This window comes from Malus domestica, chromosome 10 (assembly GCF_042453785.1).
Source record: "Malus domestica chromosome 10, GDT2T_hap1".
Taxonomy (NCBI): domain Eukaryota; kingdom Viridiplantae; phylum Streptophyta; class Magnoliopsida; order Rosales; family Rosaceae; genus Malus; species Malus domestica.
This window is the reverse complement of record NC_091670.1, coordinates 368,273-493,330: the sequence shown is the minus strand read 5'-3', so window position 1 is coordinate 493,330 and position 125,058 is coordinate 368,273. Positions and strand designations below refer to the sequence as shown.

Sequence of the window (125,058 nt, the reverse complement as noted above, 5' to 3'; positions counted from 1 at the left end):
GCATGCCGTGAATGTGTATGTGTGTTTGTGGTGTATATGTGTGTTTGGGCTTAGGCCCAAACCTCATTTCTTCACCCTAAACCCTTTTAACCCAAAAGCCTTAGAATTCCAAAACCCAATAGATCCTAATCCTATTTAAACACTAAACCCTAATTCGGATTTCAAGCCTAAAACCCGTTAGACCTAATTTGACCGTTGATCCCCGGTCAACGTTGACTTTAGGGTTGACTTTTCGGGTTTTCGTCCGGGACCCTTCTTAGGGTAATTCGACGTTCTGAATTCGTTTCCAATGTCCGTTTTCCCAAATTCAATTTCTATTATATAGTTTTATTTATTGGACTCTTTATGTGCTTAGGGACAATTATTGTGACGTTTTCGTCTTCACTAGTGGCGCAGCTTTTGGCAACTAAGTACTGTGAGTGGACCCCTTCTAAAATTACATGATTTGATAGTTTAATTGCATAAATAATTAACATGCCTACGAATTTATGATTTGATTTATGTGAAGCCTGATGATTTAAGATATTGATTATCGTCTCGTGTTTTGGTAAGGAAATAATTGTTAGCCTATTTTGAGCTATATTTTAATATATCGTATTTTTTATAAAAACCATGAACTGGTAGACTATCTGATAAATGACGATAGGATGCTAGAACATGTTTTTGAACCTCTCTTTATAGTGTAGACGATGATCGGTAACCTATGCTATGAAGTGGTTATTTACGAGAGGCGTAACATTTTGTGTGTACCTAGTGGACACTATGCCGCCTGGGGCGAGGATCTGGTGTTGGCATTTAGGCTGGAAGAAATAATCCCTAGCTACGGGCTGAGGGACATGATGAGGCATTGGGCCGGGTGGTAGTTATCTCTGGCTACGGGCGCAGAGACTTAGGTGCAGGCATTGGGCCGGGAGTTATATTTATTCGGTGATCTTACTAGCAGCACACCGCGTTTACGAGACGATTTATGAGACGTTTGCTGTTTTGATTTTCGCGATGCTTTTCCGCGATACATGGCTTTTGAAATATTTTTGGCATGCTAGGATTTTTATTAAAACCTAATACTTATTATGCTAATAGTTTTCATTATATAAACTTTGGGGGTTAGTATCTTGATAACTGTTTTATTATTATATATATAAACTTGGTCCACTCACCTTTGTTTTGCGCCCCCATTCAGGACTTAGAATCAAGGCACCTAATCCCGGCGTCAAGACATTTCCGCAGCAGCATCTTTGGATCCTCTCGATGTAGGACCCACTCCTTTATTCATTAAATTTTATCTTAATTCTTTTTAGTGATTAGGTTTAGTTGTATGCTCTGAGCACGTTCCTAAAACTTTTAACTCATTGTTTTTAAATTCATAACCCTTATTTATTTCTTATTCTTAGCTTTTGTATCAATTAATGGCTTTCGTCACCCTCGGGTGTCGGCCAACACATGTCTATCCTGGTATTTCAAGGAATATCAGGGTCGGGGCGTGTCACCCTCGGACTCACTCTCTCTCATTCCCTCATGTACGGACCATCAACAAAACCAGTGGAAAGTTTACAGATCGAGGGTTTAAAGTACACCATCGTGTCCCTGAGGTTCATATGAGTTGAATGGTACCATTTTTAGGTAAGAATTCCTTCGAAAACCCTAGTTTCTCTCGAACTTCGATTAAGGTACTATTCATGCAATCGTAAAATCTCATGTTTTTGGGGATTTCAAGCTTATAGGTAGCTTAAGGAGGTCCTCACGAGGTTAGGAGTGGTTCGTTGGAAGATTTTGGATGTCGGAATAGTGAGATTCGATGAGTTGCAGGTTTGGCTGGAGTGTCGAGGAGTTTTCCGGCGAAGCCTGTGGGTTTTAGAGATTTTAAAAGGTATGGTTGTGTTCTATTCGTCCTAAGCTTCAAATTGGTTCAAGTTTCATGAGTTTTGGATGAAAAACGAGAAAGATATAAATGTTTAAAGAATTTCCCAGTTTCCGGCGCTGGCGACGGTCGCCAGAGTTTTGAGGTAGGGGATGATGGAATATTCCGTCAACTTTGACGGAATATTCCTAACGGCGTTGGTTAGTTTAACGGATTCCATTACTATTTAAAAAAACATTCCACGGAATATTCCTAACGGCAGTTAGGGTTTCCGTTAGGGTTCCCTGCGCGTGGTCGCTCGTGTTGCCGTGCCTTGACCGACGCGTGGCGGCGCGTGGATGGTCAGAAAATTATTCTAAAAATATGGGGATGTTCGTGGAGTTATGTAGATCATGTTGGTATATTCAAACACCCCATTTGAGCATTGTATGAGAAGTTATTAGCTAGTTTTGTCTATGTGCTTTAAATTAACGTTTATTCAGTTACTTCGCATATAGTGAGACTTATCCCGAAGACGAGCGCAGTCAAGGGCGACTCGAGGGCTACGACCCTTCGACATACCAGTGAGTGGGCTTTTGGTTTTCAGTATATATTTATATACTTGATATTTTCCCAGAAAATGCATTTAAATGAGTTATGATTTAAATTGCCATGCCAAATGATTTACATTTACAATATGCATATGATGTTTGCATATATATATATGTTGATGCACAAAATCAGCGAAGACTTTGGTACAACAGAAAGTGTCAGGTTTTGTGACCTTCGCTTGGTTGCTTCGGTCACTAGTGAGGATAAGTACGTAAATGAATAGAGACAGAGAAGCAAACACAGGATGTACGTGGTTCACCCAGATTGGCTACGTCCACGGAGTAGAGGAGTTCTTATTAGTAGTGAAGGGCTTACACAAGTACAAAGGATCAAGCTCTCAATTTAGTGAGTTCTTGTGAATGATTTAACACAAAATGGCATTAGGCAATATTGTGGGGGAATGACCCCTATTTATAGAAAAACTTGTAGCTTTGTCACATTGACATGTGTCATGTTATGATTGGTTCTTGATGTTGACACGTGCTGCGCTCTGATTGGCTTCTAATCTTGACACGTGTCGAGTAGTGATTGGCCTCCTGGTCGGAGGGGAACTCTTCTGGGTCCTTGACAGTATAGCGTTGGCCGGTGCTCGGTAGTTTCGGGATTGGTCAAGTATGGTACAAACAATATATATATATATATATATATATATATATATATATAATTGTGATGTTGTGGACGCTCAGGTAAGTTCCAGGTGAGTTTATGAATTGTGAATGTGAATAACGGTTGTGATGAATTGAGAAACATAGAGCTCATAAACCTGCACCTAGGGTGATTGTGATTTAGCCAGAGATATGGCACATGCCTATTTATAATGTCACCTCCTGCACCATATGCTCACGTTGGATCCAATTTAGGTGCACAATCTTGTCGTACAGACCACTATAGGTGGTTCCGACTCGTAGGTGACTAGCGATTTATCGCCCATCTATCATGAGAGCGTAATATTGAGCATAATTATATTACACCTAGTCTTTTCGTACAGACCCTTTTAGTGGTTTCAACTTATGTGCAGTGTAGTGTCGTATAGGTCATTGTAGTGACTCCGGCTAGATGGAATAATCAGCTATGAATTCAGCCGTACAGACTTATGCAGGGGTTTCGGCTAATATGTTTTTTTCCATAAATTTATGCTCGCCTGAATTACTTATCCTATTTTATGTTTTGGCATGGCATACTCATGAATATGATTATGTGAAGCATGAATTGAATTGAGATATTTACATGTATATCTATGCATGTGTTTATATTCTATTTCTGGGAAAAATTATACATGTTTTACAGCGAGGGGTTAGAACTTTGAGAAATGAAATGCATTTGAAAACATTTGTTTTTGCCCACTCACGTTTTCTGTTTTACGCCCCTCCAGGTTTTAGGTAGACTTGTTGTCGGTGGCGTACGAGGGTTTCGGCGGTTCTGACATGATAAAATAATTGTAGGACATCTTCTGGTACTGTATAAGTAGTACTTGTCCTACTGGACTTCACCTAGACTTTCTATGCTCTGATTAGGAGTATTTACACTTGTATCTCACTCTTAGCACTTCCTGTGTATTAGTGCACATTAGTAGCTTTCGGTTTTTATTTATTCGTATAATTCTTATCTTTATTGCTTCCACACTATCCACATGGCTACGTCACCCTCACGTGACGGGGTATGTCAGCCTACGTACCTTTGAGCGGGACCAAACCCTTCGTAGTTCACCATTCATTCTTTTATCCGTTTCTAAAAATATTATAGTAACGGAAATATTCAACATTAGCTTTCACAATTGAATCACACCAAATGGGTACTATAACGCCTAAAAAATTTTGTATGCAAACTATTCACAGTGAGTGATAGGCCCAAAATAAAATCATGGTTAATTAATTCTATTATCCACCATAAATCAAATTCGATCATTTCATGGCTAAATATATATAAAAAAAATCACATTTAAATGGAAATCACATTTATATAACCATTTCATATTCACAAACGATATAAGAAATCAAGGTAATAACCATATCACATATATTCGAGCCACTCTCTAACCAATGTAGGCCCACAAGACTTCACTTAGTATCCCGTAGTACTAAATTTAATATTCAGAACGTTACAAGCCATGTTGACCAAAAGTCAACTCTCGATCAACGGTAGGGTCCAAAACCCTACGTAATTCGATCCGGAAGATCCGGCCATCGGATTTCAGATCTATAACTTCCTATAGTCCACATTATGCTTATAGAACGACATACTAAATTCTCATCGCGATCCAAAGGTTAGATCTCCGCCAATTACTAGGATTAGGTGGCGGTCAACAATTTATTTTACAAACTTAGAAATCCAATTCGGAAAGATCTATCATCGGATTTCTCATTTGTCAGTTCCTAATATCCTTAAATATTACGTTCTATAATGCATTAGAGTTTGGTGACGATCCAACGGTCAGATCGTCAAATCAAATAATAATCAAGTAATGCACCTTAATGAAACTAGGCTCACAATAATCAAATCACATACTACGGGTGTCAAATCTGAGATCAAGATATCAATTTAGCTTAAAATAGCATCGGCGGCCCACTGGCCACGCACCACCGCAGGTGGTGGTCGACTGCCCCGACTAGCCGGAAAATTCAACTATTTCCAAAAATTTCCAAATTTTATAGGCAAGTAGAGTTCAATGAGAGGAACAATTTTCATACCTGGGCCAAAGTCCAATTCGGCCGGAAAACACCTCAAATCGCCCTCGAACCGCTGGAAACCCTTGAATTTGGGTGTACTTGATTCAACTCCAAAACAGCTCCGACGCCCCAACCAATCTATGGGATTTGTTCTATGCCTCAAGGGGAGTCTAATGGTGGTGGTAATTGGAGGAAAACGTTTCATAATTTGATAAATCTTTGCACGAACCCGTCGCACCAACCGACTGTTCTTCACCATTTCAAGTCCAAATTTTACCAATTTTAGGGTGGAATGGGTTGAGGGAAGGTCGTGGAGTGATTTCCAGGTGGTGGCTCGACTTTAATCGTCAGAATTTGGCCGGAGGAGCCGTCGGAATCCATCGGGTATCACCCATCAGTGGATCGGGTCGCAAGGAACTGGGAAGGGATCTATGATCCCTTGTTGCTCTCCCTCTCTTCCATTCCCTCCTTCCCCCTTTTCTGATTGGGCCTTCCCTTTCTCTCCTCTCCCCATTCGCCGAGCCCCTCCTCATTTTCCTCCTCATTTTCTCCTGAAACTCCTCTTCTTTTTAAAAAAAAAAATTCTTTCCTCTATTTTTTTCCCTTCAACCACTGACGTGGCCTCCTTTTACCAAAACAAGGCTCCCACAAATCTGAAGCACTCCAAATTCCTAGCCAAATGACTATTTTGCCCTTACCTTCGTTCGTTTATAACTCTTTCGTTATAACTCCGTTTTACAAACGGTTTACGCCTACGCATTCGCTAGATCGAGCTCTATCCAAAGATGCAAAGAAATACGATAAAATATATGAGGATAAAAATACGTCCTCGTATAATTACGTTAATCAACTAGGGGCATTTTCGTTATTTTCTACTTAACAAAAAATTATACGACATAAATAATAATAAAATCCGGAAGCGGAATTTCACATTTTCCCATTCGAAATTCATAACAATAAATATATTTATTTTCCATTTTCTCCACATATTCATATATTTTAAATTTTCAAGGCATTACAGTAGGAGTGAGCGCTATTGAATCTGCCCCTGTAACCGGGGCAACACCTCTGTTGGTAGTAATAGTATTGTTTCATGGAGGTGGTGTCATGGAGTTAAAAAGAGTATGATCGTAAGTTAATGATCAGCGGCTCCTGGATACAATTAAAGCCATATCATGCTCAACAGATACAATTAAAGCCATGCCTATGTTACCTAGGTCTTTGGATTGCTCACTTGAAGCAATCAAATTAAAAAGTGATAGCTGCAGGCCAAGGTTATCTGGGTGAAAAACATCCCCACGGTCTGTCCATGCTGGTGGGCCAAGCGGGCCTGCTCCAGCCCTTTTGCTGACGCCAGCACCTGCTGGATTGTTGGTTATATTTGGGGCTTCGGAAGTAACCAGCCCACGTCCTGTCTTTCCTGTGGTCAGCCCATTTGCGGCAGACATCGAACCCTCGAAGAGGAGCATGGCTTGGCTGTCAGCCATTGAAGCAGCAAACTGACGCTGCGGTTGTGGTTTTCCAATTGTTGGTTTCTAAGGTTTGCAGCAAATTGATGCAGCAGCTTTAGTTTTTAAATTGTTTGCTTCTAAGGTTTTGCCGAGTATGGGTCTCTTGCTTCGAGGCCACACCGGTTTGTATTTTCGGAATTTTCGTTGAGCCACCAAAGGTTGGTATCTAGGGAAAAAAGACAGGCCAAAATCTGCTCTGATGCCAAAGATAAAACTACAACGTTTAAGGTTTTATTGTTCGTTCTTGTTATTCTTCTCCCAATACTGGAAATGTATATATACACAACTATTCTCCTTGTGATACAAGGAATATTAAAGAGAGAGTTACAACCAAACTAGGAAACATAAATAAATTCCTTACCCATCCTCTAGTGTATAATGGCGGAGATTGTGAAAATGGGAACTTGGCTACTTTGTGTTTGGAAAAGAGTCCTCCTTTTCATAGGTGGTATTTTGAGACGGTGGGTAAAAGGACTTGTCTTAATTGAAGATGGGTATGTTTATTTCACAATTGTTGATGATAGTTTGGGGAATACCGGGGTTTTCAGTTTTTAGAGCATTTGAGAGACGAATTCAACAAGGTGGCCAGGAAAGGAAGGGTTCAAGGGTAAGTTTGTCGAGTATTGAGCTCTGTTGGCATACAAGAAGAGCTTGTTCCTGTTATCCACCGCTCGATCACCTCCTTGGAGACTCTTTCTCAGAGTGGTAATTGCAAGTAGTGCGAAGGGACAAATTGAAGTTGCCAATTCTACAAAAGCCCCTCCGCTGGGGAAGTCCAGCAAGCAAGATAAAAAGAAGGCTAAAGAGCATGTTATTGCAATGAGAGATTGAGTTGGAGAAACCGAGGAAATCTACGGAGAGAGGAGTCAGTTTCGAATCAGCTAATTTGGATTCCAATAACCAAGCCGGAGCAGATTCCTCAATTGCATTTCAAAAGGATTTGGGATCAATGAGGATTAGGTCATTTCTGTGCTTTGTGTACCATATCATGCAATGAAGCATTCTGGCATGGACGACCATTTGAGCAAACCGTTTTAAGGGTAACATTTGCTTGAAATATTGAGACGCGGCATCTCTAATAGGAATAAATTCTAAGGGAAATGTTAATTTAAAATGGAGACTAGAGCGGGAATGTAATGTTTCACCATCCCATCAAACTATAAATTGAATACTTAAGAGCCTCCATCAGCTGTATGCTCTTCTTCTTCATGGAATGAAATTCATATTTTCAATAAAAGAAAAAGATAAGAGCCCCCATCCAATCCAATCCAATCCAATCCAGAATTTAGGGCTTGGAGTTCCCGCCCGAGAGTTTCGTCTTTGGGAAGCCAGATTCGTAGGAGACCTACCTTAAGGAACATCATCTGCGGAAAGTGACGTATGCTGGGCTGAAAGGGCAGCACGGGCCCCTCTCCCGCCTTTTGACTATATTGCATCATATTCCGCCAACGACCACAGGCTGGGACAGTCGTATGCAATCCAACAAGATATACGACACAAACTCCCCGAGTTGCTTAAAGATGGCTTGATGCTGAGAGTGAAGTGCTAAAGCGGGGGAATTGAACCTTCAAATGTCCGTCCCTACTAAGACCCTGAAAACAGCATAGTGATGATTCAAGCTTCTTTGGCCTTGTAGTCTGTGGACACTCCCCAATGCTCCTGCTTTTGGGTTTGGATATGCAAAGAATATCCGCCTGATCCTCTGATGCACAAGTGCCATTGCACACCTTCATATACAATTCACAATCACAACACCATTATTATCATTACTGAACCATAATAGAAAAAAAATCTAAACTCAGAGCTTGGTTGGTTTCAACAACTTACATTATGCACGGCTCCCACACAAGGTACATGTCAAAACCTGTGCATAGATAAGGCCTTGCTGATAGCGATCTGCTGCAACCTTCACCATTCAAGTCCAGATTGTCTTCACCATAATTAACCTGAATCTGTGATAAGACGACTATTAAGTATAAAAACTTGAACACAAGCCAGCCCCAACAACTTCAACTGTGAAGTAGCATATATCAGGGAAATGAGAAAATATATTGTGAAGAAGAAAGAAACAACTCACATTTGTGGAGTTGGTCTTTTGTCTCTTTGCCGGAGAGGCTGCTGAACAAGACTGCATGTGGTCCATTTCAAATGACTTATTATCTTGCGTTTTTCCCGAACTGGGGAAAAGAAGCCTGTCCCTGGCAGCAGAAGACTCAATAGCAACAATGGAAGCGTGGCGTAAAGGGTGGCAATAACGCAAACTCATGTCTGATTCTTGCTCAGCCCATCCCCAAGGACATAAACAAGAAACACCGGTGTACAAATGTTCTGATTTAGCTGGAAAGCCGTTTGAATGCTCTTTACAGCTCAATGCACCACCTGAAATGCCATGGCAAACAGAAGTTTCCAGCTTTTCACTGCAGCTGGTTTCAAGGGTGATCTCGTTTTTTGGATTATAGCAAGAACAAGTTTGATCACATGCTTTCGCAATAACCTGTTTAACTGAAGGATCCACTATAACTGCAGCGTTGACTTCCTGCAGATAGAGTAAAGGAGAACAGTTATATAGCAAGCACCAAGCATAGGCTCAGTGGTATGCAAAAAATGAGGCCTTGCATTGCATTGCACAAAATGAACTCCTTGAACTCTCCACCCATTGCCATTTGATTTTGGGTTGGATGCCTTAACTTTCACATGATATCATAGCAGGCAATCCATCCACAAGCTAAGACCGGAATGGTCACACATGCTCTACATCACCCAATCCACATGTTGCGCTCAGGCCAACCACATGAGGGGATGTGTTGAGAATATAAATCAACATCAGGTCATAAGCCTTACATCAACTTTAACAAGTTTCGTATAGAACTTAGTTCCTACAGCAGAATTAACTAACAATCAAGATTATGATAGTTTTTTTCTCATTATTTTTAAAAGGAAAAGTGAATATCTTCTAAAGAGTAGACTATTGTTGTCCTCAGACTAATGTTGATCCATGCATGTTGAGAAGCACTAACAAGACTACAACAGGACGCTGGCTGAAAAATAAATAAATAATAAGACTGCAAGAGATAACAAAATTGACTTCACCCCAACCCTTCCAGTTCATTCAGGAATACTTTCAAAGTATTAGCGTAATTTTGAATATTGGAAAGCTGATCAGGAAAGGACGACCTAAATACTTATGAAAGCACAATCCTGTTAAGAGTGAGAGTAATACTTTACCAAATTATCACCAGACTTTGCCAACTGAATGGCATACTTCATGAAGCTGAATACTGACTGTGAGTCCTCTTGACTGAATCCAGTAATGCCTTCAATATTACTGTATTTAAAAGATCACAGGCAAACACAAAAAGAGTCAGAATAATGTTAAACAAATAATTATTTGACATATGTATTCCGGAAATGCAGAAGGAGGAGCCACCAAGAAAAAAGCAAGTAACAAACCTAAACTGCAAAGGTGCAGATAGAAAGGAAGTTTTATGTAACCATCCAATATAATGCCTTATACTAGTAATTGCCAATGTTTTCCTGTTGGTGTTAGCATAGCTTCAAGTTCGTGCATATAAGTTGTGATGAAAATTTTTGTTCATATATAATTAAGGCAACTTTCACCTCCTCATGACCCTAGATTTTAATCAAGGGAAGCTATCACATGACCCTGCTCCATCATTTATGCTCAGGAACAAATCTAGGACTAGTGTTCATTGTTACTGAGACATCTTTCACCTCCTATTCAGCTCAATCTTAGAAAGATAAAAACTAAAGACTCCTGGAAAAAAGTGCTAAAAAACATTGACGTAAACCAGCATAGTTGGATTACATTTAATATTAAAAGAGTGGAAGCTTACTAAGTTGGGGGATGATAAGATGTTGGCCATAGCTTGCATTGTTCTTCCCACTCTTCTTTTGATGATGCAGCATACTTGCAGACCTAAAATTGAGTGGCTTTAGATGTTGGCCATAGTCTAGTTTAATGGTAAAGGAAACAAACACAAAAGCAAGTTTGGAGACTACCAGAAGAAGAGTAGGCCTTCAGAAGATAATAACAGACGCTCAAACAAATCGAAATTCAATAACCAAAATGGGGTCATAAGTTTATGTGAAAGAAAGGGATCCATATCACTGTATATACAAGGCAAGGCCCAAATAAATAGCATGAAAGTGAAGTATTAAGTAAGACAAAGTCCAAAGGCAAGCTTGGATTCAGTAAAACACAATTAAAATGATTGCATTCAGATATAAGATTATACAGAAGAAGAAAAATGGTAGTAATTAACATATTTCAAATCCACGGATTTATGACCTTATGACTCCCTTAGGAAAACACTTTGATCCTACATCATCAAAGCCCACTAACTGCCAGTCTACGATCAAGCAAGAGCAAATTCTTACTAAGCATCTTGACAGGAAAAGAAAATGTTCCTCAAGTGATCAAGCAGCCATCCTAACATAAATTAACAAGAGGCCCAACTTCCATAAAACAAAACTTAAGAAAGAAAACAAGAGGTTCATTCTTTCTTGGCAACAAAATAATAGATGATTCATGACTAATAGTATTTTTCAACGAGCTATTTAATTCGTAATGTCAATTTATTGAATGTGCAATATTTTAACAAGAGAAACATTAAGTTTACATACTGAAGCATTTAAGATAATCAACTTAAACAACTACAACCATAATTATTCCAATAGTACAGTAGTAGTCTTTATAATGTATTTTCGTCATGATAGAAAAGAATCATAATAACAAGAATGGGCAGTACATATGTTCAGATTATTTGTTATTCTGCTATTATTACTTTCAGAAGAAGAAAAAAGTACCAAGTCAAACCTTGTTAAAATAAAAAGAGAAAGACCCACTTTTGTGATAAAAGGACTCAACTGGTAGGAATTCATCAGCTCCTGTACATCATTCTGAATGCTGTCCAACTGATTACCATTTTGAGAAGCTAGACATAATATCACAGACAACTGAGTTTTTCCTGTATAGTGAACTGATAGTCAACACCGAATTGGATGTACCCGAAAGATAAGATAGTAAGAACAATGTGGTAACCATGTCAGGTAAATATCATCTTGGCCGTCATTTACTTGCTGCCTGAACCCCCTAAATCAGGGGAATATCCAGCAAGAGTTGGAAATATGCACAAGTGTTAGACAAATCCTATTGATATGCTTTTTTTTTTTTTTTTTTGAAAGGAAACGAAAATCCTATTGATATGCTAGAAAACATTCATAAAAAATTTTGTCATGCTGATTATTATTTTGGTTTGATAGACATGTTTGAAAGCATATTAGAGGTGACGTAGGGCAGGACACCCCATCTTAGGGAGGTGTAGCTTTCTTTGACTAATTGCAATAAAGAAAATCTTCTCCATTGGATAACGAATGAACATCTCCAATTCACTACCAATAACCCTTTTGAACAAAGTCGAGCACACACAAATTTAGTTTTTTGATAATCTTAATAAATTTAACAAATGGGTTTAGGGTTTAAGAGATAGAGACAGACCTCCTTGAACAAATTTCTTGTGCACCCGCTTGACGTGCCGAAGATTTTCTAGCGGTGCAATTTGGTTCAAACGCCTACACAATTACATCAATTTCGTCAAAAGTAAGAAAGAAATTAAACAAGTGCTACATAGCCGCCAGTAAAGCAAACCAAGCTTACCTTACGAGAGTGTTGGCAAATAAAGGGTCTATAAGTGAAGCAATTGCATCGACGGTAGGTTGTTGGTCGGGAGGGATTGGGGGGTTGTCAGGGATGTGGACTATCTGCCACATCTCCTCCATATTCTAGCTTAAATCTAGCTACCACTAGTGGACCTTGTTGCACTTGCCGGGATGATTGGAGGCTTCACTTACCACCAAGTAACAAGTAAGTCACTGATTATGTGAACCAGATTAAACACGGAACGGAAGAATTTCATTTCTTAGGGTTTATGGACTTCATAAGATTAAAGTAAAATTTGAAAATTGACAAAACACTGCAGCTCAAAGTTTTAAACTTTACTTTGGATAGCTATCCACCTGCAAAAAAGGAATTGAAATTTCATTCAAAGACAAGGTAGATTTTGATTTTCAGGGTTTAATTAGTAAAAAGGGTTAATCTCAGTTTACTATCCTAAAGTTTTTTGGTTGTCAACATTTCATACATCAATTTTTTTTTGTCCTAGTCTAGTACCTAAAGTCATAATTTTGGGACACTTTCATACATCCGTTAAGTTTTCCATCATAACTTTCGTTAACTGATGAATTGATGCATGCGTGGACAATGAATGGACGCCACGTGTCAATATGGCCCACATATATAAAGGTCGTACCCAGTGCACAAGGCTCCCGCTTTAAGCAGGGTCTGGGAGAGGTGAATGTCGGCTAGCCTTACCCCCATTTATAGAGAGGCTGCTCCCAAGTCTCGAACCCGAGACCTACCGCTCATGGGCGAAGGCATTTGCCATCGCACCAAGTGCGACCTCTAATATGGCCCATATATATATTACAAAAAATTTATAAAAACAAAAAAACAAAAATCCTAAAAGCTAAACCAAAAGGAACTCTTTCTGGGTTTCTGAGATCAAGCCGAAGAGATGTAATCATCCTCCTTCACTTACCCACCTCCCCATGTGACTTTGGTTCTTATATATCTCCCTCGCCCCTAAGATATGCAATCAAATTATTAATGACACTTTTTCAAGATTTGAGTTTTTCTTCCAAAACCAAATCTTGGAAATGGGGTCGTTTCGTATCTGGATTTGTCTGAGATTTTTTATGAACAAAGAGTGTCAAAGGACTCTGCCAATGGAGTGCTTACCGGTTTCCTCCACCGCCTCTCTCTACTTCTTCTCCTTCTTTGTGGGTTCTACGAGCTGCGTGTCAGGTCTGACTCGGAATGGACTCGGACCCACCAGAGATCTTTTTGGGTTCAATTACAAACCCAGTTAGCATTGAGTGAAATTACCTAGAATGGGCTCTTGGGCCTCTCTGATTATCGACTACCGCGGAGGATGTGGAGAAGGAGGAGATGGATTCGTGGGTGCATTCCAGATCGGCGAGGTGACCGGGGAAGGAAAGGGAGGAGCGGAGCGAGAGAGGGTTGGGCTCCAGGACCAAGGTGGAGAACGCAATGATAAATCCGGTCCGACGCTGACATCGTCCATGTTCCCAGTTGGTTTTCTGCAAAGGAGGTAGGAAGGGAAATGGAGAAATGGGGTTTCAGAGAAGAGGGTAGCTCGGGCGGAGGAAGAGAAGGGAAAGGAAATGGGGTTTTTAGTTTTTTAGTTTTAATTATTTTTAATTTTTTAATTTTAAAATTTTTTAATGTCCACGTGGCGCATAGTCATTAACGAAGGTTCTGACGGAAAACTTAATAGATGTATGAAAGTGTCCTAGAATTATGACTTTAGGTAATAGACTGAGACGAGAAAAATTAGTTGTGTGCTTATTGTAACTGCGGCTCTTTCTTTGTAATTATGTTGTCTTGGTAATGAATTCACCCTTTAGCCGAAAAAAATATGGAGAGACATACATGTTTCAAGTCCTGAGATGAGCCATGGTCTTACACTTAGAGAAGATGAGACAAGCACATATCGAACTCATTCATACAATTCAAAATTGGTTGCATTAGGTACATGTTGAAGAAGTGTAAGACCCCAGCTCATCTCAACTCTCAAGATTTGTAATGCAGAGTGCCCCGATCCCAATACGATGTATAAGAAGTAGGTGCTCATGCTACTGTTTTTTTTTTTTTTTTTTGAAAGGAAACGAAAGAAATTTATAAAATGGAAAGAATTTACAAAAGAGGAAAAGAAAACCACGGGGAAAAGATATCCACCTGGAGCTAGAAGAAAACTAGCAAGGACCCCTACTGAAAACTAATTGAACAGAGGAAAAGCTAAACCGAATCAATTAACGGCTGCTAACAAATCCCTAACTATAGAAGAGAGATTGTACTCTCTAAACTCCACTGAAACCAAAGCCCAAAGGGCTGCCCAATGTCTTACTCTATCCCAAAGCTCCTCTACCCCCACTCCCTTGTAATCCTTAAAGACTCTTTTATTACGCTCCAACCAAATGTTCCAGAAGAGGGCCATCAACAGAGATCCCCACAAGGTTTTGGCTTTCCTCCCTTTCCCTAGGGCTTCGAACTTAGTGCTTAGGAGCTCAAAACAGCCCTTTGGGGTGACCCAACTTGCTCCAGCTTCCTTGAGCAATTTCCACCAAAGTTGAATGTTGTACGGACAATGGAAGAAAACATGGTTGGCACTCTCCTCCCCGGACTTGCACAAAGCGCACCAATGGGGGGAGAAGCAGGCAAAAGGCATTCGTCTTTGGACTTGATCACAAGTATTAACCTTCCCGAGTGCCAGAAGCCACACAAGGATTTTGACTTTTGGAGGCACCTTTGCTTTCCAGATCTGAGAGAAAGGGGGAAAGTGTTGCACATCTGCATTGTTGCAAAGGAGAGAGTAATAGGATTTGCAAGTGAACTGGCCAGAACCTTATAAATTCCATCTTCTCCTTGTCTTCTCTAGAATGGCACAGCCGTACGGACTCCACCTTCTGCAGTAAACCAGCCACCTCTAAAATCTCCGACTCTCTTAGGTTTCTCCTAAACTCAAAATTCCAACTAACCGGCTGTAAAGAAGAAACCACCAAACTGCAAATACTTTGGCTTTTTGTCCTTGATAACGAAAATAATGTAGGGAATTGCTCCTTCAACAGTCCACCCTCCAACCAACCGTCCTCCCATAATCTTAGCCTCCCTCTGTTACCAACCGTGAAGTTGCAAGAGTGAAGAAAGGAAGGGGAACTAGCCGAGATGTCAGACCAGGGACACCTGCTCGAGCCTCGACTCGGACAATTAGCATCCCAACCATTTGCCACCAAACCGTACTTGCTCTTTATCACCTTATGCCAAAGAGAGTTTGATTCGAGCGAGAATCTCCACAGCCACTTGGCTAATAAGGCGGCATTCCAATCTCTCAAATTTCCTAGACCAAGGCCACCTTCCTCCTTGCTTTTACACAGTTTCTCCCACTTGACTAAGTGAAGCTTCTTTCCTTCCTCAACCCCTTCCCAAAGGAACCCATTCATTAGCTTTTCTAGTATCCCAATGACCCCGCATGGGGCTTTGAACAGGGACATGTAGAATATGGGCAAGGATCCTAGTACAGCTTGGATCAATGTTAATCTTCCGGCTCTAGATAAAAAAGCTTTCTTCCAACCTTGGAAGTCTCAATTCCACCTTTTCTACCACCGGGTCCCAGAACTTAATAGATTTTGGCTTACCGCCGAGGGGAAGACCCAGGTATCTCATTGGCCAACTGCCCACCTCACAGCCCCAAGAACTTGCAAGCCTTGTAATTTTCTTGCTATAAGAATTAATTCCCACCAAGGAACACTTTGCCTTGTTAATCTTCAAACCTGAAACCTTGCCAAAAATATGCAGCAAATGTAATAAATTGTTCCAAGCCTCCTCATGCCCTGCCAAGAAGAAGATGGTGTCATCCGCAAATTGAAGATGAGAGATCTCCACGTTATCTTGCCCAACACGCAGCCCTTTGATTAAATGATTATCTTGAGCCTTCTCAATCAATCTGCTCAGCATGTCTACAACTAGGGTGAACAAGAACGGAGACAGAGGGTCACCTTGTCTCAATCCTCTTGAAGCTTTGAATTTTCCCCTAGGTCTCCCATTGATCAGAACTGAGAAATTAGTTGTACATAGGCAACCAAGCACCCATTTTCTCCATCTATACCCAAATCCCTTTCTCAATAATACTTCTTCCAAGAATCTCCAATCGATGTGGTCATAAGCTTTTTCGAAATCGATCTTATAAACGGTACAAAATGGACTGATGATAGAGAAATTGCTCTCTTCCAAGGCATGATGGAGGTGTAATACGATGGGGGCATGGTGAATTGGTGACCGTGGCAAGGTGGTGAGGATGGTTGTGAGAATGTATATTGTTGTGATTTTTTTCGTAAGCCTCTTACTGTCTTGGGAATTTTAGAAATGACACTACTTAGGTGAAGCTTAAAATTCAGGATTCATGACCTCCAGATTGCATGGATTTTTTACTCACATTGGATTTTGAATTTTATGTTTATAAACCCGAACAACGAAATTAGTACATTTCAGTTTGAAAGTTGTTGCTTTTGTGAAACTTTCAAACAGGGTTTTTTAGAGACTTGCACTCCCATCTCAACAACAATAACCTATTTACGTTGCAAGGAACCCGGTGGTTGATAGCATTTACATGTAAGCGCTAAAAAGTAGAAAAAGTGAAAAAAGTTTCACACTGTTTTTCTTTTTTTACATTGGTGAAAAGGAAGTTGAGATCTTCGTCGGATTTCTGTGCCCGTAGCGGGCAGACCAGAAAATCTGGTCAGTTCAAGAGAAAGATTCGAACCGTTTAAGGGCTTGGTTTTGTGTGAAGCAGGTTAGTGTGATAGGTTAATGGAATCCACAAGATTTAAATTGAGTGGTCAACCAGTTAGTAAAATATTGTCATAACAAACCATTTGATATGGCCTAAACTAGTAAATCTCACTTTCAACAGTAAAGCAGAAATAAATCCAATCATTTGAGATCAATCAAAGTTGTTGCAAAAAGGAGGTCAAACTTGACAATAATGTGGAACCCTTTTTCTCAAACCTAGTCTCTATTTTCATTTTTCAATTAAGGGCAAGGAAGAGAACTAGCGCTCAATGAACTATTTGTAATATGACTACTATTCTGCATAGACAAATGCAGTACAAAGTGACAATATATGGTGTGACCAATCAAAGACATCCCGTATAATATTAGAAAGTCGTCTCCTGGTGTCTTTCACCATTTATATGCATATATTGCCGCAAGATACAAAATTGGATTTTCAAATCACAAGAAAAAACAATGTTGCTCGTGGTCATTTTAAAGATAAATATACATGAAACATTCCCCAGCCAATTAGCTAGTACTCAAACAAGAACAATCATCAATCAACCTATGACAGGGATTCTGAATGATGAGCAGGAAAAAAATTGCTTTCAGAAACTCAACAAAATAATAAGATGACAACTGCGTTATTGATCTTACCAGAGGAGCAGGTTCATCTAAATCCTCCCATGACTCCGTAGTATCATTTTCATCCACATCTTTGTCATCCCATTTATGTATCGGTTTGTCCTTAGCAAGGAGAGCTGAAACTTTCTCATCTTCTGAAGCACCGAAAAAAGCCAGCTTTGTAAACAAAATAACTCCACTTATACCAATATAGCAAATGAATTGTTATTCAAAGGTTTAGGCAAGAGAGCTTAGGTGGTAAATACTAAACATAACAATTATCAAGAGAATATAACAAGATAAACAAAAATTACACACAAAAAAAAAAACCCCACAAACACATCTCACAAAATTTTACAGGAATACTTAGGATGGAATTAAAGCAAGCAGTATTACCCCAGTCCTTCATCTAACTTGGCGATTCTTGTATCAAATTACCCATTTTTCGACGAAACAAAGAATTAATCCTGCATATCAAGACACGCCAACATCCATCATCAGACATAAAAAAAATTGGTAAATTAAAAACAAAAATTGAGCTGAAACAGTTGTTAGGATTTTGCAGAAACCGTCAATATTTTCTTTTGGGTTAGGAAGAGAAAATCCAGAAACAAAATTAGGGTTTCGATAAAATCGATCTGGAAAATTGGGGGACTTACCTTAGTAATGGAAGACGCGCGATTGATCGATCAGGTGGTGAGAAGAGTCTGCGGCTCCTTCTCTGAAACCCTAATTCTCCCAGTATTCTTCCTTCTCGGCTGGCGGTCACTGTGCCCAACTCGACAACAACTTAGCAGAGGCAATCTTTTCACTTTCCCTTATATTCTTATCTTTTTTGCGTTGATGGGTCACGTCTTTGTAACTTGGGTTATTTTCCGATTGGGTTCAGAGTCACGTGATAATTTTATTTAATAAAAAAACTTAAATTTTAATAAAAAATTCTTAACCTTTAATAATAAAAAGACAAAATAATTTAAATTTTAATTAAAAAAAGGAAAACTTGATATAAGTCCAATTTTTTGAGCCAATAGTAGGAATAGTCCAGTTTATTAAAATAAGTTCAATTTATTATATTTAATTATTTAATTATCAATAGTTATCTGTTCAATGATAAGATTTATTATAAAAATCAAATTTCTTCCCAATTATCTCTTTGCTTATTTCTTTTTATTTATCTTTTTGTTATTTCTCATTCTTCTTCCTGCTTTAAACTCCATTTATAGATTTTACTTTTAATTTTTATAATCAACTTATATCACATGTTAATTATATTTATCTACCTATATGACATATTCTTTTTTTATAATCAACCTGTCACAGATTAATGTGTCTTGCCTTGCTTGTAGGTATGTTATGTTTTTTCTACCTTTTAATTATGTTTCATATCTCACGTATAGGTATTATATACATTCATATATTTGTTACTTGAGTTAGGGTAGAATGTTTTACAGATAAATTTATGTTAGTATATTAGTTTTTTTGTTATAAGATATTAAATATATTTTTTGGAGTTGGAAAATGCATAATATTAGAAGATTTTGATTGATTTTTAATATTTTTAGAAAATATAAAATGAGTATAAAAAAAATAAAAATATATAATTAGATAACTGAACTCACTCCTAAAAACACTCTATGTTTTTGGACCTGGATCTAAAAGCCCCTTAAAAAACGTAACTTTAATATTAAAAAGATTAAAAAAAAACTCATATGCTAGATCTGCACATCCTCACACACACTGTTTATAAAACTTAAATTAATTAATTATCAGGTTTCCAACATAGTTTATTTGGATTCTCCTGCTGGTGTTGGATTTGCTTACTCTCAAAACCAAACCAAATATATCACTGGGGATATCCAGACTGCTCTTGATACCCATGCCTTTCTCCTCCAGGTAATTAATCTGTTTTTCTAATGAATTAATCTACTCCTCAATATCATATTACATATCATCAAATGCTTATTGATTATAAAGGGGATTAAAAATGTTATCCTGTGATGCTATATATTTTCTTTTTCGTTTGTTTCTTCTATATTTTGTTGCTAAGAATTCTGTACTGTTTATGCAATCACAGTAGTTTCAGCAATTCCCAAAGTTTCAACCAAATCCGTTGTATATTTCAGGAGCGTCTTATGCTGGAGTCTACGTGCCAACTCTTGCTTCTCAAATTGCAAAATGTGGTTCAATAATGAGTTACCAATAATGTGGTTTAAATTATTCTTTGACGAAAAGCAAACCTAAAAGTTCTCACTCATTGATAAAAAAAATATCACTAGACCGTCATACTAAATAACAATTAATCGCTTTATTAGGCAACTCGCAAAATAACCACAAAAAATAAAACAAATCACAAGTGGACAATGAATTTTAAGATATAGGCATCGTCGAAAGTCATCAATTTAATTTCACTGCAAATGGATTTAAACAGGATGGAAGCTAGATAGTGTCATGTTAGATCCATCCAACAATCCAAGACCTATGTGACTGTCATAGATGGCAATTCTGGCCAGGACAAGAGGGGTCCTGGTGGATGCATTCTTAGGGTTTCTTTGACTATGGCATGGAGGTAAGGAAGCTTGGGGAGGTCGGAATTGGATACAGATCGTGCCGGAGTGCCTACAATAGCGTCGATCTCCGACTGGGCCTTGGCTTGGATATCTAGGTGGAGAACCATTCTTGCTAGAATCCACTCTAGGAGTATTGCCACTGTATCAGTACCTCTGAAGATCATTTCCTGGAATCATGAAAGAAAAACGTTTGTTATATGGTTAATCGTGTTGTCATGAACATATGCTTCCGGTACATCATGTCATATTTGAACTCTACTTTGGTTTTGTGAGCTTTTATTGAGCTTCAAGTTTACACTGGAGTATGTTGCTCTAATATGGTGCTGTTTCTCTGTTGTACTTTTACTCTGTTGTGTTCTACCATAGATTAATGATCGATGTTAAAGTTGAATTAAGTTCAAACTATAAATTCTTGGCTTGTAGAGATACAAATTAGCACTGATGAGAGTAAATCTTCTAAATAGGCACTACATTATGATATTCGAAGAGGTCCACATAGTGTTGGATCTCATGTACGGGATGCTGCGGCATATGTTTGTTGGGCTTTTGGCCGTGGATATTATCATATGGATATGAGAAATATATTGGACTAGCTTGCGCCACACCTTGTGACAATGGCCTACTACGACCGTGAGGTACTAAACTTTTATTATAGTATATGATTTGAATCATTATTTTGTACCACATTTGCTTTAGGTTTCTTATTTTCTAATTTTATGATGCTTAGGTTAATTGTAGAATAGCAGCCGCTGCAGCTTTTCAGGAGAATGTTGGAAGACAGGGTAGTTACCCTCATGGAATTGACATAGTGAACACTGCGGACTATTTTTCACTTTCTTCACGAATAATCTTATGTTCATGTTGCTGTCTCTATTGCTCAATATGAGGGTTATCTTTATCCATTAGTGGATGAGCTGTTGTATAACAAAATTTGTCACTGGGTAGGCTCCAACTAGAATTCTTTTGATGCTTACTTCAACTGCCTATGGTTTTTTAAGTTACTTTAAGCTTATATTCTTTACAGTCTTAGCTGCTAAAGTTTTTAAATTCCATACAGACTGCTTTTATCTATCAGTGTAGATCGTATGCTTTACACAATGTCATCAGGATAAAGGATTTAGAGAACTTGCGGCTGAGGCTCTTTCTGCCCTTGTTAAATATGATCCTGAATATCTTGCAAACTATGCTGTGGAGAAAATAATTCATTGCACTCTCTCATTTGATTTGTGCATGCTGTTAGAACCAATAAAGCCTCCTAGAAATCTTAGTCCAGTTAAACAAACCACGAATAACCAAAACAATTAATATACTACAAGTATGAAATATAAACCAACCTGCAGCAGTCATAGATGAAGCCATGATCAAACAAGTAGTAGACCTTCTCCTCTCTGTCAAAACCAATAATACTCAAACTAACAATAGGCCTTAGTTCAATAATGAGCGTATGTTTTGTGAGAGCAGAGGCTACTATTTATACACAATCAATCCATGTAATTCTCCTATTAGAATCCTTATTCAACACTGAATAAGTTTACCTTATTGTATACAAAGTGTTAAAACCAGTTTTCATACTTTCATTCAATCCTTCACAAATAAGGATTAAGTATACCTTTTTACATTGGGACTTTTCTATACGGATCTGAAACAAATAGCAGGCCTTAGGAATTATAATCATGATCATATTCTTACATTCTCCCACTTGATCATGACCTAAAACCATCGCACAACAATTCAGATTATTATAGAAGTTATCACTAAATCTCAATGAAAAATTACTTCATCACAAACAATCTATCAATGCATTTCAAAGTACTGAATCCAGAAATTCACTCTTGATACAATACATAGCTAATTTCAAAATCACAGATACTCAATCTGCACCTTTGTAACATTGTGAACCAACTGATTAAAGACAAACTCAAAACAAGTTTGCTCCCACTTTTGAAGCCAAAACATTTAATATCAACACATGATATCAAATCGTAATCATCTCAATATTCAAACCACTTGAATAACATGATTCATAATCCAAGTAATTACTTAAACCAAAATCTCGAAAGATCATAAGTAATACTATGAACAACACTTTATAATTCAGCCAATTGCTTTAAAAAAATCAAAAACTAACTTTAAAGCATTGTAAGAACCATAAAACAAAATTTTGTCTTCTAGAACAATTAATCACAGATAATCTTCAATACTTCTGTACCAGCAACTACTCCCACTGATCAAAAGATTCCAGCATTCCCATTCGAGTAACATGAGCTTTGAAGACTCCAATTGGTAAAGCTTTAGTCAAAGGATCTGCAACCATGAGATTTGTACTCAGATGTTGCACTTCTATAGTTCCTTTCTTTACCATCTCCCGAACTTTCAGGAATTTTACATCCATCAGTCTACTAGCAGAAGTCCTCTTATTGTTTATAGAGAAAAACACAGCTGAAGTGTTGTCACAAAACATCTTTATTGGCTTTTGAATTGAATCGATTAACTTCAACTCACTTATGAAATTCTTGAGCCAATTAGCTTGCTTGCTGCCTTCAAAATAGGCTACAAATTCTGCTTCCATGGTGGATGTTGTTATGATAGACTGCTTAGAACTTTTCCATGAAATAGCTCCACCTCCAAGCATAAAGACATAACCTCCAGTGGATTTTCTTTCATCTAAGTCTCCAGCTACATCTGAATCAGTATATCCAGTGACTTCTAGATGTGGATTTTTGCCATATATGAGCATGAACAACTTGGTCCGTTGCAGATATCTTAATACCTTCTTTGTCGCAGTCTAATAAGCTTCACCTGGATTTGATTGAAACCTACCCAAGATGCCAACAATGAAGGCAATATCAGGTCTCATACAAACATTTGCATACATCAAACTACCCACCAAAGAGGCATAAGGTTTGTCTCTCATCTTTTCCTCTTCAATTTTACTCTTGGGACATTGTGCTCTGGTGAATATATCACCTTTATTGACAGGAACGTGGCCTCCTTTGCAATGCTCCATGTTGAACCGAGTTAGCACTCTATCAATATAGCCCTTTTGAGATAAACCCAAGAGTCTTCGCCTTCTGTCTCTCACAATCTCTATTCCAAGAACATAGTGTGCTTCACCAAGGTCCTTCATTTCAAAATTAACACTAAGCATGGACTTAGTGTTCTGCAGTAATTGAGAACTAGAACTAGCCAGTAGTATGTCATCGACATATAGCATTATTATAATGAAATTTGATCCACTGAACTTGATATAGATGCAATCGTCTAACTTATTTTCAGTGAAACCATGAGCTGTAACTACTTGATCAAATTTGAGATACCATTGCCTTGAAGCTTGTTTGAGACCATAAATTGACTTGTTTAATTTACAAACCATATCTTCCTTCCCCCTTTCAACAAATCCAATCGGTTGCCTCATATAAATATCTTCTTGTAGCTCTCCATTAAGGAAAGTCGTCTTGACATCCATCTGATGCAGCTCCAAATCGAAATGTGCAGTCAAAGCCATTATGACCCTCATGGAAACTTTTGATGAAACAGGTGAAAAAGTATCGTTGTAGTCAATACCTTCTCTTTGAGTGAACCCTTTTGCAACTAATCAAGCTTTGTATCTTTCAATTCTACCTTGAGAGTCTCTTTTGGTTTTATAAACCCACTTACAACCTATAGGCTTGATTTTGGAATCAGATTCGACCAATGTCCAGACTTTGTTTTTGTTCATCGATTCCAATTCCTCCTTCATTGCATTGGTCCATAAGATTGATTGGAAGCTCTCTATAGCTTGATTGTAGGTGATGGGATCATCAATATCACCTATGTCATACTCAGATTCTTGCAAATAGACATAATCATTTGATATGGCTGACTTCTTTGTTCTTGTCGATTTTCTTAATTCTGGTTCAGCTCGAGGTGCTTCTGAACTGTCAACTTGCTGTTGTGTTTGCACAACATGATCTTCCAGCCGAGTCTGTTCAGATGTAGTTTCTGTTTCAAGTCCACAATCTACCATTTGATGATCTTCTTCTTCATTTGGACTAATCTGTTGCGGGACTATGGGAAGAATCTTGTAATTTTCTGCGTGAGAGACATATTCATCTGAGATTTGTGCCTCAAAATTAAATTCTTCTTGATTCAAATCTGCCACATCTTGGTCTTCTAGAAAAACAGCATTGTGTGACTCTTGAATTCTTGAATGAGCTTGTGGATCATAAAACTTGAACCCTTTGGACTTTTCGCAGTAGCCAACAAAATAGCAAGCCTGAGTTCTTGCATCTAATTTCTTCTCATGTGGATTATAGAACCTTGCTTCAGCCTTGCAGCCCCAAACATGAAAGTAATCAAAATTTGGTTTTCTTCCAGTCCAAATTTCAAAAGGGATTTGTGAAACAGCTTTGGTTGGCACCCTGTTGAGTATATAAGTTGTTGTTTTGAGTGCTTCTCCCCATAAGAATGCTGGAAGTTTAGCTCTAGACACCATGCTTCTCACCATCCCAATCAAAGTTCTGTTCCTCCTTTCTGATACTCCATTCTGTTGTGGCGTTCCAGGTGTCGTATATTGTGCCACAATGCCATGTTTCTCCAGATAAAGAGCAAAAGGTCCTTTCTGTTGACCTGCCTCAGTATACCTGCCAAAATACTCTCATCCCCTATCCGATCTAACAATTTTAATAGTTCTATTTAATTGTCTCTCAACCTCAGTTTTAAAAATTATGAAGCAACTAAGGACGGCTGATTTTTCACTAATGAGATAAGTAAAACTGAATCTTGAGAAGTCATCAATAAAATTCACAAAATAGTTGTTTCCACATATAGTTTTAACTGGAAAAGGACCACATACATCAGTGTGTATGATTTCAAGCAGATTTGACTCCTCCTAGCTTCTAATTTTCTAGTATTAGTCAATTTCCCTTTCAAACAATCAACACATTCACTTTTGGTTTGAAAATCAAATGAAGGAATCAAATTGGATTTAGATAATTGTAAGATTCTCTCTTTCGAAATGTGTCCCAACCTTTTGTGCCACAAAATGTAAGAATTTTCAAAATCATGCATCATTTTGGTGTTTACATTTAAAACATGCACATAATCCTTTTCAAGAGAACAATCCAATTGCCAAAGGTTTTCAAGTAAATAAGCTTTTCCCAAAACTGAGTCCAAATTATTCTTTTGAAAAAACTTTATGCCCTCATCATCCCCAAGAAAAACCAAATTCTGTTTAGTTAGTTTTGATGCAGAAACTAGGTTCCTTCTCATTGTAGGCACAAAAAGTACATCATTTAGTTCAAGTATAAAACCAGAAGATAATTTTAGTTTCACTTTCCCTATAGCTTCTACAGCAACCTTAGTCCCTTCCCCAACAAAAACACTATAATTCATTTTATTTGTTTGTTTTTGTTTTTCAAAACCATGCAATGTATTTGTGACATGAACTGATGCTCCAGTATCAAACCACCAAGATTTAGCAGGAATTTCAACCAAGTTAGACTCCTCACATACATAGACATCAGTATTACCCTTACTCCTCAGCCAATCCTTAAAAGCTTCACAATCTTTTCTAATATGACCTTTGGTTTTGCAAAAGAAACATTTAAGCTTAGTTATATCTTTAATTTTAACTTTAAGATTGTCAGATTTCATAGAGGATTGAGCATATTTAGCAGGCATACCAGATTTAGAGACATTATCATAAGATTTAGAGTTCTGACTTGGATTAATTCCGCCACCCTTCTTGCTCTTTCCTTTGGATGCATGTACAAGGTTTACTGCTTCAATTTCCTTGCCCTTGTCTTGCTTCAGTCTTTTCTCTTCTTGGACACATTGAGCAATGAGCTCATCAAGTGTCCAAAGATTCCCTTGAGTGTTATATGAGACTTTCAGTTGACAATATTTAGCAGGGAGTGCTTGAAGCACCATAAAAACCAGTTAAGTCTATGAAATATGTACATCCATTGAGTTGAGTTTCTCGGCAGCATCTGAGAGTTTCAGAATATGATCCCTAATTGAGCCATTGCCCTCACACTTGTAAGTTGTCAAGAGTGCCATGTAGTGTCCAATTTCAGCCTTCTGAGGTTCCTGGAACTTCTCTTCAATAGCCTTGAAGTAATCAACAGCAAGATCATGTTGTTTGATACCTCCTCTAACATGATCAGTCATGCCAGCCTCCAAAATGGATAGTGTCAATTTATTTGATCTCCACCACCTCTCATGCTCTGCTTTCTCAGCCTTGGAACTTTTGTCAGTCAATAATGGGGGTTGTGGATTGTCAATTGCAATGTCAAATTCATTGAGTGTCAGTAGCAACTTGATCTCGTGTCTCCACTTCTTGAAATTACTTCCACCAGTGAGAATTGGAACACTTGCCAGATTCAAGGTTTTCAGTGAAACTGCAGCAGATCATAATGAAATCAGTAAACATGAACCACTAGGTTCCTGATTTCTCCACTGCTAGTTAAACTTTACAGAACAAAATTTGAACCAATTTGACCATATATGTAGTCTCAATGATAAAGGATACACATAGATCAAACAATTCAAAAACTTTTTTTTTTTTTTCTTCGACCCATCAAGCAAAACCAATCAATTATTGGAGATGTCTGGATGCAATGATTTTAGTCATCTTAATTAAAAATAGATAATTAAGATCTCAACTTCTGGGAAAATTAAGGAATCACACGATAACATGGGGATCATAATTAACATATATGCATTTTAAATCCAATTCATACAAGTCTGTTGAGTTTTTATTGCTTCTGAATCACATATAGTATCAATTAGAATAAGGCACTCAGATTCAAAATCATAGAGAAGTGCAGTAAACGAAAAATTTTCACTTTCTCATGAATCAGCAAAGATTGAATTAGACGAAAATGAAAACGAACACATACCAGTAAGTATCCAGATTGAAAACGAAGTAGTGCAGCGGATGAATTATTTGTAATCTAGATTGACTGCTCTTTATGAACCCTAATTCGATTAGAAAACCCAGTTTTTCTGAACCCCTAATTCGAAACGACGACAACTTTATTTTACCAAACAAACATTAACTTTGTTTTATAAAGACAGCTCCGGGGTTCGAAACCTTTAGGAGCCCCTTTTATTTTATAATTCGAGTTTTTTAACTAAAACTTTGGCTCTGATACCACATGTTAGAACCAATAAAGCCTCCTAGAAATCTTAGTCCAGTTAAACAAACCACGAATAACCAAAACAATTAATAAACTACAAGTATGAAATATAAACCAACCTGCAGCAGTCATAGATGAAGCCATGATCAAACAAGTAGTAGACCTTCTCCTCTCTGTCAAAACCAATAATACTCAAACTAACAATAGGCCTTAGTTCAATAATGAGCGTATGTTTTGTGAGAGCAGAGGCTACTATTTATACATAATCAATCCATGTAATTCTCCTATTAGAATCCTTATTCAACACTGAATAAGTTTACCTTATTGTATACAAAGTGTTAAAACCAGTTTTCATACTTTCATTCAATCCTTCACAAATAAGGATTAAGTATACCTTTTTACATTGGGACTTTTCTATACGGATCTGAAACAAATAGCAGGCCTTAGGAATTATAATCATGATCATATTCTTACACATGCGCCATGGAGCAACACTGGCAGCTGGGGAACTTGTTTTAGCACTGCACAAGTGTGGTTATGCTCTTTCTGCAGGTTGATATTCTAACCTCTAAGAAATACAAGTAGAAGTTTACAATGAGTAAGATAAAACTTGATCTTTGGGTCTACCTTAGATTAAAGTGTTTTCTTATCTAGTTATATTTCCAAGCAGAAGGTCTCAGATTCAGAAACATTTCAGAAGTACAGTTTCTGGATCAAATGTGAACTGAGTAAACTTTCTTAGAAATTGACTAGTATGTATGTTTATTTATTTTCCGGTAGGTATCAGAATCATGGCATAGGATCATATAAAAACCCCAAGTTTCATCACTAGTGATTCGGTTTTCCTGTACTGACGTAACCACTTCAAGTCATATGTAGAACTCATTAGGGGAAACTAGTGTCTGTAGAACAATCAAATTCGTGAAGAAAGCAATCCTGCCTAGGGTATTAAGCATTTACCTTGGATATGGTCAGGGCAGGGCTCCACTGTTCTTTCAATATGTTAAGGCAAATGCTACCGTTGCTGCTGATATCAGGGTGAAACACCTTTGTCCTGAATGCAACCTGCAAAAACATAAAACAAATAGCACAGAATTACATGTAAGTAGCAAAAAGATAGACGAAATGACAGTTGAACAAAATCTTTAACAAGTCCTAATAGTAGAAGTAAAAGATCTTGAAAAGCCAACATAACAGTATTTATGACAATTTCCTAGTCATTTATCAAAATTTGGAACTTTTAAAACCTCTAATATGGACTTCGGGCAGTGCGTCTAATACCAATGAACTTTGAAACTAAACCAAATATCCCACTGGAACTTTTAAAACCTCCAATATGGACTTCCGCCAGTAGCCCTTCGAATTAGTTTACATCATAATTTACCACAGGAACACCACATGTGAACCACGTGGAGTCCCATTTACAGAACAGCCACTAGTAATGCGAACAGGTTACCATTCCAAATGAGGATGCCATTTACTTCAGTACTAATAAGCTAGTGAAAAATTGTTAATTTCTAGTATCACGAAATCAACTCCATGAGATATGGAAAATACATTAGGCGTCATTCATCAATTAATTAATGTAATACTGTTCGAGAAATTACAATCAATCAAGGCATAGTGGCTCAGACGATGGTCATATTTCCCAGGCATAAGCCTATTCAATTGGTTATCATATCTGCGAGAAAGATAGCATAAGAATATGATTGACGTCTTTCCAACTTTTAGCCCAGATGAGGTACTCAACTCTTTGACATCAAGATACTAAGGATTCTGATTCAATTACGAAATCCGCAGAGCAATAAAGAAAGGAACTTGTGCACCAATATGATGTGAAATTATTGAATCTAACTAGCATACCATAATCTTCAAATTCGGGAATATTAAAGCCTAATTCTTACATTAGAAAGAATAAAAACAAAGAATTAAGAAAAAGTAGATACCTGGGTGCATCTGCAGCGTGTTGTCTCACACGCGGGAGTGCCTCCCTGCTGCTGCTTCCGACTAGCGACTAGTGACGACTTATATTGTTGTAAAAGACGGTTTACATTTTTTAGATAATAATATGGTCACGAAAAGTCAAAATGTCGCCGCTAAAACTACAAAACCACCACAATAGATGCAAAATCATCTTTTAAACTTTGACTTGCTAACTTTCTGCTGATTCAAGCATTTTTGCTTCTGTTTTCTGCTAAACATGTATCTTCCTCCCCTTAAACTCGTTGAACAGATGTTTCTCTGTGAACAATATGAATCAAAGTTTAATTAGGTTTGAAGAAGGGGGTACTTGAAAATTAATCAACTGACGGTGTCACAGAAGCTAATTTGCAACCTAAATAGTTAAACCAATTAAGCTAGCTAGCTGAAACAAAGTCTCCATTGCAATTTTTATTACTTGGAAGTTGGTTGATTAGTTCATGATACATTCCTTATCACTCAGAGCCAGAGGACACGTTGCGGCATGGTTAATGACCTAGACTAAAAATGAGATACTATCCGTTTGATAACTATTGTTTTTCAATTTTTATATTTTTTAACTGAAAAGGAAATAATCATGAGCGACCAAACATATAGAGATGGATTGTATTGCTTGATACACTTTTTTTTGGGGGGGGGGGTTAGATTTGCCCTAGAAGAGGCACCGATTGGGATCTTTTGATTAATTAATTGTACAATAAATAATTTCCCAAAGCTGGTGGAAGTTGATTAATTAGTTGATAAAACATTTGCATAGTTGTTTGATTATACCAAGATCAAATCTAATGCACTTAAAATGGGTGTAGGCTTTTTGTGGCCCAATAAATGATTGACATGGTATTTATTATCTTAACTTTTTTTAATTTTGTTGTTATAAATTTAATATGTGTCAAATATTTATTGGGACTACAAAGAGGCAACACCTATTTTGGATGCAGAAAATTTGATCTCGATCATACTCCAACTCATATATGACAAATATTAATATTTAATTAATTAGCTAATTGAAGTAGTTTGGAAAGATTCAGAATAATTAAGGCTAGAATATTCAATTCAAGTTTTATTTTTATATATCTTAATTAATTGATTAGGGCCCAATCTTATGTATGTAGTGGGTGGTGGGTAAGTTTAAGAGAGAATAGATCCTCTAAATGATGGAGAGAAGTTTGTTTAAGTAAGGAGTAGGTTTATGTATGAAATATTAAAAACTAAGAAACTTCAGAGTAGTAAACTGAAATTAACTCTATTAAAAAATAAAGTTAGAAATTAAGGGAAAGAAACAAAGGGTGGTTTTTGTCACAGCCCGTCCCGGAATTTTAATTTCGAGGACATGAAAAGACGAAAATGCCCTTAAACGGGACTAAGGGGCGAAAATTTAACAATTTGGATTGAGTTGGACACGTGGGATCCCCACATCCCTCAAAACCTTCCCCAATTCCCGTACCTTGTCTCTCTATCTCTCTTCCCTCACGACTCTCTCTCACTCTCAGTCCTCTCTCTTCCTCTCCGACGCTCAACCTCACCCAAAACCACCTAAAACATAAACAAACGTCCAAGATAAGACCACATTTGGACTCCTGGAACTTCCACGATCACGTAGACACCAATTTCAGGTGAGTTTCACTTCGAAAACCCTAGTTCTAAAGTTGCCGTGAGATGACACTGTTCATGAGCTTTGAATTGGTTACGTTTTAGGCTAAAACAAGATAACAGCGAGTTTAGTAAGGTCCCAAGGAAGCTCGGAGTGCTTCGTTGGAAGTTTTTGGACGTAAGAACACGGAGATCGACAAGTTCAAAGTTTGGCCGGAGCTTTCGAGGCGTTTTCCGGCGAATCCCCGGAGAGTTAGGAGTCGAGGTAGGTATCAATCTCTTCGTCTCGTCAAGTACTACAACTTTCCTTTTTGTTTCACTCAATTTCGTTGAGTATTGAAGAAGTTATACTCATTTGAAAAATACCCAGTTTCCGGCGACCTCCGAGGCTTTCGAGGCAGTTGCCGGCCAAACCACGGCGAATTAGGTGTTGTGCAAGGTACCATTCTCTTTGTATCTTCAAGGGCTACAACTTTCGTTTTTGAATCACTTGATTTCGTTGAGAAATGACAAAGTTATGGCAATTTGAAAAACTGCCCGGAAAACGGCCGCCGGAAAAACCAGTCCGGCGACCCAAGGAAGAAGAAGGTGCTACAGTAAAAATAAAAAATAAAAATAAAATTATTTTAAAAATATGTCGACGTCCGTGACGTCGAGTAGATCACTATGGTATATTCATATACCTAAATTGAACACCGTATGAGAAAGTTATTGAGGATTGTTGGTTAGGTGTTCAAATAACGTTTTATAATTTTCACATTTAGGTGAAAATGTGAATTGACGGAGATCCGACCGTTGGATGGTAATGAAATTTTAGGATGTTGTCCTAGAGGTATAATGTGGACCTCTGGAAGTTATGGATTTAAAATCTGAGGGGTGGATCTTCCGGATCAATCTACGTAGTGACGTATTTTATATAAGTTATATATTCTATCGATATGAATTCTGAGGTTGGAATTGATTATTGTTTTAGGCGCCGATCGTCATGACGCCTTGGCGTATTGTGCTAGGGAGTTGTAGGGCGAACTCCAGGTGAGTGGGCAGTTTTGTTTTCCGTATATATATATATACTTGACGTTTCCCAGAAATTGAATGGAAATGAAAATATGTTTAAAATGAAATGCATATGAGTTATGTGGAAAAACGGGAAGTGAAATACCATGCATAGAATTGATATGAAAAGTATATAGAAATGTGAGTTGAAATGCCATGCATGAATTAATATATGATGCATATGTATGAATTGGTGCGGTGGACGCACAGGTAAGAATTGATTTATGATGCATATGTATGAAATGGTGCGGTGGACGCACAGGTGAGTATTTAATTACTGTTATGATGATGATATATATATTGAGCTCAAATCCTGCACCATGGTTTAGTGCTTATAGTATTCACCGCATCGCACGCTCGCCTTGGATCCAAGTAGATGCTAGTCGTACAGTCCACGCGGAGTGGGTACGACAGGCCAGTCGCGAGAGTGTTAGTGAGATTCCGACTGGTGGGTGACCTTAGATTATGTGCACAGATGATTTATGAGAAGCACTAGAGCGTAACTTGTGTGCAGAAGGCCGGACAGGTCACAGAGGTGACTCCGGTAGAGTGATAGTGATAGATTTTGAGCTCTAGGTTCAACCGTACAGGGCTATTAGAGGGCCTACGGTTGATTACTTTCTTGCACCTGATATGATTATGTTGATGCATTCATACCTTATTATTGTTGAGATGATGTGGCATGGCATAATTAATATGAGAAATGTTGAGATGATGTGGCATGGCATAATTGTTATGAAAATGTTGAGTTAACGACTTGAAGTCTTGAGAATATATATGTATATTTATATTTTACATTTCTGGGAAAGTATACAGGTTTTACGGAGAGGGGTTACAACGTTTTGAGAAATGTTTGGATTTGGAAAAGAATTGTTTTACTGACCCACTCAATTTTGGTTTTGCGCCCCTCCAGGTTCAGGAATCACAAAGGTGTGGTGACTACGAGGAATACAGCGGGGTTCTGACAGATTGGACAAAATTAGGACTCACCTTAGGGTGTATCAACTTATAAATTGTATAATTAAAGCTTTCGTACTGTGCAAATGGTTACGTCACTCTCACGTGACGGCCAGCATGCCCTCCTTCGAGACGGGGTGTGTCAGTTGGTATCAGAGCATGGTTGGAATTTTGGACATTTTGAGAAGTTCTAGTGAATTCTGTCAGAACTACACCGCCTCGTAGCAAACCATGTAGTTAGAGGAACTTAGTCTCCCTGATTTAGCGGGTTGGGGGAAACTATTATTATGGTGATTCAGTATATTATCAAAATGGACATTTTAAGATGGGTAATGAGTTGAATTTGAATCACTTAAGAGAAATGATGAACCTGAGGGAACGAAGTAACGGTTTAACCATTTGGAAAAGATGTTTCAGATTATGCAAGTCAAAGGAATCTTCCTTCTGACAGGGGGTCGAGACGACTACCTGGTTTTGGGTATGAATTTGTATCCTGGTGGAAACAGGATTGTTAATTGTTGTCACCGGAGGAAACAGCTGATTGAGAATTATTTAAGGACTTGTTTAAGGAAAAGTTTATCCCTCCGGCATTTATCGATGGTAGTAAGCAAGAGTTTGCAAATGTGAATCAAGGAAGTTGACGATAAAGTTAATGATTCGTCATATCAAGGATATAGAAAGATTCAGAGCTTCGAAAGAAGTGAAGCTAGAGTTAATTCTTCCAGCTGAGGTTTTAATGTCGCTGGTCAGAGTAAAAGTGATGGATATACTGGTAATCCCAGATATTTGAGACAAGGTGTCTCGAGTAAAGGAAATGTACCTTGTGCAGCAGGTACAAAATTAACACTTTGGGAAATGTGAAATTAATGAATGTGTTTATGTGAACAGAGGGGACACAGAATTGTGAATCGTCCCTAGAATCAGTTGTACTCAATAATTTTCCATGATATCATAGTGTCGATTCAGCAGAGTTATGGACTTAGTAGTTTGGTCGGATTGACCGTGAGTACAGAGAGATTTGATGAGTTATATGTTCAGCTGTACAGACCATGAGAAGTGGATTCGATTGACACATGAGAAATTAGTGAGTTATAGGCTCGGCCGTACCGACCACGCGGAGTGGATCCGGCCGACGTATTATTGAGATAAGAGTTGAATCAGCCGTATTGGTCATTCTAGTTGACTTCGGCTGATATATTTCTTATTATGTATGTTATTACCTTGAGAGTAGTAAATAAATGTAGTTGAGATGAGTGTATGTATTTTGCATTGAGTGACAAAATAGTAATGTTATATCTTTGAGAGTGGTTGCCTACTTATCGAGACAACGATGATTTATCAGTATTGCGGGCTGCAGACCGTAATATTAATAACTCATTCGTGGATTCGTTAAGCAAGCAACCCGGTAGATTATTTTATGTTAGTATTGTACTTATTTGGAATGCTTAATAATAATAGAATATATATTGTATCAGTTAATTCTGTTCCATTAGATTGGTTGGTTATAATTGTGACAAGACGAAATGTTATGGGAAACCAGTACTTTCCATCGATCTGGATGAACAGAGATTACTTTTGTAAGTATGCAAAATGGATTGAGTCAGGCTGTTATTTATGCTGTGAGAGCAAAGAGATTGTTTTCGAAAGGCTGTCAAAAATACTTAGCTCATGTGGTGCTAAATGATGTTGTTTGGAGTAGTGTGAATAATGTCGAAAGAGTTAGACTTTTCTTGATGTCTTCCTTGAAAGTATACCTGGATTGCCTTCAGGCAGAGATATGAGGTTCATTATTGATTTGTTGCCAGGTATAAATTTATATTGGAGATTGGTTCAGGATGAGTTAAGGGAATTGGAAATTCAGTTGAAAGAATTGGTTGATAAAAGTTTCATTCAACCTAGTACAACACTTTTGAGGAGCCCCAGTTTGTTGGTGAGGAAGAAAATGGATCTTGAGACTGTTCATTGATTATAGACAATGGAGTCGGGTAACGATTGAGAACCGTTATCCATGGTGATGTACTGATGTTTATTTAACCAGCTCAGAAGTAATTGCGAAGATTCAAAGATTGAATTGAGGTCTGGTTATTACCAATTAAAGATTATGAGCGACGTTGTTCTTAAGATTGTTTTATGAACTATGGTGATGCTATATGGATACTCATGCTGTTTTATGAGTTATTGGATGAAGTATTCCAATAATGCCTTGATAAATAGATATCATTTTCATTGAAGATATTCTGGCATATTCTGAGCCAGAGCAGAGCATGTAAATGTATTAAGTCGGTGGAACAAAGATTGGAAGAATGTCGGTTGTATGCTAAGTAGCAAATGCTAAAGTTAGATGAATCAGGTGGCATTCTGAGATTTGTTATATATTCTTAAGGTATTCAAGTGAATCCTTAAAAGATAGCAGAAATTGAGGAATTGGAACAACCACGAACTGTAATTGAGATTCGGAATTTCTTAGCTTACCAGGCTATCTTGGATGGTTGTGAAAGATTTTTCAGTCATTGCTTTGTCATTGACGAGACTGTTGAGAAAAGAGGTTATGTATGAGTGGGAAGGAAATTGTGAGCAAAGGATTCAACAACTGAAGTATTTCCTCACTCATGCACGTATTTTGGTATTCCCAGAGAATAGTGGTAATCATAAATTTTTAGTGATGTTTCTTGAATGGTATTGGATGCATGTTGATGCAAATGTTAGGGTGATTGCATACGTTTCACGATAAATGGAATCTCATAAGATGAATTACCCTACGGGTGACTTGGAAGTCATGATTACCATTCTTGCTGTGAAGTTATGAAGGCATTATATTTGGTAAGAATGCAAGATTTTTACGAATCCAAAAAGTCTTCAATATCCATTACTTGGAAGGATTTTGATATGAGGCAGCGAAAGTGAATTGTATTGCTTAATGAACATGATTGTACGATCAGGGTGATCGTAAAGTTTGTTCTAGCTCAAGCACTTGGTGAGAAGACTACAGTAAGATTAATGTCTGGCACGTTTGCCAAGAGTATCATCTTGTGGATTGAAAACCAACGGAAGAAAAATTAAGAATGGAAGATCGAGAAGAAGTTATACTTGTTAAGTAACAAGTTAGTACATTTACTCCAGTGTTGAGTAACAACCTTTCCCAGACAGTGCAACATTACTTATTTGTTTTATGGAAAAGAGAATTAGTTTACGGAACTGTTGAGTTTCTTAAGTATGTTGGTTGTGCAGTTTCCGAAGTAACGCCATAAGGATCATGAAATGTGTCATGTGAGTCGGTTTTTGATGACTTGTGAATGGAATGTTTCTGGGTAGAGAAGGATTCGATCAAGAAAGAGTTTTAATAGACCCTGAGACTATGGATGAGTTTCCTCAAAGTATTCAGGTGATTAAGTTAACCTGAAGTAACCAGGAATGGCAAAAGAGATCAACAGATGGATATGCCACTAATCGAGTGTGTAAGGTAAATGGTTTGATATTTTTGGAAAATTCACCGCGAACAGAAATGACGAGAATTGGAAAAGAGACAAGATAAGATTTAGACACATCAGACCATTTTTTTTTTTTTTTTCACTAAAGGAATCAATAAAGTTCCATACAAGTTTGTGATGCCTTCAGAATTGGCTAAGGCACATAATGTATTTTGTGTTCGATGCGTTGTCACTAAGTGGCAGAGTCGTTACATGGGACTTTGGTGCAACTATTGAGAATTAAGCCGGATCTGATTGGTGAGGAACTAATGTCGACTTTGGATTGGAAAAAGAAGGTCCTAAGAATTAAGACAGAGTAAGTAGTAAAAGCTTTGTGAAGGAAATCATTCAGTAGAAAAGTATGTGGGAGAAAGAGAATCGGATGAGAAAGATTTACCCGAAGCTATTGTTGGAGTATGGTTGATTTAGTTGGTTGCTGGAATTTCGGGGACGAAATTCTATAAGGAGGGAAGATTGTCACAGCCCGTCCCGGAATTTTAATTTCGAGGACATGAAAAGACGAAAATGCCCTTAAACGGGACTAAGGGGCGAAAATTTAACAATTTGGATTGAGTTGGACACGTGGGATCCCCACATCCCTCAAAACCTTCCCCAATTCCCGTACCTTGTCTCTCTATCTCTCTTCCCTCACGACTCTCTCTCACTCTCAGTCCTCTCTCTTCCTCTCCGACGCTCAACCTCACCCAAAACCACCTAAAACATAAACAAACGTCCAAGATAAGACCACATTTGGACTCCTGGAACTTCCACGATCACGTAGACACCAATTTCAGGTGAGTTTCACTTCGAAAACCCTAGTTCTAAAGTTGCCGTGAGATGACACTGTTCATGAGCTTTGAATTGGTTACGTTTTAGGCTAAAACAAGATAACAGCGAGTTTAGTAAGGTCCCAAGGAAGCTCGGAGTGCTTCGTTGGAAGTTTTTGGACGTAAGAACACGGAGATCGACAAGTTCAAAGTTTGGCCGGAGCTTTCGAGGCGTTTTCCGGCGAATCCCCGGAGAGTTAGGAGTCGAGGTAGGTATCAATCTCTTCGTCTCGTCAAGTACTACAACTTTCCTTTTTGTTTCACTCAATTTCGTTGAGTATTGAAGAAGTTATACTCATTTGAAAAATACCCAGTTTCCGGCGACCTCCGAGGCTTTCGAGGCAGTTGCCGGCCAAACCACGGCGAATTAGGTGTTGTGCAAGGTACCATTCTCTTTGTATCTTCAAGGGCTACAACTTTCGTTTTTGAATCACTTGATTTCGTTGAGAAATGACAAAGTTATGGCAATTTGAAAAACTGCCCGGAAAACGGCCGCCGGAAAAACCAGTCCGGCGACCCAAGGAAGAAGAAGGTGCTACAGTAAAAATAAAAAATAAAAATAAAATTATTTTAAAAATATGTCGACGTCCGTGACGTCGAGTAGATCACTATGGTATATTCATATACCTAAATTGAACACCGTATGAGAAAGTTATTGAGGATTGTTGGTTAGGTGTTCAAATAACGTTTTATAATTTTCACATTTAGGTGAAAATGTGAATTGACGGAGATCCGACCGTTGGATGGTAATGAAATTTTAGGATGTTGTCCTAGAGGTATAATGTGGACCTCTGGAAGTTATGGATTTAAAATCTGAGGGGTGGATCTTCCGGATCAATCTACGTAGTGACGTATTTTATATAAGTTATATATTCTATCGATATGAATTCTGAGGTTGGAATTGATTATTGTTTTAGGCGCCGATCGTCATGACGCCTTGGCGTATTGTGCTAGGGAGTTGTAGGGCGAACTCCAGGTGAGTGGGCAGTTTTGTTTTCCGTATATATATATATACTTGACGTTTCCCAGAAATTGAATGGAAATGAAAATATGTTTAAAATGAAATGCATATGAGTTATGTGGAAAAACGGGAAGTGAAATACCATGCATAGAATTGATATGAAAAGTATATAGAAATGTGAGTTGAAATGCCATGCATGAATTAATATATGATGCATATGTATGAATTGGTGCGGTGGACGCACAGGTAAGAATTGATTTATGATGCATATGTATGAAATGGTGCGGTGGACGCACAGGTGAGTATTTAATTACTGTTATGATGATGATATATATATTGAGCTCAAATCCTGCACCATGGTTTAGTGCTTATAGTATTCACCGCATCGCACGCTCGCCTTGGATCCAAGTAGATGCTAGTCGTACAGTCCACGCGGAGTGGGTACGACAGGCCAGTCGCGAGAGTGTTAGTGAGATTCCGACTGGTGGGTGACCTTAGATTATGTGCACAGATGATTTATGAGAAGCACTAGAGCGTAACTTGTGTGCAGAAGGCCGGACAGGTCACAGAGGTGACTCCGGTAGAGTGATAGTGATAGATTTTGAGCTCTAGGTTCAACCGTACAGGGCTATTAGAGGGCCTACGGTTGATTACTTTCTTGCACCTGATATGATTATGTTGATGCATTCATACCTTATTATTGTTGAGATGATGTGGCATGGCATAATTAATATGAGAAATGTTGAGATGATGTGGCATGGCATAATTGTTATGAAAATGTTGAGTTAACGACTTGAAGTCTTGAGAATATATATGTATATTTATATTTTACATTTCTGGGAAAGTATACAGGTTTTACGGAGAGGGGTTACAACGTTTTGAGAAATGTTTGGATTTGGAAAAGAATTGTTTTACTGACCCACTCAATTTTGGTTTTGCGCCCCTCCAGGTTCAGGAATCACAAAGGTGTGGTGACTACGAGGAATACAGCGGGGTTCTGACAGATTGGACAAAATTAGGACTCACCTTAGGGTGTATCAACTTATAAATTGTATAATTAAAGCTTTCGTACTGTGCAAATGGTTACGTCACTCTCACGTGACGGCCAGCATGCCCTCCTTCGAGACGGGGTGTGTCAGTTTTTTATTTGTAAACATAATAATTAGTAATTACAGTAATTAGTAAAAGAATAAACAAGAGGAGAAGAAAAGAAAAGACATAAAATTGGAACCTGCTGCCTGCTTCGCTCTCAAATTCTCAAGTCACAGATGTGGAGTAAAAAAAATCAAGGAAAATATGGAGGTGACACGTGGATTTTTGGGCAAAAATGACAAGATTACCCTTGAGGCATACCGGGATTTTTATGCGTAAGCAGCGGACAATCATCAAGATCAAAAGTGGTCAAAATAGGTAATTATTCAAAACATATTTCATTCATCTTCATCAAATCCTTCCCACAAGGTAACTCTCAAATTATTTCTTTCAAATTATATTAATTGGCTAATTAATTGATTTATTACTCAATTAATTTATTAATTAGCTAATTAATTGTGAATTACACCCAAAAAACCACTAAAGTGGCTGGTTCCCATCTCTCTCAAAGGGGCTGGCCTCACCCTTATAAATACCACCTCATTTTGTCCAAAAACTTAAGTTCAACACTCTTGCAAAATTCTCCAAATTCTCTAAACACTTTTCCTTCAAATTCTAACTTTGGCATCAGAGGTTTTTCGGCCAAAGCCCCCCCATTCATCATGGGTGCGTGAGGCTCTTGGCCTTGACCAAATGTGTTAATTGTTCTGTAGGTGCAATTTTGTCCAAGGAAGAAGGCGAAAATTTGCATCCACAAATTAGTGCTTTCATTGAGAGTTGAGTCATACACTTGTAGAAGACTCTCGCTATTTTTCGTATGTTCTTATTCTTGGAATTTTTTATTTTTAAAAATTCTTTGATAAAACGTAAAAGAAAAGTACAATGGCAAGAGATTCGGAAACTTCGACGAACGGAAATTCCAACGTTCAACGATTAGGATCGGCGCGATCTACAAGGCTCAACACAATGATGAGTGGAGCGACACTACCCCCACATGGCACCATCGTGGCAACCACCACAGTGGCCACCCTCGGCAAAACCCATGGTGCCAAGGCCACATCCCAAGCCGTGCCACTTCAACCTTCGAGGGCCCAAGCCCTAGCTGAGCTGGCTCGACCCGCCCAAGCCCAACGCGTTGCCAAGCTGAGCCTTAGCTTTGCACCCACGTGCGCCACACACCAAGCAGCCCATTCCAGTGGCCTAGCCTGCTTCCGTGGCCTTTTAAGCAACCCAAATTGGTCCAAGATTAGTTCAACCATCATGGCTTCAAATTTCTGGGCCTACGATTGAACTAGGGGCATTTTCACCACATTTCTCTGTGGATTTGACATTTCCTAACTCAAATCTCGCGCCCAGAGTCTACCACACGTCCACTGCTCAAGGAAACGTATTCCTTCCAAGCTTTTCCATTCCAAATGGCGAACAACACTTGCCTCGACAAGTCATAGAGTTGATGAGGGCCCTTGCACAACAGACGACCTTGGTGAATCAGCTCTTGCAACGCATTGAGATCCAACATGCCCCAGAGGAGGTGTCCTGAAGTAGGACGATGGCAGATGGGGAACCTCTCCGGCAGCGTCCTGGCAAGCAGCCACTCGCCAACCATGAATTGAGCGTTCGGTTAGTGTACACTCTGATTGGGTCCCCAAGATAGCGTATACTCCCGTCTTAGCGTGCGAATGAGTGTGCACTCTCGACTAGGCCCACAAACAAGCATACACTCACGGTTGGGGCCACACTTCGATAATCAACATGAGCAGCCTTCTAGGCAAAGCCTTCATTGACGACTAGGCTCGCAAGGAGCATCATTCACATCACATCGGAATAGGCAGCACGACGGACGGAGAGAAGCAGTCACTCAATCAAGCTCAAGTTCAACCGGTAGTCTGCGAAGAATCCCCCGTCTACCAGGAACGGACCACATGCACCGCCACTACGACATAGACGAGCTGAGCATGTAGAAGAGCAGCCTAGACTAGTAGGTCAAGATCGGGGGCAACCGAGAGCTTTGCTACCCCAATAAAGGCATATTCAGGAAGAGGTAGAGAGAATTTTAAACGAGCGATTGCGCAATTTCCAACGCAACGAATTCACCGATGAAGCACTACGATGAGACATGATCAACATGAGTAGGTCACCCTTCACGGACGAGATCGAGCAGGCAGAGTCTCCACGCAAGTTTAGCATGCCACATTTCACATTTTTCAAAGGAGATGGAGATCCAGAGAAGCACTTGAAGCACTATCGAAGTATTATGGTCCTTTATCGGAACAACAATGCCCTTATGTGCAAGATATTCGCTACCACTTTACAAGGCGAAATGCAGGATTGGTTTCACACCTTACCACCACGATCCATCCAGAATTTTGATGATCTTTCCTTGGTTTTCATCAAAGAATACTTATCCTACTGTTCGATAAAAAAAAAGTCCGACCAATTGTTCAAAGCAGAGAAGGCGAAGATAGTTGGATGCGACGACTCGATAGCCAGCATAACATTCCAAAAAGGACTCCCAGCAGACCACTCACTGTTTGGAGAATTGATCATGAAAGAAGACTTAGCTCTGGCAGACTCTTTCGTTTTGGCAAAGAAGCATGCACTTTGGGACGAGGCTCGGCGAGCAGACAAGGTGCCTGAGCAGCCTCGAAAAGAGTCGGTAGTGGCTCAAAAGAAGAAAGACGGGAAACAGTACAATAGAAGTAGGCAGGAGGCCAAGCGTAGGGACCGACCCACGACCAAGGAAGGCCCAACGACTAAGAACTACTCTAAGTTCTCGATCCCGATTCACCAAATCCTTCGCGACATCAAGAATGAGCCATGGTTTAAGCTGCCGAAACAATCAAAGGGAGATACTTCCAAGCTGGATCACAACAAGTATTGCGCATTCCACCGAGGACCCAGTCACACAACTGACGACTGCTATACTTAGAAGAAATACCTGGAGAAGCTCATGAAAAAAGGTAAGGTTGACATATACTTGGACAAGCCAGTTGCGTAGCCTAGAAGGAACATAGACAACGATGAAGAGCAGCCAACCAAGACAATTTAGATCAATGGCATCTTCGTCGAATCCAAGCACTTGGGGGCCACCAACAACTCCAAGAAGAGAAAGACCCAGCATGCTCTACTAGTCTCACAGGTCCAAGCAGTCGACACCTAACCTAGACCCGTCATTGGCTTCACTGAGCAGGATGCAGAAGGCATCGACGTCCACACGACGACGCACTAGTAGTATCTGTCCAACTAGCCCATGCTATAGTCGATAGAATGATGGTTGATAATGGAAGTGTGGTCAACCTACTTCAGCTCTCAGTAATTCAGAAGATGGGCCTGGAAAACACAATCATACGCCGAGTGGAGGTACTCACCAGATTCAACAGACATATCTCGACTGTCATCTATCACATCATCTTTAACGTGAAAACACTGCCAGTTGTCTCAAAGCAGACGTTCATAATCGTAAGCGACCTATCTTCCTACAATAGGATTCTTGGGAGACCTTGGTTGATCAAGTTGGATGCCGTCACTTCTGTCAAGTACCAAAAAATCTGATTCCGCATCTCGGGAGGAAGAGTCAGAGAAATCAAGTCTGACCAGGTCGTATCTCGACGATGCATTGTGCAAGTATTGAAGGAATCCAAGAAGAAGACCTTTACCCCTATATAGACTATCGAGGTCTGAAAGGACGAAGAAGCTACCTAATAACAATTACAGCAGGCGGATCAAGAAGGTGGTGCCTTATGTAGACGAGATAGGATCGAAACCCGAAGAGGACACCGATGACATCATTCTTGATCCTCAGTAGCTGAAAATGACAGCTAGAATTGGCTCATGTCTAAGCCCAGCCGAGAATGAGGAGCTCACGGCTTTCCTTAGGGAAAATTGTGACATCTTTGCGTGGTCACCTTCCGACAAGCCTGACATCGATCTTGGGATAGCTTGCCACAAGCTGCACATCGACCCTGTTGCCGAACCGGTGATTCAAAAGAGAAGACCTTTTGAACACGAGAGAATGGCGATCATCGAAGTGGAAATTAACAAGCTACTGGAGGTCAGATTTATAGAAGAGGTAGTGTACTCAGCATGGCTTGCCAACGTCGTGTTAGTCATGAAGAAATAGAAGGGCAAATAGAGGGTTTGTGTAGACTACACCAACCTCAACAAAGCATGCCCATAAGATCCTTATCCGCTTCTCTGGATCAATCTATTGGCAGATTCAACTTTTGGGAACCAGCTGCTTAGCTTCTTAGACGCATACTCCGGCTACAACCAAATAGCCATGTACGAGCCCAACAAAGAGAAAACCACGTTTGTAGTCGAGCGAGGCACCTATTGTTATAAGGTCATGCCCTTTGGCCTCAAGAATGCAGGAGCCACTTACCAAAGGTTAGTAAACATGATGTTCAAAAAGCAAATTGGGGTAACCATTGAGGTCTATGTCGATGATATCATGGTAAAGGGCAAGCAACTGTCAGACCACATCGGCAACCTAGCGAAAACTTTCAGCATCCTCAGAAAGTACAAGATGAAGCTCAACCCCACCAAATGCACATTCGGAGTATCTTCAAGTGGATTCTTAGGGTACCTAGTAACCCAACGAGGAATCGAAGAACATCCCAAGGAAATCCGAGCAATCTTAGATATGAAATCTCCAACTACCTTGAAGGAGATCCAAAGCTTGACCGGACGAGCAGTCGCCTTCAACAGCTTCTTTTCGTTGTCCATCAATCGATGCAAGCTCTTTTTCAAGGTCATCAAGAGGGCACAACGAGACAAATGGGATGATGAGTGCGAAAAAGCTTTCCAAGACCTAAAGAAGTACCTCGTATCACTTTCTTTACTATCCAAGCCAAAAGTAGTAGACACTTATACAACTACTTAGCAGCTTCATAAGTAGCAATGAGCTCTGCCCTTATACGAGAAGAGCTGGGGGCCCAATTGCTGGTATTCCACACTTCTAAAGCTCTTCTCGATGATGAAACTAGATACCTGAAGATCAAAAAATTAATTTTGGCGCTAGTTGTTACGGCTCGGAAGCTCAAACCATACTTTCAAGCTCATACAATCATCGTCATGACTCAATATCCTCTACGATCAATCTTACATGGTCCAGACGCTTCTCAACGAGTGATGAAGTGGGCATTGGAACTTGGCTAATATGGTTTAGTTTTCCGACCCCACACAGTGATAAAGGCCCAAGCCTTGGCGGACTTCATAGCAGAATTCATGCTTAGCCTAGGCGACGCAACAGAGCTGCCCAACGACATCCTGAAAGCAGCCGAGCACACCTTGGTCACGCCTGCTCCACTCGATGGAGACTTCTGGCTTTTGCATGTCGACGGTGCATCCAACTACAAAGGCTCAAGAGCAGACGTGGTCCTTGTCACCCAGACGGTTCAATGCTCGAGCATGCGATCACTTTAGGTTTCAAAGCCTCTAACAACGAAGCAGAGTACGAGACTCTATTAGCAGGCCTCTGAATGGCCAAAGACTTGGCGGTGAAAAAGCTCGCAATTCATTCCGATTCCCAGCTAATCACCAGCCAGACTACTAGGGAGTACATGAAAAAACATCCAAGGATGACGCAATACATAGAGAAGGTATGCAAGCAACTTAAGGCATTTCTGACTTACACTCTCACTCAAGTTCCGCAGGCAGACAACGTCCACATAGACACACTAGCCGGCCTAGGCTTCGCCCTCGACCACCAACTCAAAGACTCTATCCCGGTCAATGGCACATTCATCACAGAAAGTTCTATTATAGACTACCTGGTCAATGACACATTCCCCATGGAAAGATTGGAGTCTAGAAAGCTCCAAATAAAGGCAGCACGCTACTACATGTGGAACGATATTCTCGTCCGAAGATCTTACACCGGACCACATCTTCACTGCTTAACGCCTCCTCGATGATCTAAAGGTTCTAAACTCAATCCATGAAAGTGTTTGTGGAAATCACTTCGGAGGCCGATCCTTAGCACAAAAGGCTTTTAACGCAAGCTACTACTGGCCTACCATGCACCAAGATGCTAAGGAGTTAGTACAAAAGTGCGACCGTTGCCAACGTTACAAGCTGGTGCCAACGAACTACATCCCAAACGAGTCATTGGCCGTTCATGCAGTGGGCAATCGACCTGGTAGGGCTAATACCGCCTGCTACTGCGAGCAGAAACATGATGATCATGGCAACCGATTACTTCACCAAATGGGTAGAAGCAGAATCCATGACAACCATGACTCATACAGACATAGATCGTTTCATATGGAGGAACATCATTTGCCGATTTGGCATCATCAATCCATCATCACCGATAACGGCCCGTAATTTATAAGTAAAGATTTGGCGAAGTTCTTCCAAAAGTATGGCATCAAGCAGTACATGTCCATACCAAGATATCCTCAAGGCAACGGGCAAGCCGAAGCATCCAACAAGACAATCCTCGATTGCCTCAAGAAATCCCTCTTCGATAAGAAGGGAAAATGGCTAGACGAACTCCCGGATGTCTATGGGCATATCGCACCACCAAAAGACGAGCAACTGGTGATACTTATTTGTTTTTGGTATTTGGTTCAAAAGTAATCAAACCTTCCAATGTCATCATGCCAAGTATCAGCACACTACTTCCAAACATTGAGTAGATTATTAAAGAGATGGCCACAAGCTTAGATCTGGCAGAGGAGAAGGGCGAGCAAACCATCACCTGCATCGTAGCCTACCAATAACAACTCATCTCCAACTACAACAAAAGGGCTAAGATCCGGCAGTTCCAACTTGGAGATCTAGTCCTAAGAAAAACCTTCATCACTGCCCGTAGAGAAGGCTCCAAAAAGATGGATCCCATCTGGGAAGGTCCGTACAAGATTAGCAAAGTAGGTGGCAAGGGTAATTACACCCTCGCCACCATGAAGGACAAAGAGATAGAAAATCAGTGGAACGCCTACAATCTGAGGAAATACCATGCGTGACCTCCCATTACATCAAAGCCTGAAGAACTCAAGCAGCTCAAACAGTCTCTACTTTACAGCTAAGTTTTCGTTCATTTCATTTGTTTTTCAATGAGGAATTCAGAAGTAATTTACAACTTGGCTCGACTACATGTCTACAACAACGGCTTACTCATCCACTTTAAAAGAAGACTGCGCCCTTCTTAGGGACTCATTGTAGGAATTAGACCCCCCCGAGGGACCAACCATGCTTTCTAGTGTGAGAGGGTAAACCAATTCCCCGACACCCACATGGGTTTGCTCTCCAAAACGGGAGGATAAACTCTACACTCTGAATATCCAGAAGTGGACGAGTCAGGCTGCCCTAGTATAACTAGATGCACGACGGATGGGGCACATAACGCAGTACGCCCTATGGACGACTGCCTTGGAACCTTAAAGCAATCATCCTATACTCGGTCGTATGCTTCGCGAAGGAACTTGGGCCAACAACCCTTTTGATGCCATCAACAAATTTGGCACACACATCCATGTCCTTGAGCATATTTGGTCTCAAAAGCACGCAAATCTCAACAGCTTCCCAAGGAAACAGACTTGGTGGATTTCTCACAACAGCTTGCATGAGCAGTCTCCTTCTTCTCAGCAAACGAGTTGGTCTCGGCTACTGTGGAAACGGCTTTTATGATAGGAGCATATTTATGCAACTTTGTTAGCCTATTTCCTTGCATTTACTTAGTTAGTTTCTATTTATTATAATGATTTAAGCTATTTTCGTGTGTTTGTAGGTCCAAATAGCAAAGTTAGCAAGAAAGTGCATTTTGGTGCAATTTGGAGCAGTTTTGGGTTGGAATGGATTGCATGCGTGTGGAGCAGGGTGGATAGACGTTTTTGAAGTTCAAAAGAGGCTAGGAATGTGCTACAAATCTAGAGGAATTAATTCAAAACTTGGAAGATAAGGAATCAGCTCAAAACAAGAAGTTAGCTAAAAACAAGGAACATTATCCAAACCTTATCTTAACCAACCTTATCCAAACTAACCTTATCCTTTTCTACCTTAATTCCAGCTGCAAGGGGGATTTATTTTCACATTAAATCACATAATATCATAATTCTACAAGCCCTATTCCTGGTCTTAGAATATGCCGCACCTTTCCCCTTTGTTCTTCTAGAAACCTGCCACATAACCTCCCTTCTAGAAGCCTAAATGTGTGCCGCACCTCCATATCCTCATTCCCCTTGGTTTCTGCCATGTAATCCTTTTCAAACACAACTTTTGGAGTGCAAAATCCTTTTCCAACTTGATGTTTGCCGAACCCTAACCCTAAACCTGATTTCTTGCCGTGCCTTCCCTATATATAATTATGTTTTGCCGTAACTTTGGGGAGGTCTAAAGAGAGAGAGAGAGAGCTTAAGAGAGAAATTTAGAAAGTTTTTAATATATTGTGCCGTGCAAGGAAGGAAGGAGACGAAGGATTTGGAGCCGTGCTAGCCATCCAAAGTCATTGAAGTGCTGGAGCGTTTCTGGGTTTATTCTATCCTTAGTTTTAGTTCAATGTTTATTGTAGATTGCTTTTCAATTATGAAGAACATGTGGAACTAATTTCGTTTTAGCTAGAGGTGAATTCGAAGCCATGGACATATGTTTAATATGAATTGATTACATCCAGTTATTGTTTCGTAAAACATGAATGTGATTTACTTATCTGTTTGATTGAGAACTTATTCTTGTGTGTTGATTAAGGGTGCACACTTAGTTTGCATGCAGGGATTTGATGCTAAAATATAAGGGAATTTCACCTAATAGTTATGAACTTATATTTATAAGTAGTGGAGGTTGCTAGTCACAATCGCGTTAAGTAAATTCCTGGCAGGAGTATCATGCTTTTCATAGTTACGAATGCCTTGTCATTATGATTTTCATAGAACTTAATGATCTTTGATATGTATTGCTATCATGTTGTTCATATAGGGAACTTGATAAGAATAATTTGGTTGCATCGTTGAGTCCAATTAAATGAAATTAGGAAAATCTGAGAGTTAATTAGTGCTGTTCCCGATTAATTTGGGGCATTGTCATTCATGGTTTAAGGAAATAATACTGGAAATCAATTGATGTGCATATGTTTCATGTGTGAAGAGGAATCCTCTAGCTAGCCTTTCACCCATATTCCCTTATCAATTTACTTTGTTTGCTACAATTTGCTTAGTTTTGTTAAATTCGTCAAAAAACCCCATCAGTTCTTAATTTGTTAGTTTAAGTCTTAAATTCGTTCAAACATGTCCCCCTTTAGTGTTTAGAGTATTTTTAGTTCAAAATTCGTCCAAATTACTCTTTAGTTTCAGTTTTGAGTCATAAGAGTCTAGTTTTCTGTTTTTAAGTCTAGTTTAGTGATTTAGAGTCTAGTTTGTGTAGATTAGCATCATTTCTAATCCTCGGCCAAAAACGATTCCTACTTGCATGTACTACAACTAAAGGGTTTTAATTTGAGTGTTAGAATATATCACATCATTTTGGCTCCATTTTAGCAAGCGAAGGCACCTTGTCACTCTTCATAGTAGCAAGTCTCTCCAAAGGTGAACCAGACTTAGCCTTAGACAAACGTTTTGGCATAAATTTGGGCACTAGAGGCATGGAAGAACTTCTATGTTGAGCAATCCTATCAGTAATCGAACTAGCCGTATTTGGAACGGTAGGTGTCATCGACACGGATCTAGCAGCCCCATCCTCTCACCCGTAGGAGAAGTTAAGTCAATCACAAGCTTGGGAGCAGTCGACGAACCCTCACGAGTAGCGGAAACAGTCTTTGGCTTTTTCTCAGCAGGTGTCTCTTGAGTAGGCGGGGAATGTCTTTTTTTCCCACCTTTACTTACATCGGGCTCCACAACGGCGATTAGATGAGCTAATGCCTTCACCTTGATCCGCTTTATCTTCTCTCTTGGGGGTAGCCCACCTTTCTCTCTACGAAGAGAACTAAGCAGCCAACGCCACTCACGGTACTCGGAAGGGATACCCAGAGTAACATGCACTTTCTTCATGTCTAGAGAAGTCTTAGAAGTTGAGCCAAACTCCGAATCTACTAAAATAGTGGGAGACAATTAGAAAATTAGAGAGCAGCTTAGCACAAATACAAAGCAGCCGAGAGATTAAGCAACCTACTTACCGGATATGAAGACCATTGGAACACGCATCTCGAAGGAAGAATCAGACTCCTATTCTCCATTTATCTCCAAATTCTCCTTGGCCCAGTCGTAATCTTCCTTACTCGAATGATCGAAGAGCCTATGGCAAGACCGCAACTACCCAACTCCCTCGATGTGGCCAATGTCAAAGAAGTACCAAAATTCGTTGACGATTAGATCTAAGTCAAAGAATTAGCTTAGATTGAGGAATCCCACCATCACACGGACCACATTTGGAGAACATTGAGCGGGGGAACACTTCATAGAGCAAAGTACTTCCTGGAAGAAGCGAGGCATGGGAAAAGTAAATCCCAACACAAAGTAGTAGGGGTGGAACTTGATGGCCCTTCGAGCCCCACCACATGGCTCACTGCTGCTACCATCCTTGGCACGCTTCACATGCACTCCAGATGGAATAGCATGCCTACATGCCTCAAGGAAATCTCTAAACAAGTCATTAGAGCTAATTTTGAAGTGAGCAACCTTGCTCAAAGACCCACCTTGGCAATACAATGGCGGCACCCCATCATCATTCTTGTGGCTCAAGGAAGACATGTTCGAAGAAATTCTATAAAAATGTAAGGAAGATTCGTTAGACGGCTGTTTAAAAAAAAAAAAAGGAAAGAGGGCACGGCACAGTAGGCCCCTTGGCCCAAAAGGCCTTTCAACCACTTTTTCATTTTCCTCAAGCACGGGCCCAAGCCCACCCTTCAAAAAAAAAAAAAAGCCTTCAGTCTAGTCAAGTGGACCAAGCCCAACGACCGACCACCTTTCATCTCTTCTCTCATACATGGGCCCGAGCCCAGTATAAAAAAAAGAGTATCAGGCCTCACGGCCCAAGCAAAAGCCCTGACCACAACACCAGCCAACTGCGCGCCAAGCCCATGCTGCTAGCCCTTGGCCCGAGTCGAGCCACCATCATGCCAAACCCACAACAGCCATTGTGCTGTGGTTTTTCAACCACTTTTTCATGACTCCTCGACCCTTGTCAAGCCAAAATTCAAGCCTCGAGACTTCTAAAAAAATTAAGAAGACAAGTAAATTAATTTTTTCTTACCTTGAAGCGGTGTGAAGACGAAGCAAGCAACGAAAGTTGATCCTTTGCACGGGCAAGATGTAGAAGATTGCTAGATGAGGGGGAACAAATATCCTCTAAGCTTTCTCTTTCTTGTAGGAAAAATAAATCGCTCTCCAAAGTTGATTTAATAATCCACTTAAGGTCGATTTAAATAGGCTTTGAGAGAAATTTATTTCCTTTTCCAAGAAGGATCTTATTTCCAATTAAAGAGGGAATCTGCATAAAAATAGGAAACAATCCTATGTTTCCTAAAACAAGAAAATCTCTACACCTGCTACACTTTCTTGCCAGCAGCCCAACAAGTGTGAGGGCATTTGTGGAGCAGAAAATAATCAAGGAAAATATGGAGGCGACACGTGGATTTTTGGGCAAAAATGACAAGATTACCCATGAGGCACACCGGATTTCTACGGGCAAGCAACGGACAATCATCAAGGTCAAAAATGGTCAAAATAGGTAATTATTCAAAACATATTTCATCCATCCTCATCAAATCCTCCCCACAACGTAACTCTCAAATTATATGAATTGGCTAATTAATTGATTTATTACTCAATTAATTTATTAATTAGCTAATTAATTGTGAATTGCACCCAAAAAACCACTAAAGTGGCCGGTTCCTATCTCTCCCAAAGGGGCCCGCCACACGCCTATAAATACCACCCCATTTTCTCCAAAAACCTAAGTTCAAGACTCTTGCTAAATTCTCCAAATTCTCTAAACACTTTTCCCTCAAATTCTAACTTTGACATCAGAGGTTCTTCGGCCAAAGGCCCCCCATTCATTGTGGGCACGTGAGGTTCTTGGCTTTGACCAAAGATGTTAATTGTTTTGTAGGTGCAATTTTGTCCAAGAAGAAAAAGGTAGAAATTTGTATCTACAATAGAGGTAGTGAGAGAGAGAGAAAAAGAGATTTGTCAGAACCCCTTGGAATTTCTAGGCGACTTGCCGTTATAGACTTCCATCACACGGTCACAATACTTGTCTACAAACTCTACACGAGTTGTGCTTTTTGAAATTATTTGGGTCGGGCCGAGGAAATATGGGTCGTCCCTTAAAAAAAGTTGAGTTTTTCTATTTAGATCCAGAATTATTTAATAGTCCATTGGTGAACGAGCCTTCAATCAAAATTTGAAATGCTGCAAAGTGGGTTTACAGGTGCACAAAAACCCAACATGATCATCTTCAAATTCTTTTGGTGAGGATCCTAGGGATCTGTGAATCGTGTCCGTTCATCATATATAATGCGGTCAGTTTTTGTCAAGTACTGTTTGTGTTTAATTTTAAATAAAAATATTTAAAATGATTTCGGATTGCACGATGTACGATGAACGGACACGATTCACGGATCCCCGGGATCTTCACAAAAAGGATCCAGATTCCACAAAAATGACTTGCTGTTTTCTTGCTTTCAGTTTTTATTTTATTTTTAATTAACATTATCCACTAGGGCTGGTTCGGTATGGGATACTGAACTGAAACTAGTATCCCGAATCCCAAACCAAAATTTTTCGGGACGAAAATTTGAAGACCAATCCCAAACCAAATTTTCGGGAATCCTGAAATATTTTCAGGATTTCGGGACAAATCAGGAATCCCAAAATGAAATATGAAATTATGAATTGTTTTCAAATATATTCTACTATCAAACTATTTAAATTCAACATTCCACATGCATGCAACAAAAATAAATTAAGTAACAAACCCAAAAGCAAAAAAATTAGTTACAAGCCAAAGTTTCAAAATAAATTAACTTACAAACCAAAAGGAAAAAGAAAAGCTTAAAGTTTATGATGATTGTTGGCCTCTTCGGCCCATTCGGCCCCTTGATCTTGTTAATGGTTGTGGTTGCTCCCTTACCATGCTTATTGTTGTTGATTGTTGACCCTTCCCCCTTAAAATGGGCGCTCGTGGAGGTAGTGATTGATTTTGATGCTGTTGAACTTCAATTTGAGGTGGTTGAGGAGGTGGAGGTGGCATTTCATTTCCTTGTGTTGTAGGGCTGGTTTGGTATTGTTGTGCTTTGAAAAAAAGCTGCTGTGAGAATAAGCGGTTGTGCTGTGAGAATAAGCGGCTGTGAAATAAATCAGCAGAGTGTTTGGTAAACTTTTTTGTAAAAGTGCTTTTGGAAAAAAAAAAACAGTCTGATAGTGGGTCTTTTCATTAAAGGAGCACTGTAACTCTGTGTGCTTTGAAAAAAAGCCAGTTTTCCAAAGCTGCAAATAGCAGCTTCAGCTTTTTCCTTTGATTTCAGCTTATTCTCACAGCAGCTTCCAAAATAAGCCCTTTTTTTTCAGTTTACCAAACACTTAAAACCCTCACAGTTTTTTTTCATGGGTGCTTTTTTTTTAAGCACCTCACTCCCAAACCAGGTCGTATTCTCCTCACCTTCCAAATTAGCCGTCCCTAAAACAATAAACCACAAATCATTTAGATTGAATTATAGAAATAGATAATAAATACTAAGACAATAAAAGAGGAAATTAAATTATTTACTTACTTTTTCTAAGCGTTCAAGTTCCTTGTAGAAATTGAATTCGTCAAGTGTAGGCTCCTTGTAGAAACAAAATTCATTTCCTCTAAGCCAATCACTAGTATACACTAAAGCCTCAACCATTTTAGGTGTTAAGGAAGCTCTAAAAGGATCAACAACTCTCCCACCAACATTAAAGGCATTCTCACTAGCAACGATGTTACTAGGAAGAGCAAATACATCCTTAGCAACTTTACTAAGAGTTGGATATGTACCACTATTTCCTTTCCACTAATCCAAAAGAAGTATCTCATATCATCTCTTCTCTTTTTTCTTCTCTTTATCCTTCTTGCTGCTTGCAAGATAGGGAGAATGAGAACAATCAGCCGGAACTCGAAATCAAACTTCTGATCTGGGACTGATTGCTTGGAACTCTGATTGCTTACCTTGTCTGTCACCTCTTTCGGCAGATCTCCTAGCTCGGCGACTTGGGGGACTCCTACTACATGGGTTGTATCGCGCTTGACCAATCTTGAAACTACAAGTAAGCTTCAAGTGAAATTGATACATTACCTTGTGCATCTCCACCGGTTAAAGATACCACCCATGGATGGAGGAAAAGTACTTCCAGAGAAGATACCACATCTACCTATGAGATAGATAAGGCAAGTGAAAACAAGACCACACTTCGGTACTTAGAAGTTTCATGATTACTCAGCGGCTTGAATTTTGCAAGTCCCCAACCGAGGAGCTTCCCTCACTCGGGAACTTAGGGGAGCATTGTTTGTACCATACTTGACCAATCCCGAAACTATCGAGCATCGGTCAACGTTATACCGTCAATGACCCAGAGGAGTTTCCCTCAAACCAAGAGGCCAATCACAGCATGACACGTGTCGACATCAGAAGCCAATTATAGCACGACACGTGTCAACATCAGAAGCCAATCATAACACGACATGTGTCAATGTTAGAACAAAGCTAGAAACTCTCTTCTATAAAAGGAGATCATTCTCCCACAATATTTCCTAATGTCATTTGTACTAAATCATTCACTAGTATTCGCTAAAGGAGAGCTTGAACCTATGTACTTGTGCAAACCCTTCACAATTAATGAGAACTCTTCTACTTCGTGGACGTAGCCAATCTGGGTGAACCACGTACATCTTGTGTTTGCTTCCCTGTCTCTATCTATTTACATACTTATCCACACTAGTGACCGGAGCAATCTAGCGAAGGTCACAAACTTGACACCTTCTGTTGTACCAAAGTCCTTACTGATTTTGTGCATCAACACAGTGTTCACTTCTTTTCACAACAATCTTGCAAAGTTCACTTCTATTTAGTTTTGGGATCGTTTGCGGAAGCCATACTAACTTAAGGTGAGACGTCAACATATCTCTGTCTTGCCCTTCTTCAATTTTTTATTTGTTGGTATTGATCTGTTTTTGCTAAACTTGATTTTTGGGTCTGAATTGGAAGATGGTACAAAGTGCAAACCCATTTGATATTCCAAACTGAATCCAAGTTTTTTGAGTGTTAGGGTTTATGAATTTGAAATTTATGGGTGTATCCGAGTATTTCTGGAACTGTATGTATTAGTGGATTACTATTAGTGTGCAATTGCACTTGTTTGCTGGTTAAGGAATGATATGAAATGAAGAAGTTGTATGTTTTTTTGTTTTGTTTACTAAGGAAGGGGGGAGAGAGAGAGAGAGAGAGAGAGAGCCATATGCACAGCACACATACCACTCCAAATTATCTTTTTTCTCAGAAGAAAAGAAAGACATATGTAAAGCCGGAGATAGATAGAAGTGGAGTAAGTTGTTGGGGAAGGGAAAGTAGAAGTAGAGTGGCCCATATTTGCTTGCATTGCATTTGGTTTGATTAAATTGAGGGCAAAACAAAAGAAAGTAACTTGTCCATTTGTCCAATCACTTATTATTTCCTCCATAATTCGTGACTGTCGGTGCTTAGAAGAGATCAGTGACCCACCCCCACTCACTCACTCACTCTCGCCTTTTTCTTTTCATTTTTCTAAATAATGTCAACTTAAGGCTTGTTTTTTTCCTGCTGTCTTCCTACTGTCGGTGCTTAGAAGAGAAACTTGCACTTGTTTGCTCGGTTATACATTTTGTTCATAAATTCATTTATGTTTTGGTTTGATGCTAGTATCTAATCAATTGTTTTTTTTTTGTCAACCTTGATTGCACTGTGGTTTACCGGGTTGTTGATTTGAGGATTGAGGTAATTGTTGCTTTCTTTTGGTTGTTCTGCTTATGTGTTTGAATTGTTTAATTTTTTATTGCAAGTTTTCCAAATATCTGTTTCACTGTTTGGTAGTGATGCTGGGCTGATGTTTATGTTGATTCTATGTTGAATTTCTTTGATCTGGTTGAAATTGATCTCTGTTTATGGATCGATTACAATTCTAAATTTATCGCGTGTTGAAGTATCACATTTTAATATTTTATGTCGTAGGGTTAGGGAGACCATGCTATAAAGTAGGACTAGACAGCAGTTGGAAATAGAAGGGAGCAACCACAAGGGGAAGAGTACAAGTACCAACAAGAAGGGAGCAACAACAAGCATCAACAAGATCAAGGGGCTGAAGGGGCCGAAGAGGCCAACAATCTTCATAAACTTTAAGCTTTGCTTTTTTGCTTTTGGTTTGTAACTTAATTATTGAAACTTTGGCTTGTAACTAATTTTTTTGCTTTTGGGTTTGTTACTTTATTTATTTTAAAACCTTGGCTTGTAACTAATATTTTTGCTTTTGGATTTGGTACTTAATTTATTTTTATTGCATGCATGTGTAGTAGAAATTGAATAGGCAGATGCTATGAAAGTATGAAACTATGTCAAATTTGTGCACAAATTAGTAGAAACAAATAGGCAGATTGGGCCTTGCCATTTGATTGGCAGATTTGTGCACTGACTAGAAACAAATTGGCAGATTGGGCCTGCCTATATGTCAATTTTCAATATAAAAGGTTGAATTTTAGCCCAAAAGTATAATATGTCAAATTTTAGTCCAAAAGCCCAAAACCATTTTGGGATTCCCGATTTGTGCCGAAATCCCGAAACTATTTCGGGATTCCCGAAAATTTGGTTTGGGTATTGAAATTGGGATTCCCAAAAATTTCGGTTTGGAAATCGGGACAAGAGTTTCGGTATGGATCCCATACCGAACCACCCCTACCTATACGATTTAGGTTGCTACAAATGTCTTCGTATGGAACATGGTGACTGTGAAAGTAAGGAAGGGCGGAGGAGACGGACACAAGTAATTTTATGTTCCTAGGTTTTAGAGTTGTTCATTTTGGGTTTTTTTTAATTTTTTTACATAATAAAAATTTAAATTATTTTAAAAGATGTGGTTGTCCACTTAAGATGCTATGTAAGATGGTATTAAATTGTGAGACAAATAGATAGTTAGAATTTTGTTCACAAAAAAAAAAAAAAAAAGATAGTTAGAATAGCATTATTTATTTGTTTAAGAAAAATGATAAACACACCACGGTCTTTTTCTTCTCTTATACATTCATGTTTAACTATGTATGTTGTTCCGTTTGATTTATTCAGTCCAATAATAAAAAATAAAGAAATATGTGAAAAGCTAAAAAATATGTGTGAAAGTTAGCTCCCTTTATTTAAGAATAGTGTTATTCACACACCAATTTTTAGGAGTGCGCATAAAAATCGTGGAACCGCGAAACCGAATTGAACCGCGACAAAATAAACCGTAAAAAACTGTGTTGACAAAAAAAAGTCAACATAGGTTCAAGAATCAGACCGAACCGTTCATACAAGTTCTGATTCCGATTTTCATGTCGGTAGAATTGCTTAGAACTGAACCGAACTGAACCATGAATATAAATAATTAATTAAATTTAATAGTTGTATACATGTGTCACTAAATGAATGGTAAAAATCAAACTGGTTTCACCTAGTGTGATTGCATAAGATCATTTCTCAATTAAGTCTTCAGTTGCATGGTTCGTCCATTGAGATAAGGCACATATTTGAAAAAAATGAGGTCATTTTCTCTCCTAGATCTCCAAATTTGAAATTCAAGTTTCAATTTTTTTATTTTTTATAGAGTGATCTTCAAGTGTTCAATTACATTCCGTTTTTTCCTCCCTTTTCCTGGGCCTGTTTTTAATCTCTTGATAAGTCCTTTTGGGCTTTAAATATTATATTCATACTAACATTTTTACAGCATAGTGGATGTATTTGTATGTGTGGATGTATATTTGTATTATGAATGTCATATGTACATTTGAATTGTGTTTCTTTTTTTGTTTGCTTGGTGTCAACAATATTTTCATTTTGATTTAGTACTTGCAAATGATGTGTTTTGTTTGTAACTTTGTATAACCATTTTAGAAGTCGTTTTTGAATGCAATGCAAGCATGCAAAAAACAAGAGCCAAAGAAAAGTAAACTTTGAATACCATTTTGACATCAAATGACTTAGTATTCAGAATCGTGAACCGGCATGAACCGAACCGAAATCGGTATGGGCCGAACCGTATGGTTTTAGTAATAAATTTAAGCGGAATGCACCAAACTGAACCGTTGATATTTCCTAGTTCCGGTTTCGTTTTGAGGGTGGAACCACAACGAACCGCGTCGTGCTCACCCATTTTTACCTTTCACACACCCTTGTTAATTTTTCGACATTAATCTTATCCAATTCATTCGATCCAACGGCCAAAAATTAAGATGGGTGTGTAAGAAGTAAAAATGGGGGCGTGTGAATAACACTATCCTTATTAATAACAGAACATGATTACAACTTAATTTTATTTTTATAGTAATGTTTCCTATATATATCCTCCTGTTCCTAATCAAATAAGAGTTTCGACAAAAGACAAAAAAAAAAAAATCAAATAAGAGCTTAGGGTTGTTTTCACAACCGACACTACTACTGCTTTTTTAAGATTAGGGCCAGTAAGGAAGTAGCAATAGTAGCCTTCATAAGCATTCGATCTATTGCTTTCAATAAATAAAAAAAAAAAGGGGGCTTAAAATGGTGGTTGTGTTTTAGTTATTAGGTTAATTTAGTTCCTGTGCTTTTAATTTTGCCAATTTGGTCTTTGTGTTTATCTTCTTTAACCAATTAAGGACATTTTCATCCAATATCTGTAAAATATTTAAAATTAAAATAAAATTAAAAAATAAAAGAAAGATTATTCTACTTCCAACTCACCGACCTCCTCCCTAACGTTACCCCCTCTCTTTTCTATGTCACAACCTTATCAGTTTTTAAATTAGAAGTTTTATCTCTTACATGTATTATTCTTATTGATTGACATTTTTTTGAAAAGAGAAAACGGAATTATATTTCTTATAATTTTTCTAAAGTTGAAAAATGAAGTCAAAAGGTCCAAAACATTTAAGTTAGACCACAACTGCTTTGGGTTTGGGGTTGGTTGAGCTTACTGTAAGGAAGGGATGCTCGATAAACAACATGGGCAGCCCATACTAAAATTAAAATTCATATTTGCAGGCCCACCAACAATACTGCTTACTCAAGCCTCTCATGGTAACATATACATTTCCAGTTATGTAAAAGGAGATTAATTTTGTTTACTACTTTTAAGCAGTAGCACCATAGGCAGCAAAGCGTCATCATTCATCAGTCCTCTACACATATATTATTTTTCTTTATATAAGCAAAATCTATACTAGGCAGGGGGAATCGAAAACAGGACTATGGGTACAGTGCAGTGCAGGGGCAAACAATCTTGGGAGGCGGGCATGCATTCGCACCCAAGAACCAAGGTTCCTGCAGGCTTCCATGGCAAGGCAATCACCATCATTGTGTAGCAAATTAATAAATGATTCTCAAATTAATTAAAGCGCCCCTTTGAAATCAGTCTCCACTATTCGACAAGAAAAACCAATTGCTAACATAAGCCAGGAATCCAGTTGCCTTTGCAGAAATCACCCAGGCTACCCTACTGGATGAGCCTGCCGCATGAGTTAACTCCTCTAGCATTTTAAAGTATTTCCCCCACCACGCGCTTTCGTTGAGCAACAGACAGCTCCAACTTCTTTTAGTTGCAGTACGGAGCATGCGGTGGTTGCCAAGCCGTCCCTTCCAGGTTGCATTGGCAGTTTGGCACCTGAGGCCATCTCTAACCGAAGGGTCCAGAGGGCCAGAGGGTCGAAAATAGCCCTAAAACCTTCTCCAACTGAGGGCTAGGCCAGAGGGCTCTGGAATTTGGGAGGGCCCCACGGGATCAGAGAGGGCTGGAGGGCTGGCTGCTTTTGGCCAGCCAGCCCCGGGCTGGCTATTTTTTTTTTTTTATAGTTTTGTTATTCCTGTCGGTTATAACCGACAGGAATACATACTATTATTTAATATACTAAATAATGGTGTATTCCTGTCGGTTATAACCGACAGGATTGTTTTAAAAAAAAATCAAATGAAACGGCTACTAGCCGTTGCATTTGATTTAATTTTTTTTTTTTACATTATTATTATTATTTTTTATTTACAAAATTTTTCATATAACTTCTATTTTTTCCTATAACTTCTATTTCACAAAATTTGGTTTTTTTTTAAATTCCATTTTTTTTCCTATAACTTCTATTTCACAAAATTTGTTTCATATTTTTTTTAAATTCCATTTTTTTCCTATAACTTCTATTTCACAAAATTTATTTCATATATTTTTTTTAAATTCCATTTTTTTCTTATAACTTCTATTTCACAAAATTTACTTCATATTGTTTTTTAAATTCCATTTTTTTCCTATAACTTCTATTTCACAAAATTTGTTTCATATTTTTTTTAAATTCTATTTTTTTCCTATAACTTCCTAAGCCATTATACAACATTAAATTAAATTAAGTAACATGAAACAATATGAAACAACATTAAATAAAATTAACCAACATAAAAATTATACAACATGAAACTTAAACAACATTTTAATTGTAGTTTTTAAATAATAAATTATGTTTGGCCCTATGACCCTTTGGCCCTCGGTTGGAAACGGTTTTTTTGTGATAGGGCTAAAACGAGCCCTCTGACCCTCTGGCCATCGGTTGGAGATGGAGGCAAATATGGCCCTGTACTGTTCATTAAAATATTAATATCTTGGAGAATCTTGGAGGGCCAGAGGGCTAAAACGAGCCCTCTGGCCAGCCCTCGGTTAGGCCATCTCCAACCGATGGCTGGCCAGAGGGCTCGTTTTAGCCCTCTGGCCCTCCAAGATTCTCCAAGATATTAATATTTTAATGAACAGTACAGGGCCATATTTGCCTCCGTCTCCAACCGAGGGTCAGAGGGCCAGAGGGCTCGTTTTAGCCCTGTCACAGAAAACCGTCTCCAACCGAGGGCCAAAGGGCCATAGGGCCAAACATAATTTATTGTTTAAAAACTACAACTTAATTTTATTTAAAAATCATGTTGGTTAGTGTTGTATAATTTTTATGTTGGTTAATGTTATTTAATGTTGTTTCATATTGTTTAATGTTGTTTCATGTTACTTAATTTAATTTAATGTTGTATAATGGTTTAGGAAGTTATAGGAAAAAAATAGAATTTAAAAAAAATATGAAACAAATTTTGTGAAATAGAAGTTATAGGAAAAAAATGGAATTTAAAAAAAAATATGAAACAAATTTTGTAAAATAGAAGTTATATGAAAAAAATATGAACCAAATTTTGTAAAATATAAGTTATAGGAAAAAAATAGAATTAAAAAAATTGAAACAAATTTTGTAAAATAGAAGTTATAGGAAGTTATAGAAAAAAAAAGAAAAAAAAAGGTTTAAATTCATAAAAAAAAAAAAAAGGTTTACAACGGCTAGTGGCGCTAGCCGTTGGAAGTTTAAATTCAAATTGTTATTTCTGTCGGTTATAACCGACAGAAATGAGAAACATTAAAAAAAAAATAGCCAGCCCTCCAGCCCTCTCCGATCCCGTGGGGCCCTCCCAGATTCCCGAGCCCTCTGGCCTAGCCTTCGGTTGGAGACGATTTTAGGGCTATTTTCGACCCTCTGGCCCTCTGGACCCTTCGGTTGGAGATGGCCTTAGAGATGGCCTTAGACCATGGTCTTTGCTATGATCCTACGAGAGTATGCATTCCCATCAAGATTCAGAATTTCATTTCATTCCCGAAAGACAATGCACCACTAGCAAGGACATACTAAAACAAGTCCAGGAATCGTTCTTTTCATTACATCCTCCATCATTAGCTCAGTTCAATTCGGTTTTTTGTTGGTTTTTTTCAGTTCGATTTTTATTCAGTTCATTTTTTTTCGGTTCGGTTCGATTTTTTTTTTTAAATAACACAAATAATGACGAATACAATGAAAGTTGAAGAAACTGGAAGAAAAACAAATCTTTAGCTAAAAATATTACACTTCAAATCCATTCAAATCTAACAGAATTTTTTAAAATCAAAACGACCAAATTCCAGATCAACAAAATTGCAGACCCAAGTCAGTCATATCTATCAAAATTAAACCATATCAAAGAATAAAATCGACAAGAATTATATACAATTTGCACCACACTTAGTCAAATTTTCGAGATCAAAGCTCAGTGACGAGGAGAACAAGTCCATCAGAACAATTGCGGTTAAAGGTGGCTAGATCTGGTACATGTCAACAATGGCGAGCAAGAACCACTTTGTTGTCGACGATGGTAGAAGCCATGGCTGACTTTGGCGGAGGTATGAGTTGGACAGTGGGATAAAGAGAGATGTGGCAGGGGAGAAAAAAAGAAAAGGAAAGAAATGGGTGAGAGGGAGATGAGAGAACAAAAGAAGAAAAAAGCAAGAGAGAAATGGGAGAGAGGAAGCTGACGGCATGAGAGGAAAAAAAAGAAGAAAAAAAATGGAGAGAAGGAACACGGCTAGGGAGAAGAAAAGAAGGAATAATTAGTATACTAGGGTTTCTAACTTTCTAATAGGAGGCCTAACATTCTATTTGGGTTTGAAGGGTTTGAAGTTTGGGGCTTGGAATTAGCTTGGAAATAAATATCCATTATATATAATAATTAAAAACTTATATAAAATTAATATATTTATTCGGTTTGGTTTTTTAACCCAAAAACCGAAACCGAACCAAATCATTTCGGTTCGGTTTGGTTTTGTACTTTCGGCTCGGTTAAAAACCAAAATACAACATTGTCACCACACTACTTGACCTGCGCTTACTTACAATTACTAATATGCTTGAATCGAAATTACATATAACACAAAATATCCGCTCCAAAATCAGTCACAACTCCAAACACATACCTAAGAAGGCGTGACTAGATTTATCTCACTCGAACTCATCCTGATTACCTGTTCTCTGGACAATCACACATCATAGTTGAAGAAAACCCTTGAACCTTTAGCTTTTCATGTTCTCTATATGTCTCTAACAAAAATTTTGCTCAAGGCGAGTTGATCATACAGGTTTTGGCGGTTCCACTTAGTTCTCTTTAAGGTCTTGATCTTTTTAATTATCCTAACCATACGAGAACTAAGACCGAAGGTAATTAAGAAACTAAGACCTCTAAGAGAACCAAGTGGAACCATCTGAACAGGTACGATCAGCTCACCTTAAGCGGAATTTTAGTTAGAGACATGAGAAGGTTGAATAGTTGCTAAGAACGGAAAGAAGTAACTGACCTGAGTTCAAGTAAGATAAGTTTTAAGTCCTGCCATTTTAATTACGTGCTTGTACAAGGTCGCGTCTTTTCAAAATCTACCAACCCAAAAACAAAAGTAACAAGCCAAATCAAGCATCACCCATCGACCACAAAGTGCAAACAAGCCTATACTTCACAGAACCAAGCACTATGTGCCACTACGACAAGTCCTCGTGATAAAGATGAAGTCCTTTTTCTCTGTTCTTATCTTTTCAGAAATGTCTGAAGCCCTGGTAAAGGAGCATCAACTAAATCGTTTACAAATTTCATCAGAACCTGAGGAAGCCTCCGGAGTTCTGACTTCAACGGAAATATTAGTTCATGGCTACCTATGAGTAGGTTTATATTTATGCAAAATATAACTGATCTGCATCTCATTCATCCAATTGTAGATCGAGATGCATATACTTATAATACAAGTTTATTTCTAAATATACTACAATACATGCATTGAATTTCACCCCTAGAATGTTTATATAAATAATTGTGAATAACAATAAGTTCCAACAACACTATCCAAATTAAAAGGTTAGAAAAGAAATGAAATGGAAATATGAAAACTGTACCTCAGCATCAGTTCCATAGAGCATGACGCGATACACAACCGATACAGACTTGGCATCAGCAGAGTAGGTGACGCTTCGAACCTCACCAGACCATTCTACGGATATCATATTTCAGAAAACAAAACAAAATTGGAAGACATTTTGGTATGTGAAAGAAAACTACCAACTGGTGTGGTGGCTACCTGGAGCATGCAACTTCATAATCCGATTCACAATGTGCCTGTAGTGAAAATGTCATGCCAGATTCAGAAACATAATCCGAGAGAGACACCTTTTGAATTTGATTTGAAATTAAACAAGAAATTAATTGAATACCAGGAGATGTATTTGGAGGTGAAGCCATTTTCAGAGCGGGTTCTGACGAGGGAATCGGGGACTTTCTTGTTGAGTTGCTTGAGGATTTCAGAGGGGTCTGCTGATCCCAGAGCTCACTGCGAACCCACCGACGTCGACATCTTCTTCTCCCTCTACTTCTACTTTTTGTTTCTCCCTCCGCCCTTCCGCCGCATAAGAAGAAGAAGATGCCACCTAGGCGTACGAACGCCGCCAACCCAAAGCTGCACACAGCGATCTCAGCGCACATGATTTGCTAGAGACTGAAAGCGCCATTCCTTTCCTTTCGTTTCCTTTCCTTTCCGTCCAGTGTTTTTTTAGGGAAGCGCAAAACCGCAAAACCAAAACATAGTAAAACGGAAGAGAATTCTCTCCCCATCTGTCCTGTCCTACACTTTTTGCCACAGTGCTTCACTTCCAACAAATACTTTTCCCCAAAAAATTGCATATTTTGCTATGCCTTATCTAACTAATTCAAAACCTCGCTTTACCTCCTATTTTATTTTTGGATAAATGACATTTTATTCCTTTAAATTTCGGTGCAATTGTAACCTCCTACAATATTTTTAAAACATTTTAATTTCATACATTTACTATTATTTTATTTCACTTTCATACAACCGTTATAAAGTCTATTAAATTAATCGTTAAGTGATGGCATGACAAATATGAGGTCCTCATTTGTATTAAAGTGGCTGCCACATTTGTGTTACGTGGCTAAACACTTAATAAAAAAATTTAGAATATTAAAATGATTAATTAAAGAAAAGTAAAATAATAAAAAAAACCCAAAAATCCCCTTCGTCTTCCCCACCCGAGCCCACCCCTTTCTCTCATCTCCCGTCACCCACCCCTTCCCCCATTAATTCTAAACTCCTTCTCAAACCGAAAATTTGCAAAAAAAAAAAAAAAAAAAAAAACTCACACAATGAAGACTTTCTTCAATTCGCGCAACAAGCAGGTCTCTGACATATGGGTTAGCAGCGGGTTCAGATCTAGGTGGCATTGGGTTCAGATTTGAGTTCTTCGAGTTGAGGGTCGGGCTGGCGGGTCCAAATTAGGCAACGGCGACATCGAGGTTCTACCGTGATGCCGATGCGAGACTTCTGCGCTTCACCTCCATCAAATTCTTGAAGGCAGCCAAGAGTTTTATGCACGATGGCCTCGATTCGTTCGACTGGTGCACATTCGTTTGTCGGGGTCCTGGTTCTTGTCGACAAGGGCATCCATGAGAACCCTAGAATTTGGAATTTTGGGTTAGATGGAGGTGTAGAATTAATGGGGAAAGGGTGGGTGATGGGAGATGGAAGAAGGGGGTGGGCTTGGGTGGGGAAGACGAAGGGGATTTTTGGTTTATTTATTTTTTTTTTTTTAATATATGTTTTTATTTTCTTTAATTATTATTTTAATATTCTAAATTTTTTATTGTGTTTAGCCATGTGGCACAAATGTGACAACCACGTTAGCACAAATGAGGACCCCATATTTGCCATGTCATCACTTAACAGTTAATTTAGTAGACTTCGTAACGGTTGTATGAAATTGAAATAAAATAATAGTAAATGTATGAAATTGAAATATTTTAAAGATGTTGTATGAGGTTGCAATTGCACTGAAACCTGAGGGGGTAAAATGTAATTTACCTTTTTTTTTATTTCATATATTATAGGATAAATTACACAAAACTACCTCAACTATTAGTCGAACCACAATGTCATACTTCATTCTTAAAACATTGCAATTTCATACTTTACTTACGAATTTATTGCAATGTCAAACTGTTGTCACTTTGTCTGTTAATATTTCTATTAAATGCTGACGTGGCTTATACTGGGTCTCACCAATGTTCTAAAAAAGGGCCTAGGCGGCCGCCTAGGCGCTGGGCGGTGGAACTCCGACCCGATTTAGACCAAAACGTTCAGTTAGGCGGGGAGGACTTAGGCTGTTGCCTAGGCGCCTGAGGCAGGCTAGGCGGCAGTCTAGGCGGTTTGAATCTCACTGCAAATCCTAAACTTTGCTGCAATTTTAGCAATGGATCTACAACTTCCGATCTCGTACGTAGCAGCAGAGCCCTTGCGAATTTCTGCAGCTCGTCTCTGTGAAGATGAGGGAAGAGCGAGTTAAGCTCAGATTGGGCACGATCATGAATATTTCTCATAGAAGCTACCTGCAAAGGAGATGCATGCACCAAGAAACTTGTATCCAAAAGATCTAGCCAAATCAAATATTAGTGCTTACCTTTTCTCTTTGTTCTTCGACTTCTGAAGTTAGGTTGTCAATTTGTGTTCTCAAAGAAGCTAATTGAGTCTCTGAAGATACAAGTTCCTTTATAGCAGCTTCTTTTTCTATAATAAGCTTCTCTTTTTCATTCTCATGCCCCTAGCAGTGAATAAAATCATGTCACAAAATGAGGGAAAAGAGTCTGAGAGAAGAGTCTGAGAGAGTGCGAAGAGAGAGAGCGAGAGAGAGAGAGACTTAGAACATTTCTATGTGGTACTGGTAGCAAACCGGGATCTCAAATCCAAGATGGTTTTAACTTTTAATTATGAAATTGAAAACATGGGATGGTTTTAATGATGAAAACCACATTGGGTGGACGACTGATGGTTTTAATGGTGAGGGGATGGCTGATGGTTTTAAGTTTTAATAATTAAAACCACCAATTATGTGAGGTTTTTATATTTTTAAAAGTTTGGGATATATATTATATATATATATATATTATATATAAATGTTATATAAATTATAAATTATTTAGATAATATTTGGTTTTTTTTTTCATAGGCAAGTATATTATATATGTACATAAAACATTCACATATGCATGTTCTTCTATAAGAAATAACATATTAGTCAAGAATTATTTACATTTGATATAATAAATTTAATTAATTCATAAAATATAATTTACCTAAATCTGCCTAGGCCGCCTAGGCGCCCGCCTAGACTCCGTCTAGTCGCCTAGGCACTAGGCGCTGGTCCGCCGCCCGACTAGTGCCTAGCGTTTTTTTAGAACCTTGGGTCTCACTCCCTCTAAAAGTAGAGTTCCACTCCCTTTGCAGCTAGAATTCCACGTTACACTAGGTCCCACTCATACCTTTGTTGAGCCATTATTTTCACAGAAAATATATATTAGGAAGTTTTATAAAAAATGAGGAGACTTTAAAAAATAGCAATCCAAAACGTGGACCGACTAGAAATATGACTCACATTATATATCTTACATATATATATATATATTATATATAAAATAAATAAGGAGAGGAAAAAAACCTCAACTGCCCACAAACTAAAAAATAGAGTTATTGTCTATCCAGAACTCTGCTAACCTCCCACGTTCTCAACTCAGTAAAGTGATGGCCCTCCTCAACCTCCCCACACCCCGAGAAAGTAGAACACGTAACAGAAAATGGAAGAGGTTTATGGAACTGCTCCTTGCGTCTATAAAAAGGGGAGGGCACATGGAAAAGAAGAGGAGGAGAGAGACAAACGCTGCAGAAATTGAGAAACACACAGAGAAGAAACAAAAAAGCAAGCAGAGAACAAGAGATACACGACAAAGAGGTTGCTGTCATTCCAACAGCTTCGAAGAGGAAGTAACGAATTTCATAAGGTAATTAGCATTGTCAATTAACCCTTTTGGTTTTCTATGTTGCTCATTTCTTGCAATAGAACACGGCACCAATCAAATCATACTTTCTCTCAAACCCAATATGGGATTAAGCTGCACATTGTCTCTCTTCCTGTTTCTCGGATTCTCCACCAAAATCTATGGAACTCCCCTAGTCCTCAGGATTCATCTCCAAATCCCGCAACAATTTGCCTTTTCCGGAGAAATGCAACCAATTGGATAGAAGGTGGTCAAGAAATATCAGCAGCGGTTTGAAAAGAAAGATGCTTCCAATGTTAGAAAGTCAATGTAATTAGATAGGAAGGAATTATATGATTGATTTGTATTTGATACTTTCCATTGATGTATTCCTAGATTGTAGGTCTTCTTGTTGTACAAGGAAAACTATTGTATATATTTTGTATTTTATCAATGAAAGGATTATTCTGGCCAAATACGTTTTCTACATGGTATACAGAGCATGTTTCAAACCCTAGCTCTGTCCTCTGCCGTAACCAGAAGCACTAAGACTTTTTTTTGCCTTTTAGTTGTCTTCCTTCTCCATGGGTGACAGCGACAACACCACTACCAAGAAGGGCGACGACGAGAATTTTGCTGACCTTTATTTTCTTCATCCTTCAGACCATCCTGGTTTGATTTGTTGGTATATGGTCCAGCCCATGATCAATGTTCTAGATTATTCTAGTAAGCAAGAGAGATGGCTGGAGCATGCTAGACAATTCTAGCATGTTATTAAGTTGATGGAAGAAGCTAGAGAGTACTAGCTTCCTTGGTTGCAAATGGAAAGATCTAGAAGCCACACTTTTGTGGCTAGTCTAGATCTTTCTATGCTAGAGGTTTGAAGAATACACTAGAAACTAGTAGAATGCCAAACCCTCACCTATAAATATGGGTGTGATGTTGTAGTGAAACAACAAATCAAGAGAAGAGTGAGTAGCAAAGGATCAAGTCCAAAGCTAGAGTTCCACTCCAAGAGTGAGAGTGAGAGTGTTCCACTACACATTGTGTGAGTGAAGTTTAGAGTGATAGAAAGTGTGTGTTATACTTTCTTGTATCCATCAAGCCTTGTCTTTGGCTTGGTAAGACTACTCTTGTTGTATTCATCTTTTTCATATAGTGAAGATTGATCCTTGTTTGGTGGACGTAGGCATAAATTGCCGAACCACATAAATTCTTGGCGTCCATTTTCTACTTTACCTTGTGCATTCTCTATCTTGTAGTACCGACATTCCTAACAAGTGGTATCAGAGCCCGGTTGGCTCGTACTGCGAGATGGAAGGAAGTGGCACTATGATCAAACTCACCAACTCCAATTGGGTAACATGGAAGCCAAGGATGGAGGACATTCTCTATTGCAAGGATCTGCATGAGCCAATTGAAGGAGATGCCGCTAAGCCAGAGAGCATGTCCGATGCCGAGTGGAAGAAGATGAATCGCAAGGCTATTGGCACAATTAGACAATGGGTGGACGATAGTGTTTTTCACCATGTGTCTAATGAAACCAATGCTCGCGAGTTTTGGACGAAGCTTGAGTCCTTGTTCGAGAAGAAGACCCCAGCCAAGAAAGCCTTCTTGATCAAAGAGCTCATCAATGTGAAGTACAAGGATGGTTTAAGTGTAGCAGAACACTTGAACAATTTCCAGAATATCATCAACCAGTTGGCTACTATGAAAATGACGATCGAGGACGAGCTACAAGCGCTCTTGTTACTTGGATCCTTGCCAGACAGTTGGGAGACCTTTGTGGTGAGTATAAGTAACTCTGCTTCTAATGGTGTTCTTACTCTTGATAATGTTAAAAATAGCATGCTCAATGAAGAAACAAGGAGAAAGACTTCTGGCACAGATAGCAGCCAAGTATTTGTCACAGAGAACCGCGGAAGAAGCAAGAGTAGAGGGCCTAGAGGTCATGGCAGGAGTCCTAGCCGATCCAAGTCAAGGTTCAGGGGTGCATGCCACCATTGTGGCAAAGAAGGCCATATGAAGAAAAATTGTCGAGTTTGGAAGAGAGAGCAAAGGGAAGGAAACAATCAGAAGAAAGATGATACTGGCAATACCACTGCTGTCATATGTGGTGATGTACCAGAAATATTGTCTGTTGGTGAATGTCTGCATATGGGCAACTCTGACAGAGACATTGAATGGATCTTTGACAATGGAGCTTCCTTCCATGCTACGTCCAAACGGGAGTTCTTCAGTACATACAAAGAAGGTGACTTTGGCATAGTGAAGATGGGGAATGAAAGCTATTCCAAAATTCTTGGAATTGGTGATATCTGCTTAAGAACTAATCTCGGCTGCCAATTGATGTTGAAAGATGTGAGACATATTCCTGATATACGTCTCAATCTGATATCCATCGGTACCCTTGATCGACAAGGATATTATCACCATATTGGCGAAGGAAAATTGAAGCTTACTAAAGGCTTAATGGTGGTAGCAAGAGCACGACTTTGTTGTACGTTGTACCGGTCAAATGCCAAGGTTTTGAAAGGTGAGTTGAATGCTGTGGAAGACTCATCTCTAGACTTGTGGCATAAGAGGCTAGGCCACATGAGCGAGAAAGGCCTACAAGTTTTGGCAAAGAAGTCTCATATTCCCTTTGCCAAAGGTACGTCGTTAAACTCTTGTGAGCATTGTTTATTCGGAAAACAAAGAAGAGTTAGTTTTTCTGTTCCATCTACAAAGAAAGGAAACTTGTTAGATCTTGTTTATTCAGATGTGTGTGGTCCCATGGAAGTCGAGTCACTTGGAAGAAATAAATATTTTGTTACTTATATTGATGATGCTTCACGAAGGGTGTGGGTGTATTTGTTAAAATCCAAAGACCAGGTGTTTCAGACATTCCAGGAGTTCCATGCCATGGTGGAGAGGGAAACTGGGAAACCTCTCAAGTGCCTTCGTAGCGACAACGGCGGCGAGTACACATCTCACCAGTTTAGAGAGTATTGTGTAAAACATGGCATACGTCATGAGAAGACAGTTCCTGGAACTCCACAACATAACGGTGTTGCTGAAAGAATGAACCGAACCATCATGGAGAAAGTCAGGTGTATGTTGAGGACTGCAAAGTTATCTAAGCAGTTCTGGGGTGAAGCTGTAAGGACAGCCTGCTATTTGATCAACCGATCTCCATCAGTACCATTAGGTCTTGATGTTCCAGAGAGAGTATGGACTGGTAATGATGTGTCTTACTCTCATCTGAAGGTGTTTGGTTGCAAAGCTTTTGTGCATGTGCCCAAAGAGCAGAGATCGAAGTTAGACTACAAAGCTACACCGTGCATCTTTCTTGGTTATGGCGGTGAAGATTTTGGTTACAGATTATGGGACCCATACCAGAAGAAGTTTATCCGAAGTAGAGACGTGGTCTTTTATGAAGATCAAACAATTGGGGATTCGGATAAAGAGGCACAACCAGATGGCGCAGTCAGAGGAGTTGATCCATTAGCTTCAGATGAAGAAAGTCACGATGACATCCCTGAAGCAACTGCCAATGAAGTGCCTGCAGAATCAGATAATGCTAATCAAGAGGAGCCTGATCAAGATGTGCCAGACCATGAGATTGCTGATCAGGGGGAGCCTAGTCAAGAAGAGCAGATTCAAGGAGAACCCAATCAGGGGGAGCCTCCAGCCCTACAAGAGAATGAAGATCAGGTCATAAGATCCATCAGAAGTCGAAGACCGTCTACCAAGTATTCTTCATCAGAGTATATCATGTTGACTAATTATGGAGAGCCCGAAACATATGAGGAGGCCAGAGCTCATAACGACAGTGACAAATGGATGAAGGCAATGGAGTCGGAGATGGATTCCTTATCAAAGAATGATACCTATGAGCTGGTGGAGCTTCCAAAGGGCAGGAAAGCATTGAAAAACAAGTGGGTGTTCAAATTGAAAAGAGACGACAACATGACAAGGTACAAGGCTCGTTTGGTTGTCAAAGGTTTTGGTCAAAAGAAAGGAGTTGACTTTGATGAAATTTTCTCACCGGTGGTGAAGATGACTTCCATTCGAGTTATCCTTGGTATGGCAGCAAGCATGGATCTTGAGCTCGAGCAGTTAGATGTTAAAACTGCATTTCTCCACGGCAATTTAGAAGAGGAGATATACATGGAGCAACCCAAAGGCTTTGAAGTCAAAGGTAAAGAAAATTTGGTGTGCAAGCTCAAGAAAAGTTTATATGGTCTTAAGCAGGCTCCGAGACAGTGGAATAAGAAGTTCAACTCATTCATGGTGAGTAATGGGTACAAGAGAACTCATGCTGACTCTTGTGTCTATATCAAACAATTTTCTGAAGGTACATTCATCATCTTATTGCTTTATGTTGATGACATGTTGATTGTCGGACAAGATGCTTCTATGATTAAAAAGCTCAAAGAAGAGTTATCTAAGTCCTTTGACATGAAGGACTTAGGGCCAGCCAAGCAGATTTTGGGCATGGAGATAATTCGTGACAGAAAATCCAAGAAGTTGTGGCTGTCACAAGAAAAGTATGTTGAACGGGTGCTTGAAAGGTTCAACATGAAAGCAGCCAAACCGGTAAGCTCACCTTTAGCCAATCATATCAAGTTGAGCAAAGAGTCGTGTCCAAAAACATATGAAGAAAAGGAGAAAATGGCAGTTGTTCCCTACTCTTCAGCAGTAGGAAGTATCATGTATGCAATGGTGTGCACACGACCAGATATTGCTCATGCAGTAGGTGTGGTGAGCAGGTTTCTCTCTAATCCAGGGAAGGACCACTGGGAAGCCGTTAAGTGGATTCTCAGATATTTGAAGGGGACTTCTAAGATGTGTTTGTGCTTTGGCGGTTCCAAACCAATCTTGGAAGGATTTACAGATGCTGACATGGGAGGTGACCTGGATGGTAGAAAATCTACATCTGGGTACTTGTTCACTTTTGCCGGGGGAGCCGTGTCTTGGCAATCCAAGTTGCAAAAGTGTGTTGCTTTGTCCACAACCGAGGCTGAATACATAGCCGCTACAGAAGCATGCAAGGAGTTGTTGTGGCTGAAGCAGTTTCTCCAAGAGTTGGGTTTGAAGCAAAGTGATTATGGCGTTTATTGTGATAGCCAGAGTGCTCTGGATTTGAGCAAGAACACTACATATCATTCACGCACTAAGCACATTGATATTCGTTATCACTGGATTAGAGACGCTATCGAGAACAAGTTGCTACAGCTGAAGAAGATTCATACCGATAATAATTCTTCAGACATGTTGACAAAGGTAGTCACAAAATCAAAGTTGGAATTCTGCATTAAGGCTGCTGGGATGAACTCCAGGTAACTTGGAGTCATGATCGGAATTCCTCCCTCATGGACTGGAGGGGGAGATTGTTGGTATATGGTCCAGCCCATGATCAATGTTCTAGATTATTCTAGTAAGCAAGAGAGATGGCTGGAGCATGCTAGACAATTCTAGCATGTTATTAAGTTGATGGAAGAAGCTAGAGAGTACTAGCTTCCTTGGTTGCAAATGGAAAGATCTAGAAGCCACACTTTTGTGGCTAGTCTAGATCTTTCTATGCTAGAGGTTTGAAGAATACACTAGAAACTAGTAGAATGCCAAACCCTCACCTATAAATATGGGTGTGATGTTGTAGTGAAACAACAAATCAAGAGAAGAGTGAGTAGCAAAGGATCAAGTCCAAAGCTAGAGTTCCACTCCAAGAGTGAGAGTGAGAGTGTTCCACTACACATTGTGTGAGTGAAGTTTAGAGTGATAGAAAGTGTGTGTTATACTTTCTTGTATCCATCAAGCCTTGTCTTTGGCTTGGTAAGACTACTCTTGTTGTATTCATCTTTTTCATATAGTGAAGATTGATCCTTGTTTGGTGGACGTAGGCATAAATTGCCGAACCACATAAATTCTTGGCGTCCATTTTCTACTTTACCTTGTGCATTCTCTATCTTGTAGTACCGACATTCCTAACATGATTCTCATCTCAAAAAAATTGAATGGGGACAACTACAATACTTGGTGTCGGGCTATGGAAATCTCCTTGAGTGCCAAGAACAAAATTTGTTTTATTAACGACAAGGTGAAAATGCCATTTGAAACAAAGACACCCGATGATCACGCCGCATGGCAGAGATGCAATAACATGCTTCTTGCTTGCATCATCAACTCCATTGAATCTGACATTTTGGATTCGATTCTTTACTTGAAGACAGACTATGAAGTTTGGGAAGATCTTCGGGAAAGATTTTCTTAGAGCAATGCCCCACAAATTTTTCAGCTTTAAAGAGAGATTGCCTTTCTCAACCAAGGACAACAATTTGTGGTTGCTTATTACACCAAATTGAAGGGGCTTTGGGATGAGTTGGCATCCTATAGTTCTTCAACAACTTGCACTTGTGGAGCACAAAACGAAACCAACAGACTTATGCAATTCCTCATGGGATTGAATGAGTCTTATAGCGCTGTTCGTGGACAAATCTTGTTGATGAATCTGCTCCCTTTATGTCCGACAAGCGTATTCCTCAATCATTCAAGAAGAAAAACAATGGGAGTTAGGCATTACCCGCAACTTGACTGAACCAACAGCCATGGCAGTTTGCCATTGCAGTAGCAACAAGCAACAACAACAGTCATCGCAGAACAGCAACAACAGTCGACCTCCTTTTCACTGCTCTTACTGCGATGTTAAATATCACACAGTCGAGACTTGCTGGCAGAAAAATGGTTACCCACCAGATCATCCTCGTCACAATCCCAACAAGACTCACAACTCCAAACAAAGTGGTGGTGGTAGTGACTTCTCTCGTGGCGGTTCTTCTACTAATCACATTAATTCTACACTCACCATCAAGGACCTCCAAGCTACTATGCCCAACCTGTCCGAAAATGAATATGAAGAATTTTTTTCTGTTTTGAATCCTAAGAATGATGGACCACAAGCCCATGTTGCCGCTTCCACCTCTCAACCACCTTCAGGTTTGTCACCGTTTGTTCCCGGTCCATGGATCATCAACAACGGAGCAACGGATCACATCACTCGCTCACCTAGTTTATCTTAATTAAAAATACTTCTTTGCCGCCTGTCTTATTGCCTAGCGGAGAGAAGGCTTCTATTACTTAGATTGGAAATATTCAATTAAGTGATTTACTGCTATTGAAAGATGTTCTATGCGTGCCTTCTTTCCAAGTTGATTTGTTATCTGTTGGAAAAGTTACAGATGGGTTACATTATTCCGTGACTTTTTTTCTCTCTTGGTGCATTTTACAGGACCTAATTTCGAAGGTGACGACTGGTGTTGGTAAGTGACGGGGCAATCTATATTACCTTGTGGCGGTCGCTTCCACTTCCTCTTCACAAAGCTGACCCTCATGCCACCACATCACCATTTCTGCTGATCTTTGGCACTGCCATTTGGGGCACCCTTCTTTTGGGCGTCTGCAATATTTAGCCAATAAAACCTTAAATTTCCATTTTGATTTGAGTCATAATTGCAATGTTTGTCCATTGGCGAAACAAACTCGCCAACCTTTTAGTCATAGTTCCATTTCAACTTTTAATTGTTTTAGTCTTTTGCATTGTGACATTTCGGGTCCTCATAAGACTACGTCCCTTACTAGTGCTCATTATTTCTTAACTATAGTTGATGATTTTTCTCGTTTCACATGGGTTTTCTTAATGTGACACAAATACGAAACACAACATGCCCTCAAAACCTTTTTTGCTTATGTTGAAACTCAATTTCACACCAAAATCCAACAAATTAGAGTAGATAATGGGGGTGAATTTTAATCCATGCGGGATTTCTTTTCTGAAAATGGGATCATTTATCAATACTCTTGTGTTTACACACCACAACAAAATGGTGTTGTAGAATGAAAGCATCGCCATATACTAGAAACTGCCCGAGCTTTGCGTTTTCAATCTCATTTACCGATTAAGTTTTGGGGGGAGTGTTCTCACCGCTGCCTATCTCATCAACCATCTCCCTACACCATTACTTTAAAAAAAAATCACCATTTGAGATACTATACAACAAGCCACCCTCTTATTGCCATATGCGTGTATTCTGTTGTCTTGCCTATGCCACCTCAGTCCACCCTCCCTCCAAGTTCTCTCCCCGGGCTCATGGATGCGTTTTTCTTGGTTATCCCCATGGTCAAAAAGCTTATAAACTTTATGATCTTGAGACACACAAGATTTTCACCAACAGGGATGTCATTTTCCTTGAAGACAATTTTCCTTTTGATCCATCCACCACCGCTGCACCATCTCCCACCTTACATGATTTGACTCATTCAACACCTTTACCCCTCCCATTTGCCACTGCCACCCCTGACATCCCACTATCTCATTTCACCACACTACCAGATAATGTCCCCCTCACTTCATCCAATACCACCTTACTTTATCATAATACATCACTTTCCTTATCTATTGCACACCCTACCGACACACCATCACCACTTGACCCATCCACACTACCTTCAACATCAGATCCCATCACGGAACCCATACCTGAACCTCAACTGCTCAACCAACCCGTTTTTCCATGCGCCATAAGGAACCCAATGTCCGTCTCTAGGACTACGTTTGCTCGCAGGTGATGCTGCCCTCATTTCAATTTTCGTCGCCTTCATCATTCGGTTCCACCAGAGGTACTCATTATCCCATTTGTAATTATATTTCATATCACAGATATTCACCATTGCATCTTTCTTTTGCAGAGGCTATTCAAGACCCTATTTGGCTCAAAGCCATGGATTCAGAACTTGACGCACTCTCTTCCAACAATACCTGGACTTTTACTCTGTTTCCTCATGACAAGCATCTAATTGATTGTAAGTGGGTTTACAAAATCAAGCATAATGCTGACGGTTCTATCGATCGTTACAAAGCTCGTTTAGTGACCAAAAGATTCACTCAAGCAGAGGATTATCATGACACTTTCTCTCCCACCGCCAAGACGATCACTGTCCGTTGCCTTCTTGCCATTGCCGCTGGCCAATGGTGGTCTCTCCAAAAATTCGATGTTCATAATACATTTCTTCATGGTGATCTTCAAGAAGAAATTTACATGTCTCCTCCTCCTGGTCTTCGGCACCAGGGGGAGAACCTTGTATGTCGCCTCAACAAGTCCTTATATGGCCTCAAGCAAGCCTCCCGACAATGGTTTGTGAAATTCATAGAAGCTATACTTACCGCTGGCTTTATTCAGTCCAAAGCGGATTATTCACACCTTTGTTGATTTACGTTGATGATATTATTATTACAAGCAACAATTTAGATGCTATTAATGCCCTCAAAAGGTTTCTTCATACCCGCTTTCGTATTAAGGACCTTGGCAATTTGAAATATTTTCTGGGTATTGAAGTTTCTCGTTCAAAAAAAAGGATTGTATATTTCACAAAGAAAGTATGCCCTTGAAATAATCAAGGATTGCGGTCTTTTGGGTGCAAAACCCGTGTCATTTCCAATGGAGGAAAGCAAGCTTTTGGATAAAGGTGAACCACTCAAAGACCCATCTCTGTATTGAAGATTGGTTGGACGCTTGATTTATCTTACCATTACTAGACCCGACATCACATACTCCGTGCATGTACTCAGCCGCTTTATGCATCAACCGCGTCAACCACATATGGATGCATCGCTTTGAATTGTGTGATATTTGAAGTCTACACCAGGTCAGGGCTTATATTTCCAGTCAGATAGTAAGTTAACTTTGAGAGCTTTTTGTGATTCAGATTGGGCCGGTTGTCTGATAACTCGTCGCGGGGTATTGTATATTCTTGGGGAATTCGTTGATTTCATGGATGACTAAGAGGCAAAAAACAGTTTCGCTCTCTAGTGCTGAAGCCGAGTATAGGGCCATGGCTGGGACATGTTGCGAGCTCATTTGGTTGTGGTATTTGTTAATAGATTTGCATATACCCATTTCAAGGCCTGTCATTATGTTTTATGATAACCAGGCAGCATTGCACATTGCTGCCAACCCTGTCTTTCATGAGAGAACACGTCATATAGAGATGGATTGTCATTTCATTCGGGACAAGATTTTAGATGGTTCTATAGCTACTCGATATGTCAGTTCTTCTCAACAACTGGCGGATATATTTACAAAGGCCTTAGGCAAGGAAAATTTCTCATCAATGTTGTGCAAGTTGGGAGTTCTTGACATTCACTCTCCAACTTGAGGGGGACTGTTAGAAAGTCAATGTAATTAGATAGGAAGGAATTATATGATTGATTTGTATTTGATACTTTCCATTGATGTATTCCTAGATTGTAGGTATTCTTGTTGTACAAGGAAATCGATAGGTTGATGTTCAGTAGTTGCCTGCTGATCAGACAGCTATTATTGGGTGGTTGCCTGTTGGTTAGATAGCAGTTGTTCGGCGGTTGTCTGTTAATTAGACATCTGTTGTTTAGTGGCTATCAGTTGATCTGCAACCAGCTGTTGTTCGATAATTGTTCTTCTAACCTTGTCATCGTATACCAAATCGGTCCTTCATATGTTGTCTCCCCCCGAAGGACACGATTGAGTTCACCAAGAGAAAAGAAAATCTCTAATTCTAATAATGTAACATCCATAGTGACATAAAGTCTACGAGATGAAGAATGATAGTACCGGTAGCCTTTCTGTTGTGGGCCAAAGCCCAAAAACACTTTTCACTATACAATGGTCAAGCTTGGAACGCTGATTCTTGTGAAGGTAAACATACACGTACCCAAAAATACGAGGGGTGAGATTGAGGGAAGATGACAAAGGCACATGATTTGCTAACACTGCAAGATAAGTGCGAAAATCAAGCACTTTGGAAGACTTTCAATTAATCATGCAAATGGCATATGTAACTACATCGGCTCAATAAGATTGTCGTGTGGTGGCTTGAATGAAAAGTGTCTTCGCCATTTCAAGAATATGTCGATTTTTCTGTTTAACTACCCTATTCTATTGAGGTGTTTGAGGACAAGTGGTTTCATACAAGATGCCTTACTCTTAGAAAAGTTGAGACAATACAACATCAACATACTCACCCCTATTATCGGAGTGAAGCACTTTATTAGGAAGCGAAAACTGAGTCCGAACCATCTAATGAAATTTTTTGACAATTGCAGTATCATTGCTCTTGTGTTTCATTGTATAGAGCGAAGTCCTCCAGTATAATCATCCAATAATAATACAAACTATCGAATCCATTACACAGTTGAAACAGGGGAAGGAGCCCACACATCAGAATGCAGTAATTTGAATGAAATAATAGTGGAACTCAATAGATAAAAGGTTCGATGACTCTTTGCGAAGGCACATATATGATATTTTAGTTCGGAGTCTGAAATACCAGTAAATAATGACGGAACCATAACAAAATCATCGATTGCATAACAAAATCTTTTCAATTTTGTCACCATTCCCATTACATGCTTAATTCATTCTACTGGGAGCCACATCGCCGACATAATACAACCCCCATCTCTTAGTACCATGCCCAATTATAGCCCGAGTCCGGATATACTCAAGTGAACAAAAAAATGAAACATTAGTACGATACAATACAATTGTTCGGTAACTTGACTGACTGATTAAAGATGATTTGATAATGCCAGAATAGGCAAGGTATTGTGTAAGGATAAAGATGGGGTAAGTGCAATTGAACAAACCCATGCTACTAAGTTAACATCTCCATTGGTAGTGCTGACACTTTCTTTTGGAAGAGAGACTTATCATACGTCATGTGGTCAGTAGCCCTATAATCAATAATCCAAATGGAGTCACGATCTCTAGACGCAATTATGACTTTTCCCGAATTTTCTGAATCGTCCGATCATCATAGAGGGATACTTGATCAACAAGAGACAATATTGTAGGCTTAGTTTTAAAATTCTCAATGTCGACTGCCAAGAACAAGCCGCACAAAAGATTATGATTTTTGTGCTGCTTAAAAATACAAAGCAGCACCGAGTAAATTTTGGTTTTGGGTAGGATTGATTGTCCAAAACACAAGACAATCAACAAGTTTAGGTGGTTGGTAGCCATGGAAGCTACAGGAGAAGAATAGGTTTTTTGGGTTTAGAGTTTTATTGGGGAAGAGACAGGTTGAAACTTGCTTTGATACCAAAATAAAAGTCTATAACAATATGAGAGTTTTACATTTTGAATTGTTGTGTTGTATTCTTCTCTCAAGGAGGAAATATATATATATACAAGGATGTCTGGTATATTGAATCCCTATTTTAGGTACACTAAACATCTTTGCCTTTTCAAAGTTAAATGGTTGGCACTCATTGCTAAATAGTAGGGCTTGTTGTGAAAAAAATATCATGTTTGTTTTACAATTGTCTTGGAAGGGGAATAAAAAGGCTAGATTGCAGGAAATTTGTTTTAATATATATTTATTTTGGAGTTTTTATCACAAATGGTTTTTAAAATTAACCTATATTCTCATTTTTGTCCTTCAATTTAAACATCAATTATTAATTCTTGAAATTCACTACCATACATTAATTTAGTTTTATCATTACAATACGTTAAATTTTCTGTTAATGTGCTGATATGATGACCCATTGCTTCTATAATACGATGCCACATTGATTATATAGAATATAATTTTTTGAAAAGTTTCTTAAAATTTTTAAAACCATTAAGAGAATAAAAAAATATAAGGTATCGTCACTGAGCAAGACTTGGCACTGGGTAAAGCCACCAGTCATCTCATTTCCGTTTGGTTTAGCTCTATTTTCTCGTTCGCCCACTCCCAATAACCAACAGAAAATCTGAATGCAGACCCACTCGATTCTCTTTTCCGTTTGCTTTTTTCGATGTGCGGCTGTTTCATCTCCTTTCCTAAAGTTTCAATAAACCCACCCTCAGGATGGTTATTACAAGCTTAAATTTAAAGCTTGTCTCCTGCGAATTGGAAATTGGCTCAAAAACCTTGTTTATTGCACAACAAATTTTGCCCCTTCTGAAATTTGAAACTGCTCAGTTCAACTTCAACCAAGATATTCCATAAGAAGCCGGACATGAGTAAGGTCAGGTTTGGGAGTGAGTTGATTAAAAAAAAAGCTGGGGCGAAAAAAAACTGGTAGCAATTTTGGTGTTTGGTAAACTTTGAAAAACAGCTTTATTTCAAAGTTGAGTGAAAAAAAGCCCAAAACCTGAAGCTGAAGCTGCAAATAGCAGCTTCAGAAAACAGCTTATTTTCAAAACACGGAGCTACAGTAATTCTTTTAATGAAATTTTCAAATTACCAATGTTGCCCTCGTTTCTCTCTGCCTTCTCTCTCGCACGCCCTCCTGGAAATCACAGAACATTCACTTCCTCTTCTCTCTCGCACGCCCTCCTGAAATCGCCTTCTTCTCCTCTGTTGCCTGCAGCTGCACCTCTTCTCCTCCTCCTTTTCCTCTCTCTCCGTCGGTCTCAGCGCCAGCCGTCGCCTTCCCTCCTTCTATCGCCGTCGCCTTCCCTCTTTCCTCTGGTAAGCTTCTCTTCTCTAAAATTTTGTTATTTATTTGTTTGGATTTTTTAATTTGGGGATGGGGAGAGTGAAAGAGGGGTGGGAAAGAGCAAAGGGATGAGTGTATGGGTGTCGAGAAAACTGGGGATGGAGAAAACAATTGGGGAAAAATTGGGGAAAAAATTAGGGTTTGTGGAGGAAACAAGAAAAGTTGAGAGACAAGAAAATTTGTGCGCTGGGGAGAATGTGTATGTTGTATGCTGTATGCTATATGTGCAGAGTGCTCTGTGTGTTGGGGAGAATCTGGCTGGCTCACCGAAACAGAAAAACGGGTTCAGTGGTAGATTCATGTTTAGACCCAATTTTTAGATTATTGAATATGTATGTCCAAGAAATCTTTCTGTTAGTAAATTCCGAGAGTAGCAGTAGATTTCATTATCTTCTTAGTTAAGCGGGAACGGGCGATGAGGTTGGTAGTCGAAATTTCAGGTTTTTTGTTTTCCGTGCTTAATTTTGTTGCATTTGGTTGTTTGTGATTGAACTTTATGATGTTTTTAGGGTAAATATTGTGAATTTCAATGTGGAAATGTGAATTTGATCTGCCAACTGCTATTTGCGTTTGTGTGTATGTAAATAATTAATATTTACTGCCTATATTAACTCAGTGTGAAATTTTGGTGGGGAAGGTATCGATACGATGGTAAATGAAAATCAAAGTTCACATTTCTATAGTTAGGTTAATGGAGAGCTCAATATTGGTGTTATACTTTTTGAAAACTAACACATTCATGTTGTGAACCTTTGTTATGAAGCCAGTTGTTTAAGAAAGTTATGGTTTATGGTTAATTTAGTTTCAGATGCTGTGTTCTGCAGCCCATCGTGACTTTTAATTCCTAGTTAATTTAGTTGGAGAACCACACTAATTGTGCTTTACTTTGAATTTTGCTATGATCACTTAAACTATATGAGCAATGATTCACATGCGGTGCAATATTTCTGTCTGCTTGTTTTTTCCTTGGTGGTTCCCATTTTTGGGCTGCATCAACATGGCAAGAGTTTGTCACTCACCATTCCCCTCCCCCAAATAAAAGGAAAAAGTATGTGGACCTAAATGCTTATTTAGTCGTTTGCTGTTAACAACTAAAGTTTTTCAATTACATCACTTTCAGATATTGGTATTGATATGATTTGTTTGACATATCCATGTACTTTCTTATATGAAGTAGGTATATGACCAAAATTTTGTTTTTTGAATGGTATGAAATTGAACAAACCTTCTAAATTCCTCAATTTTCATTTTGCAGTGGCTATTTGTAAGAAAAGATGAAAGTGATTTAGGACCATTTTCTACGTGGAATATAACAGGAACTTACAGAGGTTTGTAACTTATATATATATATATATATATTAATAATGTTAGTTATTGCTGCTATTACTTGTTAAAATTTTATTCATTACTAACTGGATCATTAAGATGTCTTAGTGTTCTCCATAGAATTTTGTATCGTGAAGCTTATTGCTGAAGTAATTGGGTAAGAAGCAGAGGGCAAAATTTATTGGATTGTGTAGCTGTAACAATGCTACGTTTTTTAATAAGATAGATAATTTCATTAAAAAGAATAGATCAATACAGGGGCAAAGTTGCCCACAAATTTATTGTCTTTTGTAGTGATTCATATGTGAGATTGAGTTCCTAATTAAGAAAGAGACAGAAAAGGGAGGGAGTGTTCTATGTTTGGTTTGCCATTGTTAGGGTGTGCAGAAACGTAGCATGGGTGATGTAGTGGTGCACCATAGGCATTAACTGAATGAGCTTTGCCTCTTTTGTGCTTACACAGTTCTGGCAGTTCTGGCTCAATTTCTCACAAACTGAAATCTTGCCCTAGAGGTCGTGCTTTCTCACAGTTCTGGCAGTCGGATAAGCTTGTGAAGCTGGAATTCCAAGAGTTGGTTATGTTTCTTCAACACCTTCCGACAGATAACTGGACTCATCAAGACCTAGAGGTCGTGCTTTCAAGAGCGTTTGTGTGGCATATAGTATGTTCAACAGCTCTCCTTGCCATTTAGCCAGCTAAAACCAATTTGTAATATTCACTTTGTATCGGCAGCTTTCGAGTTTTGTCTCCTTTTTTTCTTTCTAATTTCCTTTTCTTTGTGCTTTAATTCGTTTCGTACAATTGTTCTCTTATGGTGGAGGACCATGCTCGTATATGTATCCGGTGTCTGTAATATTTGTATTTCCAAGCATTTCTTTGTCAATACGCCTTTTGATCAATTGAGGAAAAAGAAAATCGATGTATTTCTATTTACTTTTTATTTATTTCTTAAATGAAGGTGAGGAAATTTGTGGCCTAATGTTAACTATAATTGTTAAAAACTCAGGCTTCAAAGAGTTTGGGTAGAATTAACCGAATCCAGGCATCAAAACTCGAGGTTATGAACTGGAATTCGACTAACTTGTATCCGAAAACTGACCAATTCTCAACCAACCAGCGTAAATGGCTTCAAAGTTTTGGTGTAATTTTTTTTCTCAATACAAGGGAGACCGGACAGAGAGGGAGAAGGGAAAGGTCGGAAATTTGACATTGCTGTAGTTTGTCATACTAATTAATATTTAAGATAAAGTTTATAAATATTTTTCTTCTAAAAATAAAGTATATTTAGTAACTCACTTTTATTTATTTATTTATTTTTGAAACATTCACTTTTATTTGTTAAGAAAATTAAATTAATAGCACATCTAATATTATACCCTTTTTGGTCATTTCACACAGTCACAGCTGTTTTACATAAAAGTTTCCAAACATTATCATACTGCTTTTTTTTTCCAAAAGCACTTTTACAAAAAAGTTTACAAAACACTCTGCTGCTTTATTTCACAGTCACTTATTCTCACAGCACAGTTGCTTATTTTCACAGCAGTTTTTTTTTAAAGCACAGCAATACCAAACCAGCCCTAAGTAGCACTCCTCCTCACCTGAACATGAGTTTCTAATGTCTCCTCATTTGCAGCCAGTACTGCACTTCGCCACCACCAGTTGAAGGTCTTCGTCCAAGATAGCAGTGCCGATGCCTCCACACTATGGAGCATGGATACGGATACGGCGATACGACACAACACGGCGATACAGAAAATCTCTAAAAATTAAGATATGATACGCTATGTATACGACAAATAAAAATGTATATAGCAACAAAAATATACATTTTAAAATATGGTTCATCATTCAAATTCAAGTACATTTGAGTTATTAGATAAGAAAAGTTTGAAATCTAATCCTCTTTATACAGTAGAAGTGTGAGAGTCGTATACATGGTTTTAATTAGAGGGAAGCTCTTTGTATTCAACAACCTTCAATTATATATGTCTTCTATTAATTTTATCCTCTTCATTATCTTTTTTGAAAGTGTAAATGTATCCTAAAAGCCGGATATGTGTATCTTAAATGTAGGATACATGTATCCATCATGTCAAATTCTTGTCCATCAATCAAGATACTTGTCGAACGAGTATCCGAGAGTATCGGGTAAGTATCGTATCCAATCTAGTATCGGATACGGGATACGGGACCAAACAGAAGTATCCGTGCATCATAGCCTCCACAGCAATGCCCTAGGTTACGAGCGATGTGAAATTTCCCCTTTTTAATTTTTTTTCTTTTTTCTTTTTTCCTTATTCATTTTTAAATAAATTTTAGAACTTTAACAATTTAAAGAATTAATTATTATTTATATAATCTACTGTGGCATCGTACTATTGGAGCAATGGGTCTCACTTGTTTGCCATGTCAACACATTAATAGAAAATTAAATAGATTGTCACGGTAAGGACCAAATAAAATTTAACATATTGTAACGGAAAGGACCAAATTGATGTGATATAATCAATTTTGAGGACGATATTAATTAATTTTGAAATTAAGAGACCAAAGTTAGAATATAGGTCAATTTCATGGATTATTAATGATAAAAACCCTTTATTTTGGTTGCAAAAAACTAAGGAATCATCTGGAAGTAACATGTCTTGAAATAGTAGGCGAGTCTTGTAAGTAATTAACACGAGGAACATTGTTTATCTCATACCCATTCCTCTCATCTCTCATTTCTTGTCAAACTCATTCATTATCATTTTCATAACATTTAATTAAACGCTAGATTTGTTATTTTAGATGTTAGGTTAGTGAACCGACGGGATTTGAACTCATGTTGTGGTGTAAGGACAACACTCTTCTTCACTACTGTGGTAGAAGATCAATTGCAATCATGACCATTATTTTTAAGTTTCAATTTTTGTTCGTAATTCCGAAAATGTTAATGTTGTTTATTTTGAATTTTAGAAAAGTTAAAGTTGGAGACTTTTCTATTTAAATGCTTTTCTTCTTTAAAAAACAAACAAACAAACAAACAAACAAACAAACAAACAAACAAACAAACAGCAACAAAGATTCTCAAGTGGCATCACAGCTTGAGATAAAAAAAACTAAAGGAAAAATGAAAGAAACTGATAGTGCAGCATGGTGATCATCAGATCAGAGCCATTTGCTGGACGTTGATTGGATAAGAATCAGAGGGTGGGCCGTTATAAGCCCGCCAAGCAAGGATGGCATTTGCAGCTTCTGTTGGGTGGAATGCATCCCAAAACATGTATTGATTTCTATTAGAGCATGGAACTGCATAAGGTAGGCATGTTATCTGCCCTCTGTTCCTCCCAATTCCACAGCATCCCCTATCAATCACACTGAACCCTGCCAGTGCCAACCCCATGGTTTGATTTAGTATCACTAAAAACTCAAAAAACTAAATGGGTATCGAACGAACATGTATATAGTCAACAACTGTTACCGTAGGGGGCAGGATTATTGAGCATGTCACCAAAAGCACCATAAGTGTTGGCGTAGACAAAGATGGCATCAGGATGGTTGGTGTTGAATTGGTTGACGAGTGATCTAAGGCCTTCATTGTAGGTACCAAGGATTTGATTCACATAGTCCAAGCACCTTTCGGGCTGGGCCGCTGAGGCTCTTTGGTTTGGTATGCAGCCCAATGGCCCAATTCCTGCTAGCACAAACTTTCTTAATCCTACACTGTGCAAAGCCTGCATTTAATTTCACAAAAAAATCATATGTATCATTGACTTAAGTCTCATAGACGATAGTAGTTGAAATAGTGAACTGGTTGGCATAATGTATGTAGTACCAGAATTTGTCGAGTATAGCGATTAAGGAGAAGGTTGGCGAAGGCAGGAGGAGTGTAGTAGTAGCTGGAAGTATAGAGGGAAGGCAAGAGGTAGTTGTTGATGTAGTCATTGCTCCCAAACGCCAAAACTGCTATGGACTTGGCCAGCATTTGGGTCAGGTTGGTTCCACTCATCATCGATCTCAACTGATTCAAGGTGCTCTCAAAGTTCAATACTTGCTGGCTCAGTCTATACCGTTCTCCCTGTGTCACAATTTTCATTTTCACGAGGACAATCATTTAATAAATTATTGAACATTAACATGTAAATAAAATAGACTGATCTTATTATATATAACGTTAAATAATGTTCATACAGAACGTAACTAGTACGTACATAGTGTTGGCCTGTCTCATCAAGTATGCCAGCAGCTGCTGAAGCATAATTTACTCCCCCAAGCATTCTGGTACCTTTTGTATTAGGATCAGCGAAGGCTGGAACATATGGGAGACCCAGCAAATTCCCTGCAAATTCCACAATGTATGTATATAGCCAACACCATATTATATATATAGCCATGATATCATTGACATGAGAATATAAGGGATAACATTCGATTTTGATTTGTGTTATCAAACAAATCCCTAGCTGTATATGTTGTATTCATACTGGCGTTAACCTAAACAGGAATCACTTATATTCAAATAAGAATCAAGGTAAGACATATATATGGGTTTCGGTTCTTAGGGATATGCATAGAACTAATTACAGAATGAAAAATTAGCCAGGTAGGTTTAATTAAAATTGGTACGAACCAAGGAGATCAACAAAAGTTCTTCCATTAGTGAATCTGCCAGTAGGGCCTGCCCTGAAATCGCAGCCATAAGGATAATAGTTGGATTTGGCAAGGGAGTTGAGGAAGTTGTTGTTGCCAACATCAATCAATGAGTCCCCAAACACAAACATTGCTGGAACCTGCGCTGACCCCACACTACTACTAGTAGTCATCGTCGAGATTGCCCCAGTATTTGAGCAGCAGCACTGCACAAGCAGCACCAGCAGCAAAATCATAATAATATTTCTCATCGCAACTCACAACAAGTTTGTAAAAATATATTCCTATTTCCTATTACTAATTAACATATATGGAAAATTGGAAAGGAATAGGATAATGGAGGTGATAGCTTGATCATATGATCCATGCGATACCGCTAAATATGGGATGTGCATATATATATGGAATCAAAGTAATTGGAAAGCCAGAAAACCATGCTTTTCTTCAAACATTGGGACTTGGGAATGTCTTTTTGACGTCTGTTTTTCCGTTTTTATCTTCTATGCGTTTGCTTCTTTGCGTGTTATGAATACGAATGAAATGAGCTCATATCACATGTAGTTCCTCATCCCTTTCACGTAAGTTACGTGGACCCACCCCTTGCATTGTAATCATATCATATCTGTTTGGACGAAGATTTCTCTGGAGAAGGCTCCTCAGACCTTAGCATAGCTCCCCAAGGGATTGGCACTTTGGATGTATTGTCGGGCTCTTACTTGTTGATGTGCTACAAGAAGAGCACTTAGCTAGGCATGCCACTGCTATGTCAGTATAGCAGATGTAGAACAAGTGTGTTTTAAGTCGATTACTTGCGCCCCAAGTTACTCGGACTTCTTGTTATCAAAGGATTGTCGTGGATGGGTTAAGTCCACATTAAGTTCTTTTTCTTGCCTTGTAGACAAGGACTTTTAGTTCATAGTCTTGTATGTTCAAATGAAGGGAGTCCATGCCTCTTTAAGCCATTTACTTGGTTCCAGAATGGTTTTAAATGAAAGCATGTCCATTAAAGTGACCAGATCCAGATACAAATGAGACTCTTAAAGTAGGAAAACTGATGGAAATAACTTGAATACATGATGAAGAATGCAATAAGTAATAGATCTACAAATTTAGCAAACAAACAAAGAGCCTCGGGCAAGATTTCACCTTGTCTGGCAAGGTTGAACCTCTTGCAATCACTTCTCTTTGAATTAACAGGGGTTTATATGCTAAAAAGGGATGGGTGGTAAACAAGTTTACACAAGGGAATCGATACTGCGCCACTAAGGGGGATAATAAAGTTTTAAATTGGACAAGAGATAGCTTGTTGCTAAAAAGGACTGAATCTGGGTTGATTTCAGCTTTTGGATGCAAATCTTGCTTGAGAGCAAAGTTTGTATGTTTGTTCGTTTGATTGGTTGAGTGTCCTTGTCTCTGGGGCCTCTTCCTCTTTTAATAGGCGCTTTAGCCCGACTGCTGTGACTTTGCTCTTGCCCGAAAGCAATTGGAGGGTAGTGAGTCATCAGCTTTTTACTTGGAATGCCACTAGAAAGTGTTCTTTGGCTGATAGTAGGTTAGTCTCCATTACTTGTCACTTCAATGGTAAGCATGTGGCTTGTATCTTGGCTAAGAATGCTTCAATTTGCTTCTGGGCTTGGTGCTGGTTTCGGGCAAGTCCCCTTTTAGTTGGCATCCTTGGGCTTTCTTTCATTCAAATCCAATGTTCAAATATTAACCCAAACAATATCATATCATTCGGAGACTATAATTGGTTTTGGCTAGAAGAATTTTGCAACCATGAAATATATAATAGGTAGGTATATTTCTAATCCAAAACGCAGTCATTTTTGGGTTTAATATGCGTTTTCTTGTTATGGTGTTCAACTATTTAGTTTCTTCTTCTTCATTTTGTTTATGTGTTAACTTGTTGACTAAAAGTTTTCTTCACCATTTTTTTTTATAATCACGTTGTGTAATATATGATAATTGCAAATTTGCCATGTACTACTGGTTTATATACTCCTCTTTTGTTACTTTGAAAGAAATTGAACCTTTTACTCAAGGTCAGATTCCTTAAGGGACATACTGAGTTTTAGGTGACACACCCCGATCCGGAATGTTTATCTAGACATCCAATTGTTGACATGATGGGCGATACCTGAAGGGTGACGAAGCCATAAAGATGGTGATAAGAAAAGTGTGAATAAATAAAAACTTAAAAATAATTAAAAAATGGTGCGCATGTGAATGGAGCTGAACCTTTATTACATTGCATATGTGTTATGCTAAGAGCAGTATAAAGTAAGGAATGTTCTCATCCTAGAAGAATGGACACTTTAAACAATAAAAGGAAGACCTTCCCACTTTAACAGAAGGGAAGGTCATCGTTTGCCAGTACTCCTCGTCGCCATAAAAGCACAGCCACTAAGTCCTGGAGGGATGAAAAAACAAAGGAGACTAAACTGAAAAAGCAAAGTTTAGTAAAGAATTTTTTGTAAAAGCTATAAAACATGTATAGTTTCCAAACTACTCTTACTACTCATGTATATAACAATATAGTACCCAACAACAACAGTAATAGATTAAGTATACGGATGTAATAGTGTTAAACAATAAATATGCAAAGCTAGCTTATCAAATCATGTAAGCACACAAGTCATGTAGGATTAACTACACGAACAAGCTCAATGTATAAAGATTACGTTCTAGTACTACAATCATGTCAAGTTGGCGTAAAGCGTTCACATACCGGTCCTAGTTGTCTATTGCAATCTAGGAACAGGGCTAGCACCTACTCTAGATCCAAAGTGCATAACGGTGCACATGAACATACACGTGAAGTTGTTCCTGGCCTAGACAACACAAATAAAGAAAGCACTATGTAGACATTTATGATTAGCAGTGTTGGAACAAAATTCTCGCATCGCAATGAAAGTGGAGACTAAAAATTTTGTTTACTTGCAAAATATTAAAGAACTGTAAGTAGTCAAAGACCGGGGGGTGTGCCAGTCAAGGCTCCCTAACAGTCAAGTTAGTAAGCAGTATTATGAGACTCAAGCAGTAAGTAAGAGAATAAGTGTGCGATAATTGTGTTACCAAAGATGAACTCTAGAAGGGTGTATTTATACCAGTCAAGGTAGAGACCTCTTAGGATAGGGAATCTATACTAAACCGGGAGAATCTTATAGGATATCTAGGAAGATATTGCATCATCTTAGGATGTGATTACGCGGCGTATGCCAATCTTTAGATTGTAAGGACTCCAAGATTATAGGGAACCTATTGGTTCTTTGCTAGATTAGGTGACACGCCCCGATCCCGATATTCCTCGAATACCAAGATAGGCACGTGCTGGCCGACACCCAAGGGTGAAGAAAGCCATTTATTGAATGCAAATTGATAGGAGCATATTTATGCGACTTAGTTGGCTTGTTCTTGTGCATTTATGTCGTGTTTCCTTAGTTATTTTAATGTTTAAAGTCATTTTCGTGTGTTTTCAGATTTCATGGACAAAGTAGGCAAGAAGATGCATTTTGGAGCATTTTGGAGCAAAATGGGGCTTGGAATGGATAGCAAATGCATGGGCCAAAGTGGATGGACGAATTTGAGAACTAAAGAGGCCAAGAATATGAAGAATTATGGTCCAAAAGATGAAGAAAACAGCCCAAAAATCTGTCACCCCAACTTGCATTCCTTGCCATGCAAACCACATAGAATTCCCTTTGGATTCCCATGCCATGCTTGATCACTCTTGTCCCCTACATAATTTTTGATTTCATGCTTCAATTCATTTAATTATTACACTCAATTGCTTGATACCTCTTGTTCCCTTCACTCATTAGATTTTAGACAACATTTACATCCATTACATGCACCAATTGATGCTCCATCATTCACATTTGGAATCCAATGCCATGTGCAACACATGTTGTTGCACCTTTGACCCATTTGTTGACACATTTCACCTCCCTTTCCATCTCTATGCAATGTACACAATCATTCATGCTCCCTAGCTACAACACCACTCCATTTTACCCTTCACACTTTGCATCATTACTTCATTTTCACCCTTGGACCATTGCACACCACACACACAAATTGCCATGCATTTCATCCTTAACCTAACCTGATTTTCTAAGGTTTTTGGGGCCTATAAATACATGTTTACACCCCTTGGCCAAAGAACAATCCCCCATATTCATCATTTTATCACAAAAATTCGTCCATACACACCCTAGGAAGCAAAACACCCCAAAAACACCATTCTAGTGCCTAGAAAACATAACAGCCACTCCACCTTCTTCCACCCTCTTTGCCTAGTTCTCCACCACCCTCCAACCATCAAACACTCCTCCACACTCACCCTAAACCCTTCCATACCATTCCCCATCCATTCTACATCATAAAACTACCCAAAATCTGTCCATAACCCAATTTGCCGCAAGCAAGGGAAAGGAGGAATCTTGGATGCACTTGCTACCAAGTTGGAGCATTTTAGGTGTTTTCTTTCCTTTGATTTTAATGTCTAATTTTATGTATCTTTGCTTTGTGAGTATGAGGAACTAAACCCCTCTTAGTTAGGGGGTGATTCGAAACTATGTTCATACTTGCAATATGATTTGATTACATCCAGTTGTGATTCATAAGTTGTGAATTCAATTTACTTATCCGTTCATATAAAAACTAATTTGTGTATGTTGGTTAAGAGTGCACGCTTAATTTTCATGCATGAATTTGATGCTAGAATATAAGGGAGTTTCACCTAATCGTTATAAACTTATATTCACAAGTAGTGAAGGTTGCTAGTCACAATCACGTTAAGTAAACTCTTGGCATAAGTTTCATGCAAATCATAGTAACGAGTGCCTCGTTAATGCTTATGTTTTTCATAGAACTTAATGATTCTTGCTTGTATCTCTATTATGCAATTCATGTAGGGAACTTGTAGGGAATGTTTTGGGTTGTCGTATGCAATCATCCAACCTAATAACTTGTGGAAAAAATTGAGGGTTAATTAGTGCAATTCACGGTTAATTTGGGGCGTTGAGTATTCATAGCTTATCGAAAAGCAACTGGAAATCGTTTTGTATGCAAGTGTGACATATGTGGAGAAGAACCTCCTAGCTAATCTTCCATCCATAAGTTTCATTCAAATTCACTTACAATCTGTTTTGTTTTACAAAGTTTGTTTTGTTTTCAAATTCATTAAAACCAAAATCCCCCTTTTACTTTATTGTTTCAAAGTGTTTAATTTCTGTTTTGGTTGTGTGTTAGAGTGTTTTGATTCACCCAAATTTGTCTAAGAATTTGTTTACTTTGTTCTTGTCTTAATTTAATTATTTTCGTCGAAAATCAACCCCATCTTATTTCTTTGAGTCATATTAATTAGAACTTGTCTTAGATTATGTTTTTAAGTGTTTTAGTTCATTAGAAAACCAAAATTTGTCCAAGTTTGTGTGAGAGTCCCAAAATTGCCCAGATTGTGTTTTTAAGGTAGTTTTGAGTGTTTAGGGGCTGTTTTGAGTCTTTTGGTTTGTTTTAGTGTTTTAAAGTATAGTTTTGCATTCTTTGAGTCTAGTTAGTGTTTTAAACTTTGTTTTCACGTTTTCAAGTCAGTTTTCAAGTGATTTAGCAATCCCTCCTAATCTCCGGCCTAGAACGATCCCTACTTACATACTTTACTACAATTGATAAAAAGAGGGTTTAATTTGTGTGTTTAGTTATTTTATGCATCACAAATGCTGATAATAGGAAATAGATAAGACCTAGAAATATAAAAGAATAATGATTATGCATTTAAGGAACGTGTTCAAAGCATACAACTAACCAGAATACTAAAAGAAATAATATAAAATTTAATGAAACAAAGGAGTAGGTCCTACACCAAGAGGACTCGAAGATACCGCTACGAAAATGCCTTAACGCCGAGATTGTATGCCTCGATTCTAAGTCCTGAATGGGGGCGCAAAACAAAGGTGAGTGGACCAAGTTTATATATACAATAATAATAAAACAGTTATCAAGATACTAACCCCCACAATTTATATAAAGAAAACTACTAGTATAATAAGTGATAGTTTTACTGAAAATCCTAGCATGCCAAAAACATCACTAAAGACATATCGCGGAAAAACATCGCGAAAATCAAAACATTAAACGTCTCACAGATTGTCTCGTAATCGCAGTGTGCTGCCAGTAAGATCACTGAATAAATGTAACTCCCGGCCCTATGCCAGCACCGTGGTCTCTGCGCCCGTAGCCAAAGATTACTAACTCCCGGCCCAATGCCTGCTTCGTGTCCCTCAGCCCGTAGCTAGGGATTATTTCTCCCGGCCTATCTGCCAACACTAGATCCTCGCCCCAGGCGACATAGTGTCCACTAGGTACGCACAAATAGTTACGCCTCTCATAAATAACCACTTCATAGTATAAAGTCATCCATCGTCCTTACTAAAAAGAGGGGTTTCTAAAACATGTTCTAGCATCCTATCGTCATCCATCAGATAGTTTACGAGTTCATGGTTTTTATAGAAAATACGATATATTAAAATATAGCTCAATATAGGCCCACAATTAATTCCTCACAAAAAACGAGACGATAAACAACATATTCCATAAACATGCTTAACATAAAATCAGTTCATAAACTCGTAAGGCATGCATTTCATTTATGCAAATAAACTATAAAATTATGCATATTTTAGAAGGGGTCCACTCACCGCACACCGATGATGCGATGCCAAGCTATACCAAAAAGGAATAACGGAATCAACGCCAATAATTGCACTTAATCACATAAAGGGGGGGTACCTTTAGTCAAACTCTATTCAAACGATTGAATTTGGGAAAACGGACTTCAGAAACGGGTCCAGGACGTCGAAATTAGCCTAGGAAAGGTCCTGGATGAAACCCCGAAAAGTCAACTTTAAAAGTTAACGTTGACTGTTGACCGGTCAAAGTCAAAGTCAAAGTCAACTTTGACCGTATACCAAGTCAACAGTCAGAGTCAATGAGTCAAAGGGTCAGATTGGGCTTAAATTTGGGTTGGGCCCTAAGGTTTTTTTTTAAAAACAATTTAAATGAAAGAAACTAAAAAGGAAATGGGTTTTGGGTCTAAAGGGTTTAAGGGAATGGGTTTAGGATTTTGGGTTTTTAGAGTTTAGGTCTTAAAGCCCAAAGGTTTAGGCTTTTGCTACATAGGCCAAATGCCTTAGTTCTCCCAAGGCTCGAAGGCCTGTTCTGAAAGGGTTTAGGATTTTAGGGGGTTTCTGGGCTCGGCCCAGAACCACATAGCCCTAAGGCCTGATTTTGAAAAGGTTTTGGGGTTAAGAAAAAATGGGCTTAAGGCCCGTGGCCTTTTGAGAACGGCCTAAAGGCCTGGTGCTCACCGGAGAAGGACATCGGAGTTTTTACAGCTCAAGTCGACAGCGAACACATGACTTAGGCTCCTATCTAGGTACCAAAACGTAGAGGAAGGTAAGAGGAGTATTTTTATACCTTGGGTTTGCCGTGAAACGGCCGAAGGTGACCGGAAATTCCCTCGACACCCATGGCCTCGCCGAAGTTGGGTTTGGCACACCCAAGCCGATTTCCTTTAAAAACCTTGTAAAAACGACGAGTTAAAGCTTAATATATCTCAACCACGCAACAACCAAGATGAATTTGAGGTAATCCGAAGCTTACCTAACCGGAAAACCAAGGAAACTCACCGGAGAGTTCCTGGGTTCCACAGTCCCAACTACACCGAGAGAGAAAATGAGAGGAAGACGAGGTTGATGGTGATGATGCCTTCCTCGCAGGTGATGAAGCTGTGAATGTGTGTTCACAGGAAAGAGAATGAGAGATACGAGAGGGTTTAGAGAGAGAGAGATAAAAGTGCAGAGAAAGAGAGAGAAGGAAAGAGGGGTCACGGGGTGGGGGACCGAAGAGAGAAAAGGAAGGTGAGTTAGGGTGCTGCCACGTGGCAGTTTGGGGTAAAACAACATATAATACGAATAATTGGGGGGTGGTTGTAACATTAGGTTTTAGTATCTTACATAACAAACATGTCAATCTTAGCAAAGACCTCGAACTGCCCATTGCTCTGGAACAGAATGATGGTGGCATCGATGCTCCATTTATTCAACTCTGCTAGAAAGTCGTTTAGTCCATGACCAGACTTTTAAGGTATTTATATTCTGATCAGTCTTAGTGCGGGCCAAAAAAATCATGGTCCCGTAATTGATCCTGTATTTGAAAAAGACTTGAGGATGAATAATTATTGAAAGACCATCCTATTCGGAGTAATTCAAAATGCGTACCGTTTTAATTCTTCTGACGCGTGGCATCTTGAACCTTAGAGCAAGTCCACTCCTAAAAATGCGCTGGCACCCAACTCATTTAATCCACTCAAATGAATAGTAATTGACCCCAAAGAACAATAATTGGCCAAATGCATCTGCACCTTTAAAACTAAATAGCCTAGTCAATTTTATTAAAATATTATTAATTTATATTATAAAATAATAATTTGATTTTTATTTTCTGACTTTATAAAAAAATATTATTAATTTCTGACATTTAATTTATTTATTTTTAAGTTTTTTGGCCAAAAAATCTGGACCATTGATCTGAAAATCGAACGGTTCAGATTATGCCACGTCAGTAGCCGTTAATTTTGAATTTCAAATTTCTTTTTGCCGTTGGAAATCCAATGGACACGGAGGCACCACGTATCCGCACGCCAGAATCCCATAATGCGCCTGCAACAGTGGGCCCCACCATTGTGACGCTGTTGGCAACTCGCGCTCACGCGTGCGTGTTTTCCACGCGCCTGGCGCAAAAAAAAAGAAGGATTTCAAGTGGCGATACGACAACTGTTTTCCACGTGCCTGGCGCCATGTAGGCCGATCTTTAGCTCAGTCCATTATGTGTTGGGCTCAAAGCTGGCCTCCACTTTGGGCCAGTCGACTGGGTGGGGTGGAGTGGGTTTTGGAGGTGTGGGGGGGGGCTGGCTTAAAAAATAGGCTTTGGGCTGGCACATTAGTTAAGGGTGGAAGTGCTCTTATGAATGTTGCAAAAGCAACCGAGACGTTTCGTATTTAGGCATTGTTGCCTTGATGAACATGCCATCAATGTTGCAATAATGGAGACGTCTTAGTTGCATGTGCACACAGAACGAGGGATTGTCCATTATTTTCCCCCATTAACTCTAGCCGTCGAATTGGCTGATCTCGAGGTGAAACGATCCTGATTCAACGGTGTGATGATCCAATAGATTTCCTATAAATATCTTTCGATCTCTTTCTTGTATTCTTCAAAATTCCAAATCATTCGTTTAGGAAAAAGTTCATAGCCCTTTCCATCTTTTTTGCTTGGATTTCACTATTTCTTCAACCTTTCTTCCTTCGATTTCTCAAATTTTCAATGGTTGCCTCCTCAAGCGTGATTACTGCCATGGTCGTCGATTCTCCTTATGACGCTCGATTAGTAAGAGTGCGTAGTAGAGAGGAAGGTGACACCTTTATATAACAACACCAGAGCCTTCTAAACAAATGTAGAGTTTGGTGGAAGGCTGGCTGCAATACTCAAACAGCCTTACTTGAGCATTCTGACCCTCAACGCCCATGTATCAGAATCCATCCTTGGTACTTGGGTTTGAAGTTCCCATTATCAGATATTCTAAAGGTAATTTTAATATGCTACATCTTTTAAATTTATCTCCTGCTTTAAATTGTTGAACAAATGGCATGTGGCTGATCTTGAGCTTCAAGAGTTTTACATGTTGTATGATATGAGAAAAAGTTATGACGACCACTACTTCTTTTAATCAAGGCCCAGCCTCACGTGGTTGACGTATATCTTTGATATCCCCTGACATGATAAAGGATTGGTACAAAGACGTCCTCACAATTTATGGCAATTGAGAGGGTGATATTTCTAGTGTTTGTATTAGACGATATGGGATGGGATATGGGGTAACTAATACACATGCTGCCAGATTTTATGTTTCCTCTTTCCATGGGATTCTCTATTAAGCCTAATCCCTTAATTTGAGGAAGATTGACATCTAGATGACTTGTTGATAGTTGTGTGCTAGCTACTTGCTGAACTCCCTTAATTTAAGGAGTGACAACTTAGGGGTTTACTGGGTTAGTAGGATTTGCCAAGGTACGGTTGCTTGTAACCTTCTACCTCATTATATATCCCCTCTTGTACATTCAACCAATCTATGAAAAATACATTCAAACAAACTTAAAACTTCCACATGGTATCAGAGCAATGTCATCTTTGACATGTCTCTACCCAATTTTTTTTCGCTGTTATTCATCTTCAAGCTCCAGTTATGGTTGAAGAAAGTTCAGTAAACCTTGGGGGAGAAAACTCACAAAGTTCTCCCTCTTTTGTTCCAGATACTGAGATAAATACAAATATGCGTTTATGCTAAGTTTTGTTGAATGAATTTAACTATCTCTCATGGTTTAGAGCAGTGTCTCTTGCTCTCAGTGGAAAAGGAAAGCTAGGGTTCATCAATGGAGGAGTTGAAGCACCTGAGCTTTCTACCCAATCATACGAAGCATGGTTATGCAAGGACCAACAAGTCATGTCAATGCTTCTCAACTCAATGGAGAAACATATCGTTGAAATCTTCAGCTATTCCGAGGCCTCACACGATCTGTGGAAAAACATTGCCAGTTTTCAACAAGATGGAAAAACATTTGTACAGCATATGGGAAGTCTCAAGACTATGTGGAATGGGTTAGATGTTTATTTACCTCACACCATTGATAGGAGCATATTTATGCGCCTTAGTTAGCTAGTTCTTATACATTTTAGTTATGCTTTCTTTGTTTAAAGTAGTCTTTTAAGTTAGTTTCATGTGTTTTCAGGTTTTAAGAGCATATTACATAAAATGATGCAATTTGGAGCATTTGAGAGCAAAATTGAGCTGGAATGAAGTGTAGGCTTATGGAGCACAAAGAATGGACGAGTTTGAAGGTCAAAGGAGCTTAAGAAATGAAGAAATGAAAGTGAAGAACAAAGAAGTCGGAATTGGAAACCAAAGTTTCTAATGTTGGAAGCTTCTATTCTTGGAGGTTTCCGTATTTGTGAGTTTTTATTCTTGGCGTTGGGCTTTTGGATGACCTATCCTTACCTCTTGGACTTGAGCTGCACTTCCTAGCCATTCTCTCTTAAATTCTGATTTATTAGGGCCTTTAGTTGTGGATTTGGGTTATACAAATCCCTGTCTAAAACTAAGTGGACCTAAGCCCTAATTCTTTGTGGATATTCACCCTATGCCGCACCTAAACCCTAGCCCATTTCCAAATCTGATCTCCCTAATCCTATGCCGCACCTAGGGTTTTAAATACCTGATTTCCTTGCCTTGCAAGGCATTCTAGAAGGCCCATCTCTAACCCTAACAAACCAGCCGCACCCTAGGCCTTTTCCCACTAAAAATTCTCATTGTTTTAACCTATTTTCTGGTGGATTTGGGTTTCTAGAAACCCTAATCTGATTGCTAGGGTTTTGAAGTGCCTATATATACTCCTTAAAACCCTTTTGGCCGAGCTATCACCTCCCATATTCATTCTACACGCCAAAACCCTAGTTCTAGTTCTTGCCGCAACATTCCACCCCCAAACCCCCAACTTTCTGCCCAAATTCAACCTGGCCGCAACTTTCCATTCAAATAACCATTCATCTACCACAACCGCACCTTTCCACCACCATCACCACCTCGTGCAGCCACCATTGAAGGAGAAAGAAGTAGTGCCGTGCAGTCCAAAGGAGGGAGAAACCTTGCACCTGCAATCTGCCATTAGTGGAGTGTTTGGAGTTCTTTCTTCTCTTGTTTCTGTTTTCATGTTTAATTTAATTTGCTTTTCAATTATGTTAAACATGTGGAACTAATTTCTTTTTAGTTAGAGGCGAATTTGAAGCCATGGACATATGTTGGTTATGATTTGATTTACTCCAGTTATGAATTCATGAACTTTAGATGTGGTTTACTTTTCTGTTTTGATTAAGAACTTGTCTATGTATGTGGGTTGAGGGTTGACACTTAATTTGCATGCCTAAACTTGATGCTAGGATATAAGGGAATTTCACCTAATCGTTATGAACTTATATTCATGAGTAGTAAAGATCGCTAGTCACGATTGTGTTTAAGTAAACCCTAGGCTGGATTAACATGCGTATTCCATAGTTATGAATGCCTAGTTGATGTTCATGATTTCCGTTGAACTTAATGATCTTTGTTGAATGTCTCTATCATGCGTATTCCATAGTTAGGGACTTTGATGAGGAATAATTTGGTTTTAATGCGTATCCCATTCAATCCAATGAATCTAGGGAAATCTAAAAGTTAATTTAAGCGAACCTAATTAACTTGGAGCATTGTCATTCATTGTTTGTTGAAGTCATAACTGGGAATCAAATTATATGCATATGTTCATGTGTGGATAAGGAACCCTCTAACTAGTTTCTCACCATTCTATTTCATCACAATCTGTTTTGCTTTAAGTTTGTTTTCAAGGTTTAAGTTTTAAAGTTTTAAGTTCGTCAAAATCAATCCCCCATTTATTTTAAAGTGTTAGATTAGTTAGAAATCAATTTAGTTTGTGTTTCTAAGTGTCTTGAGTCAAGTTTTAGTCCAATTTCGTCCAAATTAGTGTTAGGTACTCAAAACTGCCCAGAAAGTGGTTTTAAGGCAGTTTTGAGTCTTTTAGTTGCTGTTTTGAGTTTTTGGTTGATTTAAGTGTTTTAAACTCTAGTTTTGCATTAATTGAGTCTAGTTTAGTGTTCTACATTATGTTTTTATGTTCTTGAGTAAGTTTCACATTGATTAGCATCCCTAGTTAATCCCCGGTTTAGAACGATCCCTATTTGCTCATATACTACAATTGTCATCCATAGGGTTTAATTTGTGTGTCAAGTTAATTTTCACATCAACCATTGATGCTGCAGTTCTTCTGGAAATAGCTGAAGAAGACAAGATATATCAACTGCTTGCGAGTTTAAACTTGGACTATGAGGATCTCAGGAGTCACATCCTGATGAATGTCGAACTTTCTTCCTTCAAAACGGTGTGTGCCACGGTTCAACGTGAGGAAACTCGAAGAAGGGTGATGAACTTGGAGAAGAATTCCAAGATTTATGAGTCAAGAGTCTATGTTGCCAAACATAAACCCCTAGACAACAAGCCTTACAAGGGTAAAAATCCACACTTGAAGAGCAGTTACTGTGACGCTGTAGGTTACGTGGAGGAAAGATGCCGGATTTTGCACCCTGAACTAAAACCTAAGTTCAACAAGGATCACATAATGATTCCTTTGAGGCAGTTCCACACTGGCTCATACAAACCTTAACATGCAGCAAATCACAGCCATACCTCATTCCCTGAGAGCATCAGGACTTCACTTCAAATTCTGTCTCGCTCATAAATGACTTTGCAATATACATGCATACCAAGGGACATAGAGAAGCTGCAGAAAGCTCAAGGGGTACACCTGAAAATCCCACTGCTCTACTGAGACAGTTCGCAGGTTTCCTTGCTGAAAATGAGAATATACCAAGAAGCAAAGGTCCAAGTATTTTTAGTGCATTCTCAACTGCTCTTCACACTAGTATTAAACATGATTGTTAGATTATCGACTTAGGAGCCACTGACCATATGACAAACAAAGCCTCAAACTTACACAGTTTTCAAACTTTGTCAAAACCCTCTCATGTGTCAGTTGCTAATGGAAAAAAAAATCCATGGCTTTGGGCGTGGGAAAAGTAAAGTTGCTTTCAAACAACCTTGAGTCTATTGCATTGTTTGTTCCTACCTTTCCTTTTCAACTTCTGTCAATAGGAAAGATCACTAGAACCCTAAATTGTCTTATCACTTTCTCACCAAGCAGTGTTTTGTTTCATGATTCTCTCACCAAGAAGACGATTGGTGAAAGGTTCTTCTTGAATGGTCTTTACTATCTATGCAAGGAACCTCTTCTAGTCAAATCTTTCCAAGTTGATTCAATTCCTTCCAAGGACCAACAAATCTGGCATCAAAGATTAGCCCATCCATCAGAGACTGTTTTGCTTAAACTCTTTCCCAAAAAGTATCAATCATCTGTAATGTGTGATACATGTCAGTTCTCCAAGTTTACTAGGCTCCCTTTTAGTTCCTCAATGTCTAGAGCTAGCAAACCTTTTGAACTTGTACACTTCGATGTTTGGGGTCCAACTATTGAATCTTTTGATGGATATAAATATTTTGTTATCTTTGTGGATGATTTTTCTAGAACAACATGGCTATATATGTTAAAATAAAAAAAGAATGTCTTCACTATGTTCAAAGACTTTCATCAACTTGTCATAACTCAATTTTAGTCAACCATTTAGAACCTAAGAACTGAAAATGGCACTGCGTTCTATCCAACAATATGAGTCAATATTTGAGCTCTCATGGTATTGTTCACCAGACAAGTTGTGTGGGAACCCTACAACAAAATGGGATCTCAGAAAGAAAGAACAGGGATTTGCTTGAGAAGACCCGTGCATTGATGTTGCATATGAACATGCCAAAGAAATTTTGGTCACAAGCCATTCTCACTGCAACCTATTTAATCAACAGATTGCCTAGTCGTGTTTTAGAGTTTAAGTCTCCTTATGAAACTCTTAAAAGAAGACATATAACTTTATCACATTTGAGAGTCTTTGGCTGCACATGCTTTGTTCATGTTCAAGCATTGCACTGTGACAAACTGGATGCTAGGGCTGCAAAGTGTGTTTTCATGGGATATTCATCAACCCAAAAAGTTTACAAATGTTTTCATCCTATTACTAACAAGATGCTTATGTCTAGGGATGTAAGATTTGAGGAGACAGTTCCCTATTTCTCCAAGGAGGCTGCTCACTCCCGAGAGGGGGAGCTAATGTGTGATTTATTCCCTTTGCCTACGTGCATTGATCACTCAGTGCACTTGGATTTAGAAGCCACTAGTAATCATGAACAAGCAGAGATTGTGAGTGAAACTACTCATGTGTCTTCTCAACCATGAAACCTGGAGAATGGTATTGAGTCTACTCAAGATGAAAGTCACGAAGAGGCTCCCACTTTACCTCCGACAAGGCGTAATCATGTCCGTGCTCGACAACCTCCAGCAAGGCTCCGAGACTATGTCACCTTTGCTTCTAAACCCCCCATCACTGAGGTGCTGAGTTATATTCGTGTTCACCTTAATCATGCCACATTCCTGGCTGAAATCTCTCATCACATTGAACTACGAACCTTTCAAGAGGCTCAACTAATTCCTGAGTGGAGAAATGTGATGAAGGATGAACTTCATGCCTTGGAAAACAATTAAACATAGAGCATTATGAAGTTACCACCAGGGAAGAAGGCTGTTGGGAGTAGATGGATTTATAAGACAAAGTTCAAGGCTGATGGATCAATTGAATGTCACAAAGCCAGATTGGTTGAACATGGTTTCACTCAAACGTTTGGGGTAGACTACAAGGAGACATTTGTTCCAGTAGCCAAAATGAACTCCGTTAGGGTTCTTCTTTCAGTGGCTGTGAATTGTGGCTGGCCATTGTATCAAATGGATGTAAAAAATGTGTTCCTTCATGGGGATTTACAAGAGGAAGTATTTATGCAACTTCCACCAGGTTCTTCTCAAGGTGAAAATGATATGGTGTGTCGATTGCACAAAGTAATCTATGGTTTGAAACAATTTCCACATGCATGGTATGCCAAGTTGAGTTTAGTGTTGGAGGCTGCTGGTTTTGTTTGAAGTAATGCGACTCATCCTTGTTCACTCATAAAGGATCAACTGGTATATAGGTGGTTCTCATCTATGTGGACGATCTCATCATCACAGGTGAAAATGAAGTTGAAATTGAAGATCTCAAGAAATCTCTCAATCACACCTTTGCATAAAGGACCTAGGGAGACTAAAATACTTCCTTGGCATTGAAATGGCAACATCTCAAAATGGTTTGTTCTTAAATCAGTGCAAGTATGTTGTGGATCTTCTCACTGAGGCTGAATTACTTGATTGCAAGCCTGCTATCACTCCCCTTAATAGTAAGCTAAAGCTTGATATGGATGGAGAACCTCTCACCAATGTGCGTCACTACCAAAGGTTAGTTGGAAAGCTTATATACCTTACCATAACCAGACCGGATATCACCTATGATGTGAGGCTTGTTAGCCAATTCATGCATGCACCATTTGTGAAACATCTTCTCATTGTCAAAAGAATTCTATGCTACCTCAAAGGCTCTATTGGTAGAGGTCTTCTAATGAAGAACAACCAATCCACTCAAATCAGTGGTTACACCAATGCTGATTGGGTTGGAAATGTTCAAACCATATATACTCGCAGTCATGATCAACTGGCAGATGCGTTCACAAAAGCACTTCCTTCAGTTCCTTTTCAGCGTCTCATTGACAAGCTTGGCTCAATCAATCTCCTTGATCCAACTTGAGGGGGAGTATTAGACGATATGGGATGGGATATGGGGTAACTAATACCCATGTTGCCAGATTTTATGTTTACTCTTTCCATAGGATTCTCTATTAAGCCTAATCCCTTAATTTGAGGAAGATTGACATCTAGATGACTTCTTGACAGTTGTGTGCTAGCTACTTGCTGCACTCCCTTAATTCAAGGAGTGACAACTTTAGGGGTGTTCGTGGCAGGAATTTCCGTCGGGGAATGTTCCCTAGCCGACGAGCACACAGCTCCCCGAGAGGTCGGCGCCGGTTGATGGTTTCTGTCGGGCTTCTGCTTTACTGGCGGGCTCGTCGGGCAAGGCTTGTCGGGCAAGGCTGAAAGAGAAGGATAGAGTTAACTTTGAAAGGTGCCTTTTTTGGGGCCTTAGGTGTAGGCCTTGAGGCTCACAATCAAGATTAACTTTTAAGTGCTCAGGCGTGCCACTGCCATCTTCAGCATGGCAGATGTAAAACGGATGTAGAGTTTTAGTTGTATGTATGCCCGAGAGACCGTGTTAGTTATGACAGGTGCCTTTGTGGGGCCTTAGGTGTAGGCCTTGAGGCTTCCAGTCAATAACTAAACCAGTACTCGAACATATAACGTTTGTTTCATTGATTTCAGGAGTCTTATAACCATTATACTTCTGATTACCTACGCTCGAGGAACATAATGAATCCAAATAGGTGCCTTTATGGGGCCTTAGATGGAGGCCTTGGGGCTTCCCATCAGAATTCATTCTATACTCAACGTTCTAGCCCGAGGAACATAATGAATCCAAATAGGTGCCTTTGTGGGGCCTAAGATAGGTCTTGAGGCTTCCAATCAGAATTCATTCTATACTCAACGTTCTAGCCCGAGGAACAGAATGAATCCAAATAGGTGCCTTTGTAGGGCCTTAGATAGGCCTTGAGGCTTCCTATCAGAATTCATTCCGTACTCAAACGTTTTGTGGTCATCATAATATAATAGAAATAAAACTAAGTGATATGTCGATTACTTGCGCCTCAAGTAACTTCGGACTTCTTGTTTATCAAAGCTTGTCGTGGATGGGTTAAGTCCACATAAGGTTCTTTTTTATGCCTTAAGGTCAAGGACTTTTAAGTGATCAAATCTTACATGCCCGAGGGCTTAGAACTTAGATCTGACTTGAACTATGAAGACATATTCAAATTGGATTCAAGCGCTGCGAGAGTCTTTTAATAGCCATATAACTAGAAATAACTTGAATACAACTTGTAGTATACAACATATTGCTAGGCTAATGAATGAAAAGACAAAACAAAACAAAGACAAAGAGGGTCGGGCATAGGATTTACAATCCTTTTCCATGTCAAGCCAGAAGTACCCATACCTTCTGAGCAACCACTTCATCTTTGTTCCAGCCTGATGTGCTCCACATACTTCCTCACGTACTTCGGCCATTACTCTCATAAACTCTTCTTGGCCTAAGCATTTCAGTAGTAACCCGTCTGGAGTTTTACTTAGCAGGTCTTTTGCCCATAAGACATACTTGGTTGCTTGCTGTCTATTCTTTTTGCTTGTGGGTGAAGAGGGATCTTTTAAATGATGGATGATAGGTGACCTCCAATATTCTACCTCGGTCTCTAGAACCATTATATCCAGACTGAATCCCCTTTCTAGGATAGAAGGAAGATTTCTTCTTTGGATCTCGATATCTACCCCATATTTTCTCTCTTGTATTGGCACACCTGAGGCTAGTTGCGCCATCTCGTTGGCCGCTAGCTTGGATCCTCTGGGAACATGACTAACAGATATATCAGAATCGCAGAAACTCAGTAATTGTGTAGCCGCCAAGTAATATCACGCCATGATGATATGTCTGCACTTGAACTCACCATTTAGCTGGTTTATAACTAACTCCGAATCACCAAAGACCTCTACCTCCACTGCCCCCAGATCCATCAAGATTTCCAGACCAATTATTAAGGCCTTATACTCTGCTCGATTATTAGTGTTCCCTTGGTAGTCTAGGAGAAATGAGTAATAATGATAAACCCCTTGGGGGTTCACAGTGACAATCCCAGCTCCAGAGGCCTTCTGAGTATGGGACCCATCGAAATACAGCTTCCAAGGAGTGATCCAGAGGCCAGTCACTCTTCTTATCTCTTGCTGGACCCACTCCTCTTTGCCCGAGATATCTTCTCTTGGCGGGATCCAAACGCTAGTAACTTCCAGGCTTCCCGGGATATTGATTACCTCACTTTGAGATTCTTGATGCTCCGCCAAAAAGTCAGCAATTGCTTGGCCTTTAACTGCCCTTTGGGGTACATACTGAAAACTGAACTTTGATAATGCTAGAATCCCTTCCCAATCCTTCCTGTTAGCATTGGCTTTGACAACATGTACTTTATCACGTCTGTCTTAGCGATGATGTGCACGTGACAAGGTAACATGTAATGCCTTAGCTTACTAGCAGTAAAATATAGAGCCAAGCACAACCTCTCTACTGGGGAATATCTTGTTTCTACCTCGGTCAGAATTCTACTGAGGTAGTACACTGCCTGCTCTTTCCCGCCTTCATTATTTTGAGCCAACAAACTTCCGATTGATTTTTCTGAGGCAGAGACATATAGCTTTAAAGGTTTTCCCCTTTTAGGTGGCACCAACACTGGTGGATAAGTCAAATAAGCTTTGATACTATCGAAAGCCTCTTGGTGTGGTGGTCCCCACTCGAAATTCTCCTTATCCTTCAATTTTAGCAAAAGAGTTAACGGCTGGATCTTGCCCGCTAAATTGGCAATGAATCTTCTTAAGAAATTAATTTGCCCAGCAGCCTCTGAAGTTGCACTTTGTTAGTGGGCGGGGGCGACTCCATTATTGCCCGAGATTTGTTCTTGTCCACTTCTACACCTCTTTGATGCACCAGGAATCCCAAGAAATTGCCCGCTCTCACTCCGAACGCACACTTTTTTGGATTCATCTTCAATTTGTGGATCCTCATTCTTGTCAATGCCTGCCTGAGGTCTATCAGATACTGCTCTTCTGTCTTGGATTTCACCACGATGTCATCAATATACACCTCCATATTATGGCCAATCAGATCATGAAAGATGGCATTCATTGCCCTTTGGTAGGTTGCACCAGCATTCTTCAGCCCGAATGGCATGACCATGTACTCATATGCCCCCACATGCCCAGGACACCTAAAGGCTGTTTTATGTATATCTTTCGGAGCCATCTTTATTTGATTATACCCGACATTTCCATCCATAAAAGATAAGACTTTGTGCTTTGCTACTGCATCTATGGATAGATCGGCCATGGGCATGGGATACTCATCTTTTGGTGTAGCGCCATTAATATTTCTGTAATCAACACAACATCGTACTACTTTTGTTATAGCTTTTAAAACGGGTACAATGTTGGCTAACCACTCCACATATTTGGCTGGCCTGATAAATCGGCTTTTACTAGCCTCTCAATCTCTTCTTTGACCTTCTCTTCTATTTCCTTTGACATCCTTCGTGGTGCTTGCTTAACAGGCTTATATCCTTCCTTGATGGGCATTCTGTATTCCACCAAGGTTGCATCTAAACCTGGCATCTCAGTATAATGCCAAGCAAAACAATCTTTGAATTCTTGCAAGAGATAGATATTTTTTGCCCGATCTTCACTCTCCAATAAACCACTGATTTGTATTGGTCTTGGATCCTCCTTTGTTTCTAGCTCGATTACTTCCAAAGGATCTTGGACCTCTGGTGGTGGCTTATCAGGTTCTGCACATAAAAATTCGACTAGCTCCGGGCTCTCGGGTAAGTCGTCTAGCCCATCTGGGTCGTATATGCACTCGGCCATTTGAATGGCCCTTTCCAATTCTTCTCAACAATATTCCTCCTTGCTTTCATCCTGGCTGGTTGAAGCTCCTACCTGCCATTCCTGCTCTTCTTTGTTTAAGAGCTCATTTTCTTGTCTTCTTCCTTTCCCATACACCAACAGTCTTTTAATCAGGGATCTGATTGCCATTACCTGATCTTTCATTTTTTGCTCCGTCATTGATGGTGTAGGGGCGTCGAGACGATACAAGGTCTATCCCACTCCTCACTAGTAAGGAGCATTCCTTGTTCCAAGAGCTTCTGGGCCGTCACCTTGGTAGGGCGGCCGTTCTCATCTGCTCCTGAACACTTCAAGATTCCTACGTTGGGATTGTAGAAACTTGCTTCCGCCACATTGGCTGTGGGAAGAAATGGCCGTGATTCGGCCTCTACCATCTCCCAAAAGCGTGGCCCTTTTGTGTTTGCCTCATGAAAAAAGCCACTTGTTGATGTAGAGTGGAGGGTATAGCAAGACTTTGGTGGATCCAATCTCTTCCGAGTAAGGCTCCATAGGTGGAGGTGCAGTCCACCACAAAGAATGCCAGCATGATCTGTTTAGACCCCAAATCTACTTCTAAAGGCAATATCCCATGAGTCTTGGTGATAGCGCCCGAGAAGCTAGAAACAATGAGGTCTGTAGGAATAAGATCCTCTATACCTTTCCCCAACCTTTTCATTTGTTTGGCTGGTAGTACGTTAACAGCTGCTCCTCCATTAATTAGAACTCTTTTGAAAGGCACTCATTCCAAATGGGCTGTGACATATATAGGTTTCAGATGATTGGCAAGTGAAATATTCGGGCAGCTGAACACCATCTTGTCTGTATAGATCCTCAAAAGACCATCCTTGGGTGCTTCAGATTCTTCAGGTTCGCCCGATTCTCCCTCTTTAGCTACCTCCACACTGACATGAGCCATCATTGGCTCAGTTGTCACGTAATCTCCTTCCATGGTGGCAGGCTGATTTGGTTGGGCACCAAACATGGCGGATAGTACATACGCCATGTTTATATGAAAGTTGCTAGGCTCTGGCAGTTCTTCTTTCTTGCTCCCAATCTGGTCCATGAATTTATCCAACCAAGCCATCGCATCTGGTAGAAGCAGTGGTTCTGGTGCCCCCTCAAGCTGATTCACACCTGAATATGGTGTTTGCTTTGGAACTTCCCCGAAGGGCTCTATTAATGATAGAAAAGGTTGTTTTCTCTCAGGTGAGACAGTTCCAAAACAAATAGGCTGCTCTGTCCTCCATCCAGGAGTTAGCACCATAACCATATCCTCTTAAGCTCTCCTTAAGATTCTATATTTCCCAGGGTGTTGGCTTTGTGGCACATGGTTTCCCTCGCCTTCAGTCTTGCTATTAGCCCTTTCCACCTCATTCTTACTCCTCCAGCGGAGCTGATTACTCCCCCCAGATGACGCTTTCTCCAACTTTTGATTTTTGGATGCTTCTGACGTCGCAGGGGTTTTTAAGGAATTCATGTAGGCTTTGTGTTGCCTTTGAACCCTTTTGACCATTGAGGCTCCCATTTGCTTAATGGGCTATCTATTCTTCCCAACCACATACCATTTTCGCCCGAGGCGGGCAGGATTATCTTTTTTGACAGGGTTTGTTATCCTGTCATTCTTCCTAACCTTTCTTCCCATATGCCAAATTTGAAAGTGCTCTATACCCCTCTCTTTTGGCTCTTTGGCATCTTTATCCTCTGCTTCCTCAGAAACTTCATGGTTGCGAAATATCTCTGACAGAGCCTTTGGTTGGGAATCACCTCCTAACCGCTGAAAGACACTTTGGGAGGTATCCCTTCCTGCAGTCCGCCGAGCTTTCTCTTGTGCCTCTTTTATTTTTTCTTCTTCATTCCTCCTGATCAGTTCATGATCTATGAGGGCTCCTGTGGGCGGTATTTCGAGCTCACACTCGCATTGGCACTTACTGCACATCACCATCCTTTTGATTATGGCGGCTCTTGGATATTCGGGCAAGTTAACTACCCCTTTTATGGGTTTGTCAACCAGTCTTCTTCCTTCTTCTCTCGTGACCTTCTCTTTCCCCTTCTCCGCCCAAGCCATACTGATCATATTTATAGGGGCCTCTGAAAAGGAATCCGTATGTTTATCCGTCGCTGCTGTTTCTTCTGGTGGATTGATTTTAAATCCCCTCTTCTCCCTATCATCTTTCTCCCCGAGGTGAGGTAAAGACATAGGAATAGGTGGTCTTAGAACCGGGTCATCTTCCTTTCTGGTGCCTGCAGAGGCGTCCTCTAGTCTTTGTAGCATGTGCAACAAAGCAGCTTGCAAATCTTCTGATCCCTTTGACATACTTCTTTGATCAAAGATATCCCACCGGGCGTGCCAAAACTATGTTCGTGGCAGGAATTTCCGTCGGGGAATGTTCCTTGGCCAACGAGCACACAACTCCCCGAGAGGTCGGTGCCGGTTGATGGTTTCTGTCGGGCTTTTGCTTTACTGACGGGCTAATCGGGCAAGGCTTGTCGGGCAAGGCTGAAAGAGAAGGACAAAGTTAACTTTGAAAGGTGCATTTGTGGGGCATTAGGTGTAGGCCTTGAGGCTCACAATCAAGATTAACTTTTAAGTGCTCAGGCGTGCCACTGCTATCTTCAGCATGGCAGATGTAAAACGGATGTAGAGTTTTAGTTGTATATATGCCCGAGAGACCATGTTAGTTATGACAGGTGCCTTTGTGGGGCCTTAGGTGTAGGCCTTGAGGCTTCCAGTCAATAACTAAACCAGTACTCGAACATATAACGTTTGTTTCATTGATTTCAGGAGTCTTATAACCATTATACTTCTGATTACCTACGCCCGAGGAACATAATGAATCCAAATAGGTGCCTTTGTGGGGCCTTAGATGTAGGCCTTGAGGCTTCCCATCAGAATTCATTCTATACTCAACGTTCTAGCCCGAGGAACAAAATGAATCCAAATAGGTGCCTTTGTGGGGCCTTAGATAGGCCTTGAGGCTTCCCATCAGAATTCATTCTCAACGTTCTAGCCCGAGGAACAGAATGAATCCAAATAGGTGCCTTTGTGGGGCCTTAGATAGGCCTTGAGGCTTCCTATCAGAATTCATTCCGTACTCAAACGTTTTATGGTCATCATAATATAATAGAAATAAAACTAAGTGATATGTCGATTACTTGCGCCTCAAGTAACTTCGGACTTCTTGTTTATCAAAGCTTGTCATGGATGGGTTAGGTCCACATAAGGTTCTTTTTTATGCCTTGAGGTCAAGGACTTTTAAGTGATCAAATCTTTCATGCCCAAGAGCTTAGAACTTAGATCTGACTTGAACTATGAAAACATATTCAAATCGGATTCAAGCGCTGCGAGAGTCTTTTAATAGCCATATCACTAGAAATAACTTGAATACAACTTGTAGTATACAACATATTGCTAGGCTAATGAATGAAAAGACAAAAGAAAACAAAGACAAAGAGGGTCGGGCAAGGTTTAACCTTGTCAGGCAAGATTGATCGTCTAGCAACTTCCTATCTTTGTGGTTTATCAGGAGGTTTGAAAGCCTAGAAAAAGGGTTGGGAGATGAGTTTACAGAAAGAAATCGATGCTATAGCAAGAGTTGAACAGGGTAGCAGAGTTATTACAAAGGGTTTATCCTGAAAGGGATGAAGGCTTGGGCTGACTACAGCTTCGTTTGAAGGCAAATCTGGCTTTGAGCAAAGTTTGTGCTTGTATTTGTTGGTTTGTTTGAGTGTCTTTATTGGTTTGTTTGAGTGTTCTTATTCCTAGTTTCTCTTTCTTCTTTTATAGACAACTCGGCTTGGCCTCCTGTAGCAGCAACCTTGCCCGAATGCAGCTTGAAGAGTAGTGACTCATCAGCTATTTTACTTGTACTGCCACTATAAAGTACTTTATGGGCTGATTAGCTGGTTGGTCTATACCACTTGGCCTTTGGGTAGGTGAGCAAGTGGTTCACATGGTCTGCACCTAGTAAAAAACAGGCTTCTCCTGCCTTCTGGACTTCGGCTGAGCTTTTACTGGTCTTTGAGTTCCTCTTCCTTTTAGGCTGCCTTTTTGGGCCAACTCCCCCCGAGCCCAAAGTTCAAGTTTTGATCCAAACAAGAGGTTTACCGGGTTAGTAGGATTTGCCAAGGTAGGGTTGCTTGTAACCTTCTACCTCATTATATATCCCCTCTTGTACATTCAATCAATCTATGAAAAATACATTCAAACAAACTTAAAACTTCCACAGTTTGAGTTAGGAATGTCTCTTTGCCCAACCTTCGATCAGACAATGATGTGAAAAGCATCAGGCTTTGTCGTCCGGAGCTAATAGAGTGTGGTTTCAAAATTCTTGCTAAGCATCGTAGCTGGAAATGACTGACTTTTCTTGCTCGGTTTGCAGAGCACGGTAAGGACGCTATTGTTAATCATTGCTGCAAATCCCCGATCCTTAACCTGTACTTGATCAATGCTGAGAAGATTTAGAAAGGGGTCTTGTTTGGATCAAAACTTGAACTTTGGGCTCAAGAAAGGAGCTAGCCTAAAAGGAGGCCCGAAAGGGAAGACAGTCAAAGCCCAGAAGGCAGATAGGGGTTTTTTTTTCTGACTTGGTGCAGCTCATGAAGACCACTTGCTACACAGCCCATAAAGTACATTATGATGGCAGTACATGTAAAAAAGCTGATGAGTCATCACCCACACACCACATTCGGGCAAGGCTGCTGCTATAGAAGGCCAAGCCGAGTTGTCTATATAAGAAGAAAGAAAAACCAGGAATAAGGACACTCAATCAAACAAACAAATACAAGCACAAACTCTGCTCAAAGCCAGATTTGCCTTCAAAACAAAGCTGTAGTCAGCCTTCATCCCTCTCGGGACAAGCCTTCATCCCTCGCGGGATAACCCTTCCTTCAAACCTTTGTAATAGCTCTGCTACCTTGTTCACCCTGCTGTAGTATCGATTCATCTTTTGTAATCTCTCTCTCTATCCCTCTAAGCTTTCAGACCCTTGACAAAACTACAAAGATAGGAACCTACAAGACGAGCAACCTTACCTGATAAGGTTTAACCTTGCCCGACCTTCTTTGTTTTGTTTTTAGCTTTTCAATATGTTGTATACTTCCAGTTATATGCAAGTTATTTCTAGCAATATGACTATTAAAAGGCTTTCTCAGTACTTGAATCCGATTTGAATATATCGTCAGTGTTCAAACTAGATCCAAGTCCTAAGCCCTCGGGCATGGAAATCTGATCAGTTAAAAGTCCTTGGCCTCAAGGCATAAAAAAGAACCTTATGTGGACTTAACCCATCCACGACAGTCCTTGATAAACGAGAAGTCCGAAGTTACTTGGGGCGCAAGTAATCAACCTACTCTCTAGTTTTATTTCTATTATATTATGATTACCATCGAACGCTTGAGCATGGAATGGATTCTGATGGAAAGCCTAAAGGCCTACACCTAAGGCCCCACAAAGGCATCCATTTGGATTCATTCCGTTCTGCGATCTAGAGAGTTTGAGTATAAGAACGAACTCTGATGGGAAGCCTCAAGGCCTACACCTAAGGCCCCACAAAGGCACCTATTTGGGTTCATTCTACTTCTTGGACTCGGGTAATCAGAAGTATAATAGTTAGAAAACTCCGGCAATCACGAGAACAAATGTGATGTGTTCGAGCACTGGTTTAGTTATTGACGGGAAGCCTCAAGGCCTACATCTAAGGCCCCACGAAGGCACCTGTTATAACTAACACGGTTTCTTGGATACATACATATATACAACTAAAACGCGACATCCATTTTACATCTGCCATGCTAAAGATGGCAGTGGCACGCCTGAGCACCTAAAAGTTAACCTTGATTGTGAGCCTCAAGGCCTATGATAAGCTCATATTTATATATATTTTACATAAAATTCACTTGTCTTTTCTTAGTTAGTTCCTTATATTTTTGAGCTATTTACTATGTTTTTGTGTTTTGTGTGATTTATCAAGCAAAGAAAAGAAAAGTAGCACAAGTGAATTATTAAGTAACAAATTCGTCAAAACTGCCTGTGCAGATTATCTGACTTTGGAAGCATGTTACAAACAGCTTAGAATGAATGAGAGAATGAGCCTTATATGTGTGGAAAGCTACGGATGTCTATTTTCTGGAGCAATTTACGGATTGTTAATCTCATTTTTTCTAGAAGAAGTTATGGGCATTGTAACACTGAAAGGTCAGAAAAGGGCTAAGCAGATTTGGCTAATAAAAAGAGAAAGGCAACACATGGGCAAAGGAAACACACACACATGGGCAGAAAATGGGTGGATTGTTGGTTGAAATAATGAAGAACATGTGTATGCAAATGCAAAGGAAAAACACACACACATGGGCAAAGGAAACACACACACATGGGTAGGAATTGTGTGTGTTTTGTGGTTGAAATGATGAAGCATGTGTGTGTAAATGTAAAGGAAAACATGGCAGAAAATGTGTGTGTTTGGTGGTTGAAATGATGAAGCATGTGTGTGTAAATGTAAAGGGGAAACATGACAACACACACCCACACAAGCTGCACATGCAAAGGAAATGGAGTGGTCCTCTCTCAAGCCTATAAATACCACCTCCCATATTCATCAACATAACAGATTTTCTCCTTGCTTTGGCCGAAACTTCCCACCACCATTCTTTCTAATTTCAGCCAAAAACCACCCCTAGCCACACCACCCATCAATCCTAAACCTTTCCATACCATTCCCCATCCATTCTACACCATAAAAACCACCCAAAACCGTCCAAAACCTCTAGTGCCGCTGCTTGCAAGGAAGGAAAGAGAAGGAACATCTTGTGCCGTGCCTATGCCCAAGCCTTGGGAGTGTTGGAGCGTTTCTAGGTGTTTTCTATCTTTGATTTCAATGTTTAAATTAAGTTATCTTTGTGTAATTGCGAGTATGAGGAACTAAACCCCCCTTGGCTAGGGGGGATTCAAAACCATGTTTATGCTTGCTATATGATTTGATTACTTCCAATTGCGTTTCATGAATTGTGAATTTAATTTTCTTATCTCTATGAATTAAAACTAATTTGTGTATGTTGGTTGAGAGTGCACGCTTAATTTTCATGCATAAGTTTGATGCTAGGATATAAGGAAGTTTCACCTAATCGTTATGAACTTATATTCATAAGTAGTAAAGGTTGTTGATCACAATCGTGTTAAGTAAATTCTTGGCATAAGTTTCATGCAATTCATAGTAACGAGTGCCTCGTCAATGCTTATGTTTTTCATAGAACTTAATGATTCTTGCGTGTATCTCTATTATGCAATTCATGTAGGGAACTTGTAGGGAATGTTTTGGGTTGTCGTATGCAATCATCCAACCTAATAACTTGTGGAAAAACTGAGGGTTAATTAGTGCAATTCACGGTTAATTTGGGGCGTTGAGTATTCATGGTTTGTCGAAGAGCAATTGGAAATCATTTTGTATGCAAGTATAACATGTGTGGAGAAGAACCCCTTAGCTAGCCTTCTCATCCATTCAATTTGATCAATCTCGTTTTAAAACCTATTTTGTTTTCAAATTTGTCTAAAATCAATCCCCCTTTATTTTGTTGAGTCATATTAGTCAGAACTCAATTTAGTTTGTGTTTTTAAGTGTCTTGAGTCAAGTTATAACATATTTTCGTTCAAATTCTTCCTTAGTGTTCAAAACTGCCCAGATTGTGTTTTTAAGGCAGTTTTGAGTGTTTAGGTGCTGTTTTGAGTCTTTTGGTTTGTTTTAGTGTTTTAAAGTATAGTTTTGCATTCTTTGAGTCTAGTTTAGTGTTTTAAACTTTGTTTTTACGTTTTCAAGTCAGTTTCCAAGTGATTTAGCAATCCCTCATAATCCCCGGCCTAGAACGATCCCTACTTACATACTTTACTACAATTGATAAAAGAGGGTTTAATTTGTGTGCTTATATATTTCACACCAGCCTACACCTAAGGCCCCACAAAGGCACCTCTCAAAGTTAACGCTGTCCTTCTCTTTCAGCCTTGCCCGACGAGCCTTGCCCGAAGAGTCTTGCCCGACAAGACTTGCCCGACGAGACTTGCCTGACAACGCCCGACAGTGAAGCAGAAGCCCGACAGCAGCCCTCAACCGGCGCCAACCTCCAGGGGAGCTGTGTGCTCGTCGGCCTGGAAACATCCCCGACGGAAATTCCTGACGCGAACATAGTTTTGGCACGCCCAGTGGGACTATAAACTTCTTAATCTTGCATGTCCAAAAAGAAAAGCCATCAACTTGGCAAAAAGAATCCGAATGAAGGTCTTCTACAAATGGTAGATCAATCAGAAAACCCTTCCTCCCCATCAGGACAGGTGGTCCTAGAAAGCCCATTGAGTAGACGACGCAGAGTGGCGATTCCTTTGCCAGATTCGTAGGAGGGTTAGGTTTGGCTAGATTCCGCAGTCATTTGATGAAGTTCGAGAAGGGAATACCAAGGAAGATGACGAGGGCGAAACCTTAGAGAAGGATTTCTTGTTGTGAATACAGGGGATTGAGGAGTTCAACCGCAAAGGATTCGTGGGTTTTATAAAGAGCGTTTCAATCAATATTGGCGCCTGGAATTCCAGGCTAAATATTGATTGAAGGGGGCACTGTTTGGATCAAAACTTGAACTTTGGGCTCAAGAAATGAGCTAGCCCAAAAGGAGGCCCGAAAGGGAAGACAGTCAAAGCCTAGAAGGCAGATAGGGGTTTTTTTTCTGACTTGGTGCAGCTCATGAAGACCACTTGCTACACAGCCAATAAAGTACTTTATGATGGCAGTACATGTAAAAAAGCTGATGAGTCATCACCTTTACACCACATTCGGGCAAGGCTACTGCTACAGAAGGCCAAGCCGAGTTGTCTATATAAGAAGAAAGAAAAACCAGGAATAAGGACACTCAATCAAACAAACAAATGCAACCACAAACTCTGCTCAAAGCTAGATTTGCCTTCAAAACAAAGCTGTAGTCAGCCTTCATCCCTCTCGGGACAAGCCTTCATCCCTCGTGGGATAACCCTCCCTTCAAACCTTTGTAATAGCTCTGCTACCTTGTTCACCCTGCTGTAGTATCGATTCATCTTTTGTAATCTCTCTCTCTATCCCTCTAAGCTTTCAGACCCTTGACAAAACTACAAAGATAGGAACCTACAAGACGAGCAACCTTACCTGATAAGGTTTAAACTTGTCCGACCTTCTTTGCTTTGTTTTTGTCTTTTCAATATGTTGTATACTTCCAGTTATATGCAAGTTATTTCTAGCAATATGACTATTAAAAGGCTTTCTCAGTACTTGAATCCGATTTGAATATATCTTCAGTATTCAAACCAGATCCAAGTCCTAAGCCCTCGGGCATGTAAATTTGATCAGTTAAAAGTCCTTGGCCTCAAGGCATAAAAAAGAACCTTATGTGGACTTAATCCATCCACGACAGTCCTTGATAAAGGAGAAGTCCGAAGTTACTTGGGGCGCAAGTAATCGACCTACTCTCTAGTTTTATTTCTATTATATTATGATTACCATAGAACGCTTGAGCATGGAATGGATTCTGATGGAAAGCCTCAAGGCCTACACCTAAGGCCCCACAAAGGCATCCATTTGGATTCATTCCGTTCTGCGATCTAGAGAGTTTGAGTATAAGAACGAACTCTGATGGGAATCTCAAGGCCTACACCTAAGGCCCCACAAAGGCACCTATGGGTTCATTCTACTTCTTGGACTCGGGTAATCAGAAGTATAATAGTTAGAAAACTCCGGCAATCACGAGAACAAATGTGATGTGTTCGAGCACTGGTTTAGTTATTGACGGGAAGCCTTAAGGCTTACACCTAAGGCCCCACAAAGGCACCTGTTATAACTAACACGGTTTTTTGGATACATACATATATACAACTAAAACGCGACATCCATTTTACATCTGCCATGCTAAAGATGGCAGTGGCATGCCTGAGCACCTAAAAGTTAACCTTGATTGTGAGCCTCAAGGCCTACACCTAAGGCCCCACAAAGGCACCTCTCAAAGTTAACGCTGTCCTTCTCTTTCAGCCTTGCCCGACGAGCCTTGCCCAAAGAGTCTTGCCCGACAAGACTTGCCCGACGAGACTTGCCCGACAACGCCCGACAGTGAAGCAGAAGCCCGACAACAGCCCTCAAACGGCGCCAACCTCCAGGGGAGCTGTGTGCTCGTCGGCCAGGAAACATCCCCGACGGAAATTCCTGACGCGAACAGGTCCACTCGTTTCAGATTAAAAATTTCTTAAAACTAGACAACAACAAACGCAAGAGGCCTATTGGCGTGTCTCCTAAGCTCATTGTGGAGGCACCTGAAAATAAGAAGTGGTTGCGGGTGAAGGTTTTGGAATTTTACCAGGGGATTTTGAGGTTGAGGAACCAGAGGAAATTCCTTTGGTCAGAAAGAATTCCACCCATGCCCTAGCGAACGCAGCTAGTGAAATAGCGGAGCTGCAGCCTCATGCAGAAGATAATCACCTTCTTTTCTACCACTAGTCTAGCATCAAGAACAACGACAACATGAGTCGCCTAAATCTGATCGGGAATTTTTTGTACAACAGCAACAACCTATTCTGCCACCAATTCAAGGTGAAGTTTCAAATCTTAAACCTTCTTCCCTACTAACTCCCAGTACATAATTACTTCTTATCTAAGGTTCTTTTTTTATAGAGGCTCACATCATTAGTGTATTACGTCTAGTTTAGTATCTCTTTGCTTTTTGGTTGTATTTGTAATCTAGTTAGGATTGGGGATGTTTTTGCATCCTTTTGTATTTATGCCTTGTGATGTGATTGTAATCATGTCGCGTGTCTTTTCTTAGAGATGTTGCCCTAGTCCCAGAAATTCACGTTTGGATATAGATAGTTTTGGCTATCTTATGTTGATTAATAAAATAAAGCATCCATAATTCAAAAAATTAAAAATAAATAAATAAATAAATAATTCAATACAGTAATAATTTAGTATGATTGGTTTAGGCCGTGTGGTGCTTCCTTAAAATTTGAATCTCACTTGCTATAAATATGAAATAAGGAAGGTAAAATGAGAGAACATAGAAATAGGAAAAGTAAAGGAAGGGAATTAGGATTTCGAATATTTAGGTATTTGATTACAGATTTGAAAGGGAAGTTAACATTTTGCCAATTTCTTAGGGGTTAGTGAACACAAGGAAAAGTTTAGAAATAAACTGATTCTCATTCCAATATTTTAGTAACGCACGGAACACAATAATCAAAATGATTCTTTTTTTCGTTGCCAAAATGATTCCAATTTTCATTTCTTGTAAATAAACATGACCTAAAATAATTTAATACAAAATATCACCTAATAAAAAACATTTAGGATTTGTTCGTTAACATTTTGCAAAACAATTTTTTGTTTTCCAGATACAAAAAGGGGTTATAATGCATTCGCCGGACTGTTTTGTGAAAATAAACTCAAAAAAGGGAAAATGCAGAAAACAATATTTAGCCTAAGTTTTTTAGAACATGAAATTGATGTTTCCTCTATTGTTTTAAAAACAATTTGAATATAATAGAAAATAAAAGATACATATATATAAAGCAAAGTTAGAGTTTAATAAAAAAAAAATAAGATCATGTTTGCCATTACTACCATTACCAATTCTGCCGCCACCACCACCATCACCACATTCTCTATCATCTCACCATCACCACCACAACGGCCACCATCTTTGACACCATTACCTCCCACCACCATCGCCACCAATACCATATCCTTTACTACCATCACCCTTGCCACTATAAGCACCACCAACACTACCCTCTCACCATAGCCACAACCAACATTACTGCCACCGTCTCACCATCTTGCATCACCATCACCACAACCATCATCACCACATTCTCCATCCCATCAGCCTCACCAATGCCACCACCATCATCCTCACCTCTCAACCACCACTTTCACAATCACCCCTCATAACCATTATTAATAGAACCGTCCTCTACCACCATTGCAGTCAACTCCACCGCCACCACTCCTCCACCATTGCCATTTATCCTACTATTGCCACCACCTATATTTCACCACTACTAACACCTTTAGTCTCACCACTACTACCACTACTTCGGCCCCCATTGCTACTAACACCACTCTCGTCTAAACCATTACTTTTTGTTTTTGAAATTTTGTAATATTGGAGAATAAGATCACACATCGGTCATATGACAAAATAATATAAAGTTAATATATGGAAGTTCCTGCCCTTGATATCACTAAGGCCTTTTGTAATAAAACCCAACAACTGGTAATAAATATTTGTGAAAACTAGTTCATTTGAGTAACATCTATGCATGCAATTAACAATTAAAAGGCGGAATCATGCTTGTATGCACTCAAAAACAAAACTTTACCCACGAAATCCAAGGCCTAGTGAGTGTGGTGAACCAAGACTCAACTCAAGAACAAAGTGAGTTGAGAAATATTATACCTTTGTTGATTCCTCTTTGCATAAGCAAAGGCTAATCACCCAAGAGATAGAGTCTTCATTCCTTACTTCTTAGCTCCATGGATTTCTTGGATGAGGGTGGTAGAATGGATTCTCCAAGTTCCCAAAATAAAGAACCTCTAAGTCTCCACACCAAGGAGAACATTGATGAAGAGATGAGTGACCTTGGAGGAAATAGATGCTAGTAATTTCCTCCAAGGTGGCTGGCCTCCTAGAGAGTCAAGAGAGCTTTGTGTTCTCATCTTTTCTCCTAAGAAAACCCTAAGGATGAAATGGCTATAAAGTTGTCTTTATACCACCTCACAATGGAGTGGCAAACTTGCAATTAAGGCTAGTTCATTACCCCTCTCTATATGGCCGACCATTGTAGGTTAAAAGGGTTTTGAAGCCCTTTGTGTTTTTCAAGTTGTCATACAACTTAAGTTATTGGACTTGACATTCAAATCCCATTGGGCCTTGAGGCCCAAAACTAACCCGAGGTCTATAATGAAGTTATTCGTTTGATTAATTAACTTATTAATTAATCATAGTGATAAATAATTAAACCATTTAATTATCTTTACTTGTCTCCATTATTTCTTCAATCTCTACCTTTCATGGTGTACGATCCATTAGGTTCCTTTTAGCAAGGCAGTGGGTGATTGTTACTCTTAACGATCAATTGTGAATTGAAACAACATTTCAATTCTCCCTTTGATGAAGATCAGTGTTTGCTAATTTTCAGGGCTTCCACAAACCATGAGTGACACCTAGCAGTATGTCATGGCTATCCAAGCTATTCAGAAGAGGTGGAGAACCTATTCAGTTTGGGATTACAATGCAATACGGTCTTTCTCTAATACAATACTCTTGACCACATTGTTTGGTTTGATAGTTTATTCATGTCTACTATCCAATGTGATTCACTTACTTATATGATTACCTTGAATGTGATTTGGAACGACTTCCTAAATCTCATTCATACTCTGGCCAAAGATTCTTAATCATATCATACAGTATTCTCCCTCAAATGGTTTGAAGGTTAGAGATCCCTTGTTGTGCATTCACTTGCCTCCATGGCTAAGTGGCTTAACCCCAACTATGTCGTGGACACCCTTTGACGGAGTGACTTTGACATAGTCAAAGATTAAGGACCTAATCACAAGACAACTATGATGTCTCGGGTCAAATGACTACTTTGCATTATCCCAACCATGGGTTCTCATGTGACATGAGTATGAGAACTCCTCGTTGATCGTGTTCAGTGGACTCATTCTCTATTGAGCACCTACATGCTTGTCTTGGTGTCGGTTACACTAATGACTCGAGACCAGTCACTCTCCCTAAGAGAAGATATAACACGGACTGATCTTAACAGACTGTCAATGCCTAATTGGAAATCCTATGATCAGGAACGTTTAGGATATGTATACGAAAGAGAATGGTCTCATGAATCTAACTTCTTTAGATCACATTCTCCCAATTACATATTCCTTGGACTTATCGTTTATGCATATAACATTTATATGAGACGGCTTAAACAATAATATTTGCCCTTTATATTAACTAGATTAGTTTAACATTTGAAATGTTTGTAAAATATCATCATATGATTGGCTTTAGGGCACATTTCCAACACTAACACCTTTAGTCTCACCACTACTACCACTACTTCGGCCCCCATTGCTACTAACACCACTCTTGTCTAAACCATTACTTTTTGTTTTTGAAATTTTGTACTATTGGAGAATAAGATCACACATCGGTCATATGACAAAATAATATAAAGTTAATATGTGGAAGTTCCTGCCCTTAATATCACTAAGGCCTTTTGTAATAAAACCCAACAACTAGCAATAGGTATTTAAGTTGTGACAATATCAGTGATGTTAGTGGTGACCTGCATGGGCCTACAAAGTTTGTCATGGTATTAAAGCAGGTTATTCTTGTGGAACCAAAAAATAATCAAGAAAATATGGAGGCGACACATGTATTTTTGGGTAAAAATACAAGATTACCCTCGAGGCACACCGGGATTTCTACGCGCAAGCAGTGGACAATCATCCCTCAATCAAGTCAAAAGTGCCCAAAATAGGTATTTATTCAAAACCTATTTCATCCATCCTCATCAAATCTTCTTCACAAGGTAACCCCCAAATCATTCCTTTTTAATTATATTAATTAGCTAATAAATTGATTTATTACTCAATTAATTTATTAATTAGCTAACAAATCGTGCATGTCACCCAACAAACCATCCCAGTGGCCGGTCCTTTTCCTCCCAGAGGGGCTGGCCGCACCCCTATATAAACACCCTCATTTTCCCCAAAACCTAAGTTCTACACTCTTGCTAAATTCTCTAAATTCTCCAAACACTTTTCCCTCAAAATTCTAACTTTGGCATCGGAGGTTCTTCGGCCAAAAGCACCCCCCCACCCCCATTCATCGTGGGAGCGTGAGGCTCTTGGCCTTCACCTAAGGTGTTTTTTGTTTTGTAGGTGCAATTTTGTCCAAGAACAAGGAGGAAGAAATTTGCATCCACAAATTGGTGCTTTTATTGAGAGTTGAGTCACACACTTGTAAAAGACTCTTGCATCTAAGGTTTTTTTTGTTTCCTTGCTTATTTGTAGATTTTTCGTACGTTCTTATTTTAGGAATTTTTATTTCGAAAAATTCTTTGATAAAATTTAAAAGAAAAGTACAATGGCAAGAGATTCGGAAACCTCGACGAACGGAAATTCCAACGTTCAAGGATTAGGACCGCGGCGATCTACAAGGCTCAACACAACGATGAGTGGACCGGCACCACCCTCACGGGTCACCACCATGGCAACCACCATGGTGGCTACCCACAACGCGAAGGCCACGGCCCAAGCCGTGCCACTTCAACCTTCAAGGGCCCAACTCTAGCCGAGCTGGCCCGTGCCATCCAAACCCAACGCAAGCCCAACGCGTTGCCAGCCAAGCCCAAGCCTTCCATCCGCGTGCACCACATGTCGAGCAGCCTACTCCCGTGGCCCAGCCTGCTCCCGTGGTTTCCCAAACAGCCCAAGTTGGTCCAAGATTAGCTCAATCATCCCGACTTTAAATTTCAGGACCTATGATCGAACCAAAGGCATTTTCACCACATTTCTCCGCGGATTTGACATTTCCCAACTCAAATCTCACTCTCGAAGTTTACCACCCTTCCACTGCTCAAGGAGGCGCATTCCTTCCAAGCTCTTCCAATCCAAATGGCGAACAACACTTGTCTCGACAAGTCATAGAGTTGACGAGCGCCTTTGCACAATAGACAACCTTGGTGAATCAACTCTTACAATACACTGAGATCCAACGTGCCCCAGATGAGGTGTCCCGAAGTAGGACAAGGACAGACGAGAAACCTCTCCAGCAGCGTCTCGGCAAGCAGCCACTCAACCAGCCACTAATCGAGCATTTGGGCAATGTACATTCCCGATTGGGCCTCCAAGATAGTGTATACTCCCATCTTAGCGCGCAGAGAAGCATCCACTCTCGACTAGGCCTGTAGAAAAGCATACACTCACGGTTAGGGCCACACTCCGATAATCAACATGGGCAGCCTTTCAGGAAAAGCGTTCATTCGCGGCTAGGCCTGCAAGGAGCATCCTTCATATCACATTAGAGTAGGCAACACGACGGACGGAGAGAAGTAGTCACTCAATTCGGCTTAAGTTCAACCGGCAGCCTGCGAATAATCCCCTCGCCTGCCAGGAACTGACCACATGCACCGCTACCATAACACAGACGAGTCGAGTATGTAGAAAACCAGCCTAGACCAACAGGTCAAGACTGGGGGTAGCCGAGAGCTCCGCTACCCCAACAAAAGCAAATTCAGGAAGAGGTAGAAAGGCTCTTAAACGAGCGATTATGTGATTTCCAACGCAACGAAGTGGCCAATGAAGCGCTACGATGGGGCATGACCAACATGAGCAGGTTATCCTTCATGGACGAGATCGAGCAGGCAGAACCTCCACGCGAGTTTAGCATGCCACATTTCACATCTTTCAAATGAGATATAGATCCGGAGAGGCAATTGAAGCATTACCGAAGCACAATGGTTCTTTACCGGAACAACGATGCTCTTATGTGCAAGATATTCATCACCATGTTGCAAGGCGTGGCACAAGATTGGTTCCACACCTTGCCGCCACGATCCATTCAGAGTTTTGATGATCTTTCCTTGGTTTTCACCAAAGAATACTCATCTTATTGCTCAATCAAGAAAAAGTTCGACCATTGGTTCAACGTGAAGACATTCAAAGTAGAAAATGAGAAGATAGTCGGATGTAACGACTCGATAGCAAGTGTAGCCTTCCAAAAAGAACTCCCAGTAGACTACCCATTGTTCGGAGAGTTGATCATGAAAGAAGATCAAACTTTGGTAGAAAAACATTCACTTTGGGATGAGGCTCGATGAGCAGACAAGATGCTTGAGCAGCCTAAAAAAGAGTCGGTAGTAGCTCAAAAGAAAGAGGACGGAAAGCATGCAGCAGGCCAAGCGTAGAGACCGACCCACGACAAAAGAAGGCCTGACGGCCAAGAACTACTCTAAGTTCTTAATCCCTATCCATCAAATCCTTCGAGACATCAAGAATGAGCCATGGTTCAAGCTGCCGAAACAATCAAATGGAGATATTTCCAAGATGGATCACACCAAATACTACGCATTCCACCAAGGCCCTGGTCACACAACCGACGACTGTTACACTTGGAAGAACTACCTAGAGAAGCTTGTGAAAGAAGGCAAGGTCGAAAGATACTTGGACAAGCTAGCTGCGTAGCCTAGAAAGAACGCAGACGACAACGAAGAGCCACCAACCAAGATAATTCAGATCAATGGCATTTTTGCTGAATCCGAGCACTTAGGGGCCACCAACAGCTCCAAAAAAGGAAGATCCAGCAAGCACTGTTAGTCTCACAGATCCAAGCAGTCAACACTCAGCCCGGACCCATCATTGGCTTCACCGAGCTGGATGGAGAAGGCATCAATTTTCCACACGACGACGCACTAGTAGTATCTGTCCAACTAGCCAATGCTATAATCAACAGAATGATGGTTGACAATGGAAGTGCAGTCAACCTACTTCAACTCTCAATCATTCAGAAGATGAGCCTGGAAAACATAATCATACGCCGAGCAGAGGTACTCACCGGATTCAACGAGCACACCTCAACTGCTATCGGCCACATCACACTTGACGTGAAAACACCACAAGTTGTCTCAAAGCAGATGTTCATAATCGTAAGCAACCCATCTCCCTACAATGAGATTCTTGGAAGACCTTGGTTGATCAAGCTGGATGCCGTCACTTCTGTCAAGTACCAAAAAATATGATTCCACAAGAGCAGTCAGATGAGTCGGAGAAATCAAATCTAACCAGGCCGTATCTCAACGATGCACTGTGCAAGTATTGAAGGAATCGAAAAAGAAGACCTTTACCCCCGTAGAGACTACCGAGGTCCAAAGGGACAAAGAAACTACCAAATAGCAATTACAGCAAGCGAATCAAGAAACTGGTGCCTAAGCAGATAAGATAGGATGGAAACCCGAAGAGAACGCCGATGACATCATTCTTGATCCCCAACAGTCGAAAAAGATGGCTAGAATTGGCTCACGTCTAAGCCTAGCCGAGAAGGAAGAGCTTACGGCTTTCCTTAGGGAAAATCATTACATCTTTGCATGGTCACCTTCCAACATGCCCAACATCGACCCCAAGAT

The 125,058-nt window shown here is 39.5% G+C and overlaps 3 protein-coding genes, 3 long non-coding RNA genes, 1 other non-coding gene and 1 pseudogene across 14 annotated transcripts; 4 read left to right on the top strand and 4 right to left on the bottom strand.

Moving 5' to 3' along the window:
• Positions 1-6,720: 6,720 nt before the first annotated feature.
• Positions 6,721-7,623, top strand: LOC114827245 (phytolongin Phyl1.1-like; annotated as a pseudogene).
• A 35-nt stretch (positions 7,624-7,658) lies between these two features.
• On the bottom strand, positions 7,659-18,556 carry LOC103444520 (tRNA-specific adenosine deaminase TAD3). Of its 8 annotated transcripts, none has more exons than XM_008383462.4 (12): positions 18,339-18,507; positions 18,076-18,146; positions 17,713-17,834; positions 12,646-12,662; positions 12,304-12,518; positions 12,145-12,218; positions 11,493-11,614; positions 10,481-10,563; positions 9,852-9,951; positions 8,704-9,162; positions 8,454-8,578; positions 7,659-8,353 (listed from the first exon to the last, which is right to left on the bottom strand). In XM_008383462.4, exons 5-12 carry the CDS (start codon positions 12,423-12,425, stop codon positions 8,194-8,196), a joined length of 1,245 nt encoding a protein of 414 aa, XP_008381684.2. In that variant the 5' UTR covers positions 12,426-12,518; positions 12,646-12,662; positions 17,713-17,834; positions 18,076-18,146; positions 18,339-18,507; the 3' UTR covers positions 7,659-8,193. The 8 variants fall into 8 exon arrangements, with proteins under 8 accessions (XP_008381684.2, XP_008381685.2, XP_070661862.1 ...); XM_008383463.4 differs by having other exon boundaries at positions 12,304-12,487; XM_070805761.1 differs by lacking the exon at positions 12,646-12,662 and having other exon boundaries at positions 17,696-17,834; positions 18,339-18,521.
• Positions 18,557-31,851: 13,295 nt separating this feature from the next.
• LOC139188898 (uncharacterized) lies at positions 31,852-32,969 on the top strand. Its single transcript, XR_011572291.1, has 2 exons — positions 31,852-31,969; positions 32,904-32,969. It is a non-coding gene; the product is annotated as an uncharacterized lncRNA (long non-coding RNA).
• Positions 32,970-37,061: 4,092 nt separating this feature from the next.
• Positions 37,062-39,432, top strand: LOC139188897 (uncharacterized). Its single transcript, XR_011572290.1, has 5 exons — positions 37,062-37,208; positions 37,291-37,450; positions 37,556-37,624; positions 38,159-38,217; positions 39,152-39,432. It is a non-coding gene; the product is annotated as an uncharacterized lncRNA (long non-coding RNA).
• Positions 39,433-63,040: 23,608 nt separating this feature from the next.
• LOC103444530 (uncharacterized) lies at positions 63,041-63,970 on the bottom strand. The gene is made up of 3 exons (XR_011572430.1): positions 63,517-63,970; positions 63,384-63,421; positions 63,041-63,296 (listed from the first exon to the last, which is right to left on the bottom strand). It is a non-coding gene; the product is annotated as an uncharacterized protein (transcript).
• Positions 63,971-65,162: 1,192 nt separating this feature from the next.
• Positions 65,163-66,180, bottom strand: LOC139188825 (uncharacterized). Its single transcript, XR_011572150.1, has 2 exons — positions 65,773-66,180; positions 65,163-65,630 (listed from the first exon to the last, which is right to left on the bottom strand). It is a non-coding gene; the product is annotated as an uncharacterized lncRNA (long non-coding RNA).
• Positions 66,181-84,995: 18,815 nt separating this feature from the next.
• LOC103444522 (GDSL esterase/lipase At1g71250) lies at positions 84,996-86,989 on the bottom strand. Its single transcript, XM_008383468.4, has 5 exons — positions 86,573-86,989; positions 86,154-86,281; positions 85,778-86,020; positions 85,424-85,676; positions 84,996-85,326 (listed from the first exon to the last, which is right to left on the bottom strand). The coding sequence occupies exons 1-5, from the start codon at positions 86,841-86,843 to the stop codon at positions 85,106-85,108; spliced, it is 1,116 nt and encodes a 371-aa protein (XP_008381690.2). The 5' UTR covers positions 86,844-86,989; the 3' UTR covers positions 84,996-85,105.
• A 36,834-nt stretch (positions 86,990-123,823) lies between these two features.
• On the top strand, positions 123,824-124,674 carry LOC114827240 (uncharacterized). The gene is made up of 2 exons (XM_029108894.1): positions 123,824-124,116; positions 124,206-124,674. Exons 1-2 carry the CDS (start codon positions 123,824-123,826, stop codon positions 124,672-124,674), a joined length of 762 nt encoding a protein of 253 aa, XP_028964727.1.
• The last annotated feature ends 384 nt before the right edge of the window (positions 124,675-125,058 follow it).

Bases quoted from the DNA above. Each gene is read 5' to 3' on its own strand.
- LOC103444520 (XM_070805761.1), bottom strand. From the start codon at position 12,425: ATGGAGGAGATGTGGCAGATAGTCCACATCCCTGACAACCCCCCAATC. The intron at 9,952-10,480 runs GTAAGCTTCCAC...TTTTAAATACAG, and splicing joins TCTTATCATCCCCCAACTTA to TAATATTGAAGGCATTACTG. The intron at 8,579-8,703 runs GTGAGTTGTTTC...GTCTTATCACAG, and splicing joins AAAAGACCAACTCCACAAAT to ATTCAGGTTAATTATGGTGA.
- LOC103444522 (XM_008383468.4), bottom strand. From the start codon at position 86,843: ATGAGAAATATTATTATGATTTTGCTGCTGGTGCTGCTTGTGCAGTGC. The intron at 86,282-86,572 runs GTTCGTACCAAT...TGGAATTTGCAG, and splicing joins AACTTTTGTTGATCTCCTTG to GGAATTTGCTGGGTCTCCCA. The intron at 86,021-86,153 runs GTACGTACTAGT...ATTGTGACACAG, and splicing joins ATGAGACAGGCCAACACTAT to GGAGAACGGTATAGACTGAG.
- LOC114827240 (XM_029108894.1), top strand. From the start codon at position 123,824: ATGCAGCAGGCCAAGCGTAGAGACCGACCCACGACAAAAGAAGGCCTG. The intron at 124,117-124,205 runs GTAGCCTAGAAA...CCGAGCACTTAG, and splicing joins TACTTGGACAAGCTAGCTGC to GGGCCACCAACAGCTCCAAA.